Source organism: Erpetoichthys calabaricus, chromosome 5, assembly GCF_900747795.2.
Source record: "Erpetoichthys calabaricus chromosome 5, fErpCal1.3, whole genome shotgun sequence".
Taxonomy (NCBI): domain Eukaryota; kingdom Metazoa; phylum Chordata; class Cladistia; order Polypteriformes; family Polypteridae; genus Erpetoichthys; species Erpetoichthys calabaricus.
Window position 1 is genome coordinate 203,938,871 of NC_041398.2, and position 144,179 is coordinate 204,083,049.

Consider the following 144,179-nt stretch of genomic DNA (forward strand, 5'->3'; position numbering starts at 1 on the left):
ATTAAAAACTTTTACTGTAAAACTTCATTAAAAACTATTTTTTAAATTACATTTTCATTAATGTCGCATTGAATTTTGATTCTGTGTTTGGACTTTCATCGTGACAATGCAACATATAACTGCTCATGATTGAATTTAGTTTCTTTCTCTCTATTAAATAAAATGACTTTTTTGAATGTTTGGCTCTGAGATTTGTTAATTGTCTTTGCAAAATCTGTTCTAATGGGAATCTGTTAATGTTGTAATACAAATGGCATATCAAGATCTCCTTTGATGTGTAATGTTATCTGTGGAAGATGAACTACATTACCTTTCTTGGATGCATCTTTCTTTCTTCAGTAATTCATGTGGTGGAAAACCGGACAGTGTTAACGGTTGTAGATATTCTACAGGATATTGTAAAAGTTGATGTTTTCATCTTCCACACTATCACCACCAACTGTTTCAGTGTAGTCTATTGATACGCATTTAATCCATTTGCCGTGTAACCGTTCAACATTTTTCGCGTTAATTTGTTTGACTTCATCCTTTCTTGGTTCTAGGATTGCCTGTGTACTCATTTTTTCTGGTGATAACCCTTTGTGATGAATATCCATCCATCCATCCATTTTCCAACCCGCTGAATCCGAACACAGGGTCACGGGGGTCTGCTGGAGCCAATCCCAGCCAACACAGGGCACAAGGCAGGAAACAATCCCGGGCAGGGTGCCAACCCACCGCAGGACACACACAAACACACCCACACACCAAGCACACACTAGGGCCAATTTAGAATCGCCAATCCACCTAACCTGCATGTCTTTGGAATGTGGGAGGAAACCGGAGCGCCCGGAGGAAACCCACGCACACACGGGGAGAACATGCAAACTCCACGCAGGGAGGACCCGGGAATCGAACCCAGGTCCCCAGATCTCCCAACTGCGAGGCAGCAGCGCTACCCGCTGCGCCACCGTGCCGCCCCTTGTGATGAATATGTCTTCTTTAATTGGGAACTTAAAGTGAGGAAAACGTAAAAATTTATAAGAGCTAAGAGAGCAGGAACTGTGTCAAAAGCATTCACACAAATGAGAGGTGAGATTACCGTGTGCGTGGCTGAATATGGTTGAGAGGAGGGTGGGACTTGAAAAAATCTCATGGCCAAAGTCTCATCTCACTGGACTTGAAAAAATCTTTAAAAAGTCTCGTCTCAGGATTTTTTTTATATAATAGAAAGATATCACTTACAAATGTGTTTGAAATATTTTACACTATAGTATTAAAGGTCTTTTTAATGTAAGATATGCATTTCTCCAAAAACTTAGTGCCATTCTTTAACAAAAGATACATAATAATATGTTTAATGCATTTATTTGGTTTAATTTTTTCCAATGTAATTTCTCAATAAAATGATATGAACATCTGAGCGCTTCATTGTGCGGCTGGGTTTTTAACTTCCTGACAGACAGCTCCCAGGTTTGAATGGGTGGCCACACTTCCTTTACTTCATCCTTCACTTTCAGCACAAGGCTGTGTTCTGAGTCCTCTGCTGTACTCTCCCTTCACATATGACTGCATGGGCGCACAGGACTCTAGCATCATTCTCAGGCTTGCTGATGACACAGCTGTGGTAGGCCTGATATCTACAATAAGCAGGCTTACCCGGATGAAGTGGAGAGTCTGTCACACTGGTGTCAGAACAACAGTCTACTCCTGAATGTCAGCATGACAAAGGAGTAGACTGTGCACTTTGGAAATAAACTAAAGAGGCACTACCACCTCCTCAGTATTAATAACACTCAGATGGAGAGGGTGGACAGTTTCAGATACCTCAGTGTCCAAATCACAGAAGACCTGACCTGGTCCCAACACAGTAAAACCTTGATGAAGAAGGTACAATATTGTCTCAGGGATTCCAGGCTGCCCTCACAATTACTAAAACAATTATGCTCATCCTCCATCAACAGTATCCTGACAAAAAGTACTACAGGTTTGGTTTGCGAACAGCACACAGTAAGACCGAGAAGCTCTGAACAGAGTGGTGCGGTCAGCTGAACACATCATTGGGTGTGCACTCACTAACTTCTGGGACATCTACAACAACTGATGTGAGACCAGCACAAAGAAAATTATAAGTGATACCCAGTGTTGGTGCTAAGTTATTTTGCCCCCTAGGCCAAGCTTATTAATGTGCCAACTAACTGTATGGTAGCAAATCCGTGTGGCTGGGTTCACCCCCGACTATTGGGGTCAGTTGCTGTGTACCTGAGATAGTACCATACCAGCTGCATATCAAGACCAGACTATAATGTATGATAGTGAGAACAGACAATCTACAGGTGTAAATGCTGTTGTACAGAATAGTGGAACAAGATCAATACCAAGTCTATCTTTTGTTTGTTTCGTGTGTCTCCTTGCTGTGCTGAGCTGGCCATCCAGTTGCCCATTACAGGCAATGTGCCTAATGTCTCAACCTCTCTCAATTAATAACGTGCCACTACCTATTTCTCTCAATTTAAAGGGACATGACACAGGGAAAAATGACATCCTCACGTAAGCTTATTAAAAAAATGATTGCAATCATTAAGCTACATTAGATCAAAATTGTTGTCACTGTCGTTATTGTAAATGTTATTCACTTCAATCGTATGAAAAGGCCCTGAAACCCCTGCATGGAAATTTATGACAGTGAAAGGCAAATGTTAGAATCGTATCTGAAGCATAATTACCCCTCTTTAACACCTGGGTTGATCGACCATTAGGGTGGCCTCAGTGTGCAGCCTATTGAGGATTTTAGAAGCATGCATTGATAGAGTGTTGCTGCATGCGCCGCACCCTAGGGCCTTGGCATATATGAGAAAAACTCTTCCACACAACACATGTACACAATATTTATATATTATATTGCCGCCTCTCAATCTAATATGCTTAAATCGCTGAGAGGAACCCCCGGGGCCCTGCTCATTTTATTTTATATGTAATGTTTAAAGTGTAAATATATGCGTTTGACACTCTGGGGCTAGCCATAATCTGGTCTTGCTGTAGCTCATTTAACATTTATGTACATAATACAGAAAAGTTGATACTTGTAATTCATTATGCACCCAGCATTTCGTAATAACTGAATTAATCCAACAGTTACCAATGCTTATTACTATGCTAAGCTATTTAGGTACATTTTTATTCATAAACGTAAACATCTTATTCCTTCTTTATCATTTTATTCTAAATGACTTGAATAATTATTTCTTTGACTTAAAGAATGTGAAGAAAAGAAAAATTTAAGTAAGCATAATAGTTTCTCTACTACTATAGTACTAGGGTGTTGTACCGTGTTAGCCATTATGAATGTAGAGAAAAGCCAAGCAAAATGACACCTTTTATTGGCTAACTAAAAAGATTACAATATGCAAGCTTTCGAGGCAACTCAGGCCCCTTCTTCAGGCAAGATGAAGAAGGGGCCTGAGTTGCCTCGAAAGCTTGCATATTGTAATCTTTTTAGTTAGCCAATAAAAGGTGTCATTTTGCTTGGCTTTTCTCTACTACTATATAATTTATTGTATTTTATAACTTATCAAATTTTTGTTATTTATATTCAATTTTTTATTTATATATTATGTAAGTTACGCCTGGTTCGGTATTATGATTAAAATTGTTCATTGTATTGAAATTAAAGCGCAATACGTGTATGAGCATCCCCGCCAATCATTTTGAACGAACCAATCATCCGCATACGCGACTTGTTCATCATTTACTTCATCCCCTTTTCTCACAGGCAGAAGTTTCCCCTCAGTTTAAGAAGACCACGCCCTCAAGTCGAATTAGAATTACACATGCGCAGTAACACTCCAAACTCCGCGGTGGCGGCATTTCCTTTTCTAGCAACTTCCCTCAGTTTGCTACGTCATCTTTCTCGCTTGGTAAACATTTGTAAACGAACTTATCGTTAAGAGATCCCTTTTCAATAATTTTTCTTTCACCCAACTTTAGAAGACAAAACTCATGTTTACAAAAAAAGTATAAAATAACCTGGCTCTCAATAAGCTAATGTTGTGGCGTAGCTTTTTTTCTTACCCATGATGCTCAGCTAGTTCGCAATGAGGAAGTGGAATGTCAGACTGATCTGTTTCGCAGACGATTAAATTTGGGATAACTGGCAAAACCTTTTTTTGGAAGTTTTTATTTTCCCTCTGGCGAAATCAAAGACATTAGTCTACTGAGGACGACCAGTAGATATGGCGGACAGTGAGGCGACACCGGGACCTTCAAGTGATTTTAAAATAATTAAAGTGACAGTAAAAACTCCTAAAGAGAAAGAAGAGTTTGCAGTGCCAGATAATAGTACCGTCAAACAGGTAGGTGATTTTACTGCTTTGTTTTTTTAAAACCATTCGAGGACTCGTGTAGTGTTTAATAGTTGTCAGCCTTAAGGTGCACGTATGGGCATGAAGCGTATGTGTGCAGTTTAGCCAGTCCGTTATTTAAAGCTGCCATTTGGAAATTTGATGCAAGATGTGACAGGGAGCCACATGTTGTTTTTGGTTTTGCTTTTGCTTTTACGTTACCAGTAGCTGAATCCCAGGCGTTGCCATTCTTGCCTTCCACTCACAAGTTGGGGGCTGCGAATTTGATGCATCTTTGGACGCTATCGAGATTCAGACACCCATAAAACCGCTATACTTAACCCGCGTGTTATTTTCAACAAATTTGGCAACAACCCCAGCCCAGGATTTCAAATGTTCCGCAATTTAAATTAAAACAACGTATTTTTAGTTCACAGTGCGTTTTGGTATGTCGCGATCAACAGAACTAAAATAGCTTCGGATGGTCTTGTTTAGTTATTTCGATATTTTCGCTTCCCCAGTCAACAATCGCTGAGCAATTTAATAGACACGCTTTACCAGTGCTGGTACGGTTTCCTTTTGCTCTCAAAACAGCCTTCATTCTTCATGGCATGGATTCCACCAGATGAGATTGTTGGCATGATTACGTCACACAGTTTCTGTAGATTTGTCAGTTGTACAGTCAGCCGAATTAAGAAGACAGTCATGCTGCAAATCTCCTGTTCTACCACATCCCGAAGTTGTTGTTGGTTTCAGATCTGGTGACTAAAACAACCACTGAAGAGCTCTTAATTCCTTGTCAGGTTCATGAAACCAGCTTGAGACGACCTTTGGATTGTGACAGGATGCATTATCATGCTGGAAGTAACCATTAGAAGATGAGTAAATTGTGGCCATGAAGGGATGCACGTGGTCAACAACAATATTCAAATAGGTTGTGGCAGTCAAGCAACAATTGATTGGTATTGGTGGGCCCAGAATGTGCCAAGAAAACATTGCACACACCATTACACCAGGCACCAGCCTGGATTGTTGACATAAGGCAGGTTGGGTGCATGGATTCATTCTGTTAGTGCCAAATTCTGACACAACTATCTGTGAGCCTCTGCAGAAATTGAGATTCATCTGACCAGGCTATGTTTTTCCAGCCTTTGACTGTCCAGTTTTTGTGAACATGTGCTCATTGCAGCCTCAGTTCCCTGTTCTTGGCTGAGAGAAGTGGTCTGATGTTTTAGCTTATCCACCTCAAGGTTGAATGTGTTGTGCATTCAGAGATGCTTGGCTCCTCACCACAGATTGGTTGTCTGAGTTACTGTAACCTTTCCATCAGCCCAAACCAGTCTGGCCATTCTCCTCTGAACTCTTGCAAGGCTTTTCTGCCTGCAGAATGGCTGTTTGCTGAATGTGTTTTTTTTTTTTTTTTGCACCATTCTGAGTAAAGTCTGGAGACTGCTGTGTATGAAAATATCTAGAAATCGGCAATTATGTTAATATACAAACCAGCCTGTCTGGCACCAACAGTCATGCCATGGTCGAAATCACTGAGATCACATTTTTATCCCTATTCTTTTGTTGTTGTGAACATTAACTGAAGCACCTGACCTGTATGATTTGTGTGATTTAATACAATGTGCTGCTGCCACGTGATTGGCTGATTAGGTAATTGCACAAGGAGTGGAGAACAGTGTCTGACCTCTGAATATTTTCAGATGGGTACAGTGTATATGTGCCCTATGCAAGTGAAAACCTGGATGTGGTTAAAACAAATGCCTATTTTTATACTTTAAACCCTAAATATGCCCCCAAAACACTTTAATTTAATTTCAAACTCGGCTTAATACATTATCTAAAAAAAAGAATGTCAAGGGAAACCTGCATACTGTACAGTACTGTACTGATATGTCACCTGCAGTGCTGGAATGTAAAATTCCGATATTACCACTATATGTACTGTAATTCATGCAAGCGCGTTTTCATTGCCAGAAGCCTTAGAAGGTGCAGGGCGTTTCAGTGGCATCTCGGGGCTTTAACCCTTAAGCTGCCACATACTTGGGAGTTAATGCATCCCTGGACACCAAATACTTTTTTGCTGCCCTTTAAGTAAACGTCACAATTCACAAAGAAAACGTGAAATTTTAATAGAACACTTTTTTTTTTCCATGCAAAGAGCATCACAATTACTGCAACACTGATCATTTTACACACTGCTAATGAACTGTAAAAACTATTTAAAAAACCTACTGGAACAATATGTACAAAGTGCAACTGACACCATGGATGAAATTAAGTAAATCACAGAGCCAACTGCACTTGAACTGGCTGCACGCAAACACACAGAGGTAAACGCTGACACTGTCTCAATCCCAGAGACAGTGAGGCTGCAGTGTATCACGCTTGGGTCACAGAATTGCACAGAAACACAGGAGATTGTAGAGACAGGAACACTTCAAACAAACATGTCTCTTTCAGAAGTAAAACGAGCTCAGTATGCAGTTAGTTACGAATTAAAGAATAGACCAACCCCCAACAGGAGCAGAGGATGTCTGGGGGAGGAGAGAGAAACAAAGCAATCGGGCTGAAAAGGACAGGAGCTGTTCAGGATTTTAAGTTATGTGTAGTGTCGCATGAGAAGTATATCATGTGACAGAGCAGCCACAAGTAAGCCCAGCAAGTAAGGGAGCAAACAAAACGGAAAACACAAGAACACTCAGCTGGAGATGCATCACAGTCAATCAGCAGCAAGGAGAATTGAATAATGCTGTAGCGCTATGGTGCCACTAAGATTCACACCATCGAGAAGACGGCGATTTATTTATTTTTATGGTGGAGATTCCAGGGACGCACCCAGCGTTGACCCGACCTGCACGCATTCACAAACAGAGACAAAAACCAAGCAATCCGGCAATCAAACAGCAAATAAAGAATGTAATGAAAACAAATGAAATAAATGAAAACGACACCATCCATGTTCCCTTTACAGCGATTATACATTAAATACAACAAAGCACCAACAAAACACACACAGTAAATCATGAAAAATGGCAACGGATGAAATGTAATGATGAAAATAGATAGTACAGAGATCCGCACGTTGAAAGGGAATGTAAAGGTAGTTCTACCGCTAGTTCCTGAAATGGTGAAGATGGGTGGACGGGTTCAGGAGCGCTTCTTTCTTTCCAGGATGGCCATGAATCCACTTACAGTCCTCATGTACACAGGCAGACGGCAGACAATGCAGATGCCAAACATGAAACGATCCAGGACAAAACGAATAAGTACAGGTAACCCAACAGAAGGCAGGCAGAGAGACAGGAACTTGAAACACAAATTACAAAAACTTTTTCTTTGCTTTTGGTCATCGGCCCCCTTTGTAAAAGCCGTGCTGACGTCCTTTGACCCTAATAGCCCCAGCACCTTCAGCAGAAGACCAATCCGAGCCACTGCAGGGACTGCTGGGAGTCACAGTTTCAAATTCTGTTGGCTACTTTCACCATCCCAAGCTGTGTTTTCCTCTACAGTTGCTTCCTGTTATCTCAACAGTACAGTATTGCCAAGAAAAAAGCCATAAAAATTGCAGAGGATATTTGCAGTTCCCGCTAATAATTATTAGATAGGTTCAAAGGAAAAATCTGTGAATGACTGATGCCGCGAACACTGAACCGTGACTTCGCGGGGGTCTACTCTATATATATATATATATATATATATATATATATGGTTGAGATAGTTTACTGTCAAATAATACAAAGAGTACGTGACACGTGTTTGGCCCTAATTCTGGGCTCATCAGGCATACACACTCTACTGCACTCCCTCTCGGGAATCAAACCTCGGACGTCAGCGCTAGAGGCGAAGCCCCTAACGTTGAGCCACGGCGTGTGGTTCGTTTATTTGACAGCATGTAGATCGGGGTAATTACATTCACGGCATTTGTAGTCTGAATCACAATCAGATTGTATGGGTGGTTACCTACCAGGTAACGATTGTGGTTGGTCAGCAAGTCAGCTAACATCCGCCACGGTGCCCTCAGTTGTGAGAAGCAGATCATAGAATGGTTGAAATAGTTTACTGTCAAATAATGCAAAGAGTACGCGACACGTGTTTCGCCCTAATTCTGGGCTCATCAGGCGTACACACTCTACTGCACTCCCTCTCAGGAATCGAACCTCGGACGTCAGCGCTAGAGGCGAAGCCCCTAACGTTGCGCCATGGCGTGTGGTTCGTTTATTTGACAGCATGTAGATCAGGGTAATTACATTCACGGTATTCGTAGTCTGAATCATAATCTGATTGTATGGGTGGTTACCTACCAGGTAACGCTTGTGGTTGGTCAGCAAGTCAGCTAACATCCGCCACACAACCATTCTATGTTCTGCTTCTCACAACTGAGGGCACCGTCGTGGATGTTAGCTGACTTGCTGACCAACCACAAGCGTTACCTGGTAGGTAACCACCCATACAATCAGATTGTGATTCAGACTACGAATGCCGTGAAATATATATATATAATGTGTGTGTGTGTGTGTATATATAAATAAATATAATATAAAATATATTTTGTGGCAGATGGCCGGGACATCCCTGATAATATATTCAGGGGGAGCAACCAGGGTCTGTGCAATACCTCCCCCTGGACACTAGATGGCAGCCCCCTGGGTTGGAGTGGCGCCTCAGCTTCCCGCAGGGCTCCATGGGAGACGGAGTTCTCCACAGCCCTGTTGGGGTCTGGGGTGGCATGGGTCCCTGAGCCCGGCTGGACGAATCTTCAGCCCCACCCGGAAGTTTAACCGGAAACAGGTGATCAAGCACCTGGAGCAATTTCGGGTAGGCCATAAAAGGGGCCAGCAACCACCACTCAATGGCCAGAGTCGGGAGGAGGAGGGCGAAGCTTGACGGGAGGAGTGGTGGTGCCAGAAAGGAGTGTGTTTTTGCTTGTGCTTGTTGGGACTGTGTTGTGCCTGTGGGGTTCACAGGGAAAAACGTGCCCCACAGATGAAGAAACAATAAAAGTCTTTGTTTTATTTTTACACGTACCTCCGTGTCAGTCTATGTCGGGTCGAGCGCAATATAGTGTATATACACATATAGTGATCCCCCGCTATATCGTGGTTCAGCTATCGCGCCCCTGCTACAACGCAGATTTGTTAATGCTATTATTATTACTAGGGGGCACCGCCCCTTGCTCGCTTCTCTCGCCCACCCCCGGGTTTGGTTTACTGGATAAACAATTTAAAGTGATTGTTATTTTCATGGGAATTGTTACATATGCATTATTTTCATTTTTACTTTAAAACTTTATAAAAAAAAAAAAAAAAAAACAATATTTGTCCTTTATTTCCTGCCCTGGGCATGGTTAAATCTCTTTGTCGTGGCACTTATAACGCTGCTCATGTTATGATGGGGGGGTCTGAATGCACGCTAAAGAGATGCGATTGGTTCAGCTGTTGTCTAGCTGCAGCTGCTGCTGGCTAGCAGTGTGTTGTGCTTGTCGCGCTTTGCGTCAATCATTTAAAAGCCTGTACAGCAGCTGTCCTTTTGCCACTTCGCGTCCCTGCCGCTCGCTTTGTGAAGGGGGGAGCTGAATGCATGCTAAGCAGAATTGGACAGATCAGCTACTGGCTTTGTGCTGCTTCTACCAAGATACCTGTTCTGCTTGTCGCTCTGTGCGCTCTGAAGGGGGGGGTGGGGGGGGGGGGTGAGAGCTGAACGCACGCTAAGGAGAAGTGCTCGGATCATCTGCTGGGTTTCTGCAGCTGCTGTTGGCAAGCTGTGTGTTCTGCTTGTCGTTGTTTAAAGAGCTGGGAGCATCTGATGTTTGTCAGCCAAAAGCATTCCAACAACTGCTAGGTTAGATGTCAGTGAACTTGTTTTAAATTGTTTGTAAGCAGGGCGTGTCATCAAAGTGTCTGTCCGAGATGATCTGGTCTCAATCGCTTTGCTCAAGCCCCCCACGTTCCCCAGGATGCGTGCTATGCTCCTGCCTCTTCGTGTTATGAAGGGGAGCTGAATGCACGCTAAGGAGAAATGGACTTTGTGCTGCTTCTGCCAAGATGCTTGTTAAGCTTGTCGCTCTGCGTGTCAATCATTTAAAAGCCTGTACAGCAGCTGCCCTTCCGTCTCACTGCCTTGTCTTGCGTGACGTTAAAATATTTTATAATAGAGAGATGTTACTCATATCCTTAGCCTGAAATCCACATATCATATGTGTTTACAAAGTGTGTTTTAATAAGTTTATATCTATCTAAAGTATGTGGGAGGGGTATTTTAAGTCTTAAACTATAAAAAAAAATGTTTATTTATATGGACTTTCTATATTGCGGATTTTCACCTATTGCTGATGGGTCTGGAACGTAACTTCCGCAATAGGCGGGGGATCACTGTATACAAAAATATGACATTGGGAGAGCACACGTGCATGCACAGCTCACACAGCAGTTAATAGAATTAACTATCTATCCATCCATTATCCAACCCGCTATATTCTAACTACAGGGTCACGGGGGTCTGCCGGAGTCAATCCCAGCCAACACAGGGCGCAAGGCATGAAACAAACCGCGGGCACGCACACACACACACACACCAAGCACACACTAGGGACAATTTAGAGTCACCAGTGCACCTAACCTGCATGTCTTTGGACTGTGGGAGGAAACCGGAGTACCCGGAGGAAACCCACGCAGACACGGGGAGAACATGCAAACTCCACGCAGGGAGAACCTGGGAAGCGAACCTGGGTCTTAGAATTAACAATTTGAGTGCAAAAAAAAGTCACTTGTCTGGAAAAAATGGAAGAGGTAAGCAATCAATTAAGCATATGAGACTGAATTGATTGAGTAATACTATCCACACATTATTATTGTAAAGAACCGATATTATCAATGTGCAGTTAAATGGTGTTTAAACTAATTAATAACTTGAGAAACCTGCAACTTCGCAGTGGAGTTAGGTAGGTGTCAGTGGCTTAAGTCCCTGATCTTTTACTCCCAGATGTATACAAACATCATGGCAAGCCCCTGATCATTTTGCCCATCTTGTACCTTTCGTGTTCCTGTTGTACAATAAATCAGTCATTTTTCAAGTTCTTGTTTATTTATATAATTTTAACTAATTACTCTTTTTAACTAATATTAATAGCAAGATGGGGAACTTATTTCAGTTCCTTTTCTGCTTTCATGGGGTAATGTTGATGCTGATTTTATGCTAGTATTGGTCATTTTGTATTAATAGATATTTTTCGTTTTCTAGTAATTGGATACTACTCTATTGGGTATACTTTCAAAAGATCCTCCTTTTACAGATCCTCCGCCACTAACACACATCAATTAATGCCATTTTCATATCAATTGAATTACAGTCTACTTTTTATGAAAGCTATCGAGCCACTAAAAGCCCACTGTATTTGTGCTCTATTTTTAACTCTATTGTCAAGAGCTATTAAAAAGCATATATTTGATGTAGTCTACTTACACATGTAATGATTTCCATTATCGCTGTTACCTTTGAATATGACTCATTGTTACAAAACTATTTAATAAAGAAAAATGTAATTACTGGCTCTTGAATGAAGTAAATAATAAAAAAATATATATATATATGAAATGCCCCAGCATTCTCAAATCATTTAACAGTCGCCAAACGTACCTGAATGTTACGCCATGCGTACATTATCAAACTTGCTGAATTATAGTTTTATCTGATTTCTGTTGGATAAAACACAAACTACATTCTTGAACTTGTTACTGCATATAGCAGGAAATTTTTTGTACATATTTTTTTGTGTTATTGTTTCACTACTACTTTCAAAACTGAAGTTAGTATAAAGGGATTTAGGGTATTTTTTTTTATCCACATATTCCACTTAGGGGAATTCTTTATTTTTAGTTTCACATCTTGTAATATTTTGATGTCTGTACTAATGGATTGTAATTGGTATTCATATCTTGTCAAGACATCACAAAAAGTTGCTTACTGCAACTGTTCTTATTATTTAATGTGTGAGGTAAATGTTATTTGTACTGTGCATGCTGTAAACCGTAGTAAATCTCTCTATATATAAAAGGAAATTCTGGACTGGAAAGCAAATGCAAGGCTACGATACGTGAATTATGTTCTACTATACTGTTATATTTCAATCTATGACTTTTTGTTAATCTGATATTCTTCTAACTTTGCACAGTTTTTGATAAGCGGATCAGGATGCATTTCACTGCGTGTTGTCCTGTATAACTATGCATGTGACAAATAAAGAATCTTGAGAATTTCAAAAACAGAGTTTACCACACATGCATTTATTGGTTACTTTGTTAGTGTATATATATTTATCTGTCTGCTTATTTAAAAAGCTATATTTACCCCAGGAGTCAAAAACGTTATGTCTAGCCCTTGTACAAAAACCTAGACAAAAGCTGGGGTATCACCTTGGTAACCCCATGTACTTTTGGAACTGTGAGAGGAAAATAGCACGACTTTACAGACTGGAGTCCAATGCAGAACTCTACTTACTTTTTTACTTTGTAAAAAAAAAAAAAAAATATTAACTGCTGATGATATAGATCGTTTTGTCTGTGCTTAAATTCCAAACAGAGAAACCTGTCCTGACCTCATTAAAAAGATTCAGCATATTGGGACTGACAAGATTACAAATATTGTTTTTACAGAATTTCTGAAATAAAAGTGAAACTAATGAAATAGCAACAATTCAAAGAAAAAAAATCTTAAAAGTGTGTATCCGGAAAACCAAACACGGGGGTTGGTGAGCAAAGCCCCCTAGTATAATCATTATTATCAAAATTGACAGGACTGATCTGACCAGACAACCTTCTTCCTTGAATCTTGTGTCCAGTTCCAATGTTTGCTTGCCAATTTTAGGTGCTTTTAACAGTGGACTTGGGCTAGCATGGCCACACTTAATCGACTGTGACTGTGCAGATCCATATACAGCAGGGTTTAATGCCCTGTTTGTTCTGACACAATACTCTCATTACCATTATTAAAATTGCCAAACCAGTAAAGATTTAGGTGCATTGTAAAGTGGGTGAACACTTAAGTAACCAGTTATTTTGTTTTTATATTTGTAATTAACGAAGAATACTTTGCAGGATCTATTTTTACTTTAACAGTAAAGAATCTATTTTTGTTGATCAATGTCAAAAAAGCCAAAATGCATTCACTGTGATTCAATATTGTATTGCAATACTTCCATGGATATGAATGTTGTGGTGCATATTTGTTCTTGTGCACTTCTGCTCAGCTTATGTTGCTGTGAACAGGTCTTTCCTTAAGCTTGTTCAAGGTTGCGTATTGAGTCTGTCACTGTGCTGTCCAGTATTTTGATGGAACAGAATTCAGAAAGGAACAGCAAGCATGTACAGTAAGTAGGGTGATTTTAGAATGCTTTTGAGCCTTGCTTTTGAAGAGGAGAACTATCATGTGCCATACTTCTATGAGCTGGCAGGAGATTCTTAATTTTATTTGTAGTGAGAAGGGATTTCACCTTAACATAAGACTGCGCTCTTCTGCTGAAGGTTATGCCAACTTAGATGCCGGTCATCAAGCTAAAATTAAGACATAATTTTATTTAAAGATTTTAACATTTAATTAAATTTAATTCAGCCATATATGTTGTCTGAAATTTAAAAAAAACAAAGCCTTAAATTAAATTTATCTTAAAAAGGATGAACACAACATCTTGCAAGGTGTTTTCTATTTTCTACTGCACATAATACTCCAAATGCAGTCTCACTGTTGCATCATATACAGTACAGTTGACAATGTGCAACGCCTCTCAATTTATATTCAACTGTTTTTGTGAAGGTTCTTTTGCATTGTCCCTGTTTTAAAACATCAAGAAATGTGAATAATAAAGAAAAATGAGCAAATATCCAGATTGTGGACAGTGGAGGTAAGGTAATACTGTAAGAACTTTGCAGTGCAAATATTTTACTATATTCAAATATCTGGTGTGACAGGGAGCGCTCTCGACCCCTGAACCCGCAGACAACACTTCCAGACAGCAGGTAAAAGTCCAATAATTAAATTTATTATAATAGTGTGCACCAAGCACCTCCAACTCCACTATACACAATAAATCAATAATAATTCACAGTAATCAATATTCAATCCTCCAGTACACCCAGCATCTCTGTTGCATCTCCCAACTCCTGCTCAGCGTGCTGGGTTTCCCACAGTCCTTTTTATAGTCCTTGACCCAGAAGTACTTCTGTCCTTCACTTCTTGGTCAGATGAACTCTTCTTTTTCTTCAGCCCGGAAGTACTTCATTTCTTCCGTCCCCGTGACGAGGTAGTACTTCCGGGCTATAATAAAAACAGTTGTGTCTGGCGGCCCCCATGGCATCCAGCAGGGCTGTGCAGCCGAACTCCATTGTCCATAATGCCCTGCGGGAATTCGGGGCACCTCTATGCTGCAGGGAGGACTCTCTCTAGCGGCCTGGGGGTGTTGGCCGGAATAAACTGCCGACCATCCCTCACACTGGCTAAGGCTGTCTCTCTACTAAGAAGCTGTACTGCATTCTGCAGGTTATACCCACTCTTGAAGGGCTTGCCTGTCCAAGGTGGTCTAGACAAGAATGCAGCTAGTTTGAAATGAGTACTGCTGTGGAAAGCAGTCTCTGAGATTGCAAAGATGTAGCAGGCATGCACAAGTATAAATGGTACTATATCTTGTCTTGTAAAACTTCAACAAATATAAGGGATTTTTCTTCCTGGCAAGTGGCTTCTGTGCAAAATATTTGAGAATTTCAGTTCACAGACATTGTTGAAGGACATTCTTGTGTTGCACCTGTCATTTCTCTTTTTTACTACTGCTCTCAAAGCCAAATTTGCTGTAGAGTAGAAGGCAGTAGTTTGGTCACTCAGACTGTCACCACTGCTGGTCCTCCTTTTGTTGCAGTGCTAGTGTTTACATTCTGTTTAACACATGAAAAACATTAATTTATTTTCCAAGTTAAGTACCCAGTTTCTATGCTGCTATGGGAAGCTATGAGCAGATTTTCACAGTTTCTTATGCTAAATTGGGAAAGGAACACCAGTGAAGTACAAACGTACTGCCCTTTAAACATGGTACAATGAAAGGGATGCAACAGTAGTATTACTGACAACAGACAATTCAGCACGGACAGCTATTACAGCAGCAAACAAAGGACAGATTTGAATATAAAATGCAATAGTTAGTGGTTTTTCTCTTTGAAGTCTTCTTCCCTTTTATTTGTTGTCATTTATCTGTTTGATGTTTGTATGACATTTTCTAAAGTGAACTGATACTGTAATCTGTATGATTTATCTCTGTATCTTGAAAACATATAAAGAAATATGTATGTATGTATGTGTATATATAATATAAAACATTCATTCATTCATTCATTCATTCATTCATTCATTCAACTGGACCACATCTTGATTTGAGCAGTTACAATTCCGTAATTGAACATTTATTACTTGAAGTGTGTGCTATGGATTGACAGAACTTATAGGTAAAATGATACAACAGTGCTGAATACCATTTGAGCAAGACCAACTCTCACAGGAAAAAGAAAATACTTTTATACCGCAGTACTGCATACCGTAAACTAATGGCATGCCCAGCAAACAGGTTAAATTTGTTAAACAGTGGTGGATTCACCAGTTTGGCCTGTACATTGTCTCGGTTTCTTAGGGCTCGTTTATACTTCACGCTCAGAACGCGTCTGTGCACTCATCATGGCTGCCACGCGTTCCCAGTGTTCATTTGACACGTCCTCTGAGCACGTCCTCAGAAATGAACGTGACGTGTGCGTGAGTTGCAGTACCAGCAGAAAGTTGGAGGGTGCAGTGTGAATAATTGGAATGTGACGTCGGAGTCTCTGTTTACTATCTACATGTGACAGAAAGCCGCTATGCGGATCCTTCTGGATCGATGTGTATACTTCGATGTTTGATGAATGGTTCGATGTGGTGAAGCAAAATGCCGACATACAAATGCATTTGTGGTGCTTTTATATTCAAGTGTTGCAGATTCCCCATCGTAATAACACGATATGTTTTAAAGATCTCACGTACCATCTTCTGTGCCGTCTTTTTTTTTTTTTTTTTTTTGCCTCCTTCACAACAATATCAGAATGTACGGCAGCATATCGAAGCCATAGAGAAAAAAATTAAGGACATGGCGAAAAGGTGCATTTTGTGATTTAAAGTGAGTTTTTCGGCTTAAATCTCAATGTCCACAATGTCCAGCAATTGGCAGCAACCATGAAGAATACTTTGGTATGCTATGCAGTATATCCATCCATCCATTATCCAACCCGCTATATCCCAACCACAGGGTTACGGGGGTATACTGGAGCCAATCTCAGCCAACACAGGGCGCAAGGCAAGAAACAAACCCCGGGCAAGGCGCCAGCCCACCGCAGCTATTCAGTATATGTTAAGGGTAATTCTAGGCTAAAAAGGAAGATTTACCACAAAGTAGAAGTGTTTTATGGCTAGGAAATACATCTTCAAACTACCGTTTAAATTTGCTTTCCAGAACACAAAATGAGTAAAGCAGATATGGCATGCGGAGAAGGCATACCTAAGAAAAATCTAAAGACATGATGTTGCCTTGAGAATTCATTCTTGCTTATAAAAATTACTTTGAAGATGATTAGACCTGGCCTGATTTATTTCATGCTAAAATGTTTTTATTAACTTTTTTGCAGTTCAAAGAAGAAATTTCAAAACGCTTTAAGGCGCAAACTGATCAGCTGGTGCTGATCTTTGCAGGGAAAATCCTGAAAGACCCTGATCTGCTTACTCAGCATGGAATCCATGATGGACTGACAGTTCACCTTGTCATAAAAACACAAAACAGGTGAGATGGAAAAGGATTATTGAAGTGAACAGTTAGTATAACAAGATATTGTGCAACTCAAAAATCTCTTCAAAGATTGCTTAGTGGTTGAAAAGCGCAACATTTTCAAGGTCACATTTACACTTGCCTGTAAAGCGTTTAGGATGTGGCCATTCTTGGACTGAATCTGTTCTTTGTTCAAATCAAATTTAGCAGAATTAACTAATAATTTTTAATTCAGGTTATTCGTATTCAATCAGTGCAATTAAAGAAAAGCTTTAAATGCTATCATAGATATGCTGATGTAAATAAAATAACAGAATAAGTGTAGCATATGCACATTTGTTAAAACAATATGAAACAGTAAACTAACAAAAATGGTTATGCTTTTTTTGAACCCATCCCAGAGAGTAGGTTTAGGAAACATGACATGGCCAGATTACACTAGTGGAGAAGTATAAAAGTTCCAGTTAACAACATTTTTGAAGAAAACAAACCACCTGATTGTGGGTAAATGTCTGTATGGATCAGGCCAACTAATTGCTCGCCCCTCCCAAGCATTGTGCAGGCTCCCTCAATTGTGGTATAAACAGTTGATCTGCTGACAATTTCCATTATTATTTAATTCAAATGTTCTCATCCTTTCTAATGTCTGTCTTGATGAGTACAATTAGTAGCTTGGTCCTAGTAACAGTAGTGCCTATGGATGTTACAAGACCCAGTAGTTCAGTATCAGGTTGACACCAAAATTCCAAAACCATAACAGTAGTAGCTTTTTTTCAGTAGTACCAAGTGAAACTCGTGCATGACTGCAAGTATGCGAATTACACTAGAGAGACACAATAATACATGAGTAAAAACTACATATGAAAATGGTTCACAATGGTGGAGATACAGCACCTCATTAACCTATGTTGAAAAGAAAAACTACAGAAGTCATGTCTAGAAATGATTTGTGTTTGGGGCAGGAGTCTTTAAAAAAAAAAAAAAAAAAAAAAAAAAAATATCCAAAACACATGCACACGCAGGCTTTTGTTCTTACCTCTTTCATCCCATTTTGGAGTTAGTTTAGAAATAGGGTTGGACATACTTTGTGAGTGCAATGATGCATCATGAATTTGTAAGAGGTGAAATGATGTACAGTACAGTATCTTAAAAAGGAATGGAGACTTTGCATTTATTCTCTGTTTACATTGAGTATTTTTGTCTACAGATGCCTGTCCAAGCATCCTTTCATTTTCTGACTGGCTTATACAGTTCAGGGTCACAGTGGAAATCTTGGACACATTTACTGTTTTATGCTTATAGGACTATGGGAAGAAACTGCACACTGGCAATGCTAGAGACCATTATAGCAAGTAAAAATGATGCACATTTCAAACAAAGTGGTGTTTTGGTATGTCTACACCAATGATGAAAAGAGCTTCTCAGTTTATTCATACCAAAAAATTGTGTTTAGTGCCTCAATACACAAAGCACATCTCCCTTTTAATTCAACATGTTTGTGTTAACAGAAATAAATAATTGTAAAGATATGCTAGTTGGCAGGCCAGACAAAAGGCATACTTGAATGCTAAATACGAATAAATATACAAATGCTACAATGTTGTACATTTTGGTTGTTGTAGCCAAGCTAATGTATATTAGTATAACCCGTAAAAGCACATATGTTTCGATTGATCTATCTATTTGTAAGATACATTGTCAAATATAATGTAGTGTACCATTTACACCGAAGGCCCTCTTAATATTCTAATTATGGATTAGTACACGTTAAGTAAAGTAAATACAAAAGTCTCATCAGTCATTTAAGATACTTTGAAACAGCATGACAAAAGGTGTTTTACAGGAGTTCTGGAAAAAATGCATTCATGATTGATAAGTTTGATTTCAAACAGGAAACCTTAAAGTTTGGACAAATACAAAAAAGGATTGTCAGATTTGTAAAATTAAAGCACCAGGCTTTTGTGATATTTGAAAATGTATTCAGCTTGACTCATCTGTTAAGAATTACTCTTTTTTGTAAGTTTTTTTTTTAACAATTATGCAAATATAAATCTTGCAGTAGCAAATATTATAAACCTAACAGAGTTAGTCACTGACAAACCATATTTTAAAAGCTTGTTATCGCAACACCAGCTTTAAAGAATTTGTTTAAATGAAAATGTCCTGAATTATATTGGAATTCATTAATTCAACAGTACAGATTAATAACGTTTGAATTTTTATTTTTAGTATTGATTTTAATATGTACTTTTCAGTTACTGGAGAGGAAATATCAGAATAAATTCAGAGCGTGCTTTGGTGTACTTCAGAGGGTGTAGTAACACAATGTGTTCCAACTTTGCTTTAAGACAGGCAGAGAGTTTTGAAGTGATCAAAAGAGGTTGGGAAACCTGTGCAAATTGTTTTGTTCAACTTGCAAAGGTTTAATTTACTTTAATTGCTGCAGAATATTTGTAGGTTGTAACCTATTAGTTGTTTATTAAAGAAGGCCCATTTGTAATATTCTGGAATTTCTTATTGTATTTCAGTTTTTGCTAACCTAAACTTTAAATTTAAACCTCTGGCATTTCAAATGATTACATTTTAAGAAAAATATAGTACAAATAAAGTATTATCCATCTACCCATTGTCAAGCATGCAACATCTTGATGGCTCTGGAAAGCCTGGAAATACCACCCTGCTTCAATAGGGGGCACTGATGCTAACAGTTTCTCTTCTGCAGTTTAGAGCACTTTCCTGGAAACATCACCTAAACCCACCCCTGGTGGACACAGTAAGAAACACACACCTCTTTCAGGCAAAGATCTTTATATACTAGGATTCCAGCAAATGGAGTTAATTTTTTTGGACCATTGCAATCACTGAGAGGGAGAGCTTGTGGCTGCTAGAATTACAGAGGCAATAGTTGCCTGTTTTTTCATTTGGCACCTTTATTTCTGTGTTCTGTTTTAACTATGCCTGGTGCCCCAAGATTTTGCTCCCCTGTTTGTGTCTCTTTTCCGGCTTCACTATCTATGTGTCTGTCTGTCTGTCCGTCCATTGCATACAAACACCTGACAAGCTTTTGTGTGTTTGGCAGGTTTTACTGCTTCACTGTAGAAACTATTACTGATCAGAGCAGTAAAAACAAAATTGACATTTTTTGTGAATGTACAAAAATTATAACTAGAATTTTCTCATTCCAGAATTATTTTTCCCTTTCAGTATAGATCTTTTCTTGAACCTGCTTAATTCAGCTGAGAGATGTGGCAAACCAGAGCCTGTCTTGGCTGCACAGGACCAAAACCTGCAAACAGCCTGGACAATTGTCCACTCCATCATAGCCAATATTTCTTGATTTTTGGAATAAGATGAAGACATTCAGAGTCGCTTTGACTAAGGGAATAGGGAATGTTTTATTTTTTAAATTCCAGTAGGAACATCACACTTTGTACTTAATATAATGTCATCTGCCTGAATAGCTTTATTTTCTGCAGACCGATATTACAGTATACTTGGAATAGTTTTAAACTTACTTGCAGGTGGCAGTTTACTAGTATGTTTTCCAGCTTTAACTAATCTCGATGTATATCAAAGTTAAAGAAAACCTTTCTTATACCTGTTATCATCTTGTAGGTTTCTGTTACATTACTGTCAGCTTTAATTACAATCCCACATTACTGAAGAGTACAATTTTTAATTACTCTTAATTTCAAACAGTATTTTAATGTTGTGTTAATTTGCAAGAGAACCTTTTAAACATTTGTTATTGGCAGCCTAATTTTTTGTTCTTTTCAGTTGAATAAATGCATTTTATAAATGGATGTATGTTTTTGTTCTTTGTATCATTTTAAGGTCACAGGAACAGTCTTCTAGCAGTTCTACTAGCAGTAATACAACTGCTTCTACAGAACCCAGAACTACATCTACTTCAAATACACCTGGTTCCAGTAGCAGTTTAGGTCTGGGTAAGGATCATTACTGCTTTGTAATAAGTAGACTTTGAAGGATTTGTTTGTTTGGAATGACAAAGGGAGTTAACGTATTTTTTTTATTGTCTTTCCAAGGTATTTGCCTACTGTAGTATACAAAGTATACACGCCTTTTAGAGTTCCATGCTAAAGCAGCATTAAATGAAAGAGAGTTTTTTTTTTTAAATAGTTTTAACAAATTAAACTTTTGTAAAAATCCTATTTTACTCTTGGAAATGGCTTGTGTGTTTTTATTTTTGCAAAGAGTTGCATGATTTTTACTCAGTAAATTGTTGTTAAACTTTCTTTTAAAATACCTATATATTGTTTTTCTCTACTTTATATTTGCATATTTTCTAGCAAATATAACACTGAATTTTAGGTACTAGGTATCCACAATTTAGATATTGAGCTAACTTAGATAATATATATTCTTCCCGGCATGCTCATCTTCCATTAGGCCAGACGATTTTTGTGGTAATGTGAAAAAAATCTCCTGTTTATTGTTTTATACTCAGCAGTGGTTATTTTTGTTATAATTTCACAGGTTAAATAATTGGGAGGGAGGGTACAGTTGATCTACTCTATTCAGATTTTCTGTATTTCTTTTGGATTACACTTAAAGACTTTATACTCAAACAGACCAATCTACAAAATGAAAATACCTGTGCACTCATGTCAAAAATCTTTCAACCCTGTGGTTTATCATAATGCATGAAAGATAGATATGTCGGTGCCAAAGGGCAGATTTAAGAAAAAAAAATTGCACATAAAATTGTAATTATGGATATGCATGTTTTTTCATAATGTTTCTTAATTTTTCTTCTCAGTACACAATTTGTAAAATATAATAATTATAATTGATAATTGGCACCACAACAAAACAGGCAACGTCAGTGAAGGGCAGATTTTGGAGAAAATTATTAGTTAGCATGGAGTAGGTGCTAAAGAGTGTGTATTGGAGAACCTTGATAAGTCCTATGGCACATTATGTGACTTCTAGTGAAATAGCATGTTGAACTTAATGAATGAAGTTGCTGGATCTTGCTATTTTCATAGTGTCAGATTACATAACTGGTAATTGCAGGGGATGAGAAATTTCACAGCTCCATAAAAATAGCACAGTTTCAAATTTATAAATTATTTTGAGTTTGCAGCATTCTGGCAGCTAATTACATGTATGGTTATTTTCCAGATATCATGAGTTCATCCACAATCTTATACCTTTGTTTTTTCTCTTTCCATTCTGTTGCTGTACAACAAGTAGGAGACACCAGACAGAGAAGCCTGTATTCTGTTTGATTGTTCCAAAGCATCCACCTTTGTTTTTTCCTTTTAGTAGCATTGTATGCATTGTGTTCTGGGTGAGCACACATTTGTTTTCTGCTCTTGCGCACACAGACAAGCTCACCCATATAACTTAGGACAAACTATAACCAGTAGATCACTTGGCAGTCTCTTATTTTGCCTTAAGGCTTCAGGCTGCCACTGTGATGAATTAATGCAAAATCGACAGCAGCTCCTCCAATTCCACTTCATTTTCAATTGGCTACATTAAGACAGTGTTTTAAGAAAATAAATGTTTTACTCCTGCCATTGGATTGTTGAACCATTTTAATGGCAAAACCATAACACCAACTTGGAACAAGCATTCTTCTTTACAAAGTACTTTGGGAATCAACAGCACTGACAGGTACTGTAGCTGTGCAGTGGCCAGTTCAAAAATACTTGGAGTGCCGATGACTTTCATGCAATTAACATAACCTTATGAGCGATGTGAATGAATAGCAAAAAATTAACTTCTGGGCAACTCTCTCTCAAAGTAGAAGGGCATCTTTTATCAATCTCGGAGCTTTTAGCTGTTTTCAGCTTATTCTTTTTTCAAGAATTATCAATGGGATCCACCACTTTATCAGTTTTTGCTTTATTTATTGTTTTTCATACAATTATGTAAGTATTGCTATTTTTTTAAGAAAAAACACTCTTTTCTAGGTGGTCTTGGCAATTTGGCGGGTTTTACTGGTCTTGGAATGAATTCTGCAAACTTTTCAGAACTGCAGTCTCAAATGCAACGTCAGCTAATGTCGAACCCTGAAATGATGGCCCAGATTATGGAGAACCCCTTTGTTCAGAGTATGCTGTCCAATCCAGACTTAATGAGGCAATTGATCATGGCAAACCCCCAGATGCAGCAGCTCATTCAGCGGAATCCAGAGATTAACCATATGCTAAATAATCCAGATATAATGAGACAAGTAAGTGCTCTGCATTTTTCATGTTTACTCTTATTGTTATATCATGTACAGTTTATTGTGTTGCATAAAATGTTACTTCTCTTATGCATTTCATCTCTGGAATGTGTTATTTTGAAATTGTCTTAATATGTTTTCAGCATCTTAGTCATAGAATTACTGAACTACACATATTTCTCACTAAGTGTTTCCCTTAAGCTTTCATGCTGATAAGTGGAATCAATTTTAGCATGAGTGCAACTGAGGTGGATGTTTTGCTGCTAAGCAGTTCTTTTGAATTCATCAAAGAGTGTTAGTCATTTATTAAGCTTGAAACAATGTCTCATTAAAATAAATTTAGAGTTTTGACGTTTTAAAATAAATACATCACAAGAGAATAAAATGTCATTGTAAGATTAGTTAATCAGTAACATCAGTGAATTGGTGACATATCAGAATGCTTTTTCAAGGCTCTCTATAAGTATTATTACATGCTATAGTTAACTGAATCCAGTAACAGTTTGGCTTAAATAAATTACTTTATTTTCAGGCTTGAAATGCCTATTCTTCAAACCTAAATCTGTAACCACACTGAATTGACCCCTTAACCTAATCCAAAAAACTATAGAGGAATGAAAAATTCTCCATCCTAAATGTTTATCCAAGTGAATTAAAAAAAAAAAAAAAAGCAAAAAGCCCATATGCACATAAAAATATATGGGAAATAATGTAAAAAAAAAAAAAAAAAAAATCAGAAATTGTATAATTAAGAATACTGTTTGTCTGTTCATCAAATTGAAATACACAGTTATAAAAAAAACTTTGTAAACTATATTCATTGTTTGTGATTTTGTAAAAGCAGACACTGGCTATAGAGTGGCAATGACCCTTTTGTTAAGATTTATATGGAGTAGGTGTGTCTAGTCAGTTAATTGCAAATTGACTAGTTGATCATGTTATCCAATATGAAATTATTATAAGCAGTATTTTGCAGAGCTGCTTTTTCAATTCCAAAATAAACATCAGTCTATTCACATTTCTCAGTGGTTAACTTGTGGAGTTGATCATTAGTAAGACAGACAGTCTTTTGCCTTTTAAAGAAGCTCCATTTACAGAACACTTTTGGGCAGATTTTCCAACCCCTACTACTTTGTCTTGGATCAAATGGCTTTGTGAGTCACTTGTGCACCCAGGACCTCTGATTTATAGCTGTTTTATGCTAGAACTGTTGAGCATTTAAGTATGCAAAGACTGTTTTGTTTTCTCCATTAAAAACAATGAATAATAACTTTTTTCTGATTTGCCTTTTGTTATTATAAAATTTCCTTTTTAAAGAGTCTCATCAGAAATGCATATTTTAGTTATCCAAGTACCTTTGACAACATATTGTTTTATTAGGCACAGTCTGCGACTCAGTTGGCTACTGACTTAACACACATTGCCTGAATTCCATTCGTTCCAGCATGCATCAAGGCAGAACCACAGTGGACCGGGTGTCACCCGACTTTATGGTGAACATTCTCTCACACAAACACACACACACATCAGGGACCAATATAGCATTGCCAATTTACCTAACCTGCATCTAGAGGAAATACAGACAAGGGGAATATATGCAAACTCCCGAGAGGTAGTGCCTGGACCTTGGATGTTGGTCTTCTAGTTGTTGTGAGGAAGAAGTGCTACTACTGTGCAACTGTGTTGCTCCTATTGCTTGAAGTACAGTGGGGGAAATAAGTATTTGATCCCCTGTTGAAGTTGTGTGCTCACATACAAAGAAATGAACAGTCACTAATTTTTATGGTAGTTTCATTTTAATGGATAGAGACAGAAAATCAACCTAAAATACTGAAAAAAACACATTTCATAAAAGATATAAATTGATTTGCATATCATTGAGAGAAATAAGTATTTGATCCCCTACAACCCAGCCAGAATTCTGGCTCCCACAGATTGGCTGTGTGCCTATGTGGCACACAGATTACAATCAGTCAATTAATTACAGATACTTCTGATCTCAACTCGGTATGTGTATAAAGCACACTTGTCCACAGAATCAATTTCTTCCATTCCAACCTTTGGACCATGGTCAAGACCAAAGAGCTGTCAAATGGACATTAGGGACAAGATTGTAGACCTGCACAAGGCTGGAATGGGCTACAAGACCATCAGCAAGAAGCTTGGTGAGAAGGTGACAGCGATTATTTGGAAATGGAAGAAATATAAAATGACCATCATCGCCCTTGGTCTAGAGCTCCATGCAAGATCTTGCCTCATGGGGTGAGGATGATCATAAGAAAGGTGGAGAACAGCCCAAAGCTACATGGGAAAATCTTGTTAATAATTTGAAGGCAGTTGGGTCCACAATCACCAAGATCACCATTGGTAACACACTATGCCATAATGGATTGAAATCTTGCAGCGCCTGGAAGGTCCCCCTTCTCAAAAAGGCACATGTATAGGCCCGGATGTTCACTGGCAAACTTGATGGGCCTGTACATTAATAATTAAGTTAAAAATACGTAACAAATTTTAAAGTAAATCAGACAAAGCATGGGCTAATAATAAATACTAATAAATAAAATTTAAAAAATAAAACAAAAAAAGACAACACTGCTAGGAAAACAATAGAGCATGTTGGACTCGACTTTAAAACCAGTAAAAAGTAAGTTTAGTGCAACAAAAGCACAAAAAATGGGTAGAGAACAGGACACTTTCCTATGGAGGAATATTTTGAACAACAATAAGTGTTTTGTGAAATTTGATAAATAGAAATAATATATGTGTTTGTAAGTAATTTAAATATTTCAAAAAATGTTTTTATTGACTTTTTTTTTTTATATATTTAGTATTTATTTATTTTAGTGACACCTCATGCAGCACGAAATATGCCTTGAATCTTAAATTGTCAATTTCAACCATCAAAACTGAGAGGGATGCCTTATTGATTTCTGAATCGTGGGTGGAGTGGCTGTAAACCTTCAACTCTTAAGAGCAAAAAGAAAGTATTGCTGTGGAATAAAAGGACAATTTTTCAAGGATGGCATTATTTTGGAAGCTGTAAACCGTGTGTCTTTTAAAGAACACTGTACAAATCATAAAACCTTAATGTTATTAAAAGTATTATGTTTTCACTACATCTTACCAGTTTAAAATAACCTACAGAAAGGGAGATTTCTTTCTATAACACCATTTTTAATTCAGGAAGCTTTCTTGCAATGAGGTTTTATAAATGTAGTGTTGCAGGTTTGGGGAAACGCACAATAAAAATATTTTTATATTTGTCCGTGCATGTAATGACTGTCTGTGTCTATTTTAAATAACTCTGCTCCTACACGCTAATTTTGCACTTTATTTTTCAATAAAGAAAGAGTGGAAGAGGAAACTCCCCAGATCTTAATCCCATTGAGAACTTGTGGTCAATCCTCAAGAGGTGGGTGGACAAACAAAAACCCACAAATTCTGACAAACTCCAAGCATTGATTATGCAAGAATGGGCTGCCATCAGTCAGGATTTGGCCTAGAAGTTGATTGACAGCATGCCAGGGCGAATTGCAGAGGTCTTGAAAAAGAAGGGCCAACAAATATTGTCTCTTTGCATAAACTTAATGCAATTTCAATAAAAGCCTTTGAAACTTATGAAATGCTTGTAATTATACTTCAGTATACCACGGAAACATCTGACAAAAAGATCTAAAACACTGAAGCAGCAAACTTTGTGAAAAACAACATTTGCGTCATTCTCAAAATGTTTGGCCACGACTGTACTAAATGTGATTTTTGAAAAATGATTTCAGGCTTTCAGACTCTGCTGGTGTCAGATGTACGTATTCACAATATTAAAGTTATTTCTGACTATGAGCATCTTGGTTGGCCTATAACAAAGTAATTCAAAGTTATTGCTCTGCCAGTGGACTTCGGAAAATTGAAAGATGACACCACATAGAGAAAACTGGTGTTTGTTTTACATTTTTCATCTATGAGCATCTAATGAGTGATGGTGTCTTTTACTTGTAATAGGTATGACATAAAACAACCCTTTACAGTTATCAAATGAAACTGGTGAAAGATTGTGCAGTGTACTTACAGTAAAAGTTAAAAACTACTTACTTTCTACTATAACACACAAATATTAAGTTCAGCAGTTCTAATGATTGAGTGTTTTGCTTTGCAAATAAAGTAGTTGACAATTTTGTGCCAAATAAATTTAAATGGTTACTATGTTTATTATTTTTCTATGTATCATACAGTATGATATTAGTAGGAAAAAAGTATTGCATAAGTAACATTCATATTTATAAATATACCTTAAGAATTAAGAATGACCAAGCAGTTTTGTAGTAAAACTTTGTATTTCACAGTATACACAGTATCTCCAGCTAATATATGTTCTGTGTAATGAAGTTACACAATAATGACACTCTTGTACTTGTACATTAAATATTTTTTTAAGAAGTACGATTAAGAAGTCCAACATCCTTCCAGCTAACAGCCTTCCTTAGCCCTGCATAATGAATTTTCTTATAAAAACTTCTCAAGGTGTACTTTATGTAAGGTAATGTATAAAAATACATGAATACTGTAATGGAATTATGTCTTGTATACAGTTTACGCAACTGTTTTTCCTCTGCCTTATAGACACTGGAACTTGCTAGAAATCCAGCCATGATGCAAGAGATGATGAGGAATCAGGACCGAGCACTGAGCAACCTTGAAAGCATTCCAGGAGGCTACAATGCATTGAGAAGAATGTATACAGACATTCAGGAGCCAATGCTGAATGCCGCTCAGGAACAGGTAAGATTGAGCTTTAAAGATATTTTCTCTATATCACTTTTTTCTTTTTTTCTTTTTGCCATACACCATGTCCAGGTATTTGAACCAGACACCAAGAAAGCAAATACAAACCCATATCATCACTTTTATTTTTAATTTAATTTCACATTGTTGCTCTCTATCTTGTCAGTTTTTTCTTTTAAGTAATCATTTTAACATTCTGAAAAATCTTTTGCAGCCAGCTGGACTACTATTTGAAACAAAATACTGCCCTTCACATTTGCAGCATTAACACCCTACAGGAGCAGTGGCAGAAGTATGCAGGATTAAAAAAGTGCAGACAAATGTACAGTGGAAAAATGCATGTACTGACAAATACAGCTAGTAAAGTGTCACTGTACTGTACAGTTTGTAACTGTGTAATTAAGTGCGCACTGAACGATAAAATTGTGTTGATTACTTCCTTTCACCTTCCTAATCAGTAAGGTGACTAAGTTGAGGCTAAAATCACCTTACAGAGCACCAGTCTGTCCACTTCCCTTTCAAACAGTCAAATTCTTGAATATATAAATTCAGTCAACAAATTAAAAGAAATTTGGTAAACACTGGCGAACATTTTATATGGTTCAAAGCAAAGATGTTAATAGCTTTGACCTTTTCCCCAGTGCGATTGAACACAAAACAGCCACAACACTGTAAATAATCATATGTACAATGAATGCAAACTCCAGCCTTTCCTAAAGTTCACACTGTAGTCTTACATGGTGATAAATATGTATTATCCAGCCACTGAGTGAAACATAGTTTGGTTGTAAATTGTCTTAGCAGTCAGTTCTGCGGCATAAAATTTAAATTTTGGGGAGTTCACCTGTGGTCCACTTAATGAATTCAGCGTTGCATGGAATTGAGGTTCACAAATATTGGTTCTGAAGCCAACTGCTCTTTTTCACTTTGGCAGATGGTTCATTAGTGGATCCAACTTTCTTTATGACCTTTTCTCTCTGTATTTTGAAAACAGATTTATCCATATTTCTGTAAAATTCTGGAAAGCATGTGTACAAACCCTGATATCCCGCCCTACGTGGAGCCACTGTCAGTCGTGAACCTATTCCTCTATTAAAGGACATGTGAACAGGTCATTTCACCCATCCCCTGCTCACACATGCTGGCCAGAAAGACAAACAGCAAAACATAAGACTAAATATTTCTATGTGGATGCACTACAATACAATGAACAAAATGCAAAATAAAGCCTATACCTTAAGTAGAAACACAATACACAAATTTAGAAAGAACACAAAACCATGTAAATTAAAGAGTTATTACACCGTGCAGTTCCAAGCACCTGATAATGTTCTGTCCATTGCCAAAAAAAAAAAAGTCTAAATGTTACTAGCTTGTGGATAATTTAGCTTCCACTAGACTAAAGCATTAATTGATAGGCTAGGGCCAGGTACAGCACCTTTAGCATTCACTGTGGTACATTTTTCCAACCATTCTTTACCAAACCATCTTAATCAGCCTATAAAAAGGGGACTGAAGTACTCTGTAAAGCATCTTCAGGTCAGGAATTAAATCTCAGCCCAGATAGTCATGAAGCTATGTTGCTAAGAATTACTCCTCCGTACTGGGCAGAAATAAATTTGTCTGCTTAATTTAATGTTTCCTTTTCCCCTTGTCAAAAGTATGTAATGAGTAGAAGTATTCATCTTACCATTTCAGAGAAATTTAGTACTAATTTAATGTAAGTAATACATTTTTTTAACTAATGTAATGGTGCAATTTTAAAAAAAGTGTATTTTTTCCTCTTTTAAAAGTTTGGAGGAAACCCTTTTGCATCCTTAGTGAGGAATTCTGCCAGTGGTAATCAGCCATCCCAAACAGAGAATCGAGATCCATTACCAAATCCCTGGGCACCTACTACAGGCACTCAGATCTCCACAACTTCTGGAAGTAATGCCATTAATGCTACAACAAGCCCAGCATCAGGGCAGTTACTGTCAGACCTGGGCTCTGGAATAGGAGGTAAGCTGTAGTGACATCGTACCACTCACAAAATTTCTTGTACTTTAATATTTTCATTATTACCAATCAAAGCATATCACTGTAACTGTAATTTGTTTCAGAGGCAACATTGTCATGTTTTGATAGATAATATGCAAAAATTCAGGTGTTGGCTCAGACATTTTTAAAACTTGATAACCCATACATGAATAAAAATGTATAATGCTGTTACACATGAACATTAATTCATTATAGGCTAGCTCATTTCATTTGCTAATTGCCATTTTCTTGTCCTTATCACTGGAATTTACACCTTTCTAGGGTATATACTATAGTGTTCCAACTCTGCTTTAAGATAAACAAAGTGTTTTTAAGTAATCAACAGAAGTTGGGACACCTGTGCAAATTGTTTGTTTCAACTTGCATGGCTTTAATTGCTGCAGAACATCTGTAGGTTTTAACATATTAGTTGTTCACTGAAGAAGACCCATTTGTAATATTCTGGTTTCCTTTTTTCAGTTTTTGCTAACATAAACTTTAAATTTAAAGATCTGGTTGCTTACTACTTACCTTTTCACCATTTTAGGTCGTTCATTGTATTTCAACTGATTAAATTTGCAGAAAGCTGAAAAAACTAAGGTGTTCTAAAGCTTTTGACCAGTAGTATATAAGCTTTGTATAGTACCAAACCAGCACCACTAACCAAATACAGTCCTTTGCAATCCTATATTGCTTCATTAATGAATTCACCATGTTATAGACAGTGCACAGTTTTCTCATACACCCAGTTTTTTAATGTCATTAGCTTGGGGGAAAATGACCCACTTCTTTCCAGAACAAGTAAATTTTATCTTCTCTACCTGTTTCCTTCATGTTATACTTTTCCTTAAATTATGCAAGATGTACCACTGTCTTTTAAAATTAGTCTTCTTGATAGAAAAGAAACAGATTACTGAAGTGCAATTCAACAGTGTAGTCACGGATTGCACATTCACAGTGGAAGTGATGCTTTTTTAAATATTGTTACTTAAACATTTAAAAATATGAACTAAAAAATAACTTAATTTAGAACTACTGCAAAATATTTTTTTTTCTTCAGTTTTTTTGATTTGAATGATCAGAATTAGTCAGCAGTTAATACTGGAGAAAGGACACTCTTATATGATAAATACTTTACAGATGGGAAATGTAATTAACATTATTAAAATATTTTTTTTCATATTTTTCCCCATTTAAAATTAATAGGACAGATTTTTTGATATTGACAGTTCTTTGGCTATAAGTTATAATAAAAGCAATTTAGTAGTCTTCTTGATACCGATTAACTATTTTTCCTATGTTTCAAATATTTACTAAATGACTTAATATTGCAGTTCTTCATTGACAGAGTTAGAAAAGTCTCAAACACTAAGATCTACTTAGGGTTCATTACTATCAGTCCAGCCAAAAATTTAACTTTGACTTAAGAGCAAGCAGTGTTCTCTTGTCATCTGACAAATTTAAACCAAAAAAAGCGGAAAAACAACCTAGTTTTTTTCTATTTTTTTTCTGAGTTTGACCTTGCTAAAACAGTTATTCTTAACTATTATACCTTGAATTATCATCACATGAGCATTACTGGCATATAAATGAAATGTAATGTTAGTCTTTCAAATGAAATGTCCTTATGGTAATATATAAATAAACATAACTGGTGCCATTATTAAGAAGTAAAGAAAAAGCTGTTGTCAATAGTACTGTATTTTACAAGGCTTATGTTTTGTTTATGACTTTAGAATTTCTTTCTTAAGAGGGTATTTTAGTAACACAATTTAAGATCATTCCTTTTCTTTGACTTAAGAATATTCAGGAATCAGGGCTAATATCAGCTATCGAAGACTTACTGATTGAATTCAGCATTTCCTGTAAAACTAGCAGTTTTGTTGGAACTGAGATTACAGAACATGTAGTAGGCTTCTTTTATGAATTAGTGATTGAATCCCTAGTTCTAGTATTGCCTTTCAGCATACTGCCTTATTAATTTAAGGAGACATATATATTTTGGTCCAGAGTTGTAGTAGTCTGCATCCGTATGTTATACAATTTATTATTAAAGAGCTTCATACAAATTCCTGCTGCTAATGTTATGTGAATATTTGCCAGTAAGTTTTGTTTTTTATAATGCTTTTTAAATTAGCTGGTTCATATATATATTAGAATTCAGGGAAGGATCTGTAGAGGGCTTTTTTGGACTCAGTCTCAGTCTCTAGTGGTAAACTTGTAGTTGTGTTATTCTCTATTTATCCTGAATTTTTGGTATTCTAAGTATAAGAAATATCAGTAGAGGCAAAGTGGGGAGCTCATTCCCATTAAGGTTATCCAGTGTCAGATACCCTGTGTATGGGGATGGATTTTAATTGGTAGTGGGTTTTTGTGGCTAGGACTTATGATGTTCCAGACTATGGAACTAGAAATGATCGGCACTTCTTTCACTCCCCATCAGTAGACATTCTTTTGAGGGATTTGTTGTTTTTGGTTCATGCTATTGGTCCCTAGAAGGAACTGAGCACAAAGTAGAAATAGCAAAATCATCAAAATGAACCTAATTGTCTGCTTTAGTAATCTGAAGTAGTTGTTTGCTTCATTCATTTAAAATGAAAGCCACTATAGATATTTCTCACTTAGAATTTTAATTTTCCTTAAAATTTTCAGAAAAAATTGATCTTTTTAACTGAATTGAACTGTTTTTAAACTGTATCCAAAAAGAATGTGAGGTTGCTATTCATTTTTTTTGGCTACTGTACATACTATAGAGCAGTAGAGGTTGCACATTTTTGCTCAAGCAGATTTCTTAATTAGAAATCAATATTGATTGTGAAACTTGAAATTTAGGCAAATAGCTTTTTCATTCTCCTCCTTGAATTTGTATATTTAAATATTTTACTTTTCTCAGAAATTGTACAAATTGGAATTGTAGTTGTGCGTGGTTAATGAATTTTTATTTTTTTGTAAATATTTCTTTGTAATGGACATAGTTGTAAATGCGTGTTTCATTGTTAATCAAAAGTAGTTACGATTTTAAAAGAAATTAAGTAAGCAAATTATAACGAACCAAAAATTAGTATAAGATTTTAAGCAATGAAAGTTATTATCTAGTAAATAGAGGGTGCAGTCCTGAGTAGCAGGTTGTCCAGAATAAAGCATAAAGTATACAAAACCAGTGTTTTTCTGATATAAATAAGAGAGGAACAAATAAGTGTGAACATAAAATACAAAGTAAACAGAAGTAAGTAAAATCCCTGCTGCCACTCTACAAAGTACCATAAAGCACTCTGCCTTGTTCCTGACCCTGGACTCTTTCTCCTATTAGTGAACGTTTGCTCCAGACTTTACTCCTAACTGCAGACTTAATATGCCAAATGCTGTGAAAAACCCTGTTTCTGTAACAGTGCAGAGTTAGTAGTAGGGATGTCACAAGAATTGATATTTCAGTACTAATTCCGTACTAAAGTTATGATGGCATACCAGGTTTTTTACAGTATCTGTACTACCGAGAATGTACAGAGAAAGCCACATTGTTGATGATACAACATTGCATTATATTGCAAAGAAAAACGGCAAATGGAAGTCATGTCTGAAAATGCTTTTGTGTTTGTTGAATTGGAACTTGTGAGTGCAGAAATTGTGGTTGTTGTTTAAAAAAAAAAAAAAAATGAAAAACCAAGGCTCGAGTTATTGCCAGTTTTATCCCATTATGGAATTTATTCAAAAACATATTTGTACACGCTTTTAGAGCAACATTACCAATCAAATGAGATGTGTTCATTTAGCTTGTTTTGTCACACATTTGCAAGAGGAGATGCAAAATTAACAAGATTAATTGCTTTTAAGTAGTGTCCTACACGGCCCCAATAAATGAACAGAGGCTTCGCATTCATTCTCATTGTAAGGGGCACTTCTACAGATGTCCATCAATCCAAGCATATGTCAATTTTATAACTAATGTATACAGATCAGGGTCATGCCGGAGTACGACTCACATGTCCATGGTTGTACCTATAGGGTTGTGAGATGTGGAAGGACTGGCAGGGCGAAAAACAATTGTAGCAAGTAAACATCGATGTAAGATTTAAATGAAGTGGCAACTTGGTTTGTTTACACTGACAATTCCATGAGTTACTCAAATTTTTAATGCCAAAATAAAATTTTATTAGTGTTTCAATGTTTTTAAGGACAAGGCGCATTTTTTTAATGCAACATGCACTATGTTAACAGAGATGCATATTCAAAGAGAATCTCATCCATATACAAGTATACAGATAGACGAAATTGCGAATCTCATGGTCCACAGTGTAACAACATGAAGTGCAAATAATAAATTAAAAATAGAATTAAAATTAAAATTTAAAATTAAAACACAAACAAGACATTGTGCAAAGACAAAACAAAGAAGAATATTTGGTGAAACTTGAAGTTAGTAGGACAATGAAAACAGTGTATTTCATTGCTAAATACAGAATCTGCAAACACTGAATTGATGTCATTCGTCTGGCTTTTGATGGCATTCTGCCATTTACCATTCTACTTGAATGGTTTGTTGGAAGAATCCAATGCTGTCTCACAGTTAATTTTTGTGAGTACAGGTACTAACAATGAAGTATTTTTCAAGTTCTGGATCTTTAGACAGGCATAAGAAATAACAAAGTCTTATCACTCACGCAAGAAACCTTAAAAACAGCAAAACAAGTCTGTTTAACAGGAGTTTTGAAATAAAGGATTCATGTAAAACTAACAAGTTTGATTTCACACAAGAAGCTTTAATGTTGGGACAAATGTTAAAAAAGGAGGAACAGATTTGGAAAATTAAAGCAAATTTGAAATAATTTGACTAATTCATTAAACATTACTCTTTAGTAATTGGTTTTAACCAGCTAATTATGCAAGTATAAATCTTACAATAGCAAACAACAAACCTAACTGATTGGTTCACTGACAAACCAGATGTTAAAAGCATTTTGTTACAAAAATAGCTTTAAAGATTTTGTTTAGATGGAAATATCTGGAATTATCTTGACATTTACTATTCAAAAGTATATTTACAATAATGATTGAATTTTATATTTAGCATAGATTTCAAGGAATAATTTTCAGTTAATGGACAAAAAATGTCAGAGAATAGATTTTGAATTTGCATGTTAAGATAAATCATGTAGTTCATTTTATTTCAGTCTTTAAAAGCCCTATGCTGAAATCCCCCCAAGATAATATAAACTCTATTTATCGTTAGACTGGGGGGATCCCCGTCTCTGCAATGCATTAAAATTTAAGCCCTGCATTGTACTTTGATATTTATGAATGCCAATACTAATTTACTTAAGTGATAATTGGGTAACAACTTGATTGATGTACCAGTATTTTAAAGCTCTTGTTACTATAGTATTTATATATTTTATACAGTATTACAGAAAATGGCACAATATTGTTGATTTTGAATAAATGGAGGTACTTTAATGAAAAGCCATTGAATGGGAATTGTGTTTTGCTGTGGTATCGAGTAGTGTGAAGTTTCACTCATGTTGTGGTATTGTGACATCCCTAGTTAGGAATGTCCTCTTTTTGCTCCAGGGATACCAGGCTTGAACTAATTCTAGATGGCCCTGATGTCCCTGCACTTCTGAGCCTGTATCAGCCTTTTAGCAGCCCTTAAAGGACTCTGCCTTTCAGACAGCTTTTGGGGGGCCTCTCTTAAAAGCCACTCTTTTCAGTTGCTCTCCTGTGAGTCTACACTATTAAAAGGGCAGTGTGGTTTCACTGCTGTTGACCTTAGATAGGCTGCCCCTGTTTTCGGGCAAGTGGGTGAACAGTGCTTTGCTTGTAATCTGATGTTTAAGTATGGCAAAGACATCACATAGAAATTAATAAACAACATTTATTTCTATAGCACATTATCATACAAACAATGTAGCTCAAAGTGTTTTACAGAATGTCAAAGAAGTAGTTATAGGCAAAGAAAAACAAATTAAAATGACATAAAAATATTTTTATGCAAAAAATAAGTAATGCATATTTACATAAGATATAATTTAAATGAATAGATGCCTTAAATATAGAATTGTTTAAGTCTCTAAATAACAGTCCAATAATAAGGTCAGTTGATAGTAGGTGAAAGCAAAAACCAAAGTCCAAATTGTAATACAAAAGATATAACAAACAACTAAATTGAGGCTTTTAAATCAGGAAAGCCTTTGCAATCTACTGTATATAGATATTTCCCTCCTAAACAAAATTAAGCAAATGTCACAAAGTCTGAATACCATCAAAAAATGTTTGTTAAACAAGGAAATCTCATAAATATGCAAATAAGAATTTCACCACATTCTGTATACATGACGATACTACCACTATCACCTCCACCAGTGGTGAATTGCTAAAACCTTTTCTTTGCTTCATGAAGCTAGCTCTACATCAATCATCAGAAATGGGTATATCGATTTGAATGTGGGGGGTAGCAGGTCCCAACTTTATTTACCATAGGACTTTGTATTTTAGAGATTTTGCCTATTAAACAATAATATTTATCAGTATCCACTTTTCCCACCCTTATACCGAGCGTTATAAATAATTTCATCAAACCGTTCTTACAGGTTTGCCCAATTTCAATCCCCCTTTTCTTTGACCTTCAGATTTCCGCTGCTGGGCCGGCAAATCAAATCACAAGCACTCCCTATAAAAAAAATAGGTACGAAATCACATATTCGTCGCTGATTGATGAACCAACCTGCTGCAAGATGCTGACTTCCTTCCCCCGCTGCTCGATTCCTTACTGGTAAGCTAAAAGTTTCCTATAGCCATGGGAAAAAAAATATTTTGTTGGAAAAAAACTTACAGGACAAACATTATATTACTAGAAGTAATAATGACCATGCAATCTCTGAATGAACTGAACATGTGCACAAAACAAAAGGGAGCAGTGCTACCAATGCGTAGGCAGTATTTTAACTTTAAAAGACAGGGGAGGCCCTTTTGCGTTGGCTCCAGGTTATTTGATATTTAAAACATTAATGGAACTGCTGTTTTAAGTCATAAACGGCTTGCAGCACCAGACCCACTGTTAGCCAGCACATATTTTAGAATCCTGCCATACCTCTATGGCTTCTCTTTCACTATGTTTAGAATGGCAAGGTTTCCAGTTTCCAGCTGATTTACCAGCAGGCTACCCTTTTGGGGAAACATTATGATTCCTACCAGGCTACAACTCCTTTAAAGTGGTGCCCTCATGGGACATCTAATACACTGGTGCAGCTTACCACTAACCATTGACTATTCTGAAGTTAATAGTGAACTGAGAGATTACTGACTGAGAACTAGAACAAACCATTGAATTTAAACAGCCTGTCCCATTAACAGCAGATATCAGAGTCTAATTAAGAAATTGTTCAGATTTAAACATGTAGCCTTCCCGAAAGTGATTTTGAACACCAGGCTTAAGTTATCCAAGTGAACAAAATGTGTAATTGTCAGAATAGAAGACCATATAAAGGGTTTAATTTTTTCTTTTCTAATATCGCCCGTTTGCTCATATAAATCTTATTATGTAAAGGTGAAAAAATGCCCGAGATGTTTCAGCCTTTTCCAAAAAAAATGAGGATTTTTAATAAAGAGTAAAGAATTTGATACTCATTCTTTATTAGTCAGGTTGAGACAGGTCCTGTTTCATTTGCTCCAACAGTAAAATAAAATGTAATGTTTACTCTCGTTTTATGTAAGTTTGACCATATGTGTGAATTTGTGTGACCCATTAAAAATAAAATGTTCTAATTTAGACTGATGAGTGTTACCATTGACAGGAATTTGATTATCTTAAAATCTTTGTTTATCCCTCCATTTCCTGTATTAAAGAGACAGTTCTAACTTAGCTTCTATAAATTCCTTGATTGCCTACAAAGTGAGACTGCTTCTTTAGAGGTGGTGAAGAGGAAAGATGAAAAAGAACATCTTTGCCTGGTAACATTACATATAAACTTAAGATATTTTTGCTGTGTTATTTGTGTGAATTGAGGTCTCATTTTTGAGTGCTGCAATTTAGGCTGTGATTTCTAAGCAAACCTTGAACCCGGATAACATGACACATGAAATTTTCTGGATACCCAGACAGTATTACCTTAGTTCTTAGTTGTTTGTGAGGTATAATCTTGATAAAATATTATGTCTAACAGAAGTCATCTTTACCAAAATAAGTTTTTTCTCTGTTTATATCAGGGTGCATGCAGTAGCATAATGTCACTTGACTGACTGAGAGGATGTTCTGATGCACACTTGATAATGCTTGCAGTAAAATGGTCCAGTGTTTCCTTGTTTATATCTGTTTACCTGCTATCATTTGTAAATATTAGAGGTGGATAAATCAGTAGTTTGGATGCCCAGGACTACCAATTTTTAATTCCTGAGAACCAAACTGTAGATTCACAAAGCCTGGGTGGATTGCCATATGTTCTAGATCTTTGGTCCATGAATCAGAAGCAAATTGATTAAAAACAAAAGACTAAATTTTTACTGTACGATTTCAACTTAAAATAAAATAGCTGTTTATAGAATATCAGACTGCCATGAGAGGATTATATTCGACCTCCTCTTGCTGCTTTTGTTAAAAAGGTCTGCACACACAGACACACACTTGTAAGCAATATAGTGAAATTTGGAAGCAAGTCTATAAAGCAAACAAAAGAAACAAACCACTGTAAAAGCAGTGTAGACAAGAATGTCAAAAGTTAATCATATCCCTTTTGTCATTTACTGTGATATCAATAACATAATAATCAACATATACTTTGTTATGGATTTGGAAGAAAAAAAGAGGGGAGGACAAGGTGAACCATTCCACTACTTGTTTAATACCAGTTACAAGTGAAAGGAATCATAATTACAAGCAGCATTATGACCAAAATAAGTAGAAACAAAATTTTCAAATTATGGAGTACTAGCCAACCCGCGGCGTACCATACGCCGCATAATCAGGCTGGGTTTTTAATGATTTTTAAGCACAGGGAAAAATTAACATTTGAAAAATCCGGAGGAGAGGGGAAGGACGCCCATTACACCCCATCCGTCATGCTAGTCTGCTGATTTCTCGTTCAGTAACCTGTGATTACTGATTGGGTTGGGGGGGTTGGAAGCCTCACGAAGCATCACGAAACATCAACACGTTTGAAGCAATTGTGTCGGAAATCGTATCGAAGCTTCGAAGCATTTAACACTCACTTCTCTAGTGACACCTCCTGGCCATTTTCATTAACGTTATAGAAACTTATGATACACTTGAATGACTTCTGTTAAAACTCGTATTGCTTTTATTTTTTCGCAGCTACAGACTGACAACGAAGAGAAGGGTTCGTCAGCAGCTTCTAGTGTGTGATGTGTAAAAAATATAAATATAACTTCTTTAACTGCCTTGTGGCGCTGTAGTAGTACGGCTGCTTTGCAGTAAGGAGACAGTGGAAGATTGTGGGTTCGCTTCCTGTTTCTTCCCTGTGTGGATAGCAAATTATCCGCGACAAACAAACTGTTTTACACGCTGCAAACCAACCCGTGGCGTAGTATACGCCGCTTTTTCAATGTTTTTTAAGCAGAGGGAAAAAAATGAACATTTGCAAAATCCATAACGCTGCTTTCAGTAAGTACAATGCACACGCGTTTAGTTTGTTGGTGACTTTTTGCCAGCTGTCTTTCCTGGTTTGGGCTGTTTTTGCAGTGTTACCGCTTGTGCATATTAAATCTTGAATTCCTTTGAGTAACTAATTAACTAACACCCACCCACTCAGCTTGTGTGAAAAAAATGCGCCCGTTCGTTCATCATTTTGTTGCAGCAATATACATTGTGTTTTCACTCAGCGCGGAGGTGCGACTTATCCCAGATGAGTTTCACAGGCGTTAATGATTAGGAATCTGGTTGGAACAAAACACTGCAGCCACAGGGGTTCAGCAGGACCGAGTTTGGGAAACACCGCTGAACACTCGTGGCTCTTGCCAACTCACGGCGTATCATATGTCGCATAATTATGTATTGATGGGTGAACACTTTCTGAACGACACAGTTGTCCAAACAGAAGTGAAAGTAAAATCGAGCCTGGTGCATTCTTTTGGTAGTGTTGCTGCTTTACAGTAAGGAGACTGTGGAAGATTTTTGGTTCGTTTGGACTGCATTTGCAGTGCTACCGCCTGTGCATATTAAATCTTGAAATCCTTCGAGTAACAAATTAACTAACACACACACAGCTTGTGTAAAAAAATGCGCCTGTACTTTCATCATTTTGTTGCTGCCTATCAAAGACTTGCTGCCCCCAACTCAAGGTGGCTCAGAGGTCGATGTGTATAGCGTACAACAGATGAACATAAATGACGCCGTTTTTTTCGAGGCGTCGCTTCCCAGTTAGTGGGCGTGGCTCTGCGAGTTGTCGTCGTATCCAATGGTCATAGAGTTGGTGGGCATGGCTCTTTCCTACTTGTCGGCGGCTTAGTGAATCCACGCCTCTTCCTGCGTGCTTTCATGGGTGTCTTGTTTTGGTGTGCGTGCTTTCATGGGTGTCTTCCCCTTCTGGCGTCGACTTTGTGAATTATATATATAGATAGATATTACACAAAGTAGTGATAATTGCAGGGAGAAAAAGCATTACAATGATGTTAGAGACTGTACATTGCTGTATGCAGAGAGCATTCAGAAACTGCATATAAAAGTGGTTCTGTTCTTTCAGGCACAGTTAATTTTAGGATTGAATAGGTGGGGAAGCACAGTAACAGATTGTTTGCTATCATAGCTAACCTGCAATATCTAACAAATGCTGATGCACTGTATAGTCGTTTCACAAAGTGTACAACTTTTAAACAAAAATATACACAGATGCATCAGGTAGCTCCTTTCAACTGACGGGACTTGCTGCTGCTGAGAACATAACCTAAATATTTAACTGCTTTTTGATCACATATGGTGTTTTGAATGTTGCAACAGTGCTCCTATTACAAATATTACAAATTTTTAAGCCTTTGGAAATGGATATTAATCTTTTAATATCAGAGGGCTGTACTCCAATACAAACAGATCTTGCCATATACAGTCAGAGAGAGGAATTTCATAAAATAATAAAATGCTCACCATTAACCAGCATGTACTCTGGGTTCCTAACAGGTATACTGGAGTTTGTGAAGATGTTCCTTAGTATTAGCCCAAAAACTGCCAAGTGTTAACATGCTTTTTCAGACCTAAACCACATCTTTACTCACATGAGGGTCGTCTTAATGGTCCAAACGTGACCTATTTTAATGCAGTTGCATACATAGATCATGGGCTTTGGTCAACTAAAAGTGTAAAACACTGTAACAGGCATTTTGCACCTAAGAATAACTCTGAAGGTTTAACTGATGATGTTTTTGACAGAGAATGTAATTGATGGGGACTAAATTAAGTCAGAAAGCAAAATTTGAGAATGTAATATTAATGCAGTGTTTCATTTCAGTTCTAATAAAATATTTTTTCTGTACTTTGGAAAAAGACCACACATTAACTTGAAATGCTGATTGTGTTTATATTTTGGTTAGTTGTATTTTTACTGGATTGTCTAGTTCCAAATTTTTTTTCATTCTTTATCCATTTAAAAAGTTTTTTATACAAAGCTCCAGCATAACCAGACACATATATTATACTGTTAATGTTGGTACTGTAATTTCACTAAAGATTTTTTTTGATGTTAAAATGTACAGTGTACTAGCTAGCCATTTGTAATTTTTGAGGTGCAAGTATAAATTTGGATTACCATTTTAGTAATTCAGTGTTTATCGTGTAGTACATGCACAAACAAAACATAAACACAGTTTAAATCTTTGAAAAAAAGCTGCAAATATATCAACTGTTCATATGTTTCTGAAGAAGACGCATGGCTAACATTAGAAGTTAGAGGTTAGAAGTAAAATACAAATTTTGTTGCTAAGCTAGCAAGCCTGTTGGTTACTAAGAAGCCATTTTAATTTTTATTTATCTTTCTTTTTCCAATTAAATATACAAGCTGCTGTACTTAATACAAGGTTGCTGTCCAAACTCAGTGTCCATTTTAATTAAAAGACCAAATAAAAAGGTATGAATTCATTAAAGCAGCTTTTCTTGTGGTTTGTCTAAATGCACTGGATGACTTCTCAGATTCCTTTTTCTCACTATATTATTCCCTCATTCTTTAACGTAAAGTCAAATATTCCAATCGTCTTTCAGTCTCTGGGAGAATATATCTTGACTTGCTGCTCTTTGTTTACAGTACAGGAAGTTTGCTGCCAAAAAAAAAAAAAAAGATGCACGCTGGCACAACTTCCATTCATAAAAGATTTTCATGCAACTATCGTGTATGAAAGAGCACTGCAACTAAGTTACCGTAGAGCTTAGAAAGCAGGAACTGAAAAGATAGTTTTTTTTTGTTTTTTTTTTGTGATTGGTCAATTTTCCAATCAGAAATTGAGTCTTCTGTTGTGAGAGCCAATTGATTTGATCATCCCTAAGTAATAAAAGAAATCTCTGCACCCTGTACAGCAAAACTTGACAAATAAACATTGCTGTAAAAAGTTGCAGGTAACCTACCACCCTGTATATAAAGCTGGGATACCAGAAAGCATACTTGGACAACCAGATTTGCAAAGCTTGTATCCCTGCAGATTGTGGAAGATTATTCGTGGCAAAATTGGGCATGGGAAAGGTGCTATATAAATAAAAATGTAATAATTGGATTACATTTAATTTTAATAATAATAAAACTACATTGAATTGTAATGAATATAGACATGGTTATTTAGTTTTGGCAGGGTTTTGTAGTGTCAGAATTAAAAACATATCAGCCAAATGAATTAACTTTCGTGTTAGTTTGAAATGCAGTACACAAGTATATTGCATTTTAATTCCTGTCCATAGATTGCATCACATAACTAAAAGCAGATGTAATGCATTTTACTTAGCGACAGCTCCATGTGTATTGCATTTTATTTTAGGACCACTCTTCAAATATACCAAAACTATGTGTAATCAAATGAGCAATCAGGCATCAAAAAGTTGGATAATAGTCATTTGGCTCAATGTTGCATTTCGAACAACGTGCTAACATCAAGTTCAGTAATCTGATCTTTCACTCTCCTGCTATATCACAATTTTGGGAACTTTTTGACTGCCACTTGTATTTTTGTGTAGTAGAGTGTTTTCTTTGACCATATATTACTTATTAAAAATGTGTGATTCAGCATTTATCGCATCATTGTGCAATTACCAAAAGTGTTAGGGGCCAGTTTATATAATCCCAATACAAAACCCTTTATAAATCTGTCTATGAAACTTTTCTGAATATTTTTTGAAATGTTGCAAAAGATTTAAATATAGGGACTTTACAAAAAAAAATCTTGTATTTTTCAAGGATAAAAATTTTTTAGCAATAATTGAAAGTCTTAATTCAGTCCACCAAGTAACCAGATGTCAGATGCAGTATTTTATATTTTGGTGCAACTGATAAATCTTTCATGTATTTATTATCATGTTTTCCCACTCATAACAAAACAACCTACTATTTAATAATGCTTGGTAACCCAAAAAAGTAATGCGTAAAACAAAAAGAGGATTTTTTTCCCCACTAATGACTTGCCTTGAACATTGTCATGCATTCATATTCAAAATTTTTTTATCAATCTTACACATCTTAATCAATAATGAGCAAAAAATTGTTTAGGCCACGTGAAAACATTTAATACACAACTTTTTTGACTGTTGATGGTCACTGCATTATAGATGGAAAACTGAAAAAAATCACAGTAAATGATTGTGTATTCTGAGTGGTTGTTAGAAGTATAATAGTTATTGAGATTAATTTCTGTTTGTTGTTTAGCAGGTATGTTCAGCACACCTGGAATGCAGAGCCTTCTGCAGCAAATAACAGAAAATCCACAGTTAATGCAAAATATGTTGTCAGCTCCATACATGCGAAGTATGATGCAGGCATTAAGCCAGAATCCAGACCTAGCAGCACAGGTATTTAATAAAACATTTTTTTGTGGGGTAGGGATTTGTGGTTTAGGAAATTATCTCCTTTGAAGCATAAAAATAAGAAACTAAACAGATGTCAAGAAGAAAAGTGTTTTCATGATCTATTTATATGGTACATTTGTGGTTTCATATATATTATTGTGCTGTGGCATAGTTAAATGTACACTGAGAGCAAACATTTTTTCCTGGAGTTTTATTACACATTATAGGCAATTTGTCATCCCACATTTCTCAAATGTGACCACCAATTCTTTCCTGGATGAGTGTGAAAAGGTCCCATGCCAACAATGTTTAGGTCAGCCTCTAGAGGCGTTTTCACACCTAGTTTGAGTAGCGCACTTTATTGAACTCCATTGCAATTTGTCTGAGAGTCATTTAAATTGATGTGAACACACCAATAGTAGTCGGGCACGGACCAAAACAAACAGACAACGAAACATTTAAAAGGTTGTTCTCAGTGCGATACCAAGCGAACCCTAAATGTGCTATTCTTTTTTCTAATTAAATTTACCAAACTTTGCATTAACCTAACACATGCAACACCTGAATACATTTGAACTTATATTCTATTTCTGCCCAGAAACCTGCCAGCATTTCTGTTCACACAGAACATTTGCACTAATGGAGTTTACAGTAGAAACTCTTAAGCAAAGCTTCAAGATTAGCATCAGTAAACCTACACCTGTACTTGCATTTATTAAAGTTCTTAGTTGAGAAAAGTTTCTCACACAGATATATGCGTCCAAAAAAGGAACATTACCTGACTGAACACTTTGGACAGCTCTGGAAAGTTTCTTTCAGAAACTGCCCAGTCAAGTCTGCTTTCCCCTGTGCCTCTCTGAACTTAGATTTTAGCTCACTATTGTACTGCAAGTCAATAAGTTCCGTTTGGAACAAACTTGGAACACTCTGCACATCAGCTGAAAAGAGGTCTGCAAACATCTGGAAGGTGTTGCTGTGTAATCTAAAGTCAGCAAAACGGTGATCAAATTCCTGCAGTAGGCTTTCAATAGCAGATATATATGTATCACTCCTGAATGCTGTGCCATCCTCCACAAGAGATCTACATGTTGGGAAAAGAGTGAGATTTTTGGCAGAAAGCTGTATTTTCCATAATTCCAATTTTGTGGTGAATACTTTCACACTTTCATAAGCTGCTGGGATGAGCTGATGAGGGCCCTGGAGCTTTAAGTTAAATATGTTCAGCTCCTGTGTAATATCCACTAAGAAAGCAAGGTCCATAACCCATTGTGGATCCTCTAACTCAGGAACATCCATTCTGCCATCTGCCATGAAATTTTTCAACCACTATTCTCAATACAAAAAATCTTTTCAGGATATTTCCCCTGCTGTGCCAGCGCACTTCAGTAAAGTACATCACCATAAGTTGACTCAATTTCTTCTAAAAAGGCTCTGAACTGGTGATGCTGTAAACTCCTTGATGTGATATAATTAATACATTTCAGAACAACAGACATGTTCAAATTGTAAGCATTTGTTGCACAGTTCTTGTTGATGAATAATGCAGTGTAACACTACCGCTGGATCAGCTTTTTCCTTTGCTAATTTTTTTTTTTTTTTGAACTAGCACTATCAGTCCATTTTGTTTGCCTGTCATGGACGAGGCTCCATCTGTGATGATGCCTACCAGTTTGTTTCATGGCAAACCAGCAAGCTCAATCGCGTCGCACAAAAGCCGACATATATCATTGCCTGTGGTACGTCTGTGCATTGGACATAAACTTAGCAATTCTTCTGTCACATCAAAGTGGGAATTAACACCCCTAATGAAAATCACTAGTTGAGCAGTGTCGATTTTGTCGGTGCTTTCGTCAAGCGGTACGGAGTATGCAGTAAAAACTTTAGCTTTCTCGCGTAACTGATCATAAATGTCATTTGATAACTTACCTATTCGCTCTGCCATGGTGTTTGCTGATAAAATTTTTGAACAAGCCCATCTTTTCTGGACACAATATTTCAGCGACTTCTAACATCCAGTCCTTAAGAAGCTGCCCTTCGATGAATGGCTTTCCTGCCTTAACTATTAACTCACATACCACATAACTTGCTTCCACCGCACCATCAGCATCCTTCTTTGCTTTGCGAAAAAGACTCGGGCCTTTCTTTGTGTAGCTGCGTAGGTAGTTTTTCCCACTCTTCTTCCTGATACTTATCATAGTGTTGTCCATGTTTAGTTGAGTAATGAATGACGTTTGAGATTATATTCCTTCAAAACAGCAACTTTTTCTTTGCATATAAGACAGGTGGCATTTCCACTGAATTCCACAAAAATATACTGTAATGTCCATCTTTCTTGAAATTGTCTGTGTTCAGCATCCACCTTCCTTTTTGGTTTGGAAAGAGACATCCTTTTTATTAACAACCAAGCAAATGAATTCCAAAAGAAATTAACTTGCTTTCTTTTTATCAAAAACTACACATTTGCACCAAATGACAGAACTAAAAGATTTATGTTAATTTGAAATCATTTTTTAATTTAAAATTATTATTTTTAAACTTGTTTGGATTTAAATGAGTAAATGAAGGAAGTAGGCGAAAATAGTTAAATAAGTTTAGCATTCGTGGGCCGGATTGCATTATTTTCTTGACATCATGTATGGGCCGGTGGGAAAGGGACGGTGTGCCGGAAATGGCCCATTGGCCTGGACTTTGAGATCCCTGCATAATAGGTTAAATTGTGCAGGCTGTGCTGTCTTAGTAACATTAAGCATCTGCTTTTGGTAAATTGGGAATCTCATTCACAGCATAATGAGTCGAGGGTTAACATTGAGCATTAAAAACAATAACAAGGTAAAAATAATATGCAAATAGGTAAAAATGTGTCCTGATTCGCATAAACAATTGGCATAATTACCAGTCAATCAGGGCAAGCTTAGCTCCTGATCAGGCACCTGATACATGCACGTCATGCATACGATCATAGAGCAGTTGGGGGGGGGGGAACATTAAATTCACTTACAATCGCATTAATCAAAACGCATACAGTGGTGGCAAGAGAGAAATAGGAGTACCATGTGAGACCAACACTCAAACCTCCTAACAACTGTAGTGATGCATCCTCTTAATGTGATCGCTTTTCACGAGTAATGTGAATATAGAGTCACACTAACTTTGACATATGCAGCTGTGTAGCCCACACGCACCAACACACAAAATGCCAATTTGGAATCAATTACTTCTTTATTTTATGTTTTTATTATCAATTGTTTCTTTGGGATTCGAGAGGAAAATTGCACCACACACAGAAAAAATTAGGTAGATAATGTGAGAACGCGTAAACTCCATTCAAACAGCAACCAGGTTCATTTGAATCCTAAATGCAAGAGTTCTAAGGCAAAAGCCCACACCACTGGGTGTCCCCTATCACAGCGATGCAGATAAAAAAAACATTTCAGGCAACAGCTAAGAAATTAGTGTAGCTAATTAACAATTAATAAGTAATGAAAGTGGAACATTACTTAGGACCTGGTATTTGAAATTACAGCTTGATAGTAGTAATGCTATTAATAATAATAAATGTACACATGATTGATTGTGTTGTAATCAACAAATGAATAGCATAACAAAAAACATCACTTCTGTAATTATAATGTTAAGTGCATAGACAGCCTGAAAGCAGGCTTTAAAAAAGACAGTGTTGTCTTACTTTTAATATTTAATTGCAGTAAGTAATGATACAGTAGCTTTTTCTTGTTATCCACAAAAATGTTTACGTTCACGTTCTGCTTTGTTATAAATAATACTGTATCTTAATAATTTTATACCTTTTACCTGATTGGCTTTTGTACTACCTTTCAGATTTATTTTATATATGCACTATGTAAAATTGTGTTTTCTGTGAAGCAGCTATCAGTTGTACTGTAATTTCTTAGGTCACTGAAATTTTTGTGGTAATATGAACTGTTACATACAAAATATGATAATGAAGCCATTTTCTCTAAATGAGATCTCCTGTAATACTGTACTGTAGATTCAAAAATGATTTCTGAATAAAACCAAAAATTAATTTAGTTTTTCATAGTTACGTGATCAGCGTATAAATTCATCTACTATTTTTCAGATGATGCTGAACAACCCACTTTTTGCTGGAAATCCACAGCTTCAAGAGCAGATGAGACAACAACTTCCAGTCTTTCTTCAGCAGGTAGTAATGCCAAGTTTAGTTACCAAATTCACAGACTTGCCATAGAAGTAGTAGAAAATGTACACAAATAAGAGGGAAATATTATTACCTTGTAAATAATACAATAATGATATAAAGATAATTACTCAATCCTACCTTTTCTTTTGTTGAAGACTGCATAAAATTGGTCATTAATTTGTCATTAAAAATTTGTAGAAAATTTGAATCAAGATTCCTTAAGCAATAAATACTAGGCATGGGACAAAGCATATTATCCAGTATTTGGGTCATAAGGTAACACTAAATTTTTCTGTTGCAAAATATTGTGATTTAGCATATTAGTACAGGTTAAATCGTGTTATAGATTATACCAAGGTAACAAAATTTTCAGAATAACGAATAGTTTTTGTGAGCCCGGACAAATGTTCATACAACATCGTATTAAATAAATTTCGTTTTAACAAAATGTAAATCTTAGTATGACAAACGTTTTTTCAACCAAAAATGGCCACCGAACATAATAGTAATACGATGCAAAAAATACTTAATGCTGCTCCTATACTTTCTGTGCTGAGTCTCGGGAACCCTGTAACAGGTTGTCTCAAAGAGACTGTCTGTTCCAAAATTTCCACTCTCTGGCAGTCTCTGCGAGCATGTAGGTGTGACATCATACACATAGCTGAATTCTGAGTCAGTGCTCCACCAAGCATTCACGTGGGTAGTTATGTTGTGTGTGGATACCGTACTGTTTGAGATTCATAGCGCTTCTCAAAGTTTTCTTTGAGAGGAACAAATAAAGTGAAAAACAGTGTTAGTTTAAGCTGAAAGAAAAATGAACAGTCCTGGAAAAAGTTGATTCCGGAATGAAGAAAATGGACGTGACTAAAACATTTTTGAATCGTCCCTTCGTCTTTATCTAACAACTCGGTTTCATTCTTTATTTTCATAACTGTATTTATATTTAAAAAAAAAAAAAAAAAGTTGCATGTAATTTCTCGTTTTCATTCTGTGTTCATACCTGCATTTTTATTTTTTAAAAAATTAAATCTAACGCCTTGTTTTCATTATGTATTTTCATACCTGTATTTCTATAAAAAAAGGTTTCATATAACGTCTCGTTTTCAAATGAAATACTTTTTGCAGTTTAAGAAGCGCTGTTTTTTTATACAGGTATTGTCAAGCTTGGGTCACAGAGTTGCACGAGAGACAGGAAGGTGAGTCCAGGTTTCCAAGGAAAATACAGGTACTTTATTACTGTATAGAGAAGGCAGGTACAATCTCGACTTCATTCGGAATAGGAGTGCAGTTAGGACCCATGGTACAGGCTTTAGCTCCCATCTTCAGATTAGAAGAACACCAGAGGCTCAGAGTCTCCACTGTGGCACATGTGGTCCAGAGAAGAGCGGTCAGGAGTGTGTGAGGAAGAACAGATCAAAGCCTGGTGTTAAACGTTTAACATTACGCGACAAGCAAGTTACGCGGTAACCCTGATCCTGCAGAAGATAACCAATTGTTTTGCCATTGGTTTACAGATTATCAGATGCAGGAGAGCAGCTACGGAGCTGTCCTTGCGCTGCTGCCATTAGACTTGGCAAATTACCGACGGCCCCGGTTACAGTACTATTCGCATTTTTCTCATATTCGTTATAACAAAATATTTTTCTGGTCCTGTGAGTTTCGTTATAATGGGATTCCTCCTGTATATTGCAGTTTTGTTATCCATCCATCCATTTTCCAACCCGCTGAATCCGAACACAGGGTCACGGGGGTCTGCTGGAGCCAATCCCAGCCAACACAAGGCACAAGGCAGGAACCAATCCAACCCACCACAGAGTTTTGTTATTTTTTTATGAAATAATATCCCAATTTGCTAAAAACGATTAATGTTTGACAGTTATTCCTACGTAATTGTTTCCATTTTTTGGAAATGTACTTCATTCATCTGGGACACCGTCACAGTAAAAGTAGGAATATAATAGTAACACTATATTATAAAACTCATATGTTTGTTGTTGGGACTGTCAACCATTACTTGAGACTAAAATGTTTCATGCTAGCATTTAGGTATGCACAAATGTGCATTAAAATTCTTGGGGTTGCATAAATGTTTGTTTCCACATTGAACATACACAGTAAATTATTAAACTTTCATGAATATTATGCTGTTGCATGGCGGTTAACTGTTTATAGGGGAAAAATGGTTTGCATCTTCCTTTCTTTTAAACAGGGACATTAGACTACTTTTTGTATATACTTTTTTTGCATATTTTTATCATAAACTATAAGTTTTGATGGAAGAATTACAAAGCTATTCATCAATATTATAGCCCTTTTATGTGTATTTTTGTGAACAGAAGTAGATGTTGTGAGCCTTAGATCGCAGTCTACTCTCAGGCAGGAGAGCGGGGAAAAAACCAAACATACCTTGTTGTTTTCATCTTTTCATTGTGGCATTTAGCCATATTTAGTCAGACATATGTTAATCAAACATGTGTTTTTGAGAAAATTTGCTGCATCGCAGAGTGCTTTCCTCCGCCATCTCTGTAATGGTCTGTTTGTCCTCTGTTCTTTCCAGACTGTGAATTTTGGGTGAAAACATCCATGGCATAGACATGTCTTTTCTAAAATGTAAAATTTGGCTCTGTAAATAATGTATTGCCTTGGTACTTCATACTAAATGAATGCTACCTGTGATACTGATTCTAGTAAATGCCGTGCAAAGCAGTGTCTAGTGAGTGATGCAAAATTTAACAAACTCTGAACCTGTCCAAAACTAAATAGTCTCCACAGAGTGGAGAGAGCTGCCCTAAATCTGTACACTATGAATGCAGAGATGGTATTGATGACTTTTGTCTGACTATTTTTGTATACTGCTTCTTATATTGCCAGTTAGCAGAAATGTGTATATATAATACAACTATATCTGTAAATGAAATAAAAATTGTTCATGGGCACCCATATTTAAAGCAGAAAGATTTGTTACTATGGGTACTAGGCACACCATATGTCATACTCTCTTTTCTGTAGAAAAAAAATGCTAGTTGTTGTCCTTGTCTTTCCAATGTATTTTATGAAATGCTGAAAATTCTAATACGTAAATATATAAATATTTTTAATACTAACAGTAGATTGAGCAAATATTACGTTTTCTTAATAATCATATGGATGTGCATAATAGACAGTTGTGGAAATCGATGAAGGTGCATTGATAGTAGATTTAACTAGCAGAATATTTTTCCAGTTTTTATTTTTCAATTTTTTATTCAAATTGTTTAACATTATTACCCATGACTGTGCCTATGTTTTATGTGCTTTGTGTTTGTTTATTTTTCCTTAATTAGATGCAGAATCCAGAAACACTGTCAGCAATGTCTAATCCTAGAGCAATGCAGGCACTACTACAAATTCAACAGGGTCTACAGACATTGGCAACTGAAGCACCGGCCTTTATTCCAGGGTAGGTATTTTCTCAACTGTTTTACATTTTTAACCTACTTTGCACATTAAACATTATCACACTTTCATTACATGGCCCAGAATTGAATGACTGCTTGTTCTGCTTATGTACGAGGGATGTTCAAAAAGTTCCACATTTTCTTATATTCGTAGGAAACAGTGAAGGCAGGAGGAGGAGTAATTGGGCATTAAAAAGTTGGTACGACACTGGGAAAATTGCATCGCAAAGGAAGGTGACTATGTAGAAAAGTGATGTAATTAGTTTTAGAAATTCTTAATAAATACAGTTTAAAAAAAAAAAAAAAAAAAAAGTGCGAAAACTTTTTGAACGTCCCTCGTAGCAACAGAGCTGCATATGGTTGAAGGGCAGTGAGTATAACACTCCAGATTTTAAAGGAAGTATTTATATGATTAAAAGCCTTTATTTACACAAATATCAGCAAAATAGAGCACAAAAACTGGTGTTTTAGGGATTTCTTTCCAAAAACCTGGATATTTTAGTGACTTAGCAACACGAGTGGTAGGATACAGTGACATTCGATCGAAGTGGGAGTTTGGGGGGGGTGGTCTTCACATGAAACTTGGAGAGGTTCAGGCACATCACAACAGTACTCACTGGTATGCTAAGAAATGTTGCTGTTACTCTTAACACTACAATCCCTGAAGCCTACGAAAATATTTGTAATGCCGGGCCACCTTAAACTCCCTCGTCATAAGTGTCTTTTTTTTTTTTTCCGCAAAAGTATGTCGTTATTTGGAATACGTACATTTCATGTGTGTTCCGTGACTATAACGATCTTTGTAAATACAGGATGACAGGAAATGCGAAGCAAGAAATGTTGAACACATAAGAAAAACAAACTTTTTTTCATATTATAGTAATAATGACAAAATGCTGATGTGAAGTGTATAATGTGCAAAGACTGAAGTTCAGATATCAGATAAACACTTTCACAAAATGTATAACAGAACAAGTGTGCCTTTATTCAAGAATATAACCAAAGAAAAAAATATATTCAATTTACATGTTGCTGTCAATGTATAAAAACCGAAATCCAAATATCAATCGACAAAAACTAGTCATGTCCGCTTGGGTGGTGCATGTCAGGGATTAGAGTGCTAAATTGATATTGAAAAAGCACTGCTTAGAAAGCTAACATAAGGGGAATGTGCAGCAGACAGCATACTGGTTTAGTAATTTCACCCATGACACTTGAACAGTAAAACTGAATGCTGCAATGTCTCAAATTTATACTATAAGTGGAACTTGCAATTGAAGTGTAGCATTGAGTCCTTCAGCAAACAAGCTTTCTCATTAGAGTCAAAACTGTGATCTCAATGTGACTTAAGGCCTTCATATCACTAGCATTCTTCCTATTCCACATCACTAGCATTCTTTTCTGTAACTTTTCTATAACCGTATGTCTTCTTTTAGAAGAAGAAGATATTTCTTTAGTATAAACTTTGTTTTATTGTGTGTCAACTAATCAATTCACATTCATTCTCAACAGAAGCTTGCGTGTAACAATATGTAAAGATGAGGATTCGCACACCCAGTTTGTTTCTTGCCTTTTGTGAACAGTTGTGACATGTAGTTTGAATGATCCAATCGTAGACATCTGTACATCAATGGAATGCTCTGAACCTCCGCTGATTCAGTCAGCTGTGATGCACTGCTTGTCTCAGCATACAGTGGAACCTGTGACCCGAACTAATTTCCCCCATAGGATTGTATATAAGTACAATTAATTCATTCCAGACCATACGAACTGTATGTAAATATTTTTTTAAAGATTTTTAAGCACAAAAATAGGTAAGTATACCATAGAATTAATTAAGTATACCATAGAATGCACAGTGTAATAGTAAACTAAATGTAAAAACATTGAATAACACTGAGAAAACCCTGAACAGAGAAAACTAACATTGCAAGAGTTCACGCTACAGCCTTATGAACCGCTTGCTGTAAACACTTTTTTTTAATGAGTTTTAAGCACAGAGAGAAATGAAAATGTGAAAAATTCTTAATTTACACAAAAACTAACTATAAACAACCAAGAAAACTAACCTTGCGTGAGTCGAGTTCTGGCATGAAGGAAGTGAGGAGGAAGAACTAGCCACTCGTAGAAGGATAGTTTTGCAGCAAATCGCCATGAATCTTCCTGGCTTTCTCGCATATGATCGACTCGCTTACGCTATTATCCCCTGCAAGTTGCTTCTCGTTCAACCACACTAGCAACAGTTTTTCCACCTCTTCCAGCACTTGAGGCCTCCGCTTGGTTAACACTGTAACTCCTTTTGCAACACCCACTGCTTTAATGGCCTCTTTCTGCTTTAGAATAGTCGAAATCGTAGATTTTGACTTCTTGTACTCGGTGGCAAGATCAGTAACATGAACGCCACGCTCATACTTTTCAATAATTTCTTTAATTTGATTACAATTTTCTTCAAACCTTTCTTCTCACCAACACTACCACTCTTCACTTGCTTAGAGGCCATGGTTAATTGCAAAATTAATGCAAAAGCACACAAAATAGAGCACAAAGAGTTCACAGCGAATGCACGCACATCTGACCGAGAACAATGTACAGGGAGAGACTGAACACGTGCGGAAATCATCGGTGCGTTCGGTTCAGTTGCCTGCTGTCCCATGGCTACGGACAAGTCTCTCTAGGTAGACCGAGACTTGGGTCCCCAGTGGCCATGACACTCCCCCTAGGGCTCTCCTGCCAAGCTTCCTCAAACCCCGCTGCCTTCCCAGTCTGCAGTGGGCCGCGCCAACTCCCGGTCACTCCTGCTCCTTGTAACAGTTCAGCTGGAGATGCGACTTCCAACTACTCCCCCAAGTGTCAGCTACACACTCCTTCCCAGGGGTTCTTCTCTCAGCTACCTGCCTTCTCTCTCACGAGCCTGCTCTGTTTCAGTCGCTCACACGCACACTGGTTCTTTTCACCTCCTGCCTTCTTGTCCCAGTAGTCTCCATTCTGTCTTTTCTTTTTGATTCTTCCTTCCTCTCACTCACGCTTGCCCTTTTAAAATGGGGATGTGGCACAGCTGTGTCGATTGGCAGCTACCGGAGCCAGTTAGCGTCACGGACGATTCTGCATCTATGCAGTTAGTGTCTGAACCTGAAAAGGGTATTATTGTACAGTGATAATTTTGTAATTGCCAAAGAATAGTTATGGTGTACTTAAATGTGTGAATTAAAAGTTTCCAGCATTTACTGTATATTTTGTAGAGTATGCTTGTTTTTTCTGAAATAAGACAAGATTAATGCCAAAAGCTATGGTGTACTTAAATGTGTGAATTAAAAGTTTCTAACATTTACAGTATGTTTTGTAGAGTATGTTTGTTTTTTCTGAAATAAAACAAGATTAATGCCAAAAGCCATAACATCAAGTACCATGCCGTCACTGAATTTTTTTAACCTAGATAACAATGTACCTTTTGAGATTCATTCTGACCTATGCAACATGTAACAGGACTATTGTGTTTATTGTACTAGTCTATCGTTGGATTGATACAAACATTTTGACCTCAGTACCAATCCCAGCCTAACCACACACACACACACACACACACACACACACACACACACACACACACACACACCCACCCACCACCCCTTCCTGCCATGTTTCACATACATATGCCTCCTGCTGCGCAGAAAGGATTGGGGGGAGCAGGATATGGTCTTCCTTGGTGATTCCAGTACAAAGTTGTACGTATATTAAAATAAAGGGTGGGTTTGTTTCACCATTGGAGGTTAAATTGTGTTTCTATACTAGAATGCACTGTTCCTGCATGCAACAATTTTCTTCTGGTAAATTAGAGTAAAGATGGTATAGTATCAAAATAAAAATTTGGTATTTTTGTAGTTTTTCAGTACAGAGATGAGCCGCACAATTCCATCATGGCAAGGTCTCTCTCAAGGATGAATTGAGGTCTGGCCAGTGCTTAAAATAATTAATGTTAGAAAGTGGTAACATACAGAAAATCATAATGGAAAATTGAAGAGTGATAGTTCATGAGAAAGCAGACTCAACAAACATCACAAGGATTAGTTATGGGTTAGATTAATTTTTAATGAAGCATTGCCACATCCAGTGTTCCCACAGGGAATCTAGAGCTAATTTAATTCATACTAGAAGACATTTCAGAAGGATTTCATAACTGGGGATGCAACATGAATACATGACTGATCCAGAGTCCAAATCATCGTTAAACAATGGAATTGTGGTAAATATTCCAGTACCAAACAAAATCAACCCAGTCCCAGCACATTCGATCACATATTTTTTTTTATAATTTGAATGTGTAGCCTATATTAATTAGAAGACCTATAATCAGAAGACCTATATAACCAGTCAATATTAGGCTGATTTTGCTTTGCCATTTATCACAATCAATGAAAAGCAGAAAGAAAAACTGTCAACTTTTGCTTTACAACAGTGCCTCTAATACCACTGCACAGGTTGCTCTGCAGAACCTGAAGATTTGAAGAGATTACACCATCACCCTGTCCTTGTAGATGAAACCGTATTTAATGTGTACTGTTTAAAGACCAAGCCAAGTGAGGATATGTAAGGCATCTGTTTCTCAAACTGCAGCTTCTGATGTATTTTTACTGTTTTTTGCAATTTTGCATTTGGGCCTTCCACTTCATTTTCTATCCTGTTTAGATCCAGTTTGTCCTCACATGTTGAGACAGTAGTAGATATCTTTGTATGAAATATTTAGTCTCTTGGGAATCTGATACATTGAATAACCATAATTTTGCTATACAACTATAGGCATGGATGTTTCTTGATAAAGCTGTTTTGTTTTTGTTCATTTTGAACCCAGAATTGAACTTTGGAATACCAATACCATGCAACCCAAGGAAGTACAATTTACTTGCTTTATTGAATGGAATAACAGGTTTAACCTGTGGTAACGCAGTTACCTCAGTTTCTCTAATCACAATTAGAAAATGTTAACATGTTAATTTTAGTGATTAATATAGCCTGTTTAACACGTTAAAAAAATGTTGTCACATGCAGGGCCAGCAACGAGGCAAATGTCTCAGGCAGTGCTTTGGTCAGGGTGGCATTTTCATGTTTTTTTTTTATAAACATTACGAAGCAATAATACAAACAAGTGTGTACCTAAAGAGTTGTATGCACATCCAGTATTGTATTTATATACTATGTTTTAAAATTTTTTAATAAAAAGAATTCATTTAAAGGTTTAAAATTTCATAATAGATTTTTCACAATGATACAGCACATTTCAGTGCTCATTTTCTTGATTTATACATACTGACATAAGTGCAGGGGAGTGGAAGGAAAGGGGGTGGAGAGGGGTGGTTTAGGGCAGAGATGCTAGAGAAAAGTAGTGAAGATAAAAATTATGTTCTCTCTCTCTCTCTTTTCCCTCTTCATTTCATGTTTCTGTAAGAAGATCGATTCAATGTCATATCACATAAGTGCTAAGTAAGTTATCTTTGAGTGGCACTAAAACTAAAGTACGACTCTAGCAGCTTTGTATTTAACTTGCCACTCTGCAAAGTAGTTTATAGTGCTGACTGTTCTAATATAATGACAGTATTCTATGAAATAGAAGTGTAATGATTAACCCTATCCATTATTCTAGTTTGCAGTATCTTCGCTAATTTATTCCAAGAACGCAACATAACCACTCAAGTAATGCACAGTGTTTCAGTTTCTAAGTGAGATAGCAGCTACAGAGATACTGTACTTTTTAGCGTGGCAGGAGCAAAAGTGTAGGTAGTATTTTCCAATAATTTTTCTGTGGTGGCCCATTTTTGTAACCAGTAGAATCCCAAGACACACCACTATTCTACCAGCAACAAAAGCATTAAATTTCTTAGACATGCTAAACTGTCCGAAGTGGTGGGACAGGGGGCGCCAAAAAAAGCAGCTTGGAGATTGCCATTCGCAGACATAGTACTTGTGTAGAGTACAATTTCCAATTGTTGATGGTAATGAACAATTGAGGACAGTATTTGAGGAGTTGTAACATAAGTTATAATGTTAAAAGATGCATATTCTTACAATTAAATCAGTCTTTAGCAGTGCATTCAAAGTCAACAGTCATTTTGATCATTTTTTACTTTTGACACATCTGTGTTTCATATGCTATGCCAATTTCCCATAGCTAGAGTTTTTGTGGCCTGAGGCGGTCTTTGAATTTGCCATCCCCTAAACCCCAACACAATTAAAAAGTAAAACACAATATATTTCGTACAAAAAATGAAAACAACGAAAATATGAACATTTTTAATTATTAATTACAATTTAGTTACAATTATAAGTTAATTGCAATCTGAAATCAACTATTCAAACAATAAATCTACAATACTGCTTTTCTTGCTTTAATGTTGTCAAAATCATTGATGATGTTATTGAAGTCGATTTCATTTTTCAATTGCTACTCAATGGAAAGTATGGCAAATTTTCTTAAATGCGGAGTACTCATTGAAGATCTTAAATAATTTTTTTTTTTTATCAGTTTCAGTTTGCAGAAACTTCTCTCACAGCTAGCAACACTAATAGCAATTGTGAGGATTCATAATTTACGTATTAATTTTATAATCACATTTTAATGTTAGATGGGATTAATCGTGATTAATTACATACATTTATATGATTAATTTTTTTAATCAATTCCCAGTACTAATTTAAACATGATTATTTTAACTAGAAAAGTTAACCATTAGAAATGGTTGCTGAAAATGGAGCTTTACAGTCATATGTAAATAATAAATTATAAATCGGTCATATCCAGCATGCCAATTTAGGGCACTGTGTATATGTGTATCTTATAAATGCTTTCTTTTTTCACTTTGAATACAGCATAACAGTAATTTGAATTTAGCTGCAATATTGCTTGATACTACCGTTACCTGAATCAAATGTTTTGTTTTTGTAGTTAAACTCATTTCATTTTTCTTTCTTGTCAGACTTGGTCTGGGTGGCCTTGGAGGATTGAGTAACATTGCTAGCTCAGGAAGTTCCTCTACTAGTACTCCAGCAACAACAGACAACACAAGTAATTCTCAAAGAACTGGAGAACTTGGGCAACAACGATTTATAGAGCAAATGTTACAGGCACTGGCTAGTGATAATCAGCAGGTAATTGATAATTTTCTAACCTTCTTATCAGATTTTATTTTATAAATTAGGCCTATTAAATATTCAATGCTTAAAAAATGAAAGCAGCACTTAAAATAAAACAATGAATCTCTAATGAAATTCGTTTATAACAAAATAATACAACAATGGTCAATGGAAACCAAAATTACTAACCCATTGAAGGCTGGATTCAACATCATACCACAAATCAAAATGAAAAATTGAAATCACAGGCTGAACCAATTTGCGTGAATTTCCTCACAGCAACTCATAATGTGACTCAGTACTGTGAATGGCTCCCATGTGCCTGTTTACACTCCAGACTATGTCAGGGTATGTTCCTGATGAGACGGTGGATGATGTCCTAGTGAATCTTCTCCCAGACCTAGATCAGGGCATCAGTAAGCTCCTGGGCAGTCTGTGGCACTCCTTGGTGCCGTCAGATGCACCGATACATAACGTTCCAGAGGTTCTCAATTGAATCCTGGTTTGGGGAATGACAGGGTGCCAGCCAATGGCATCAGTGCTTTCATCATCGTGGCCACGTGAGGCCGGGCATTGTCCTGCACCAGGAGGAAACCAGGGCACACTGCATCAGTGTAAGGTCTGACAATGGCACTGAAGATTTCATCCCTGCACCTAACAGCAATCAGGGTACCATTGCCTAGCTCGTGGGGGTCTGTGTAAATCTCCAAGGATATGTCTCCCCAGACCATCACTGACCCACTGCCAAACCAGTCATGCTGGAGGATGTTGCATGCTGCATAATGTTCACCACAGTGTCTCCAGACTGTGTCACATCTGTCACCTGTGTTCAATGTGAACCTGCTGTCATCTGTGAAAAGAACAGGAATTGTGGTATTCTCTGGTGAATGCCAGTCGAGCTCCATGGTGATGGGCTGTGTGAGTCCCACTAGAGGATATTGGGCCCTCATGCAACCCTCATAGATCCTGTTTCTGACAGTTTGGTCAGAAATATGCACACCAGTAGCCAGCTGGCAGTAATTTTTTAGGCCTCTGGCAGTGCTCCCACTGTTCCTTCTCACACAAAGGAGCAGATAATGGTCTTGCTGCTTGGCTGATGCACTTCTATGGCTCTGTCCAGCTCTGTAATGGCCTATCTCCTGGTGTCTCCTCCATGCTCCTGAGACTGTGCTGAGAGACGCAGCAAACCTTCTTGCAACTGCACGAATGGATGTACCATCCAGGAGGTGCTGGGCTACCTGTGCAATCTGAGTGGGCTGCAGGTACCACCTTATACTACCAGTAGTGACAAGGACACTAACAAAATGCAAAACTGCAGAAGACGTAGTCAGGAAAAATAAAGAGAGAGAAATTGTTTGCAAAGCCATTCCCTTTTTAGGGGATGTGTTACTGTTGCATTTCCAGTTCACCTGTTTTCACTTTCATTTGCACCAAATCAGGTAAAGTTGATTCACAATCGCTTGTGCTTATTAACTGGACAGATTGATATCCCTTAAGCTTAATTGACTCATTGTTGGACTGTGATCATTAAGTGTTCCCTTAATTTTTTTGAACAGTGTATTTAATTACACATCTACTTTTGTATGAAATTAATTTTAAAAAGATCCATTCAGCAGCATCTCTTTATCCCAGAACTGTCCCACTACTGTTAATTTGTTTGGCATTAAGTGTATTGTTGACTTACTCTTCTGCCAAAGTCCAGTACACCACACATGTGAGAACAAATGCCAAGGTTCATCTTTGCCAACCCAACTTGTCATGCTTATTAGGCATTTACAAAGCAAAGCATTAATGCAGAAGAATAAAAATATTAATATGTATACAATAAGATTCTCATGCATAGTTAAAGAACAATAAGCAAATACTATAAGATTTGCAAATCTGCATTTATAGTGTAGCTGAAATTAAGAACTGTTTACTAAAAATGAACAGCAAACTCTCTGGAGAAACTGTGGAAGTTGTTTGCTAGTTTTCTTATGTTGGCAGCCAACTACCCCATAAGCCAATCATCAAAGAGCATATTCATCCCCTCTTCTTGTGTGCCAGCACATCCTTTAGGAAGCTACTGTTAGGTCTTCAAAAACTGTAAACCAAGAAAGAGACTGTGTTTACTCTCCTATACATTGTGAGACTTGGGTTATCTGCTGTTGTTTCTGAAAAACTTTGACAGATCTAAAAAACTCTTTATATGAATGAGAGGCCTTCTGCAGCAGTTTCCAGTATTCTAACTAAAGTAATGATTACTGCCACTGAAGCCGTAACCTGGTTTGTAACTGAGGTATTCAGTCACCTCTCAACTCATCCTCTTTAATAAAATCCCCGTGTGTGTCCTGGTGTCCGTGTGTGTGTGTCTTCTGGTGAAGTGCGCTTTTGCGGGGCACGGTGCGATGCACGATATTACTGTCGGAGAAAGTTACAGGCGTTTTACGGAAGTACAAACCAGTATTACTGCGAGAGGAAAGTAAAGGTACACAATACAATGACTCATATTACAGCCACATACAAGCCAGTAGATTTCAAGCCAGGAGATTAAAGGCATATTACCGCCAGAGAAAATTAAAGGTATATTACGGACGTACAAGACAGCGGACGTACAAGACAGTATTACTGTCACAGAAAATGAAAGACACACAATACACGACGGCAGCCCACGAAGAACGGTCAGCTCAGCAAGTAAACATCAACAAAAGAAAGGCTGAAAGAAAGAAAAATACGACCAACAAAAAGAATGAGGTCAAAGTCCCTTGCCATTTAATATAGACTGTTACTACTAATGTTTATGCACTACTGTTCTAGCGCCCGTTATTATAACGGGCTAAATGACTAGTGTCAAATAAAATCGGTTACTCTTATTCAGTAAATCAGCAAATGTGGAAAAGCTTGAGGTTATTAAAGGTATATAAGGTAAAGCACCAATGATTAAGGAGGGAAGGAAATGGAAAAGAACTGATACAGAAGACTTACAGTAGTTGTATGCAGTTATACCAGTTATCAAACAGAACAAATGCTCCAGGAAGGTTTATTAGCAAGACCTAAATGTACAAACATATATAAAGAGAGATAATTAGATCCGGATAAAATCCTAATGCCTTATCACTGCTGGCTCTGTGTAGTCAAGAATGACAGAGGGCAGCATATAACTACAATAAATATCAGTTATAGTTATGGACCTTACATTAGATGATTTAGGCTTTTATACAGAGGGAAATTTTCAACATACAGGGTCATTCAGTGCAGATCTTTGCAGTGGAGGTCACTATACATTGCTTGTGTAACTACAGGTTTATGCACATTTTACTCTTATTCTCAACATGGTTCCTAGGTCATTAGCATATAGATTTTTGAAGCCATGTAGATATGGGGAGGCACAGCAGATCTCTAGTATCGGGGCACAGTTTTGCCTGGGATGGAATGTGGCCTTATTTGATAAGTATCAGATTTTTCAGTGTTGCCACAACATAATAGATGAGGCCCATGCAGTGTAACCAACATATTTTTGGTCATTCTTTTTGTTTGCCTGTAGGCTCATCGATAAAGGAATAATTGAAAATGTTCTTGCCTGTTTGAAATATGGTGATTTTCAAAATTTAAAATTATACTTATTCTGTTAGTATAGTAAATGAAATTCCAGTTTATAATAATGGGTGATTTAGACCTCTTCCATCTTGTGCTCCCTCACACTAGCTAGTTATAATTGACACATTGCTACAGGGTTTGTACTTTTTTGTTAAATGCTTTGCTTTGTTTTATGTTATGTTTTACTTTTCTTGAGCAAGAAATCTGAATCTATTTTCCTCATAAAATTTGAAACACAAAGAATAGCCCTGCATGCTATTACTTCTGTATCCTGCATAGTATTTTATAATTATTGCATTGTTTCCTTAATCAGACACAAACACCTGAAGTCCGTTTTCAACAACAACTTGAACAACTCAGTGCAATGGGATTCCTGAATCGTGAAGCCAATTTGCAAGCACTGATAGCAACAGGAGGAGACATCAATGCTGCAATCGAAAGGCTTTTGGGTTCTCAGCCATCATAGTATAATTTGTTATTTATGGTGATGATGGTAATGATGATGCACATATTTATTTTTGATATAATAGCTATCAATTCTGTAAAATGCTCTGTTATTAATGTTTGCTTAGAAAAGACGGACTTTCTCCTTAGGAGGAAATTGGAAGCATTGTAAAGTTGAATTTTATGGTTGTACATGAACAAAAAGTATCAATAATGTTTTTGCAGATTAACTTTGCATGTAACCAATACAAAGCTGAAAGTCATCTTTATCACACGATTGTGTGAACTGGTATCAATTGAGATTTAGTTGTCACACTTGGTAATTGTTTTCTGGGGTTATATGGCCTTTACTAGTGAGTCGTTTACTACAGAGTACACAGATGAGATGAACTAAATCTGATGCAATTGTGACATTTTGCTTATATTGTTTAAATAGCATGTTATATTTGCTATCATAGCCTTCAACATTAATTACTGAAGATAATTGCCTGCTATGCTCAATAAAATTTAGCATTTGTGGTGAGCCAGAAGTCTTTTGAAAAGCCAAACCATAACAACACACACCTTTTGTGCTCATATTTGCAACTGAATATACTGGAATTTGTTTTGGTTAGTTAACTTTTAAACTGCAAGTCAGTATTTCCTCACAGAACCAGTCTCGTTAGCAGCATTTTTCTGGCAGTGAGCATAAAAGGCAAATGTGCAGAGGATTTACTTTTGTAATTAAATTCGCAATCACCATGTTTGACCATTCTTAGTGCATCCTGAGGAAATCCTTTTGCACTATTTATGCACAAACTGGCTCTTCCCAGTAGAAAAAAGTAAAATATCATTTAAATTGTAAATTAGTTTTTACTTTTAAATATTCTTGTGTGATATTAATCATTAATTATATCTGCCTTGTACAAATAAAATGTATATTATTCAGTTTTTATCAGTTACTTTTTTCTGTTGCACAGGTAATTAAAAAAATGAAAAAACTTAAAATTAAATGTTTCATAATTTATTTGCCTTCTGTTTGTTTTCTGTTTACGGGTTGATTTGAATTAGAAGGGATTTTATACATTGTATTTTCAGTTTGGATATAAAAAGAACAAATCACTTTTACAAAAATGTTTGTAATTTTGGCCTTTTGCACATTCCCTCTCCTTCAGAAAATACATACCGTTAAACAGAAAAACTCTGAATACTGTTTTTGAAGACCTTGCTTTTATATATCATACAAAAGTTGCATGTCTCTTCTGAGTCATTTAATATTCATATCCTTTTGTTGTATGCAGATCTCAGAGTATGAAATTCAAAAACTAAAATCATGTCATGGCACTTTCCTGCAGATATGTTTAAGCGTACTCTTGTTTTATATGTAGTCAGAGGGCTGTTCCCTGTTTCCCTTTCAGTTAATGTCTACCAGCAGAATTTAAACATGTGCTTTAGTGTAAAGCATGATGTTAGCCATCGTCTTTTGATCTAATTTAGTGTTTTTGTGTTTTGCTTATGAATACTAGATTAGAGTATTCTGGTTTCATATGCTTTAGGATTATTTGCACTAATAATAGCAAAAAGATAGTTCTAGATATATTATGTGTATGTGTATGTGTATTATGGCGGCATGACCGAAAGCGGTGGGTCTTAAATGCCTTCACCTGGTGGCTTCTCAACAGATATGGGGGAGGGGGGGGTGGTTTGGTATGAAGAGAGAAGGAGAAGACAGTGTTCATCTCAGCTGAGCCTGTGAGGAGGTCCTCCGACATGCATGCGTGACAATCCTGATAATTCCTTTAAAAATTGGAGTTCTGCAATATGTGCTAATCTTGGTCCTGCATTGTTAAACTGTGATGAATGCTGATAATTTCTTTTATACCTATACACATCTAATGACAAATAGGGTTTTATTTTAGATGTTTTGAATTTCAGTTGTGCAGATGTAACATCAGTTTATAAGCTTCTTTTATGCAAAACACCCTCTAGCCTGGACTGTTATGAAGAACACGTCTTTGAGGCATTCCACCAAATTGTAAAGTTCTGATCACAGTACCTGTAAAATTAAATGCATTTTTATGCATTCTTCTCAAATCAGGTTTTGAATATCATTTCTTCATTCATTTTCATTTATACATTTTATTTGTATTCATTTTTATTGCTGCTATGGCCTGGAATGGTCCTTGGATTGTATCTGATGTTCCCTTAATAGAGCACATAACCATAAATTGAATAAAAAGCTTTGATAAATGCTTATATGGACATTTTCATATATAGAATTTTGAGCATAACAATATTGGTTTAATATCATATTGACTTGGTTTGTGTAGCTTTCAGTTATTCTATTGAATCATTTTGTTTATTCATTAGGCTCTCTGGAATCATATTTTTTAACCTATTGTTTGTTTATACAGGCTGAAACAAATGTTATGTAAACTAAATATTGTTTTTTGGTGTTAGAAGTGGACTTACTGAAAAATTCTAAGACTGCAGACACCAAGTTAACTGAAGACTTTAGATTGAATAGGTGGCCTGTGATGGACTGGAATCTTATCAAGGTTTTTGTGCTGTTCATGGGCTCTGGCACTCTGTGACCCTGTGATGAATAAAGAAGAGTCAGAAAGTGAAAAGGATAAAATACTAAACTATTCTGAGTACTGTATACCAGTGTGGGTACGTTCATATTTTCATATACAGTATATGTGTCTTTTTCTGGAATGTTTTTGTTGGGTTACCATTTGTTTTCTGGCCCGTAATATTGAATGTTTTCAAATAGCTGATTAAATATACAATTAAAAGTACAATTTTTATTAACAGCATTCTCTGTATATATTTTTAAACACCTGTGAATATTTGTTACTGATTTATTTGTTATTATTCATAATAACTTTTTAACCGTCTGTTGTATAAAATGCAAAGTCAGTGCATGACATCTTAATGGCCGCTAGGGAACAACTTGCTGTGCAATGCAGAAGCAGCAGGCAGGACATTTCAAGTTGACAACAGAAAAAGCTACTGACATTTTATTTTAATTAGGGAGCAAATAAAGTTGGGCCATCATCTTGATCCACTGTAATAATGCCAACAGCTTTCTTATAATTTTGATTAAAATTGTTCAGAATGCTACAACAAAACTTGAGAAAGATTAACAAAGGCTATTAATAAATACATACATGTATTTAACAGATCAAAAATCAAATCAAATTAAAAAAAGGCAGCCATCAGCAGAACCACAATTATCTTTATGTAATTTTATTTATTTCATAAATAATGAGCAACAACAGCCCACTAGGTGGCAGCCATAACAATATTTTAGACTTGTAGCCTGAAAACGTTTCTCAGATGCCAATTTTAATGTCCAAGTATTCAGCTTGTATTTTTTTTAAAGCCTGCATATATTGGAATAATTAATTCAAAGAAAAGCTACTGCCACCTTACAGTTGGAAAGTATAAATGATTTTAAGCTCATGCAAAAATGTTTTTCAAAAACAAAATCCGTGCATCTTAAATCATCCATTTTTTTTTTCTGCCTGCAATATCAGTTTTGGGGTTGAGAGGTAAACTAATTAAATCAGTGATTGCATCATGAATTGCCCAGCATTGGGAAGAGATTCCAGTCTTTCACCAAGGAGCTCACACATTCATGTTCACACTTGATTGAATCTACAAAAGCAAAAGCCAGTAGTACAACGTGCACGGATACATGGGGAGATGTCAGTATGGAAAAGTAGGGACAGAAAACCAGAATAAAACACAACCAGATGTTAAAGATCAAAATGTCAGTGGGTGAATACAAAAGGGAAGGGTTATAGCTTTGATAGCCATGCAACTATTGAATGGGTGAATTTGTTGCCATGATGGCAGATTTTTTTTGTGGTGCCACCTCATAGCATTCTGGGTTTGTGTCACAGCCTGGTCACTGACTGTGTATAGTTTGTGCATGTGTGGACATGAAAGAAAAAGGCAAACTTCTTTTTCTTGTCCCATCCCAAAGACGTGCAAGTTCAATAGATTAAAGACCTTGAATTAGCCTGATGCGAGTGTGTGAATGTGGTGTGTATACAGTGAGGGTGTCTTGCAGTGGACCTAGGATCTGGGAAGTTTAGCTTTAACCAGTTTGCATTTCATGTGTGTCCCTGTGTCCTTGCTGAGTTGAGGCGATTCTTACTTATGGCCAAGGGCCATAGGAAAACAATAAGGTAATAATGTGATGGATGCAGTAATAAATCTTTCTCTATTAATATCTCTGGCTCTTGGAGAACTCTAAGGTTTGTGTTGCTCTGCGCTGCTCCATGTGGCTAAGTCTCTGTGGACAGTTCTTTTTAATCCAAAAAGCAGGAAATCTGCATCAGAGACATGGAATTTAGTCCACAGTATACCATGCAGTACATGCCTAACTATATATGTGGGACAAACATCTAAAACACTTGTGTAACACATATTCAAGAACATCGCAATGTTGTCAGAAGGAAAGACCCACAGTCTCTGATATATACACAAGTATAGTACAAGTTCAACTGGACACATGTGTAACTGGGACATGGTGCAAGTAAGATTCAGGGCTAAAAAAGTGTCAGAAGGCTGGCTGAATCGTGGCTATCAAACAAAAATGTCATTAACAGACATTTGGACATGAACTCCGCATACACTTAAAAAGAAAAACATCCAAATAATAAAAAAAGACTGTATGACCAACTCCCTCTGAATACCATCATATTAACACCCCCCCCCCCCCCCCCCCCCCATTTGCTATATATTCCCAATGATTCCTGTGATGGTGATACCTAGTAGGTTGTCGAAAGCTTAGGAATAAAAAAAATAGCCGTGACTCATTTTCTGCCTTTGGGAGTTGTAGCTACAAATACACAAACCATACCTCACTTCTATATTTGTGTCATATATATAAAACTCCAACACTGAGGAGCACTGCTTTTTACATTACCAAATTCTGAACCTGTTCCTCTCACTATACCCGCTTATTCCTGGTGTTTAAGCCAATTTTGCATTCATCTACCCACTGCACGTAGAATTTACACTTTTTAGTTTGATCACTAGCTTAATTTTTGGTATGTATTTAGAAGCTTTTTGAAAACCTCCATAAGTTGTAATGGATTATGTTTGTATGTTTGGCTCGATTGATCAAGATGAGGATGACACACACAGAATGACTATTCTGTTCAGGTGATTGTCATTGGCGTTTGCACATTCTCTGTTCAGTGTTTGATTTGTGCTACTCCAGGTTTCCTATCACATCCTTAATATGTGCATGTTAGGCTAATGGTTGAGCCCCCACCCCATATCAGAAGTGTCTGGGTGTGGATGCCCTTTAATAAAGTGGCACCCAGCCCTGCTGAGGTGGGCTTTGACTTCTACAGAAGTTAGGTAAATCCATGGATAAATAATTTAATTGAGTAAAGTTTTGAAAATGAATTATTGGAAGCAGAGTTGGGGTAACGCAGAACTATGCAACCATTTACTGTGTTCTAATTTACATTTCCCACTAATGAAGCAATGCAATTTATTACGGTTTAAATCTTGTAATCACAATATAGTTACTAACTTAAGTAGAATTCTGTTATTTGCATCACATGTTTCTAAACAAAAATATCTAAATGTCATAAATGAGCAGGCATTCCATTTCAGAGAACATTTGAGGACTCAAGTGTGACTACCTGATCCACACCCCCTGCCTGATTTGCACTGCATATGTGACTGTTTTGACTTGGACGTTGAATTTTGCAGCACTGCATGACTTTCCAGAAGGTAAGGAGCAAAGTAATCCCATTAAAGTTGGAGAGAATTAATTAGTAGTGTGTAATGGATTATCCTCTTTGAAAATCTACCCCAACCCTAACTGTAAGGAAATATTACATTGGAATTTTTAAATGTTTTTTGTCAATACAAAGGCTAATTTGATTATTTTGATGTGTATTATTTATTTTCATGTAATATTTTTGTAGAGGAGGCGTCACAGTGTTGTAGCGGCTCGTGTTGTTGCCTCACAGCTCAAATCCTGGTCCAGAGTTTTTTTTTTCTCCCATATCACAACGATGTCTAGTTTTGGATTAACTGGTGACTCTCGGTGGCCCTGGTATGTGCCTGAGTATGCCTTGCTGACCATTCCTAAATTTCAAGCCTGTTAAATCTTTTTCAAATCATTTTTTTGCACATGCTAAATATTATGTTTTTAGCCATTGCTTTTAAGGTAGTTCAGACATGGCAAAGGTAGTTGAGGATGGAGCAAGTTAAATAAGGCATTTGAATAAGTACATGTGAAATAAGAGGCGACAATTTATTTATTTTTTTTTGTACCATCCACTCACTTTCCTGCCTAGTTACCAATTCAGTAAGAACACAAACTCTGCCATGTATATACTAAGTGTTCTGCATTTGGTGGTCTTCCCAGTGCTTAGCAATGTGAGTGGCATTATAACAACCACTGTACACATTCACAGCACAGCGGGTTAGAGACTTGCACCAGAAAAATTAGGCATCTAGGTAGAATTGCAAAGTGTCAGGTCTAAGTGGAAGGAGGATTTTTCATCAAACCAATACAACTTCACGGCTTTTGCAAACTTTATCTTGGCATGCTGTTTTATTATGTCAATATTTCAGTTGGGTTCATTTAAATAATGTGAAATTTCAAACCAATTTTCCTTCATTCCAGTCAGCACTGATATAGTTAATACAATAAATGATCAGGAAGCAAATGACAATATAATGTTATCAGACATTATTGAAAATAAATTAAATTGAGCCGCACTGGAGGACATCTCTGTGTTTTGTTGGGGGAGGGGGGGTCCCACAGATCCAGCATCTTGAATTTGAATTTACCATCCCATCAGTGTTCTTGAGGAGTGTGCATTTTATTCAGTGTCTGCTTTTGTTCTCCTCCCATATCCCCAAAGCCATGCAGGTATGGTTAACTAATGATCCTGAAATGGCCAAGGTTGTGTAAGTGTGCCCTAATAATTCTTTATATTGCGCTTTTCTCACTACTCAGAGCGCTTCGCGATTGCAGGTTAAGGGCCTTGCTCAAGGACCCAACAGAGCAGAGTCCCCTTTTGGCATTTACGGGATTCGAACCGGCAACCTTCCGATTGCCAGTGCAGATCCCTAGCCTCAGAGCCATCACTCCACCTAATAGTGGACTGGCATCCTGTCTAGGGCTGCCGGGATAGGCTGTGGTCCCCTGTGATGCTCAATTAGACAAAATGGGTTTGAGAATGTAATGTTTTGAATTACTTGTCTAAAAGAAGAAGTGTTTTTTCAAGGTAATATATAAACAGTAGAACATGGTTTTCATGTCATAATTTCCTAAGTAGCCTGTTTGCAATATACTGAATAGAAAAGCTGTTTAGTCCTGAGGCTGTGTTAACTGCACCTTTTGTTTAACTTCAAAAGGAAATGGTAATGGAGAGCTTGAAGAACTTACACCCCACTCTTATTTAATATAAACACTTGGTGACCTTTTCCTGTACTCGACAACCATGACTTCAGTTTAGCTGCTCAAGAACTAGAAGGGCCTCAGGTCTCATGTCCCTCCATTTCAGGAAAGGCCCCACAGAACTGTGTTGTGATGTCGGATGGATGAGCAGACAGTTTCCATGGTTACAAATCGGCAGGCAGTGCTTTTTCAATCTCAGCCACAATGTCTGCTATGCTCTTCTCCGTGTCCACGGTGATGAAGTGCTCTGGGGATGTGGGCGGTTCCAGCACAGCAAACTGGGACGGCACTAAACTTTCAGCCATAAAGTGTCCCTTTCGTTTGGCAAGTCGCAGAGAAATGAGCTCATCTGATGCATGAAGATAAACAAACAGGATGTCTTTTGGTGTGCTGGCTTCCTCCACTGAGGTTCCATGCAGAGCCACTGACCCTTGGAGTAATATGCGCCGGTAGGCTTTCTTCAAAGCTGAACAGGCTAACACAGCATGATTCCCAGAATGCATTTCCCTGCATTTAATCACAGAAGATTATTATTAGTTTTAACAGGGAACCTTCATATGAATTATCTGAGTGTCATATAAGATAAAAACACCATCAGTCCACTACTTTAGCTATCTAACCAGGTGGGGTGCAGAGTAGCCAGGAGAACATGATCATTTACTCAAAGGGACGATGTAGCATGCTTACACTGTCTATTGTTATTTTAGCTAAATGCCAAACTGTAAGCACAGTATTGACTGAACTTTTATGACAGTTAATATTGAATGATACTAATCATTAAGCATACTTCTCTGTAATTTAACTTCAAAACATGGTCCACTTGCCTTCTGCATATTTTGCTTGTGGCCCTTTTCATACACATCTAACACAAAACTCCCCCCAGCTTTCACTTACACAAATGGAGCAGCTCAAGACTACTAATAAATGTTGTGACAAAAAAGGTGATATTAATTGAATTATTAAGGCATGTAATATCACCTTGATATTAGGTGTTGTTTATACTGCAAGGTATGGATGTGATTAATACTGTACCATGGCTGTTTCGGTACAACAGATTCCTGGCAACTCCCTGGCATGACGATAAAGTATCAGCCATCCAAAATCAAGCCTGCTTTTTCCTCTAGACATCCTGGCTTTCTTTGAAAAAATGGAAAAGACATGCTTGTTCAGTTTAACGGCTAACTCTATAAATTGGACCTGTTATGATTAAGTATGGACGTGCGTAGAAATGCATCCAGTGCTGTGTGCTCAATGTAGCCGGGGTGAACACCAACCTCTCGCAACCCTGGACTTGCTTAACTAGGTATGTGGTGATGAAAACAAGCCATATTGAAGACTGCTTTTGTAAATAACCAAAACTCACTATTCTGAACTGTGACTTTATATGTAATCACATCAATATGTTTGAATTGTGAAACTGGGCTGGAAAATCATCATGCAAGCAGTTAGTTTGATTTGCCCAATGATTTCTAGTCATATAAATTGACATACTGAGGTCGTCAAGCATGACATACCCGCCAAATAGAAGTCATGTAATGTGACATAAGCGTAAGAGCATGTCTTCTGACTAGGAGTGGAATGCTGCATCAATAAACGAAAAATAGGCAAACTCTGCACAACAGGCACTCTAGGCAGGAATCAGACTGGTGTTGAGCACTTTGTGTTGTCAACACTAACTGTGCCACCCTTGTATTTACAAAAAAGAAAACATTTGTGACATAGTATATAAACTGATTTTATCAAAGGCTGATTATCACTACTAATAATGATTGGTAACGATCTTTATTATAGTTTGCTAAGGTGATATAGAGGGACAAAGAAATGACTGAATAATAAACATCAGGAAAAGGACAGTTGTATTTCAAAAAAAAAAAAAAGAAAGCGAAACAACACTGTACTCACCTAACCATTATGTTCTGTAAAACAAGGAGCCAAGGGATTCTATCCTGTTGAAAAAGTAAAATTTCTTTTATTATCATCCCAGAAACACTATTCAATTGCAGTTTAAAGGCAGAATTAAGCACTGCACTTTTTCACAAAGCTATTGTTATATTTGTGCTTTTATATCTTTTGTACCTTATTAGCTTTTAATTGTATAATCTTTAGTATGACAAGCTAAATTATCATTTGAGACCTCTTGCATCTTTTCGTCCAGTACATTGCTAAATAAGATGCCTGTATTACGTAGACATCTTATAATTGTAACACAACATAAATTTCTCAAACATGATATACAAATTCTTGGTCACATGAACAGTCTATTCTAGAAGCACCCTAAAGGTGGATTGTTCAGTTGCACAGCTTATTCATATACACGTCCACACTTTTATGTACACAGGGCTAATTCAGAATCACCAGTTAACCTAAAACGTACATCTTTGGGTTCAACACCATGGACAACAAAGGGCATAAAAGGGAACAGTTATGACCAACAAGCCACTAGGCTGCCTATATTTTAGTCACTGCCAAATCAAGATGTTTTATATAGTTTACAGGATCAATAAATTATCGGTTACAGAGTGCAGTGAAATTTTTATTTGCATGTGTTAATCAATATGTTGCCCCACAGTGGTGTCGTGACTTGTGAGTGTAAGTACTTTACCTGGTGTTGTGGAGAGTTGGGGCCCTTACCCAGCCGGGACGCCCTGATTATGGAAGGTCTGGAGGAGAAACTGTCCTGTAAGTACTCTCTCCTCTGGTCCTTCCATATTCAGCCATCTGACACTCTGGAAACTTCAACTTACCTCAAAACATTTGTTTTTCTTACCTTAAGTAGCTAATAATAACAGTAATAATATTATTATTAACACATTTATATAGTCAAAGAGCTTTACATATAAAGTAGAGAACCACTTCAACCACTACCAGTTTGCAGCATCCACCTAAAAGATGTGATGGTAGTCATTTCTTGTGCCAGTATGTTCGTCACACATTAGCTATTATGTTGTTAAGGGGTGAGAGAGATAGTCAGCCAATAAGGGGCAGAGGATGATTAGGACGCAAGAATGACATAGTGGTTGGCAATTTATCGAGGACATCGACTTATGTTTGTAGCAGTAAGCCACGATTATATTGGCACCAATGAATGTTGAAGCTTCTTAGATGTGCACAAATACGAGGTATAGTTTCCTCTTGATAATGTTTTCACTTACTGTGGTGAGGGGTGGGCATAGGGAAAGACAAGTGGTGGAGCCACAGCTCATTACTTACATTGATTAAGAATATCGTAAAGTGTCTTCAAGATATCCTCAAGTAATTCCTTCACACAGTTACCAAATCTGTCAAGCAGCATGTTATTGGCTGCCAGAAAAAAGGGGTGAACTTGTGATACTTGATTTGAAACAGTGCTGGAAGTATCTAAATATGACATACCCTGTGAAACTAATCGTGCAATGTGACATCTTCTAGCAGCAACTACAATCATCAAGTTTGACATCCCCACCAAACAGAAGTTGTGTAATGTAACATCATTTACAAGGATGTATAGATAATTGCATCTGAAATTTACTTATAAATGACAACTATATCTCTAAATAATGAAATGAGAGGAAGAGAAACTGAAATGAGAATGCTGATGTGGCCTTTGTGTGTCTTACTGAAGGCAAGACTGAGGAATGAAGAGGTCAGGAGAAGTGTGGGAATGGTATAGATCAGTAAGAAAGTTAGAAAAGCTTGATTGAGATGGTATGGGCATGTGGTAGGGGAAACGAGAGGGAGACAGAGATTCTGTTAGAAAATCTGTCACAGGGAGAAGGTCGAGGAGTTGCTGAGGAAGGAGAGGGAGTTAAGAGTGTAGGACTTAGAGGATAGGCAAAGATGGAGGAGACTCATCAAGGCTGCCAAACCCACACAAAGGTATAACATTTAAGAAGTATAAGAAAAATGGTAATGCTAACGTTTAATATGAAATAAATATGGATTATTGCTAGTATGGGGTGCTGCAATATTTAGTGTTGCTGTTTCACAGCTCTTAGACTCTTAGGTTCAGTTACTGTGTGGTTGCTGTCATTGTGGTGTTTGCATTTTCTTTCTGTGTCCACATAGATTTGTGTCTTGGTAATCTAGCTTTCCTCTCATATCTCCCAGACTTGTATTTGGCCTGCATACATGACTTTGTTCCAACTGTGATTCTGACCCTGCTGAGACAGGCCTCTGTTTCCAGTGCAAGTCCAGGAACCCGAGAGTTCCAGGACGTCTTACAGTTCTTAGTTGCAGGTTAATAAGTGTTCAGTGTTTCTGTGTTCTGCACAGTTTATTCTGCTTCATCTAATTTACCTGATCATTTAATGGTACTCCGTTAGCCATTTTCAGTTTGTTGTCTTGGGGATGATAGTCGTCAGCATCATGAAATGTCCATCCAAGCTATAAAAGACAGATTAAAAAAAATATGAAACATTTGAAGTTATTCCACGCAAATAAAAGGATGCCATAGATGCATGTTGCAATATTTGTAAAGACACTTACAAAATAATATAGTAAGATGAAATAATGTTTTTTATGGAATTTGTTAATGAAAAAATAAGAGACAAAACCAAATTGCTAAACGTTTGTTACTTTATATTGTGGCGGGTGGCTGGGGGCGGTACCCAGCAGGGACGCCTGGAAGGACTGGGAGGGGGACTACGCCTCCTCCGGACCACGAGAGGGCAGCCACCCTGGTTGGTATGGGGACCATGGGAACAGAGCATGGAAGCTCAACCCTATAGGGGCCCGTGGTCACCACCAGGGGTTGCCCAGATGCCTATGAAGCCCTGGATGTCAGCACTTCCGCCACACCAGGAAGTGCTGCTGGAAGCTCATCAGGAGGCACCTGGAGCACGTCCGGGTCAACATAAAAGGGGCCGCCTCCCTCCATTCGTCAGCTGGAGTCGGGTGGAAGAGGACAGAGCTTGGAGGAGAGGAGAGGAGTGAAGGCGGTGAAGGAAGGCAAGAAAGGACTGTTGAGAGCCCGGACTTGAGAGTGTGTGGTGCAGGGGCCCTGGGTTGTGCGTGGTACACTGTAAATAGTTGGACAATGTATAATAAACGTGTGTGTGGATTTGAACCATCGGTGTCTGCCTGTCTGTGCCCAGGGCGGATCTCCTCAATATGTAAGGAGTAATTGCCTCTAAACATAATGGAAAGCCCATGAAAACTGAAGTAATGTAGTTAGATGTCCTAAATCGAGTTATGATTCTTGAATAAAATGTAGAATGCAACTTCTGCTATCTGAAATATGTTTAATGTCTCTACAAATATGAGGCAAAAATGTGGCAAGTAACATAAAAAATAGAATATTTTAGGTGGAGTATTCCTTTAAGCTTTATATCTCACTAGTGAGGCTTCACCTGGAGTACTGTGTTTGGATTTGATCTTCTTATTACAGAAACAACACACCAGTGGTAGAAGAGTCCAGAAGAGAGCAACTAGGCATACAGTTAGGTCCATAAATATTTGGACAGAGACAACTTTTTTCTAATTTTGGTTCTGTACATTACCACAGTGAATTTTAAATGAAACAACTCAGATGCAGTTGAAGTGCAGACTTTCAGCTTTAATTCAGTGGGGTGAACAAAACGATTGCATAAAAATGTGAGGCAACTAAAGCATTTTTTTAACACAATCCCTTCATTTCAGGGGCTCAAAAGTAATTGGACAATTGACTCAAAACCGCTGTATCACTGATGTGGCTAGATGGGGTCACATGATGTCTAGATGGTGTTGCATAAGCACAAAATAATATAACTTGAAAAATATAAAGTACTGTGCAAAAGTTTTAGGCAGGTGTGAAAAAATGCTGTAAACAAAGAATGCTTTTAGAAATATAAATAATGATTGTTTATTGTTATCAATTTACAAAATGCAAAGTGAGCGAACAAAAGAAAAATCTAAATCAAATCAATATTTGGTGTTACCACCTTTTGCCTTCAAACCAGCATCAATTCTTATAGGTACACTTGCACAAAGTCAGGGATTTTGTAGGATTATAAATAGGTGTATGATCAACCAGTTATACCAAACAGGTGCTAATGATCATCAATGTCACACGTAGGTTGAAATACAGTCATTAACTGAAACAGAAACAGTTGTGTAGGAGGCTTAAAACTGGGTGAGGAACAGCCAAACTCTGCTACCAAGTTGAGGTTGTGGAAGACAGTTTCATGTCATGGCAAGATTGAGCACAGCAACAAGACACAAGGTAGTTCTACTGCATCAGCAAGGTCTCTCCCAGACAAAGATTTCAAAGCAGACTGGGGTTTCAAGATGTGCTGTTCAAGCTCTTTTGAAGAAGCACAAAGAAACGGGCAACGTTAAGGATCGTAGATGCAGTGGTCGGCCAAGGAAACTTAGTGGAGCAGATGAAAGACACATCAAGCTTATTACCCTTCGAAATCGGAAGACGTCCAGCAGTGCCATCAGCTCAGAACTGGCAGGACCCAGGTACACCCATCTACTGTCCGGAGAAGTCTGGCCAGAAGTTGTCTTCATGGAAGAGTTGCAGCCAAAAAGCCATACCTGCGACGTGGAAACAAGGCCAAGCAACTCAAGTATGCACAAAAACATAGGGACTGGGGTGCAGAAAAATGGCAACAGGTGCTCTGGACTGATGAGTCAAAGTTTGAAATATTTGGCTGTACCAGAATGCAGTTTGTTCGTCGAAGGGCTAGAGAGCGGTACAATAATGAGTTTCTGCAGGCAACAGTGAAGCATGGTGGAGGTTCCTTGAACGTTTGGGGCTGCATTTCTACAAATGGAGTTGGAGATTTGGTCAGGATTAATGGTGTTCTCAATGCTGAGAAATACAGGCAGATACTTATCCATCATGCAATACCATCAGGGAGGCGTATGATTGGCCCCCAATTTATTCTGCAGCAGGACAACGACCCCAAACATACAGCCAAAGTCATTAAGAACTATCTTCAGTGTAAAGAAGAACAAGAAGTCCTGGAAGTGATGGTATGGCCCCCACAGAGCCCTGATCTCAACATCATCGAGTGTTTCTGGGATTACATGAAGAGACAGAAGGATGTGAGGAAGCCTACATCCACAGAAGATCTGTGGTTAGTTCTCCAAGATGTTTGGAACAACCTACCAGCCAAGTTCCTTCAAAAACTGTGTGCAAGTGTACCTAGAAGAATTGATGCTGTTCTGAAGGCAAAGGGTGGTCACACCAAATATTGATTTGATTTAGATTTCTCTCTTGTTCATTCACTGCATTTTATTGATTGTTGAAAATAAATGATTAACACTTCCATTTTTGAAAGCATTCTGTGTTTACAGCATTTTTTCACACCTGACTAAAACTTTTGCACAGTACTGTATATATAATATATATATATATATATATATATATATATATAAACACTTAACATGGCGTGTTGAATAAACCACAAATGTAGATTTCTTGTGAAAAAAATAGGTGAAATAAAAAATAAATAAATACTCAGAAATAAAAGAGAGAACGTTATGATGGTTTATTTTTCTTCCCTATAATAAAATCACATATATAAGTTATTTATTTAGGGTATTAATTATTTAATTGAGATCTAAGAAACAACAAGAGGGCTATTCTAATTAACCTCCAGGGAGAAAGGCTTAAGATGGAGGAAAAGTTCAAATATCTCGGGATAAGAGAGGATAGAGAGTGGGATCTAGAAGAAAGCCATAGAATCCAATTATGTTGGAAAAAGATATGCGGAGTGTTATGTGACCTAAAATTAGTGTAAGAATGAAGGGTAAGTTGTATAAAATTGGTCAGACCAGCACTGTTTTATGGATTAGAAAAGTGGACAGTTAAAAAGGTGCAAGAAAGGAAACTGGATGCTACAGAAGTGAGGATGTTGTGAGGGAGGTATGGAATAACAAAGCTTGATAACATCAGGAATGAGAGAGGTACAGTTAGAGGAAATCTCAAAGAAAATAGGTAAAGAAGGATAAAGTGGTATGGGCAAGTCATGAGAAGAGAGGTAAACAATGCGGGGAAGAAGAGTCAGGATGGAGAAGACGAGGACGACCGAAGAGAAAGGGAATGGATTGTGTGAAGGAGGATCCAAGGGACAAAGGGGTGTCAGGCAAGGAAGTATACAACAGACAAATGTGGAGGAGGCTGATCCAATGAAGCAATCCCACATGAAAGTTGGACAAACTTCAGAAGAAGATTAATGTAGGTTACAACTAAATATTGTTAATCTGCAAGGCCTCAGTCAAATGTCCTTGTAGTTTACACATGCCTGTGCTGATTGTTGGAAAAAAAAAATCAAACACCAACATTTGACATACAATAAAACTGAAAGAAACATATAAAATGAGCAGACATGCATACTAACATCAATGACAAAACTCTTGAGTAAACCTCTGAGGAACTGAAATCGGACACTGGTCATACAAACTAAGAGCTGAAATGAGGCATAAGGCAGAGTGTGAAGTTTTGTTCAAAGGATGGAACGGTCATTAGTTAGCATTTCAGAGGGTTCCTTTTTTTTTTTTTTTTTTTTTTTTACTTCTATTAAATGACATTACAGATTGAATTAGTAAATAGATAACATTTTTCCTATGATTAATCCCATGCAAATACAAGGTCATCTTAAAACGAAATCTTCAGTAAACCATTGGTGTTAATGAACATCAAACCAAAATGTGTCAGAGGATGTTTTTCTGACATTCTAACTCCAGCAGCCCCAGCTGCTTTGGATCATCCTCTCCTTTTCCATTCAGCCCTTGTCATCTCCTGGTCTATATTTAAAGTGATGCCACTCTTTTTCTCTTGTCAAACTAAGCTCAAAACATTTTAATAGGATTAAGATCAGAGCACTAGACAGGCAGGCATATCAAATGAAACCCTGCACATTCTGCACTCCTATTATTTATGCAGAATCTCTAAATGAGAATATTACAAACTGAGCCCTCTCATATTTACTGAGTGTTGTATGGCTTGGCAAAGCGGCACAGTGGTTAGTACTAATACTTGACAACTCTATAAACCTGGGATGGATATGGATTTTACACATAAACTGCTACAAGAAATTTGGGGTACATGGCAATGACAAGCCAAGTTGCTCTAGTAACAATAGAGGATCTATATAAGAAAGGACAGAGCAGACTCTCTTTATCTTAGGAGACTGCGTTCCTGCAATATGGGTAGTGACATCCTTTATGTGTTCTACAATTCTGTGATGGCCAGGGTGATTTCCTGCACTGTGGTGCACCAGGGGTAGTAACATAATTTTAAGAAAGGCACACCAAATCAACAAGCTAATTAAAAAGGCAGGCTCAGTTATGAAACGCACTCTCGACCCCCTTAGATAGCACTGGAGGACAGAATGAGGACAAAACTGATGGCCATTGTGAACAATACTCGCATCTTCTCTGTAACACACTAGCATTTAATACATTTAATAAAAGAATTATTCAGTAAAAGTTTGTCAAGAAACTACCAGAGCTCTGTCATACCTATGTTAACAAGTTTTTTTAGAGCCTCATTGTAACTAAACTCCTCTCTTTAGCCAAGTCAGACTTTGTTTTTGTTATTCTTGTGTATATTTTTAATTGTTGTTTGATTTGCTATTTCAATGTACTATTTCTTAAGCTTCAATAAAAGCTAAATGCCCCATTAGGACAAATATAATTTATCTATCTATCTATCTATCTATCTATCTATCTATCTATCTATCTATCTATCTATCTATCTACCTACAGTGGTGTGAAAAACTATTTGCCCCCTTCCTGATTTCTTACTCTTTTGCATGTTTGTCACACAAAATGTTTCTGATCATCAAACACATTTAACCATTAGTCAAATATAACACAAGTAAACACAGAATGCAGTTTTTAAATGATGTTTTTTATTATTTAGGGAGAAAAAAAATCCAAACCTACATGGCCCTGTGTGAAAAAGTAATTGCCCCCCTTGTTAAAAAATAACCTAACTGTGGTGTATCACACCTGAGTTCAATTTCCGTAGCCACCCCCAGGCCTGATTACTGCCACACCTGTTTCAATCAAGAAATCACTTAAATAGGAGCTGCCTGACACAGAGAAGTAGACCAAAAGCACCTCAAAAGCTAGACATCATGCCAAGATCCAAAGAAATTCAGGAACAAATGAGAACAGAAGTAATTGAGATCTATCAGTCTGGTAAAGGTTATAAAGCCATTTCTAAAGCTTTGGGACTCCAGCGAACCACAGTGAGAGCCATTATCCACAAATGGCAAAAACATGGAACAGTGGTGAACCTTCCCAGGAGTGGCCGGCCGACCAAAATTACCCCAAGAGCGCAGAGACGACTCATCCGAGAGGTCACAAAAGACCCCAGGACAACGTCTAAAGAACTGCAGGCCTCACTTGCCTCAATTAAGGTCAGTGTTCACGACTCCACCATAGGAAAGAGACTGGGCAAAAACGGCCTGCATGAAAGATTTCCAAGACGCAAACCACTGTTAAGCAAAAAGAACATTAGGGCTCGTCTCAATTTTGCTAAGAAACATCTCAATGATTGCCAAGACTTTTGGGAAAATACCTTGTGGACTGATGAGACAAAAGTTGAACTTTTTGGAAGGCAAATGTCCCATTACATCTGGCGTAAAAGGAACACAGCATTTCAGAAAAAGAACATCATACCAACAGTAAAATATGGTGGTGGTAGTGTGATGGTCTGGGGTTGTTTTGCTGCTTCAGGACCTGGAAGGCTTGCTGTGATAGATGGAACCATGAATTCTACTGTCTACCAAAAAATCCTGAAGGAGAATGTCCGGCCATCTGTTCGTCAACTCAAGCTGAAGCGATCTTGGGTGCTGTAACAGGACAATGACCCAAAACACACCAGCAAATCCACCTCTGAATGGCTGAAGAAAAACAAAATGAAGACTTTGGAGTGGCCTAGTCAAAGTCCTGACCTGAATCCAATTGAGATGCTATGGCATGACCTTAAAAAGGCAGTTCATGCTAGAAAACCCTCAAATAAAGCTGAATTACAACAATTTTGCAAAGATGAGTGGGCCAAAATTCCTCCAGAGCGCTGTAAAAGACTCATTGCAAGTTATCGCAAACTCTTGATTGCAGTTATTGCTGCTAAGGGTGGCCCAACCAGTTATTAGGTTCAGGGGGCAATTACTTTGTCACACAGGCCAATTTAGGTTTGGATTTTTTTTTCTCCCTAAATAATAAAAACCACCATTTACAAACTGCATTTTGTGTTTACTTGTGTTATATTTGACTAATGGTTAAATGTGTTTGATGATCAGAAACATTTTGTGTGACAAACATGCAAAAGAATAAGAAATCAGGAAGGGGGCAAATAGTTTTTCACACCACTGTATCTATCTATCTATCTATCTATCTATCTATCTATCTATCTATCTATCTATCTATCTATGAGGTGTGATCAAAAAATACAGTGAATGTTTAAATAAAAAACGTAGTAGAGTAAAAGACACATTGCCATTAGGACAAGAATGATGGGAGAGAGAGTGTCCATAGAAAGGCCATCAGCATGTGTGAAGGGCGATACAGAAGGGCTTGCTGCATTTATGGGTGGCAAATTAGTTAGGCACCATGCAGGACATGCAGTGGTGCAAAGTTATTGTTAAGTTGGGCCCCATGGTGAAGACAAGGTTTGCTTGATCTGCTTGTTTGTCACTTTTCTTTATGTTATTTACCTTTTTATGGAAATTTGATCTCTTTGGTGCTCATTCTGGATTTGGGGATGGATCAAATACACCATTTAAACATTACAAACTCCAAACTAGTCTTAACAGCCATGGATTAATGTTCACATTCTGTTGATTTGCTTTAAGAATTACTGTTCATTTATTTATACTAAGCATTCAATAAAGATTTACACAGTCCAAATCAGCATTTTTATATAAACAGTGTATATCAGAAAAGGAAGTAAAGTTTAAATGTGTGGTTGTTTAGATGTTTTTATACTGTTGTTGAGTCATAATCCCGGATTCCATAGTTTGTATAAAATTATAATACATTTCTGCATCCCGCTGGTCATGTGAAAACACCTTTCTACATGTGTTCTGTTTCTGTTTGTGTATTTTATATGCCTATGCCCATCCATCCATCTTCAAAGGTGCTTACCCCAATTCAGAGTAGTCATATTGGATATAAGGCAGTTGCCAGACTGTGACAGAGTACACCGAGACGCATTCATACGAGGCTAGACACCAGTGAATGTGTACAGCTGTGAGACATGGGAGGAAAAACCCAGTCACACATGGAGAACAAGCACAAAATCTAGCTCAATAATGAATAATGAGACACACTTTGGGGTCACAGACTCTAGGGATTATCCTAGTAGCATTAGGTGCAAGGCTGAAATCAGACATGTTCTTTCTTTAAGAATGTGGTAATATCTTATTGTATTGTTTCACTTTATGCAAAAGTTTGAAACTATAAAATATGCTCTTAACACACTATTCCAAAAGAAATAAAGTAACCATCTTAAGATTAATATTTTGTGAACTATCTAAAGTGCTCAAAACATTTGCTAAGTACAGTAAATACTGCAAAATGCCCAGGTTATCTTTTCCAACAGTGCTGGCACATTCCCTCTTTCACAAGTGCTGCCCACTGCAACTTCAGATCAATTTTCATGCCATTTTGACTCACATTTACTCTTATCCCTCCTCTGTAAATTATTTGTTAATAAAACTGCATGTGTGAAAGGGACTTTACAGACACAAATGGTAACTGTTTTAATTAAATCACTGGACTCTTGCAGTGTTTACAACTTAACATAAACTTGATTGTATTGCATTCATGTATGTTGACTGTATCAGACAAATCGTACACAGTTGCTACAAACTAGCATTGCGTTTCTCATACCTTATAGTTAACATAAAATTTTAAAAGAAAAAATTTGGAACCCATTAATTTATAATACTATTCCACTAATATGAGCCCAATGCCTTGACTAAATTTAGGCAAAGTAAGGTTAAGTAGAGGACTCCATGACACACCACTGCAGTGTAACACAACAGCCACCGGACAAGTACTTCCAGCTGCCTGACTCCTTGTGATAACATTTTATTCAGAACTGTACCTAAATGAACATTGTTAGGAAATCATGTAATAGGCTCACAGGGTTATTATCATCACTTGTACAGAGTACAGTGAAATTCTTAGTTGCATGTACTAATCAACATACAACATGTTGCCAATCTCCGAGGCCATAATTGATTCCTAGTTGTCTTTTGTGCCTCATGTACTGTGACTCGAGCCTAATAGAGTGAAGTAGTAAAAGCTAGCAAGACAGCTGAAGTATTAATATGCACAAAGACTGAAATGGTTGCAAAACAAAACAAAAGTTGAAAATATAATATAATTAATAGTTTTGGGCACAGTAATTCTAGCGCAAATCCATTAACATACAGAAGTGAATACTGAAAGAAAATATACAGTAACTTGGTTTTCCAGGGTGGGCAAGTGGTTCACTCACAGACAGCCGTGGTCACAGTCAACAACCACCCACTGTTATGAAAGAGAGAGGGACATCTCTTGCGCATTTGATGGCTGAAGCCCTTCTTTTTTGGCTTACAAATTATCTGCCCATTCCTGCATTTTTCAAGACCTTGAATTTCTTTTAGATAACCTACAAACAAGTGCCAGTTACCTAAGGCTGTATTTTACTGTCAGACACAGAGGCATCATTAAGCAGTACAGAATACGTGTCCCACTGGTATTTATTAAACAGAGTGGGGTCTAGAATACACTCTCCTGTGATCTTTTTTTGTACTGCATTAAATAATTCTGTTAAAACACATATACCCTCTTTCATCATTTGTGAATCTTTGCATAGTGTTTTACTTATGTCATTAACATCCATTGTTCCCTCATAAAAAATGTAATTGCTACTCTTCCTCTCTTTTTTGTTCTAGGAGTTGGATTTGAGTTACTTAAGGCCCACTGGGTGAATGTTTATTTTATAATGAAGGTTCATTTGAGAAGTCTTGTCCTATTCGAATTCTACAGATTTTGTCTCTAATCAATAAACTGAACTTGTGGACTCATGGATTGTAGAAGCACGTCCAATGCTATAAAAAGTCACTAAGCAATCTTAGTTTGAAATTTCTAAGGTTCTAGAGCTCCATTACACTGCTGTCAGATATGCAGTTATGAAAGGGAGAAGAGTTATATTGTCCCCAGAGTGTATGTCCAGCCAATTTCACTTTAAATTCATGGGATAATTAACAAAGGAACCCAGACAGTGTCATTATGTTAGTATTCATAACAGCACATTCACAAAACTGGAGTGTGGTGACATGTTGCATGTGGGTCAGACATTCAAGTAAGAAATTCAGCATTCTGTACACTTGAGAATACTACCAGTACTGCAGATACAAAAATGGGATCCATGGGAGAGCAGCAAAGCAGAAACCATTACCCTTTTAGGAAAAACACTGAAATTTAACTTTAGTTTGCCAAAATGTTCCTGGATGGTAGCTTATACTTTCACAGGAATATTTTGTAAATTGATTATTTCTCCCCTGGTTCCCTGGTATGGTGGCAGTATGATCATGATTTTCGGATGCATAGCTATCTCATGGTCCAGATAATTTGCCATCATTGAAGGTATTTATAAATCAGAAAATGTAATCAGAAAATGTCTTTATGGCTATTGATGCTGTTATGCAAATGGGTCATATGGTTAAGAATGTGTAAGCAAGTCTAAAGTAAATTCTTTGACTTGCAAACCCATTCTGTTTCTGTTTAATTGGTAAAAAGCACACATTACACGCAAATGGGCCACTGTTTACATCAGTAACATTATGGAAATGTACGAGCTTGACGCTGTCTCAGCATGCTATTAAAGGTGGCTTGCATACACCGATCCTGCTCATTTGGTTAATATAGATAGTCAGTGTGTATGTATAGTATCAGTATAGTAAAGTATAGTATCTGTAGCAATATAACAGTAAGTAAGCTTGATGCTACAGACATTTTGGTGTCAGGTGATATGTCTCATCAATGTCGTAACAGCCGCAATACATTCTGCTATATCTGTGGCGAATATACACTTGCGCCTCAGAGACATTGGATGACTGCTCTTGTGAAGAAAGCTTACCATCTGTATTTCGGCTGCAATTGGTGATCAAGAGAAGGAATGGGTGCCTCACATTTGCTGTGCGACATGTGCTGTCAGTCTGAGAGCCTGGCTCAGAGGCACTCGAAAGACGATGCCGTTTGCTGTTCTGATGATATGACTAGAACAGAAAGACCATGTGACGGACCGTTACTTCGGTTTGACTAAAGTGTGTGGTTTCTCTGCCAAAAACAAGAAGTCAATTGAATATCCTAATCTGCCTTCAGCAATGAGACCTGTGCCACATGGCAACAGTCTTCCAATTCCGAAACCACCAGAGGATTGGACCTTAGACGAACCAGATGAAGACTCTGCAATGCAGGGTACTGACAGTGACATTGACCCGGATTTTGAACCATGCTCATCAGGCGATCCACATCTGATAAAACAGTCCGAATTGAACGATTTGGTCAGAGATTTGGGTCTGTCAAAAGCAAAAGCCAAACTGCTGGGTTCGAGACTGCAGGAGTGGTGTTTGCTGTCACCAGGTATGAAAATGTCTGTGTTTCGAGGCCGACATCATGATACAACCAAATTTTTTGCACAAGTCAACAGTCTCTGTTTCTCTTGTGACATTGAAGGATTGTTCTTGGCTTGGGTTGTGATCACAACCCGGAAGAGTGGTGTCTCTTCATTGATTTGTCAATGTTAAGCCTGAAAGCTGTTCTGCTACAAAATGGCAACGTTTATCCTTCAATACCTGTTGGCTATGCAACACACGTGAAAGAAACTATGAGAATATGGAACTGTTGCTGAAGCACGTCCAGTATAGCAGGTACAACTGGAATATCTGTTGAGATCTTAAAGTCGTTGCTCTGTTACTAGGACAGCAGCTTGACTATACAAAGTACTGTTGTTTCATCTGTGAATGGGACAGCTGTGCCAAAGAGTCGCACTATACTCAACAGAACTGGCCACTCCATGAAAAGTTAGTTCCAGGACAGAAAAATGTGGCACATGAATTGCTTGTTGACCCAGCAAAGATATTTTTGCCTCCTCTTCACATAAAAATGGGATACATGAAGAATTTCGTGAAAGCACTGAACAAGGAAGGCGAAGGTTTTCGTTATTTAAGACAGATGTTCCCAAGAATAACTGACGCCAAGATCAAAGAGGGCATTTTTGTTGGCCCCCAGATCAGACATGTTATGAGTGACAAACAGTTTGAAGATCTGTTAGTTGGGCCGGAAAAAATTCCCTGAAAAACCTTCAAAGACGTTGTTGACAATTTTCTGGGCAATTACAGAGCCCCAAACTACATTCAGCTGGTAGACAAACTTCTCAAAGCATACAAGACGATGAAGTGCAACATGTCACTCAAGATTCATTTCCTCCACTCACACTTGGACTTCTTCCCCACAAATCTCGGTCCTGTCAGTGACAAACACGGTGAAAGGTTTCACCAGGACACTGCTACGATGGAGAAACGATACCAGGGCAACTGGAATCCATCAATGCTTGCTGACTACTGTTGGACACTGCAACGTGATGCACCAGACATTGAATACAAAAGAAAATCAGGAGCAAAACACTTTTAACTCTGTTGAATTTAATAGCTTATGTGAAACATAAACATAACTAAATACATTATTGTCAATAAACATATAAATGTTTATTTCTCAGAGTTCCTACGTGACGCAGTAAAACCAATACTATTATTTGCATACCCAGTAGGTACCTGTCACAATCAGCAAAAACCTTTCAGGAAACAAGACTTTTCAAAAAAATTGTTGTGCAGTGTAATGGAAAAAAGACTAATTGTTTGGAGATCTTTGTTAAATCTCTTTCCAGACTCGTAGGAATCAATATCCTTCTTTTCGAAGGCCTCAAAGAGCTCTTTTGATTTACTCTTCGTTATAGATAATACACACTTCAACAACAAAGAGCAAACCAAGCTAAATGTCTGAGGTTTAAATAAGAGAACAGGTTCTGACAAGATCCTCTCAAATGATGTTCTAATTATTTGAACCTGATCTGGGGCTCATGATTTTACTTTTAGACATTTTAGGTAATGTTGAATGTAGGGGTGGACTCCCACATGTGAAATTTACATTTACGTTTAATTAAATTATACAATGGACTGTGGAATGCAAATGTGGCATGATGTGTGTTATATCAATTTTACATATAGATAGTTTAAATGACACGGTGGCGCAGTGGGTAGCGCTGCTGCCTTGCAGTTGGGTGACCTGGGGACCCGGGTTCGCTTCCCGGGTCCTCCCTGCGTGGAGTTTGCATGTTCTCCCTGTGTCTGCGTGGGTTTCCTGCAGGCGCTCCGGTTTCCTCCCACAGTCCAAAGACATGCAGGTTAGGTGGATTGGCGATTCTAAATTGGCCCTAGTGTGTGCTTGGTGTGTGGGTGTGTTTGTGTGTGTTCTGCGGTGGGTTGGCACCCTGCCCAGGATTGGTTCCTGCCTTTTGCCCTGTGTTGGCTGGGATTGGCTCCAGCAGATCCCCGTGACCCTGTGTTCGGATTCAGCGGGTTGGAAAATGGATGGATGGATGGATAGTTTAAATGAAGATCAAATTGCGATATGTGCACTTTTGTGAAAAAAGAAAAACCATTTCATGCGGACTCTGTTCCTGCCTTGCGCCCTGTGCTGGCTGGGATTTGCTCCAGCAGACCCCCGTGACCCTGTGTTAGGATATAGTGGGTTGGAAAATGACTGACTGACTGACTGACATTTCATGGGGAATACTTACTTCTTTGCATAATTGTATATTTTGAACTGTTCAAGCCAGATCTCATTTTTTGGCCCATGAAGACTGCCTGCCGAGTTTAGGATCAGGCTGTCTTTGTTGAGACCTTTTCTGGACAGGTTAGAAAAGGCCCTTGTCTATGCTGCCTCATGTAAAAAAGAGACCATGTAAACACTGTGTGGTCACTCTGGCTGTCTACTTTATTATGCCATTTCTGAACTCACGTAATCCATTTCTGACATGGTGGGGGATCGACAGGGGGTATAACCTCTCCTGTCAGTATCAAGTGCAAGGCAAGAGCCAAGCCTGGATGGTTGTACTCTTGCTAAACAAAAGTCACAAGAGGTCACACATTACTGAGATACTGTGATGGTGTGTGCGGTACTAATGAATCACATCTGCACAACTAACAATTTAATTGATTTATTGTCTATGTGTATGATCATTTTACAATAATAATAATATGATCAAATAACTATATTGGCTGTATTTTTGATCTTGTTTTTTAAACCAAACATTTACACTTTTATGTTTCGATTTCTTTCTTGTCTATTTTAATAACTAATTTAAGAAATTTAGTATCAGCTTATTAATTAAGGTTAGGATAGTAGACTACAAAGTTAAATTTCTTTTTTTAAACATGAAAAGCAATGTCCTTCAGTATAACCTGAAGTGCTCTGACCATCCACCACCTAAATGATGGGCTCATAAGACCTCGGTTACACACCTTTCTGCACACTTATTTATATTCTCTCTCATTCTCTACTGATTTTAATAGATATTTTCAATGTTGTTAAGATTGGCTGTTTGCCTTCTTTAAAAAAAAAAAAAAAAAAAAAAGGTACTGGAGCAGACATTGTTAGTGTCAGACGACTTTTACAGCACTCTTCTTTAGTTGCCTTTTTATGACATGCAAGTGGTGGCTCTAAGGCTAGGAATTGGAAGGTTGCCAGTTCGAATCCCGCAAATGCCAGAAGTGACTCTACTCCATTGGGCCCTTGAGCAAGACCCTTAACCTGCAATTGCTTCGTCCTGGGTATGACGTTAATCTGCATTCAGCCCAGCAAACAGGTCCTCCAACTTACAGGGAAAACTTGGGGGTTGGTGGCAGGATTGGCACTCCAACCACTGTAAAAAAAAACAAAAAAAAACAAACACACACACACTGTTCCAATGTGGTGCTGAGGTGTCACCCGCTGTACTTGGGTCCCAATCCAGGTAGTTCGTTGTATGGTAACTTTGTATCAGTGCATGCTCCCAACCTCAAGTGGGACAGTGACCTTATTCTCATACAAGATCACAAGGATGACCTGTTTACATTATGAAATTTATACATGGAGTTGTGTGATGCCATCACTCATGGCACTTTGGCACAAATATTATAAAACTGCATTTTGTTGCACCACCTGTGTTAAGCTAATCAGTAATTGGTATAACTTACCTTATTTGCAAGATATAAGCCAATGGTGGTCCTAGAACCAAAACAGAAAAAATATATATTAAAAAAGTAACAAGTTGTAAATTATTTTGTAGAGTGGTGCTTGAGGAAAATTCAAGTCGTTAATACTAAATGCAATACAAATATGTAATTGTGTATATCATTGTTTGTTATGATTAAAGTGCTGTTAACAATTCTGTGAATTACATTGTGATTAGGCGATTGATTCAGCAGTAAGGCTTGACACGTAAAGTCTGACACAGGTCATTTTAAAGTTGAAACTTATTTTAACTATGTTTAAAATTTTATGATTTGTGTCGCAGAGGTAGAATTGTTACACCTTGCACAAGAAAAGGCTGTTTGAGAAATGTGGAAGACCAGGAGAGGAAATGTTAACTGAAACCAAAGTCAAAACCAAACATCTGTCCTATCATTGCAAAAGCAAAGTCAGGATCCCGAGGATCTAAAGCACAAGAATTAATAGCATGTACACGCACAATGATTTTTGAGGATTTCCACAATCTCACATAATGATGTGTCTGATGTGCCCCATTTTATATTGTTACATCAATTACATTAATTATGGTATGCGCAGCCAACACTATGTAATAACTTTGGTACTGTAGCTCAACATGGCTGTGTCCATAAAAAATAAAGCAATGGCAGAAACAGTGCAATTGTCTCATTAATCAGAATCAGAATTCACTTTATTGAATCTCTAAAGAAGCTCAGGTCCAGGTAATTGGCCACTCTAAACCGGACTGGGTGTCTGTGTTTGAGTGGCCTCTGCAATGGTCTGGCATTAACTGTAAGGCTACCAGAATAGCTGCTGGCCTTCCACAATCCTGAGTTGCATTAAGTGAGTTTTAGAACATTATGTTGTATTTTCCTATACCTCTTTCCAGAGTTGTGTTTAATTGAGGTTGCTTGGAATTTATAATCCACAGACTAAATCGCTTCCTCTAGGGAAGCAGTAGCGGCCCTTTTTTTGATCAAGCCTATTTCTTAATTAGAAGCCAGTTCATGCTGCTCACTGAAGTTGTCATTACTTTAGCTGTCTTCTTCCTGCTCTCATTATGCTGCAATAGTGATTACTGTGAGTGCATACTAAAATATACTGAGAAGAATCTTCTTTTGAAGTAGTGTGATGTAGTATTCCTTAAGCTATAGTGTTTTTGTTCAGTCGTATTTCTTTATAAATATTTCATCATAAGAGCAGCTTTAAAACTCACATGCAGCGCCTATAAAACATATTCACCCCTTTAGAAGTTTTTACATTTTGTTGTTATACGACATTTAATCATAGTGGATTTAAATTGGCTCTTTTGACACTGATCAACAGAAAAATACTATTTAATGTCAAAGTGAAAACAGATCTCTGCAAAATGGTCTAAATTAATTACAAATATAAAACACAAAATAATTGATCATATAAGTACTCACAACCCTTTAACACCTAAATCATCACTGCTGCAGCCAATTTGTTTAAGAATTCATACAATTAGTATAAATGGAGATCACCTGAATGGGATTTCAACTGATTATAATATAAATGCACCTTATCTGGAAGGTCCACTTGTGGTGAGTCAGTATCCATCCATCATCCAAATCTGCTTATTCAGTAGTCCCTTGACGAGGCGCCATCCCATTGCAGAGTGAACACTCTGACATACAAACACACACTTAAATCAATCATTAAATGGAAAGAATATGTTGCAGCTGTAAATCTGCCTAGGGCAGGCCATCCACAAAAACTGAACAATAAGACAAGACGGAAGACAAGTGAGGGAGGCCACCAAGAGTCTCATGCAAATTACAGTTGATAAGTTTGGAGAGACTGGGCATATGACAACTGCTGCCCAGGTGCTTCAACAGTTGCAGCTTTAAAGGGAGAGTAACAAAGAGAAAAAAACGTAGACAATATGTCAGCTAATGTTTGGCAGAAGGCACATAGGAGACTCTGAAGTTACATAACTAGAAGAATGTTCTATGATCTGATGAGACTAAAATGGCTCTTTCTGGCCATCAGACTAAACAGCATGTTTGGTATAAGCCTAACACTACATATCATCAAAAACATACTAACCCCACAGTCAAGTACAGCAGTGTGGGAATGTTTCTCTGAAGCAAGCCCTAGAAGGTATAAGGTCAAATGAGTGCAGCAACATAATGGGAAGTCCTGGAGGAAAGTCTGCAAGTTGCTGAGTCAGATTCTACATCTCAATCCAATTGAGAATTTGTGACTTGACTTTAAAAGGCTGTTCAGTTGTGGTCCCCATGCATCTTGACAGAGCTTGAGCAGTTTTGCAGAGAAGAATGGGAAAAATGTGCAGTGTCCAGATATGCAAAGCTGATAGAAAGACCTGACCACACAGACTCAAGGCTGTCATGGCTGTCAAAGGTGCATCTATTAAAGACTGACTTGAAGGGGTGAATACTTTTGTAAACATTTTTTGTGCTTTATATTTGTAACTAATTTAAACCACTTTATGAAGATCTATATTCAGTTTCACATTAAAGAGTTTTCTCTGTTGATCGGTGTCAAAAAGGCCAAATTCAATACTCTGTGATTCAATGTTACATGACAATAAAATGTGAAAGGTTCTAACTGAGTGAATTCTTTTTACAAGCACTGTAAATACAACTGCTGCCAGGTTAACTGGTTATCTGTACTGGTAACTTTGTGATTTGCTTATCACTATTAATTTGCATCTCCACGTCTGCACTTCATCTTCTGTTCAGGCTGGAACTTAAAACCAGTCTCCACCACACTAAACTGTACATGGGATTTTTTATTCAGCCTTGTTCTTAAATTGTTAAGAAAAAGGGAAATTGAAATTTTATAATTTACCAACTAACAAAGAGTACAGAAGAACATTAATTATGAACACAGTAAAGCTTAGTTTTATTGGGTAGCACTTTACTGCATTGCCTCTGTGAGAGTGAGCATGCCCAACAAGGACTTACTCCCAATGCCAGCCTGAATTGGTATAACCATGTCTGGCAAACAAATGGATTTTGACCAACCTGATTAGGACTAAAAGGTGATTTTGAACTTGCTGACCTGGGCTTTTTATCTGCTGCACCATCTGTCAAAACAAATCTGAATGTGTGCCCAGTGTGGTTTTAAGCATGCATTATGACACAGTCTTTATCACAGAACTGCTAGGTATAAACCTTCTTGACTAATAGCAAGTTAGACTTTTTTATTATTATTTAGGGTTACCACCCTCTGATGGAGATGTGTTACCTAAGGCTGGCGACACACTATTGTGCTATTGCCTCAAGAATATCACATTACACAACTAGTAGTGCAGGAGATGACACATTACATGACTCCCTCATTATTTCACAATGCAGTGTAAAAATTTCATATTGCAAAGGTCAATAGCCAACATAGAGGTTGTGTTTTATTACTCCACCAGTAACGGCGCACTGCACGATAACATGCAGTGAATACACTTAACTTGAGCATTCATAGTTTTCATACTCTTTCTCTGTATGTTTAGGATTCGTTTGCGCAGAGGTTGATGCACTTGCTGCTTCCTGAGCAGCTCTTCTTTTCTCCACCCTAGCGGCCCGCATCTTCCCTTCTTTCGTCGGCGTCATTTCGCGTTAAAACTGATTAAGTCAGTGTTTGTGTTGCAATTACTTAGTATATTTTCTTTAATTTTTCACTTAAGCTGGCACTTAAGTCTTCAATCTGCCTCAAGAATGATTTAAGATATGAAGAGGTACAGGAAGTGATGGTGAAGGTGGTAGGGATGAGAACGGCGCCTGTCATGGAATGACAAAGACGAGACAATAAACATGCATTTGTGCTAGCGACAAAATGCCTGCATGAGCCTCTCTTCTGTTTGAACATTTCAGAAAGCCCGTTTGGGGCCCCCACTCATATTCATTGTTCTTTTTTTATCTTGCAGGTTTGATTGGGCTGTTCTTTATTGTTGTTGTTGGCACCATATGCATTGTACTTCTGGCTGAGTCATTACTGGTGGGTACTGGTAGGGCCCATCCAAACAACTTGTGACAAAATCAAGCTGCTGACCATAATTTCATATTAAGTGTATGACTAAAAATGCTGGAAAAGCTGAGTTGTGTGATGAGAGTGTAACAGCTAAGAAAGTATATGTGGTGCAGTAACAATTTTAGGTTAACTGTTCACTCGAGTCACCTCACAAATAAAAAGTGCTCTCGTGCTGTTTCCAGTATGGTCTGACCCCTAATTATGGCAGATCTGTCACCCACAGAATTTCAGGCAGGTGATATGTGGATATTTAATAAAGTGCACTCCCTTTACATGCAGTTGTTCATGTGTCACAATATAACTGGCAGTTTGAACAGATGATATTAACTGCACGCAACAAGTGTGGTTAACATGAATGAATTTTTATTTCTTATGTGTATTTTTTAATTGACAGGTTTGGATGAAGCTGTTGTGTCTCTGCTGGGGATGATCAAGAGAAATGCGTCGGGGGGGGGGAGGGCACAGAGTGGATTAGTATTGGCAACAGGAGCTGCCATCTTACTGGCAACAAAATCGACGGAAGGGGGCGCCAACAGCACGTCGCATGTGTCAGCAATGATTCGATCATTTCAGTCTAACTTTACTGGCTTCATTAGTAAAAAAAAACAAAAAATGCACACAGATTTATACCCCCGCCAAGTACCTTCACAGCTGTATTGTTCAGGACTTGGCGGTCTGTGGAGAGCTGGTGATCAATTGGAATGAAGTGAGGAGAGGTGAAATTACAGCATAACAAACCTACTTCCCGCTGCCGCACACTCCCATTAAAACGACAATCATGTCCGTCTGTTTCCACGAAGCAAGACCTTCCCTTCCCACTCGTGGGTTCCGTTAGTTCTTGTCCCGAACAAGCAGCTCGTTACTCTGTTGGATCAGAGCGCACTTCCGGATTCAGAAGCCCCGCCCATTAAAACTGTACACGCATAAAACGACGAAGCAAGGGAGAAAAGTCGGCCGTCATCTTATTATTTGATGTTTTTAAAGCAATTAATTAAGCTTAAAATATTTGGGGTCACGATATACAATATTAACATGTGATAAAGACAGTAGTTTTATATTCGAGTCCGCTCATTTCAGTATAAGGATGGTGCAACCGAACCGGCAGGTAAGGCAGGACCGAAGCGTGGACGCCACGCCACTGCACACAATCCCGCGTTCAGGTGATAGTGACCCGGCGGCCTTTGAGCCCCTGACTCTGGCGCAGTCTGTCATGTTACATCAGTAAACGTACTAAACTGTTCGTTAAAAATAAAAAAGCGAATGTGTGATTTCGGTTCATTGCCCCCCTAGACGGAGCCAGTGGTGTTTGCTCTCGCTTCTCAGGGCCACCTAACATGTGCAATGCAGGTGCCGTTGGCAACTAGAACATACAGCCGCACTGGAGGTAAGCTCCGTTTTCCCTCACTTACGAATTCACGCACGTTTGCAATACAATAATCCTTCAATTTTAATCCATCCATAGCTGTTAAGCCTACAGTCTGCTGTGTCCTTGGTGTTGGCCAGTCCTGGTTACTGTACCTCTGAATCTCCTGAATGGCAGTTTCTTTCACAGTCGCAGTACAGCAACCTGTACCTTCCACTTGGGGCATCGTGTTTGGGAGGTTGACAGTTGGGCCGTGGGTGTAAACTAGATATGGGCAATACTGCTATTTTTGAAATCGATGCTGAGACAAGTATTTTATGTGCTAGTATTTTCAATACCAATATCAATACAGAGTATTTTTTAAAGAGCATAGGAATTTATCCTCAAATGATGATCATTTTTTAGAATGGCTAATATTATGTGGTCAGTCTGTATTTAAGTTAACTAACAGCACGACACAGAGTAAAGGTCACAAAAACAAATTTATTACAAAATATATAAATAGAATGAACATGTCATGTCATTTTCTAACCTGCTCAATCATGGCACCATGAGGTGCCAGCGTCAATCATAGCTACCACAGGGCACGTCAGGAGGAAACCCTGGACAGGGTTCCCATCCATTGCAGGGTGAACACACCAAACACCCTCTACAGCCACTGTAATGTTTCCATTTCAGCTAAACTGCATATTTTTGGACTGTGGGAGGAAACTTACATAGACACGGAGAGAACATGCAGACTCCACACAGGGAAGATCTGGGTCGCAAACCTCTGTCTCCTTATTGTTAGGCAGCAGCATTACCACTGCATCACCATGCTGCCCGGAATGAGCATGCATATGTTATAATGATAATATGAATTTTTTAAGCTTTCATAAGGATTTGGTTATTTGTTTAATACATGTAAAACGTACAATCACTTCACCATAGTACTTAAACTGATCCCCCTTTTTTAACATTTACAAAAAAAATATTTCCACATTTGTATTTACTATTATATTCTGCTATTCTGTTTTATCAAGAAAGATTTTGTCATATTAGCTTTACATTTATTTACATTTCAAATTTGTATTTAGAACAAGTAATGTTGACATTTTTACACTTAATCCTATTTTGCCTCTGTGGGTGCAAGGCAAGAATAATCCCTGGACAGGGTCAGAGCAGAACATTAACAACTATAAACATTAGCAACAGTTGTCTTTCAGTCATTCAGTACTTAAAATCATGAATTTGAGATGCAGTCTTTGAATTACTGGTGACCTTTGGCATTTCTAGGGTGAAAATTCAGGTGGCACCATACCATAATTGTCATACATGTGTGCAAACTCCTATAATGCAAGCATAATAATAATGTCTGCTTCTGTTCTTACAATGACTAGAGAAACATGCAAGTTCCTGTACCTTTCACATCACAAAAACTCAGTCAAAGAGTGGGATGTTGATGCCTGGCCTGTCTCAATTGGCATCAGATCTTTGTGATACCCTCTGACATCATCATCATTTGAGACAATGTAACCAGATTTATAGATTTAAATGCTTTTAAAATCAAGTAAGAGCCTGAAGCCTCTCAGGTCTTTTATAGAGTTGAGCTGCAGTGTCAGGGCCCTGCCTCATTAAGTTCAACATACAGAAGACAACCATCCAGCCATCCATCCGTCTAGCCAGTCATTCATTTTCTTAACCTGCTTTTCCAGGGCAGGATCACAGGGCAGGTGAAGCCTATCCTTGCAATGCCAGTTCACCTAACCCATTAAGGAAGATATTTAACAGAATTAACTACAGAGCCCTGTAGGTGTTAGGCAAAAAAAAATAAGTTTACAATCTGTTCGAATAAATTTGTAGTTTGTTTGAATAAATTACGTAACTCCTAAACAAATTATGTTTTTTTATATTTCAGTGGCCGTTTATTTTTCCTAGGTATGCAGTTTAGTGAACCAAAGAGCATAGCCAGCTAATTGTATTCTACGCTGTTTAGTGCTATTGCCGACTAGATTACTATTAATGTTTATCCATAACGGACTCCAAAATATCATGTTCTCTGAAAAAATTCCATAAATCCATTCTTGTAACTTCTCCTGCGTTTGAAAGTTGTTTCAGGACTCGTCAAAAGAACCGTTTCAACCAGCTAGACTTCCAACTAGTTCCTCTTCTGATTCACTGCAAGGTAAAAAATAATAATCTGTTCGATCGAATTAATATGGAACAGGGCTCCCTACTACTGATATAAAAGTTAGGAAAAAAAAATAATCCATTCAGATTAGAATGTGGAAACAGACAAGGGTGTCCTTTATCACTAAAACTTTTAACAATCAATGTTGAGCCACTAGTTCCCAGAAGCAGCCAGAGATACAAGTGATCATAAGGGAAGGGCTTGAACAGGAAATACCTCTTTATGCACATGATATGGTGCTTTATACCTTAGACCCACATTAGTCCTTAGCATTAGTATTAAATTTGTTAAGAGGTAATATCTCTGGATTTAAAATGAATTTGAATAAAAGCATGCTTTTTGTAAGGAATTCTCTTGCAATCCAGATCAAGCAAAATCAGTTTTCTTTCATTGTATCAATACAGTTTAATGATAAATTATTTAAAATAAAAGATTTCAGAAAAAAATGGTATTTAGCCATTCTTGAAATATGTTCTTTGTTCAATATCTGCTTATCACACTAGGGCTGCAACTAATGACTGTTTTGATAATCGATTAATCTGGCAATTACTTTGTTGATTAATTGATTAGTTGGATTGTAAAAAAAAATAATTTGAAATTAAACACAAAATTTATGAAATGGAAGTCTTCACCCGGATTTGCATAAATCAAACTTATTGTAGAGATTTTAAATAAAATATAGGTTTCTATGCAACATGTACTGTATATAATAATACATTGAAAATAAATAGTAATAAATTGAAATAAAACACTTAGTAGCACGTCCGGCTCTGGTTGTGCAATGAACACATACACACACACAAACACTTCCCTTTAAAACAACAGTTATCAATAAATTAACTAAACTCAAAATTTGGCTTATGTATTCAGAATCACACTAAGCACATACTTCATAATTAAACCTGTAATTTATTTTTTTTTCTTTATCAGTTTCTGTGAAAGAGAAGGTTTACTGGCAAAGCATCATTTAAATATCTGACCACCACAATGTTCCGCCACAGAAGAATCTGTTGCACCATTTATTTGAAGTCTACAGTAATGTTTGAAATTAGTTTAGCACATTGAGCATTACTGTCATATGTTGGGGGAAATGTCCAAACTATTTTCCTTTTGAAGCAGACAAGTGGTTTCATTTGTTTGAAACTTGGTCCTCCCTTTGCTATATAACGAGTTTATTTTAACTGAATTATTAGGACCATGCAAAAGTTGACCAAAAATTATCAAGACAATCAAACATTGTTCATTTGCAGAACACTGCATATTTTGCTATGATGAACTGTTCATACCATTTTGCAGAGAAACATTGAGCCTTTCCCATTATCGTAGTTGTCAGAAATGATTGCAGATTAGGTTGAGTGGTTGGTTCGTCATTGGCTGGTTATGTCATAGCATACTTATCTTTTGGGGCTGCAAAAGCCAGAACCTCCTCAGATGAAGATGCGATTGAAATTTTTTCTCCAGTCATTTTCTAAGCCGCACAATGTTGCATATTGTGTGTCTTATTTGTGCCTGGGTGTTCTCCTTCATCTAAACCTAGACATTTCCATTTATTTTGCCATGTCAGAAATAATCCCTCAAAATAAGAAACTTTCTGTTGGTGTTTGTCGAAAATACTCAATTAAGCAACTTAAGGTTCTGTTAACTATCTAATGACTACAACCAATTAGGTTACACATACACCATAACACTGGTCCATTTATTTATTAAATGGGATTTGACATACCATTTCGAAACAGAAGGAAAGTTAAAATAACAAATACCCAATTGATTACAAAATTTAATGTAAAATTCCATATACAATGAACTGATTGGCTGGGTCTATGGCCAATCAGGGTGGACCTGGGCCCAGTCAGGCCCACTCTTCCTTTCACCACAGGTTTAGAAACATTTTACCTCCACAGATTCTTTGACATATTTACTTGTAGGCAATACACTGTAGCAGCCAGCCACATGTCGTTTGCAGCGGGGAGCGTGTGATCCTCAGTGGTCCTGTTTTATGGGCTACATAAGGCTTACTCCAGCAACACTTGCACATTATCACATTTTTCCAGACTGTATAAAAGCCATTTGAAGTCAATAGCCAACTAGTCTGGAACTTTACCTTTTCCACCCTGTCTTTTGACTCGGAATGAGCGATATGCCTTTCACCACCACAGTCTTGCTGAGTTTTAATTTCCTTTGCACACAAGACTGAAAAAAATTTTTTTTTGCTCAGACAGGGACTTATGTTTCTTCACAACCATTTTTTAAAAACATACACACGCTAACATTACACATGTTTGCAAGCATGTAATGCAGCACCATAATTTAGCAGAGTGACCAGATCAGGTCAGGTTGGGGAGCATGCACTAGTTCAGCATGTTACTGCACCCACCATGCTATGAAACAGCTCAGGATCCTGGTTGGCAACCTTCCAGGCAGACGTGCAGTCCAGTCCCACTACCCAGAAATGACCATCTATCTGCTGCTGCCAGGTGTTACATTGGCATCCCCTTGGCTGGGTTCAGCTACTCAGCTCCTCAACAATAAGGATCCTGTAAGCCGGATCACCCTTGGGAAATCACGCCATATGGCCATAATAATGCAGCTGAGGCACACTCACAATGCCGGTAATGTTGCTCATTTGGGGCTCCATGTGCACCCGCCCTTTCAACACAAAGTCAAACCAGTGATACTCAAGAATTCTTCGAAAAGACACAGTACTGAAGGAGTCCAGTCTTTGTCTCAGGTCCATGTCTCGCAACCATATAGCAAAACAGAAAGCACCAGAACTCAAGACTTGGACCTTCATCCTTTTGCATAGATATCGGGAGCACCACAGACCCCTTTCCAGCAACCTCATGACCCCCCACCATACTCTCCCAATTCTTGTACTGACTTCATAGTGAGAGTCACCAGAGACATGAATGTCACTGCTGAGTTAAGTAAACCTCTCAACAAGGTCGAAATTCTCTCCGCAAACAGACACACTGTGCCCAAGAGGTCATTAAAGGCCAGGATCTTGGTCCAGAATTTATTCCAGAATATTCACAAGCCCAGACACTCAGACTCCTTGCTCAGTCTCTTGAGAGCCCCGATTAGAGCCTCAATTGATTCCACAAAGATCACAGCATCATCGGCAAAGTGAAGATAAGTGAATCTTTCTTCACCAACAGATTACCCACAGCCTCTGGACCTCGTGACCCTGCCCAACACCCAGTCCATGCAAGCACTGAACAGAGTAAGAGTAAAAACACACCCCTGACAAACCCCAGAATCAACTGGAAAAAAGCAGAGATTCTGCCAACACTCTGCACAGCACTCACAGTACCAGTGTATAGGCCGGTCATCATACCCAGCAACCTTGGGGTATCCCGCATTGTCTCAGGATGTCCCACAGGGCAGATCAATCAACTGAGTCCAACACTTTACGAAAATCGACAAAGGCTACAAAGAAATTCTAGCGATATTCGCATTTGCACTCCATGAGGACCCTCAGTGCCAGTATGTGGTCAATGGTATGCCTCTTAGGCATAAAACCAGACTGCTCTGGGTGCCACATCAAAAAAAAAAAAAAATATATATATATATATATATATACATATATATATATATATATATATATATATATATATATATTGTGGTGCCCGGCGGGTGTCCATGCCCGGCCGGGACGCCTAGGAGGAGTGGAGGAGGGCTTGTGCCTCCTCTAGGACACGAGGGGGCGTCCTCCCTGGTGGCTTTGGGGACCACGGGTACGGAGCTTGGAAGCTCAACCCTGTAGGGGCCCATGGTCACCGCCAGGGGGCGCCCCGATGCCTTGGGAACATTGTCCCTCAGTACTTCCGCCACACCGGGAAGTGCTGGGGGGAAGAGACTTGAGGGCACCCGGTGGACTTCCGGCTTCTCCTTGGGAGCTTCCGCCACACAGGGGTGTGGCTACGGAGGTCCTGAGGATGCACCTGGAGCCCATCCGGGGCACATAAAAGGGGCCGCCTCCCTCCAGTCAGGAGCGAGAGTCGGGAGGAAGAAGACGTAGCGTGTTGGAGAGGAGTGGAGGCGGACCGAGAAGAGAAAAGGCATTGTGTTGTGGCCAGGACTGTGAAGGGGTGATTGGTGCTTTGTGCACTGGGTTTGTGCACCTTTACTTTATTTATTATGAATAATACACGTGTGGTGGACTATAATATGGCGTCCGTCTGTCTGTGTCCGGGCTGCGTATCACAATATATATAGGTGGCAAGTGCAAATTTGAACGTTTACAAGCTAGTGGCAATTAGCCACTGAATTATTTTTGTCTTATTTGCTGTTGGATGCCATTTTAGATGAGGCTCACAAATTATATTCATCCATTTGTTAGGTGAGGGCTGAGTTCTGATTTTCAGGGACTATTTTTTATTGTTGTACTTGCTATGTTTTTCACTTGGTTGGATTGTGTTTGATTATTCTGTTACCAAAATTAAAAGCAAAAAAAGAAGCTCTCAGATATTTGTTACTATCAGTTAATAACATAGTAAAAAAAAAAAAAAAAGAGGTTTGGAAAAATGTTTAGGCAATTACTAATCACTAAGGCTTTTGACTTTAAATGTCAAGGTCACTAGCTCAATCCTTCCCTTTGGCTCTCTCCATGACCATACTCGATCAATTTGTCACCACTCTGCTGAATTGATGTAATCATTGTTTATCAGTCCTGTAAGACTGGGCCGTTGGGCATCTAGTAAGCCTTCTAGGTGGCTCATTATTAGCAATTTCATGAGAGTTAACAGTTTATTGTGTATTAAAATTAACAGGTTTGATTATTGTGATGTGCACATACTGAATCATGTAAATTATTATAATTTTTGGGAACATTTTATTCCATCAGGCAAATATCTTCAGTATTCCACTTTCCCATATACATTTATTATCCAAATACACTTATGAAAGCATAAAGCTGCCAGGGCCAGCAATTGTGTGCATGTATGTGTCACAGTGTAATGATAGGTCATTCAATTGAAGGGTACACTTTCTCACAGCAGACCACTTTAAGTTTGCCAACGATGTCTGAAATAAGATGGGTCCCGGCCTTGGATTCCCTGAAAATCAAAATTGTGAATGTCCCTAATGTTACTTTGAAAAACACTACGGTGTGTCACGCTTGTGCAGATGGGATGCAGCTTAAGGGTTGTAGTGAATGTAGTTACCCACTGAGCTAGAGGTTGGCACTGTTTTCTGATCCATTCTCTCTCTCTGCAGACTGGGTGATTGACAGCCCTTCAATCACTGACATCATCTCTAGTGTCTGTTCTCCTTGACCCTCCCCTTCCTACTGGCTTTCTTCATAAACCCGAAGAACAGTTACCTACTTCAGTTCTGTTTTGGACTTGTGCCTGTATCTTCCCAATTGGGTACCCCAACTCTTTATCTGTATTCACTGTATCATTTTACAGGTGTTATAAATCACTCGGGGCGGCATGGTGGTGCAGTGGTAGTCCCTGCATGGAGTTTGCATGTTCTACCCGTGTCTGCGTGGGTTTCCTCTAGGTACTCTGGTTTCCTCCCACAGTCCAAAGACATGCAGGTTAGGTGCATTGGCAATTCTAAATTGTCCCTAGTGTGTGCTTGGTGTGTGTGTGTGTGTGTGTGCCCTGCCCGGGTTTGTTTCCTGCCTTTGCGCCCTGTTTTGGCTGTTGGCTCCAGCAGACCCTCGTGACCCTGTAGTTAGAATATAGCGGGATGGATAATGGATGGATGGATGGATAAATCACTCAGTATCCATTATTTGGGAAAGTACTGTTTGTGAGTGCTTCACAGGGTGTGTGGCTCCAGATACCAACAGAAATGTAGGCACAATCTTTAACAAGCCTCGAGAGAATTCAAAAAAGAGGGCAGAGACATTTAGAGAAAAAGTACAAGGCAGCATCCCTGGGTTAGGATTTCTTCACAGATGAATACAGGGCACTCTGGGACCTGTAGTCAAGTGGAGCAGCCCTGTTAGAACCCGGGGACTTTTGTTTGACCTGAAAGTGCTTCCAGGAGGCTGTGCCCAAGCACCAGAAGTACTCCCTGGTCTAAGATAAAAGAAGCTGTTTGCTGCTTGACCTCATCCAAGCAAGTCGGAGTCAGGAGGCAGAGGACAACACTTACTTGGAGGAAGAGGAGTAGGACGAAGAAGGAGGAAAGCCTTTATTGTTGTAGTGTGCTGTACAGAGAATTCTAGAAGGCCCTGTAAAGGTACTGGATAGAATAAAATCATTATATTTGAACCTGTGGCTGTGTCTCTGTCAGTTGTGTCCAGGGTTAGGGGCTCAGTGACACCCCCTATCTTTCACAATATATTACTTACATTTGGGGATGCTTGCTTATAGTGTCACATAGTGAAGCAAGGTGTGGCAGCCCGATTTAAAGCCAATATAAAAGGTGACTGTCAACCTTTCTTGACAAACACAATACTTGGTTTTCTGTTTTTTCTTATAAATGTGTGTGCTGCATACAGAAAAGTGGCTAAAATTATAAACGTATTGGGTTGTTCCATACATCTGTAATGTTTCATTACATTTCGCTCTGACAGCAATGATCAAAATTACAATCCTTTAGTATACAGTGATCCCTCGCTATATCGCGCTTCGCCTTTCGCGGCTTCACTCCATCACGGATTTTATATGTAAGCATATTTAAATATATATCGCGGATTTTTTGCTGGTTCGCGGATTTCTGCGGACAATGGGCCTTTTAATTTCTGGTACATGCTTCCTCAGTTGGTTTGCCCAGTTGATTTCATACAAGGGACGCTATTGGCAGATGGCTGAGAAGCTAGATTGCTTACTTCTCTCTCTCTCTTGCGCTGACTTTCTCTGATCCTGACGTAGGGGGTGTGAGCAGGGGGGCTGTTCGCACACCTAGACGATACGGACGCTCGTCTAAAAATGCTGAAAGATTATCTTCACGTTGCTATCTTTTGTGCAGCTGCTTTCTGAAACGACATGCTGCACAGTGCTTCGCATACTTAAAAGCTCGAAGGGCACGTATTGATTTTTGACTGAAAAACAATCTCTCTCTCTCTCTCTCTCTCTCTCTCTCTCTGCTCCTGACGGAGGGGGTGTGAGCTGCCGCCTTCAACAGCTTTGTGCCGCGGTGCTTCGCATACTTAAAAGCCTATTGATTTGTTTGCTTTCTCTGTCTTTATGACAGTCACTGCTCCTGACGCACACTCCTTTGAAGAGGAAGATATGTTTGCATTCTTTTAATTGTGAGACAGAACTGTCATCTCTGTCTTGTCATGGAGCACAGTTTAAACTTTTGAAAAAGAGACAAATGTTTGTTTGCAGTGTTTGAATAACGTTCCTGTCTCTCTACAACCTCCTGTGTCTCTGCGCAAATCTGTGACCCAAGCATGACAATATAAAAATAACCATATAAACATATGGTTTCTACTTCGCGGATTTTCTTATTTCGCGGGTGGCTCTGGAACGCAACCCCCGCGATGGAGGAGGGATTACTGTATTCCATTACTGCTACTTTTAATTTTAAACTTCTAGGAGGATAATATATAATTACTTAACTTTTTGTGTGTGATTAATGGGAGCTGCAGTTAATAACAGAGTGGATGATTATTGTGAGAAAGTCAGCTTACTATAGCAAGGCTGTATATACAATAAAGATTTGATGTTTTCACCGAGGCGGCACAATGATACAGTGGTTAGCCCTTCTGTCCCCTGGATGCAGTGTCCTGGATTTGAATCCCAATCAACCGTTGTATGGAGTTTGCACATCCTCCTTGTGTTTGCATGGGATTTCCTTCAGGTACTCGTGTTTTCCTTCCACATCCCCAAAGATGTGAGAGATGGGCTAACTTGATTTCAAATTGGCTCCATGAGCAGGAGTATGTGAATGACCCTTGCGATGGACTTGGTGCCCTGTCCACAGCTGGTTCCAGCCTTGTTCTCAGTGCTGCTGAGATAGGTGCAGCCTTACTGTGACCCAGAATTGAAGGAAGCCAATTTGATAATACTATCTTATGGTATATTTTGTTCAATTAAACTGAGGCATTCTGAATACAAGACCTGGGGACCTTAGTTCACTTCCTGGGTCCTCCCTGCGTGGAGTTTGCATGTTCTCCCCGTGTCTGCGTGGGTTTCCTCCGGGCGCTCCGGTTTCCTCCCACAGTCCAAAGACATGCAGTTTAGGTGGATTGGCGATTCTAAATTGGCCCTAGTGTGTGCTTGGTGTGTGGGTGTGTTTGTGTGTGTCCTGCGGTGGGTTGGCACCCTGCCCAGGATTGGTTCCTGCCTTGTGCCCTGTGTTGGCTGGGATTGGCTCCAGCAGACCCCCGTGACCCTGTGTTCGGATTCAGCGGGTTGGAAAATGGATGGATGGATTCTGAATACACATTTTACAAAAAGATCAAATCTATGAAATGGCTTTTCTCTTCATGAAGATTTAAAATCTCTGAACAAAACATTTGAAAGCCTAAAGCACACTAATGCATTGGCTGCAAGTAAGATATTTGAGCATCTGGTTATTCACTGCAAAGCAAGTATTTTGTAAAGAACCAGGCAGTGCTGTGGTGCAGTGTGTAATCCACAATTGCAAGCCCCTCTTCTGCAGTATTTAGAAGATGGCATTCTAAGTTTATGTCATCATTCAAGTACTGTCATCTCTTCTCTGGACTGATGCAGGTCCTCCTTCCACACCACCAGTTCAGATTGTCCAGAATGTAGCAATCTTTTTTTTTTTCATTTACAAGCTTGCATGGCAATGTGTACATTCCATTCCATTCAACCTTTTCAGATTTGCCATTATTGTCTACATGACTCAACCTTCTTCAGATTCAGTTTGACCCTGTACACTGAACCTGCAGTCTACAATCACACCATATGTGCCCAGTAGGGCTGTAGAGTCAGCTCTTCACCTGTCTGACGAGAATGTTTGTTCAGTGGCAGAAGATCTGTTGAAAAGTGCATGGAGATTCATGGCGTTGACGCCACAGATGTAGAACAGCCTTCCCATCAAAATCAGAAATGCAAATCCATCTCCAGTTTTTCAAAAAAGCTTGAAGCCTTGCCTTTTGATAGTTTGTGCAGCCACTTGAGTCAGAAATCTTAAGACATTAAAATGTACTTCTATGTCTTAAAACAGTTGGAACCCTTGTCATACAATTTCCTGTCATCTTAGTTTGTGCACATTTTGCACTGATAAGTCAATTGTAATATTTCTAGTTTACTTGAATTTGTTGAATTTCAAAACAGTACTTGTGATTAGTGCTTCATTGGTGTGCTACACACTTTTAATTAACTCAGTTATGAGTTGTTAGAAATTTTAGATGAAGCAATCTGATAATGGTATATGTTTCACCCGGTAAGTCCATTTTCTTCTCACATTCTAAAGAGCTGTCTTGGGGCTGACAGAATGCTGATGTGTGTAAATGTTCCCTGTGAAATTTGAACCCTTTGTTGTTGAAACAAACTCAGGCTTTCTGTAACGATATGTGCCCAGTAGGGCTGTAGAGTCAGCTCTTCACCTGTCTGACGAGGATGTTTGTTCAGTGGCAGAAGATCTGTTAAAAAGTGCATGGAGATTCATGGCGTTGATGCCATAGATGTGGAACATTTCTGTAGAAACTGTAGAAATTTCATATTTTGTTTTATTGTTTTTATATTTCATGTCTATATATCTATATGATAATTTTGTTGAATTTGTAATTTTTTACTCTCCCCTTCAATGTAGTTATGTTCCTTGTTCTTTGTCGGTGACGCCTCAGGAGGTGGGGCCACCCTGATGTCACCACTCCATAGACTTTCTCAGGGTATTTAAACTGGCCAAGAAGGCTCACAAGTTGTGAATCATTCCCTTACAGGTGTTTTTGTAAGTATCGTTGTTTCTTGTTGGAATTTCTGGGTTTTTTGATGATATCTTGCTTTGTTTTAAATTATTTTTGGATATCATTTTGTGACTTGTTTGTTGTGGGTTGCCTTTTAAACAACCATCTCCTCTTTTTGGTCTTTTTAGCCTTTCTTTGCATTTTTTCTATTTTTGTTAATAAATCTTTGTTTGCCCTATTACTACAAGCTAAGGGTTTACAGATGTCTATTCTGTTTTGGGGCTTTTGTTATATTTTGTGCTGTTTATAGTTTGTTTGCCAGCTCCTCATTTCTTGGACCTGCTGCAGTTGAAGCTTGCAGGTAGCCTTAAGTTGATATCACATTACATGACTTTTGTTCATGGGGTATGTCAGATTTGCTGACTGCAGTTTCTGATCTCATTGCCAGACCCATTTCAATTTATTTGAGTAAAAATCTCTGCCTCTGTCACATTTACCAGGTGAGTGCCAACTTTCTAACACTGTCATGCTTACCCATTTTTCTGACAGCCAGTACTGTGCTGCTTTCTCTGCTTTATTTCTTTTCTTTCATTCTCTTGTGGTACATAAAAATGCAACATCAGACAGTTGAGCTTCTCTCCTGTTTTATGAGGTTCAAATAGCCCACGTTCCTTGTTCCTAATTGCTGTATTGTATGCATTGTACTTAATGATGAGCATTCATTGCCTGTCAGCTCTCATGCGTACAGCGCCTACCCATACAAATAAAGACAAAATCAAACCTGTTTGATTTTAGTGAAGCAAGTTGCAGTCTATGTTATATTACATAACTGGCTTCATGGGAGTGCACAGCTGACTGCCTTTGACTCGCTAAATTTATGTAAAAGAAGGCAATGACTGAAAATTGTTGTTAAAGTCACGTATTGTGACCTGGCATTTAAAGGTCCTAGCTAGGTTAAGGAGAGGCCCTGCTGGACAGACCAGTGAAAATTCTGGCCTGTTTCAGCACCAGCTTTTGGTGATCTTACACCTTTTTTGTTTTATAAAGATAATTTGGAGCAAACTTCAGATTTTGAGAATGGTTTCCAGTCTGGTCTAATGTATAAGAGAATTCACTGTAAAAAAAAATCATCCTTTTATTCAAATTATTTTTTAATCCAGAGATCTTAGTGGAAGGAGTTTGCATGTTCTCCCTGTGTCTGCGTGGGTTTCCTCCAGGTGCTCCAGTTTCCTCCCACGGTCCATAGACATGCAGGGTAGGTGCCCTGGCGATCCTAAATTGTCCCTAGTGTGTGCTTGGTGTGTGGGTGTGTGTGTGTGTGTGTGGGATTTGTTCCTGCCTTGTGCCCTGTGTTGGCTGGGATTGGCTCCAGAGGACCCCCATGACACTGTGTTAGGATATAGTGGGTTGGACAATGACTGACTGACTGATCTTAGTGGAATTCTGCTAATGGTACAGAAAAGTGGGTGTCTAAGGCATAACCAAATCATCCACATAAAGGGATGCCTGAAACATTTGCCAGTATCTTAACATCATTACTCAGAAGTGAAATTGGTCTGCAATGTATGATGCATATTGCAGTGAGTCTTTGCTTTTCTTTGAAAGGATGGTAATTAACGTCTAGCATAATTTTTTGGCATACTTTTATTTTCTCAATAAACATTACTAACAACAGTGGCACTACATAATCTGAAAACATTTTGTAAAATTCTACTGGATAGTCATCTGGGCTTGTAGCTCTTTTGGTCTGCAATGAGTTCATAGCATTTTTTTCAGGATCTCAGAGATTTATCGAGCTATTCTGTGCAGAGAGTATCAAGTGGAGTTATTCGTATTTTATCAAAAAAAATCATTAACTTGTGCCTTACCTCCTTTACAATGTGAAGAACTTAAAGTCTTATAGTATTTCTTACATTAGTTATTTCTTTGTGCATCCTAATTTATCTTTACTGCTGCACTGTTAATCACTATTATTGCATTCCAAACTTCTTGTTTATATGTCTCTTGAGGTAAAATCTTATTGGCCTTTTTTTCCATGTATATAATAATAATGATGATGTGGATTAAAGGTAAGTTGTTCTGTTCTTCTTGTGGTCAAAAGATTAAATTCTAGTTGTAGTGCCAACCTTTTCTTACGAGTGCCTCAGTATTTCTACATAGTATTTTCCAGATAAGTTTTAGAAATCTCAGTAATCAGTTCTGATGCCTTTCTAGTCTGTAGTTTTTTAATGTGAAGCATGCAAGATAACTTGTCCTCTTAAAACTGCCTTCATTGTTTCCCAGAGTATTTCTGTGGAAACAGCTGGAGAAGCATTGTTCTTTAAAATAATATAAACTGTAACTAAGCACTACAGATAACACCAAACAGAATAATATTAATAAGAAAGGTCTTGTACAGTAATGAGGTCTTCTGAAAAGAATATCCCCTTTAAAACATTATCATTGCTGTACTGTATTTACTAATACTGGACAGGTTCTCAAATATACAGCAGGTGTTCATCATACAATGTGAAGGTAGATGGACTAACCTGAGCAATATATGCAAATAAGGCCATCCAGATATAGGAAGGGGGAAACTATCAGCCAATCTTTGGGTGATAATTTGAAAGACGTGGCCAAACAAAAATGGATCCTGAACAGCAAGTCCAAACATCTATGAAATCTACATTACAATAAGTGTTACAAAAGCCTAGCATGATATGTCAAGATATGGCCCTATAAAGAACTCCAACTGACAGCAAATCCCATAATTCAGGAAAATATATGTTAAAAAAGTCTAAGCAAATACAGAAATATTTCACACCATTCTGCTCAGTGTACATTGTAGCTTTCTGTCCTGCATTATTGTGTGTTATCTTGGGACTCCAGTGCTTCTGATTGCTCAAACAAATGATTTTATCTGCGTCGTATAATGTCCATCTACCACTAGCTCAAGTAGAATGCATCTTGATTCTGCAGCTGCAACATTTATTGCTTTATTATTGTTTTTAAATTAAACCAACATTCAGAGATATCATGAAATAAATTACAGGTATCTGAAAATATGTCTATTTCAGATACCTGAAGTGCATTTCAAAATTTGTTTGGTAGTTAGCAGTACTGGAGTCCCATATTTCCATGCAAAAATGCAAGAGGAGCTACAGTAATACTGTTGTAGGAATTGAAAAAGAAATTGTAACTTGGTTAATCAGTTTTGCCTCATACTGGTAATTAATTAAATAATTCTGCAAGTCTCCTACTTTCTTAACCTTACCTTTCTCTGTTGTTGGATGCGGGTCTTCGGCCTTTAGACTTGATATATCAAGGTAACTGAAGCACACCCATTTTAAGAAACAGAACAATACAATTTATTGGTAAACACAAGGCTTATAGAAGTATGATAACTGAGTATTGCATATATTGACATATAAGGCCGGATGGAGCTATACTAAACAGACAAACATATAACATAAAAGCTGTCTGTTTACTGGTATTTAGAGTTCTAATTAATCTTGGCACAAATTAATAGTTTTATGATACCAAGTCTTTAAAGATGATGTCTGATATTGTGTGGAGTTGTTGCTTTGTTGTTGATTCGGGTTCAAGTGTAGGGTTCTTCATGCATTGGAGTGCACTCTTTCTCTTTCCTGCATGATCATTGTCAGTGCTGTGCTGCTGCCTTCACAGCTAAGCTACATTCTGCTGTTAGGCCCTTTGCTATGGTGTCTACAACCTAGGGGAATGCACTACTCTTTCTGGCACAAGAGTTTAGATGCTGAAGTTCCCTTCATGAAGTGATGGTTGCTTCTTAGCCTTCAGACTGGCTCAATGTTTAACTTGGCAAACTGGATCTCAGCTTGCAGGTTCACAAGGAAAAGAGTTTGTTGGATTCAGCTCTCCAAGGACGAGCAGATCATAACTTTTTAGGTTTCAGAGACCAGCTTTCAGAAGGTCATATTGCATATTTCCTCCTCCTTGATAAAATCCCAGAGAGGGTGCCTTGAGAGAATCGCCAGGGAGTTCAGTGAGTTTCCAGTGAATATCCTAGAGAGCTTCTTCCTTATACTTCCTTTAAGAGATGAAGTGCATGTGGTTTTAAAGGATGGTTGAACTTTCCCCTGTAATTTCCAGTTACAAAATCTGTGTTTTCTAATAGGCGAGTTCTTCTGTCCATCTTGTTTTCTGTCATCCCTTGAAATATACGTCTTCGTTATTGCTTGAGTCCATTTTAGTTGTTCTGGTTCAAGAGGTTTGCATAAGGGCCCCTGGAGAGATGTGAGGTCACCTGTGATTTACACCTTTGTTATCAGTTGAAGTCCAGGCAGATCGTTGAACAAGCTGGAGATCAGTCACTTAGTTTGAAATGCAAGTGGGGGAAGGCACAGCTGGATGTCTGCATCCCAGTTAAATATGCATTTTTAACAGGCCTGGTGTACCATGAAAGCCTAGCAGTATGGGAAATGCCCATTTGTCCTACACAGTCCCTGTCAGCAACAGCATGGAATTTTCATGTTCTCTTTGTTATCCTATATGAATACTTTCTAACACCCCCAAAATACACAATTGGTTAACTGATGACTCTAATTTGAGCCAGTATAAATATAAGCTAATGCAGCTGTACAAACTTTTTTCGACTGCTTCATTTTTCAGGGTTTGCTGTTGCCTTTTGCCCAGTTTGCTCTTAGCCTCTGCAGTCTTAAAAATTTGACTAAACAGATGCAGAAACTGGATAGATAAATATCTTCAAAGAATTCTCTGTCTATTTCAAGGTATCTCAAATTGATTTCCAGTGGATATTTAAATTTTGTGAGTGGAAATAGTATCTATTTGAAGTTATATTATATTGAAAAATAAGCTATTGCAAGATTTCTTCTAAATGAAATTTAGATAACTCTACTCTGGACACTGACTGGGTCAGTATTTCAATAAACATCCTGTTATTAAAACAAAATAGCACAAGCCACTGCATTTTAAGATATTTCAAGTTCATTATTAGGTATCTCTTTATGTTACTTTGCCTTGACATCGTTTTTATATTAATCATTTAGTGGCCTTGGGCTCATAGCAGAATTAAAATGTGCAAGGTGGCACCACAAGTCAAAAGCACAACTTCCTCATGGCTTAAAACAAAATTAAAAATTTTCATTTTTGAACGCTAAGATATTCATTTGTGCTGATTAAACTGTTGTTTTTTTCTCAGTACTTCCTTAACAAGAAAAGTACACATTTTCACTTAATTTTATTTAAATTATGTAACAGGCAATTTAGGATTTGTTATACTCTATATACGATTTCCTAAACCCTCTATAATATCATTTAAAGAAATTGTTTCATTTTCTGTGCCCTAACAGAACAAGATGCAGAGGACAGAAAGATATGGAAGAAGATGATCCACTGTGGCAACCCCTAACGGGAGCAGCCGAAAGAAGAAGAAGTTTCATTTTCTGTGCCCAGTGTTTTTGCAGATGTTAAATTTGTGGCTGGTCTGCCTTCTCTGTGGAGTTTGCATGTTAGCTGTGTGCTCGTGTTGGCATCTTTATGATCTTTTTGTTATTTTTCCCATGCGCGTCTGTGAATCACCCTCAGGGCTCCTCTAAGGTACAGTCATGGCCGAAATTATCGGCACCCCTGGAATTTTCCCAGAAAATGCACCATTTCTCTCAGAAAATTATTGAAATTACAAATGTTTTTGTATATACGTTTATTTCCTTTATGTGCATTGGAACAACAAAAAAAAACAGAGAAAAAAAGCCAAATCTGACATCATGTCACACAGAACTCCAAAAATGGGCCGGACAAAATTATTGGCACCCTTTCAAAATTGTGGGTAAATCATTTTAATTCAAGCATATGATGCTCGTTTGAACTCACCTGTGGCAAGAAACACGTGCTGGCAATATAGCAGTCACACCTGAAGCCAGTTAAAATGGAGAAAAGCTGACTCAACCTTTCTGTTGTGTGTCTTTGAGTGTGCCACACTAAGCATGGAGAACAGAAAGAAGAGCAGAGAATTGTCTGAGGACTTGAGAACAAAAATTGTGGAAAAATATCAACAATCTCAAGGCTACAAGTCCATCTCCAGAGATCTTCATGTTCCTTTGTCCACTGTGCGCAACATAATCAAGAAGTTCACAACACATAGTACTGTAGCTAATCTCCCTGGACGTGGACGGAAGAGAAAAATTGATAAAAGACTGCAACGAAGGATAGTCCAAATGGTGGATAAACAACCCCAATCAACTTCAAAACATATTCAAGCTGTTCTGCAGACTCAGGGTGCAACAGTGTCAGCTCGAACTATCCATCAACATCTGAACGAAATGAAACGCTATGGCAGGAGAGCCAGGAGGACCCCACTGCTGACACAGAAACATACAAAAGCCAGACTGGAGTTTGCCAAAATGTACTTGAGGAAGCCAAAATCCTTTTGGGCAAACGTCTTGTGGACAGATGAGATCAAGGTAGAGCTTTTTGGTAAAGCTCATCATTCTACTGTTTACAGAAAACAGAATGAGGCCTACGAAGAAAAGAACACAGTACCTACAGTCAAACATAGTGGAGGTTCTAAGATGTTTTGGGGATGTTTTGCTGCCTCTGGCACTGGATGCCTTGACTGTGTGCAAGGCATCATGAAATCTGAAGACTACCAAAAGATATTGGGGTGCAATGTTGGGCCCAGTGTCAGAAAGCTGGGTCTGCGTCAGAGGTCATGGGTGTTCCAGCAGGACATTGACCCCAAACATACCTCTAAAAGCACTCAGAAATGGTTGAAGACAAAGCACTGGAGAGTTCTGAAGTGGCCAGCAATGAGTCCGGATCTAAATCCGATTGAACACTTATGGAGAGATCTCAAAATTGCTGTTGGGAGAAGGCGCCCTTCAAATCTGAGAAACCTTGAGCAGTTTGCAAAAGAAGAGTGGTCGGAAATTCCAGTTGAGAGGTGTAACAAGCTTGTTGATGGTTATAGGAAGCGCTTGATTTCAGTTATTTTTTCCAAAGGGTGTGCAACCAAATATTAAGTGGAGGGTGCCAATAATTTTGTCCAGACCGGTTTTTGAGTATTGTGTGAAATGATGTCAGATTTGGCTTTTTTTCCTCTGTTTTTTTGTGTTGTTCCAATGCACATAAAGGAAATAAACATGTGTATACCAAAACATTTGTAATTGCAGCAATTTTATGGGAGAAATGGTGCATTTTCAAGGAAAATTCCAGGGGTGCTGATAATTTCGGCCATGACTGTATGTGATTCCACCCTGGGTCGAGAGGTGGTGCTGTCACTAATCATATCCTGTACTATTTCTCCCACAGCAGTGATAGGATGCCCAGTGAGGGCTGCTAACGGAAGGAGGCGTCACCTTGTGAACTGAGCACGACAGTGGACAGAGCTCCTGTGCAACTGAAATAAAAGAAAAACAAGAAGAACAGAAAGCCTGACTGTGGCTGCTTTATGTTTGATTTATTTCATTGCCTCAATGCCATTTGGTGCTTGTATTTTTGTTATGTATTGAGAAGTAAATGGGGACAATGGGTGGGTGCTCCAATGTTTCTTTGTTTGGGACTTGTAATTCCTCACTTGTCCACAACTGATTTATAGTAAGTGACTGTGCCCAGCTGCAGACTGATGTCCTGTCCAGCATTTTTTCCTGCCTTGTATTGTCACTTTTACTGTAATTAAAAATTTGCAAATTGATCTGTTTAATTTATTTTTATAAAGTTAGTAACTGTATATCATGTATTTTTCAGAATCAAAGCATGGAACAAATTCCCAGACTGACTTTACCTACGAAGGTGACACACGGCACAAATGTGAGCATGGATAAGCAGGATCCCTTTTTCTAAAAAGCTAGCATAAATCAGAAATTCCCAGATGGTGAGCTAGGGTCATCCTTGTTACAGACTCAGCACAAAGCATCTAGTAAATTACTGCACAGAGGATGAACAATACAAACATTCAACACTGCAGATGCTTCATAGGTCTGGATTTTATTAAAAAAATGTAAGTGTTGGGGAAATAAATGAATAATTAAATAAAGGGGCTGTACAGTGTCACAATAGCTAGCCATGCTTCCTAGAGGATCTTGAGCGCAGGGTTTAAATTCTGTGCCTAGTTGTGCTCTGAACAGATGTCAGGCTTTTTCCTCCAGCACCATTGAAGACATAGAGGTTCGTCTAACTGGCAACTCTAAATTTACCCCGGTGTGTGTGTGTGTGTGAGTGCGTATGCCAGAGCATGGTCTTCTAATTAAATAATGAACACACTTGTACATGTGGGAAAATACAATTCAGAATCTACAATAACACAATATACTTGTAGAAAAAGAAATCTCTTTAGTTCTGCCTTTGGTGAGCAATGGTAATGGTGTGCTAAAAAAAACAGTTTAAATATTCATTATATGGTACATTTCAAAATGACACCCATATAGTCTATGAAATAGCTGAGTATTTAATAATACATGAATGTAAGTCACAATAAAAAGAAAATATATTTCACGTCATTTTATGATTGCCTCTTATTATTAAGCTATTCTTAAGTAATTTTTAAAATCTGTCATGCTTTCTGACATTTCCTAATCTGAGAAAAAGAAGAAAATGAGTAATCATCTTGCTAGGACTAGCTTAGACTATAAATTTTTTGGGTGTTGGAGAATCTCCATGTGTCCATTATTTTGGCTGTTGTTTGGACATTGAGTTATAGTGATCTATACAGCTTTCATTTTCAGTTATGAAAAACATGTTAACTTTCTTGTTCACTCAAGATGTTCCTTTCAAATGTTTAATTTTAGGAGTCAAAATAGGTTGCCCAATGCACACTTCATAAAGAACAACTTTCATCTGTAACTAATTCCTTTAGTGTCTGCAATGTCATGCACTACCACTTTCTGATTCTCCATTGTGATCCATTTCAGTATGGAAAAATATTTTCTTTTTTCATCCATATTCAAGGCTGACAAGAGACTTGGTTATCTTCAAGAGACAAGAGGACTGCTCCTCATACAAGATGAAAAAAAATCATCTACCACTAACCCATCACTTACCACTTAGCTTCTGATTCTGTTGTGGCTTTGGGTCTGCCAGACCTGTTCCTGTCAGACTTTCCTCTGGTTTCCAAATTTCCTCTGGTGTAGTAAATTGTACTCACTGACACCTTCACTTTCTTCGCTATAGCTCTAAAATACCTACAGTTTTAATGGTTATAACAGTCTGTCTGTCATCTTTAGTTAATTGCCCTTTTGCTGCCATTATGACAGCAATATACAGTGCAATATTTTAGTTATAATACTTTAGAAGGTGTAGCAACACAGTTTTTACAACATGGCATTTATAGAGACAGGATTTATAAGTAATCAACAAAAATTGGGACACCTGCAGGAACTGTTTGCATTAACTTTAAAGGCTTTATTAACTTCTGTTGCTGCAGAAAAAGCTGTAAGTTGTTAACCTGTTACTTGTTCCCTGAAAAAGTCCTTTTTGTATAATTTTGAAAATTACATCATTATTCTGTTTTGTTGAGCCAAATTTTTTCTTAAACCTCTGGCATTTTACTGCTTACCTTCATATCATTTCACTAGACTTAAACTGCTTAATTTGCAATAGGTTGTGTGTGTGTTTGCACGTGTGTGTATGTATATGTATATATATATATATATATATATATATATATATATATATTCACGCCATTCGTAGTCTGTGTCACAGTCTGATTGTATGGGTGGTTACCTACCAGGTAACGCTTGTGGTTGGCCAGCAAGTCTGCTAACATCCGCCACGGTGCCCTCAGTTGTGAGAAGCAGATCATAGAATGGTTGAAATAGTTTAATGTCAAATAATGCAAAGAGTTCGCGACACGTGTTTGGCCCTAATTCTGGGCTCATCAGGTGTACACACTCTACTGCACTCCCTCTCGGGAATCGAACCTCGGACGTCAGCGCCAGAGGCGATGCCCCTAACGTTGCGCCACGGCGTATGGTTCGTTTATTTTCTATCTATCTATTTGACAGCATGTAGATCGGGGTAATTACATTCACGGCATTCATAGTCTGTGTCACAATCTGATTGTATGGAGGGAGTGCAGTAGAGTGTATACGCCTGATGAGCCCAGAATTAGGGCGAAACACGTGTCGCATACTCTTTGCATTATTTGACAGTATACTATTTCAACCATATATATATATATATATAGTGATATTGGCGCTTGGTTGGCTCCGACCCGACACAGACTGACAACGGAGGCATGTGTAAAGTAAACAAAAGAACTTTTAATTTCTTCTTCACCCGACACAGACTGACAATGGAGGCATGTGTAAAGTAAACAAAAGAACTTTTAATTTCTTCTTCACCTGTGGGGCACGTCTTCCCCGTGAACCCTACAGGCACAACACAGTTCCAAAATACAAAGAAAAATCACCCCAAATCACACTCTTCTTTCCACTCCTCCCAGGGCAGCTTTGTCCCCCTCCTCCTGACTCTGGCGCCCTGAGTAGTGGCTGCAGGCTCCTCTTATAACCCACCCGGAAGTGCTGCAGGTGGTTGTTGACTTACTTCTGGCTGCACTCCCGGGTGTGGCAGTGCTCCCGCCCAGACGGGCTCATTAAGCCGTACAGCTCTATGCAGCTCCCCCTGGCGGAGGCCACGGAGCCCAACCAAGATGAGCTCCGGTGCTCCACAAAAGTGGCCCCGACACAACCCAGGGGGGCTACCAACAAAGGTTCCAAGGGACGTAGCGTGACTCCCATGGCTGTTCCCCTGGATCTAGTGACAAAGGGGCGTCCCGGCTGGGCATGGGTCCCAGCCGTCCGCCACAATATATGTTTATATATATATATATATTGTAGGAAAACAAAGGGAACAAGATAAAGGTTTGGGGGGATCTGCCCGCATATTGTCAGTATTGCTGTAAGGCAAAATACCTTTTCGTTAGAGAAGAAAGTAGTCTCTTTGAACTGAGTCAACAGACTCCAGACCAGGAGGATCATCGGGTTTATATTTTAGAGAGGGAGGAAGAGGCAGGTTGTCAAGGGGAAGTGACATCATCCCAGGGGCGGTCTTATGCTCAAACAGGAAGTGAAGTTTTTAAGTGTTCCTGCAAGAGAAGGTATTAGTGCAAATAATAATAATAATATATATATATTATATGATGCCAGCTTTCCCATTTCATACTGTGCTCCAAAACCTCAGTCTATGACATCTACAGTCCCCATATTCTTCCCATAACTTGTCCAATAGATGTGGAGAGGAACAGGTGCACCTGCCACCCAAATTTTATACAATACCTCTCTCTGAATTGCTCAATCCTCTGTCAACTTGCCCATTTAAAAAAAAAAACACACCATAATGTCTGCACCTCCACCAATGAAATCTTCCAATAACATGCATTTCCATCTGTCCTATAACAGTTCCATAGCATAAGTCCAATCCAAATCGTATTCAGCCTCTGCTAATTGAGTACCCAGTCCTTGGCCATTTCCACTGTATTCCATAAATCCACATAAAAATAAAGTCCTCTGATTTTTCTGAAGTCTTGCATCCCAGTTTATCATTTACCACACCCTTAGAGTCATTCTCATCCAACTTTTATTCTACACTTGCTACCCATCTGTCCAGTCCTATGCCAATATGCCAGGCTTACCTCACCTGGGCACAAAATCACATCGTAAGATCCACAGACCCTCACATTTTAAAACATAACTCACCCCCAACCTGTCTTGTACTACACCCACAGGACAACTCCAATCTAAATTGTATTCTTCCTTTACAATCAGGATACCAGTATTTCCTTGAACATACATAACCTTCTTCTTAAACTGAGTCATTTCACTAAGCATGCAAAAACAATTTAGCCTCATGCTATTGTCTGGATCGGTGTTTCCCAACCTTTTATTTCTGTAGTGGCACACTCTTTTTGTAACCAAAATCATCACAAGGCACAGCGCCATCTTACTAACCACAAACACATCTACAGTATATCTCATACACATGTTCAACTGCCTGAACCGGCAGGACTGCCATAGAAGCCGGTAAAAAAAGGAGTTCCGAGATCAACATTTGCAGACAATGCACTTAGTGAGAACGATGGTAGCATCTTCAAGCTGCTTTGCCTCGTTGCCTGCCTCTCTTTGCCTCAGAGGCAACTTGCATGTCCACTATCAACCAGCACTGTGAGGCTCGCTGGCAACCATACACCTAGGCAGATGGCTTCTAGCAGCCTGGGGACACATCTGAAGTGCTCAAAGTGCTGTGTTTGCAACATAGTGATCACAGGGCTGCTTTTATACCAGCTTCTCCAGGTAGTCCTGTCCTCCTTGGACAGATCCCGAACACCTGTGGAGCTTGTCCCGCTCAGGTTCGTACCCAGGTGTCCTACACTATTATTTCCATGACACACCTAAGTAGTTGTTATGGCACACCACTGTGCTGTGGCACACTGGTTGAAAAACACTGGTCTAGATGACTGTGGCTACTTTCATGCCACTTGCATTTTTCAGAAAGATGTTTTAGGTCTCGTACCCCTGTCATTGTCCACAGCACTTTGACACTTTGAAACAGCAAACAGGGAAAGCAAAAAAGGCATTACTTACACCTTATCCAGTGAGCCAACTCAGTTTGTCATAACAAGGTTGGAAAAAGTCAGTGTGTAAGCTTGTCCTCGATCACCTGTCTGCTGCTGAATTCTTAGGTTATGTCGGTCCAGTCCAAGCTCCTTTATGTTCTTTTTTTCTTCAAGTAAATGATTTAGGAAGGGGTGTTTCATTAAAGAAATAACCGAATTTTCTTTGATTTCTGATCTGTTCCACTTGAATTTGCCATCTCCCTAAAGTTGCACCCGCTCATCTGTAGTTATGTTAATGGCGGATGTGAACTATGAACCACTGATGTGAACTTGAAATAGTGCATTGGCGATTGTCCAATCACATTACATTAAAAAGACGTAAAACAATAGTAACTCAATGCCAATAAATGTGGGAGTGAAAATCTGAAAGCAACCAGTTAAACGGCAGCCTCAGGTCACCTGCTTGCCAAAAGTTCAAGGACTTACATATACTCTCAAATTTGCCGGCATCCTTCACTCAGGAAATATAGCTGTTTACACAGAATTTAAACAAATACAAGTCAGAAACAATTTTTATGAGATGTTGACATGTGCAGACCCCAGGCATTTTGTGAAAATAAACAAATTTACTTCATGATTATTTCACATTACCTATTTAATTTAGGTAGAGTTTTAAAAATATTTGTGGGGGCAGTACCTCAGCACCCTGCATTACAAACTACCACTTGTCAGAAACATGGAAGGTGCAGATCAATACTAGACAAACATCTTGGCTTGAAAAATGGATGCATTATGGATCTGTGCCCCATACTCTCCATTATAAAGCATCAGATCAGGCAAGATATTTTATCAAATTTATAGAAAGCCCTTAACTTTAGAACATAATTTTGTGTGGCAAATGCATATATACAATATTTGTGAAGAAATAACTTTGACTTGAAAAGTACCAAACTTATCCTTTAACAATACATGGGCTTATGGGGACTGTGCTTTAATAACAATACACTTTTATGCCCACCAGATTATCACTACATACTGTTTTTAATTCCCAGAATATGTCAAGTCATAAGCTTTCGATTAATACCAAGATCAAGGTTCACGCCCCATACGAATAATCGTGTCACAGACGGACAGATATCAGCATTTTGTGTATATAGATGGATGAATTTGCCATTTTTGCCCGTCAATCTACGTGCAATAGTCCATAATGACAAAGTGAAAACGTTTTCAGAAAGGTTTGCAAATTTATTAAATATCAAAAACTGAAATCTCTCATTCATATAAGTATTCAGACCCTTTGCTGTGACACTCCAGTTTGTGGAGAGATATGTCCTGTTTGCTTTAATTCTCCTTGAGATGCATCTAGAACTTGACTGGAGTCCACCTGTGGCAAAATAAAATGATTGGACATCATTTAGAAAAGCACACAATTGTGATTGTCAGGTCCCACAGCATTCAGATTGCAAGTCAGGGCCATGAAGCCCAAGGAACTTTTGCTGAGGCATAGGTCAAAGCAAGGGTATAAAACCATTTCTAAAACTTTGAGTGTTCTCTGCAGCACACTAACCCTTATAATTGTGGACTTTAAGAAGTTTGGAACCACTGGGACTCTTCCTAGAGTTGTTAGTTTGGCCAAATTGTGAACCAGGAAAGAAGGGTTTTGGTCAGGAACCCAATGCTCCCTCTAACAGAGCTTCAGAACTCCTCTGCTGAGATGGGAGAACCTGTCGGGTGGAAAATCATCTCAGTAGCACTCTGTTAATGTGGAATTTATGGCAGAGTAGCTAAACATTAGAACATTAGAACACTCTAGACGAGAACAGACCATTCAACCCAACAAAGCTCGCTAGTCCTATCCACTTATTACTTTCAAAAAAACATCAAGTCGAGTTTTGAAAATCCCCAATGCCTTACTGTCTACCACACTACTTGGTAGCTTATTCCAAGTGTCTATCGTTCTTTAAGTAAAGAAAAACTTCCTAATGTTTGTGCGAAATTTACCCTTAACAAGTTTCCAGCTGTGTCCCCGTGTTCTTGATGAACTCATTTTAAAATAACAGTCTCGATCCACTGTACTAATTCCCTTCATAATTTTAAACACTTCAATCATGTCACCTCTTAATCTTAGCACTGACCCCTGTGGAACACCACTCTTAACATCGGCCAGTTCTAATGAGATTCCTCGCACCATCACCCTCTGCTTCCTGTGTCTGAGCCAATTCTGCACCCATCTAAAAACATCACCCTGAACTCCCACTTCTTTTAATTTGATGCCCAACCTCTCATGTGGCACCTTATCAAATGCTTTCTGAAAGTCCAGATAAATAATATCATATGCTCCACTTTGATCGTATCCTTTTGTTGCCACCTCATAGAATTCCAGCATGTTAGAAAAACACGACCTCTCTCTTCTGAACCCATGCTGACTGTTCAGAATAACTCCTGTCCTTGCCAGGTGTTGCTGAATCTTATCCTTAATAATTCCTTCCATTAATTTTCCTGTGATGCATGTTAAGCTTACTGGCCTATAGTTGCTTGGATCTGCCCTGTCACCCTTTTTATATAATGGGATGACATCTGCCATTTTCCAGTCCTTCGGAATCTCTCCAGTGTGCAGTGACTTCCTAAAAATATGTGTCAAGGGTTTATATATGTACTCGCTAGCCTCCTTAAGAACTCGAGGGTAAATATTATCTGATCCTGGTGATTTGTTTGATTTCAGCTTATTTAATCTGAGCAGCACTTCTCCCTCTACAATTTCCAAATCCCTCAGTACCTCCTTAGTAATCCCTGTTACCTCTGGGAGGTTATCCACTTGCTCACTTGTAAACACCTCAGAAAAATATAAGTTTAGGGCATCCTCTATTTCACTGTCTGTATCTTTTAATTCCCCTTTACTATTTCTGATGCACTTGACCTCCTCCTTGACTGTTCTTTTACTACTAAAATACTGAAAGAATCTCTTAGGGTCGTCTTTCGCCTTATCTGCTATATTCCTCTCCAACTGTCTTTTAGCCTCCCTGATATCCTTCTTAATGGTTGCCCTCATGTTCTCATACGCTCTACGATTCACTTTGCAGTCATTAGTCTTACTGTATATGCCTTATAAAGCAGTTTTTTTCCTTTACAACTTCTTTTTTAAATCTTTATTAATCCACCGTGGAGTTTTTTTTTAGTTTCCTATTAATTTTAAATTTAGGTATGTATCTGTCCTGCATTACATGTAAAACATTTTTAAACCTGTTCCACTGCTCCTTGACTGTCTCCACACTTAAAAGCTTATCCCAGTGTATCCTACTTAGACTTTGTCGCATCTGCTCAAAATTAGCCCTACCAAAGTTAAACTTAACAATTTTAGTCTTTGCATCTGTACTCTTACAAAATACTGAGAATTGTATTACATTATGGTCACTTGACCCTAGTGGGTCAATCACCTCTACACCCTCAATTCTATCCTGATTATTACAAAATACTAAACAGAAGCCACTCTTGATTAAAAAGCATATGACAGTTGAATGGACTGTAAGAGCACGAGGAAAAACATTATTTGGCCTGATGAGACAAAAAAATCGAACTCTTTGGGCATGACTCCAAGCACTATGTCTGGCAAAGACCAGACGCTGGTCATCACCTTCCTAATACCATCCCTATCATGAAGCACTTGCAGAGACAGGGAGACTGGTCTGATTTGAGGGAAGGACAAATACAGCCAAATACAGAGAGGCCATTGAAGAAAATCTGCACCAGAGTGTGCATGACCTCAGACTGGAGCGATGTTTCATTTATGAGCATTACAATAACACAAAGCATACAGTCAAGACAATATTTTAGTGGCTTTGGGACAAGTCTTGGACGGTTCCTGAGTATTCCAGTCAAAGCTCAGGCGTAAACCTCATAGAACATTTGTGGAGAGACCTGAAGATGGTAGTTTACAGATGCTTCCCATTCAACCTTGAGAGGATCTGCTTGGAAGAATGGAATAAATTGTCCAAATCCAGGTTTGCAAATCTTGTAGAGATTTAGCCAAGAGGACTCAAAGCTGTAATTGCTGCCAAAGGTGCTTCTACAAAGTACTGAATTAATGGTCTGAATACTTACAGTATATGAACAAAATTTTCAAACCTTTAGTGAAAACATGGTTTAACTTTGTCATTATGGGCGGTTGAGCATAGATTGATGAGTACAAATGACATATGTATCCATTTAAAACTAATTCAACAACATCTACAACAATGATGGAGTGGTGGCTCTGAGGCTAGGGATCTGTGCCAGCAATAAAAAGGTTGCCAGTTCGAATCCTGCAAATGCCAGAAGTGACCCAAATTTGTTGGGCCCTTGAGCAAGGCCCTTAACCTGCAATTGCTTCGTCCTGGGCATGACGTTAATCTGCATCCAGCCCTGCAAGCAGGTCCTCCAACTTAGAAGGAAAACTTGGGGGTTGGTGGCAGGATTGGCACTCCAGCCACTGTAAAAAAACCTCCCATTGTTCCAGTGTGGCATTGAGGTGTCACCAACTGCACTTGGGTCCCAATCCATGTGGTTAGTTGTCAGGGCCGGCCTTAGGCCACTGCAACCTATGCGGCCGCAGTGGGCCCCGCACTTTCATAGGCCCCGCGCTAATTCTAGGTGTAAATTATTAAATTAAACCATTATAACTTATAATCATGTATAGGTCAGCGTGTTTATTCTGTTTTTATGTTTTTACAGTGTTTTTTATCTATTACGTCGTTGTTTCAAGTGATTACGACAAGTAAATAAAATTGAAAAAAAATTGTAGCTGCTCGGGTGCTTTATCTCTAAACTCGTCATTTAGGGGAACTTGGGGTAAGATGAAACAGACACCGTTCTTAACCTTATGATGGCTCAGCTCAGTGAAACCAATCAAATAGGAGGAGCTATTTATGGAGATGATGTTATCGGTTTTTTGGATGAATAGTTTGAAATTTACCGGCAGTGGTTTAAATTTTCTCTTTTCTACCAGACGAAGATTTTTTCACCGGTGAGTAAAGCTTGTTCCTCAGAAACACGCGTTGTATAAAATTCGAAGATCCTGTACATTGATAACCCACCCTATGTTAACAGTCAGCCATAGAATCATCGGCACGTCAACTTGTATCTTTATACAATTTGTTTTATGAATAGTCTCTCATTTCAAATGTTTAAGATAGTTTTACAAAATAAAATAATGTGATTCGTCTACCCAAACGATTGTTTCATCTTACCCGTAGTAGGGGTAAGATAAAAAAAAAAAAATTTTCACAAACACTTGCTCAAAACGTACCGATTCATCCCCAAGCGACAAGCGCATGCATATGCAGATCATTAACAATAATTTGACTGAAAATTACTGGTAAAAAGCAAAAAATGTGGATTTGACAAGGAATTTTAAAAAGTGGTTCATCTTACCTCAAGTTCCCCTAAATTGGTAGACTTAAGGTATTTTTTTAAATTTTATTTACTCGTAATCAAATGCAAACGTGACATAATCAAATGCAAATTGTCGTTCAAACGTTAAATCACGTAATCAAATGCAATAACGACGTAATAAATCAGTAGATACTTTATTTTGTTCATTTTTCATTTTTTTAACTGTGGCATCTGGTGAAAGAAGCTTCTCGCGCCTCAAACTAATCAAGAATTACTTGAGGTCAACAATTCACGAAGATAGATTGAACAATTTGGCAATTCTTGCTATTGAGCGTGATCTATGTAGGAAACAAAATTTTGATGATATACTGTATGACTTCGCTACACGCAAGGCTCGTAAAGTAAAGTAAATTTGATCGAGATTTTGTACGTAGTAAAGAATGAATAAAATGCAAAGACGAATTTATTTTCTAATACAAAATCTTAATTTTCACTTATTACCCTTATCCCTACCCCGACTGGGCCCCGCGCAATCCGTTTCGCATAGGGCCCCGCAATTGTTAGGGCCGGCCCTGTTAGTTGTGTGATGGGTGCAGCAACAGGCTGTCAGTGCATGCTCCCAACCTCTCTCTATAACACAGTAAAGTGTACAGAAAGTGAAGGAGTCTGAATACTTTAAGAATTCACTGCACATACAGAACGTAGAAAAATAATGAATATACACTACAGTGGTAATTGTTCTTTTTATTCCCTTACTGTAATTGATTTTTTGCCATTTTTACACTGCATTTCCATTTTTTTCACCTTCTTTACTATTAACAGTCAAATTTTCCAAGCGCTGTGAATCACTTTGGACCAATATACTTAAATTTAAGATAAAACAATCAAGTATTGCGTAAAAAACAAACTAAAAGCAGCATACCATTTAGTAACTTTTAGAGAATTTGGTTATTTGCATAAGGACGCAGGCAGAAACCAATCAGTGAACGAAAAAGCACCACGTGACAAGTTTTGAGCTAAACGGAGTCACGTGTGCTCAGCAGAAGCCCGGCAACGTATTTGTACAGTTCGGGCGTCGAGAACTGTGCTAACAAATAGAAAAAAATGTAGAAAACCAGTATAAAAGCAAGGCAGAGAACAACTGAAACTGTAACTCCATTAACTCTGTTGGAACTACGGGGGTAAGTACACAAATATCTGCCCTATGAGTTTTACATAATTGACGTACACGTACACCGTTTCAGTAGAGTACTTGTTTGTAATGGAAACGTGACTGGAACTAAACCAATATACAGTACAGATTTTATTGGAAAAGCAGCGGAATACACACGACCATCGGTCACCCGAAATTGACTCTTGTGAATATGTCTAAGGTGGACTGGTCCCTGGTATTCAGTGGCACACAATAATGTAACGGGCCACCAACCGCCACACCCCGCTGTACAACTTACTGCCCCGTGGGTTTACCGAGAGTAAACACTACAGCCATACATATTAATTGGCGTTGCCGCGAAGCCAAAATGCGGAAAGGAGAATAAATGTGGTGAAGTCCAGTAGCGTAGATCTCCTCCAAACTGACTGACTTTAGGTGCCATGTCCAAGTACCTGCCTTGTCGCGTCGAACTACCCTCATACCCCCCATAAATCCGTATTTGAAAACATGAAAATAGTTCACCCTCTATGGGACTAGATCCTATAATGAGCAAAACAGTATGAAAAAAAACCACACAAAATAGAAGGATGTGCGAAAACGTCAGCATGCAAGTGCATTTTATACACAGGCTGGTGTTTTTTCATGTTGTTCCCCAGTGGCTATTTAAGGCGTAATCCTTTTGCGTAAAGCAGTGATCCAAGTGTCACACAGTACGTCGCTGTTCTTGCCCTTTATGACAAAAAATAAGCGATCAGATCAGAACCTCTGCAGTTTTGCAATTAATGTTTTCGGATTGTAAGATGAATGGGTAGAGAGAAAGAGAGAGCGAGCGAACGAAAGAGGGAGACAGGCGACACATCCAGACAGCCGCGTCACACGCGCTCCGTCTCCCAGCCCTGCCCAGCCCGCACACGCACGCGGGGTGCGAGAGCACACTCACTGGCTGTGCGTATGTGGGGCTTCGGCATCGCAGGGCTCAACTGACAGATTTGCACCGCTGCGTATTTCTTACTGGGTAGGAGCAGGATTACTTGGGCATGTGAAAACGACGACAGAAGAATGAAAATGCTTCGATTTCGCAGTTCAAGCATCCGATCGTTAAACCAGGAGATTAGGTGCACCATCAGGCTGCTGGATGATTCGGAAATCTCGTGCTGTATACAGGTAACACTGCCACTTGCTTTTGCTGGTACTGCGTTCGCTGTCGAACTGAATGCTACATCGGTCGCGATATTACCGGTTTGTGATTATAAAAGGTGTAAGGTTATTTACAAAAATAAAAATGCTACCACTCACACTCTGTGGAGTGTAGCGAATAAAACGCCCAGGGTTCGCGTTGAGTGCTTTAGTGTTTTTTTTTTTTGTTGTGGACTTCATCGCGAGGAAAAGTGTTAGAAGTGCTAGCAAGCGGATGGTACAAACATAGCAATACAATTGCCATTCATAAACAGGTGCTCGTTCTCTTCCGTCTTGCTAAAATATAAACTCAGATAAGGCTTTCACCGCATTTTAAGTAATGCTCTCAGGCTTTCTGTTTTTATGAAATGACACATTTCAACTTGGCAGCTGTGGCTCAGAAAGAAAAAAATATATAAAAGCGGATTAAAGACGCACGTCAGGCATGTCCTCCTATTCGGTTGCAGAAGAGGGTGTGGTGCCACGAGGTTTGCGTTGGGGTGATTTGACAGTGGTGGAGTCTCAGCAATCGGTGCCAACTGGGACTTCACCCCCCTTTCTGTTTACATCGCGACACGTGGTCGGCATGAATGTCCTTTGTGTTCTTTAAGAACGATAGCCGAGGATCATCAGTGCTCCAGGCTAACGGAGATTATGTGAAAACTAGAGTAAGGTGTCCAGAAATGAATGGGTAATACGGGATATTTTATAGATGGCTAAACCGTCGTCAGCCGCACCGTTAGACGGGTATGGGCAGAATTGTGCTCTCTTTATTTCCCTAGTGGAGCTGAATGCAGTTATGCAGTTTATCCTGGTCTGAAGATTGATTTAATTTTACTAACTCTGGCGTGTCTTTGAGGGGTGTTGTCTATCTGTCTGTTTTAGATCTGACTGTATAGATCTAAAGCACATTATTTGTATATTCCCACATGATTATCTATATATAACCTCAAGTCTCTATTGAAATCTGTGAAATCTTCCTACCATAGCTTGTAGTGAATCTTTTGGCTTTTCTGTGTAGAACATCTCCAAATATATCTTTATAAATTATGTATGTGTGTATGTATGGGTTGTACTCTTTTCAGTCAGTAAGGCCATCTACTTATTAAGTTTTAATTCACCTTCTTTTTCTTTGTTCCCAATCTGCCCCAGGTCATTAACTTCTTGTCTTTAGCAATGTCATTTAGATAGATAGATAGATATTACATTATAAACTACATGTGCATTAATTGTGTTATTTAAATAGTTTTTTATTCCCATTCATATTATTTCTAAATACAGATATCTATGTTTAATTACATTTTCACTTTAGATATTTTAATGTAGGTCATTGTCACACAATAGTTAGTGCTGTTGTCTTACGAGTCCAGAGACCTATTTGATCACTGTCTGTGCTTTCTCCCTGTCTGCATGGGCTTTCTGTAGATTTTCCAAAAGACAAACATGTTAGGTTGATTGGTAACTCAATACTGCATTAGTATAAGCCATTGTACCCTGTCATGGACTAGCATTCCAGGTACTGTAGGATTAGTTCCTGCTGTCTTGTGCCAAGTAATGGCAAGAATATGGTTTAATTGGCAGCAACTATTTAATGGATAAATTAAGTTTTAAAAAGAAGGCACATGAGTATTAGCTTAAGGTAGGAATGAAACTGAAACAACTTTGTATCTTAAATCAAAACTATCCCTGTGACTGTCTGGCCAGTTATTGTGTGTTGTAGAGAATGTTTTAAGCATCTTCATTAATATAACAACTGAAACAATGTTCTTCTAGGACATCCACACTTATGGTCATCCCAGGCTGTAATTTGCCTTTCAACAATTGAGGCAATGCTGCTGTAAGCATTTCATTTTATATTTTATACAAATAAACTGACTGTGTTGATTTGTGCTAACAGTTCACAGTGCAGCCTCTGGATCCACAAGTTGAGAATTAGTACAGGACTTACCTAAGTAACAGACATCAAAGTTTAAGATGAATGCATGTCAATTGCTGGCACTGTAATTTGAAAGCATCTTTTGTTCCATGTTCTCAATGTAATCACACTTGGCTAAAATAAAAACGAACCATGCAATAATCAAAGAATGAAGCACCAGATGTACAGGAATGTATCAGTGCTCATTGTGTCATGTGATCTTCCTTCACGTGTATCCACCATTCTTTTTGAAAACTCTAAATAAAAGTTATGTCGGACAAAAATGTAAATATTTGTGTTATGCAGCTCTGCATGCCATGTGATCTTGTCTGTACACACCAGCGGAACCTTCTGCATCATCCATTTGGATTGAAAGAGAACCATGTGCTATCCTATATTCGTCTTGCACCTAAAGTTTTTTGTGATCAAATTTTTATTGATACCATCAAGTGATATACTGTACAATACATAACAGCAAGAAATGAAGCTAAGAAATGAAACATTTAAAGCCTGTCTGTTGCTAATAGGTGACAACACCTATTGGTTTACTCTTTATCATAAGGGTGTAATTTCCTGTGCAAAATATGGCCTAAAAATGAGTATTTTTGGATCTAGAGGGCCAAAACTAGGGAGGAACCTTAAATAGCTTGACATTTTGCGTGACTAGACATCACAATGATATCCGGGGGTTTTCTCTGATTCGTTAAGTCAGAAGCTGCCAGACAAAAAAATAAAAGAAAACTGAAATAATTTCAAAGTGTTTAAAAGTAAATCAACAGGTTAGAATATGGAACACTTTTTCATTTTTCTTTAGGTGTGTAAATTTTTTGTGTTTTCTTAACATAAATTACCCTGTTGTAGAGAAAGCAAAAACACAAATTTGCCAGTGTATTGTAAAAAGTATTATAAATCAGATTCCACAACTACCTATAACTCACAACATTTGGAAAAAAATAACAATTTGCTAAAAGTCTTTAACTTTCTTTCCAACTGCTCAAAAGTTTGGGGAGCCAATGGAAAATGCAGTGATATGTTTAAAAAAAGGGACAGTTCTTTATGCAAAATATCATATTTTATGCAAAGACACATATGTAAAACTTATTTATTTTAAGTTATATAATCTTAATTTAAATGTGTATAGAGAAAGTGAGAATACTATGCTTAAAGTGTTAAAAAAAGTGTTAATTTTAAGTAAGATTAACTTAAAATAGTGTTAATGTGATATCTAAGAACATTAATTCAATGTATTGGATACTTAAAGTAAACCACTCCATTAGTTAATTTTTCTCAATGATAGGGAAAGTAAATCTACATATAAATATTATATATTTTTTCAAGACCTTTTTTATCTGAGTGTAACTTGTGTAATTGCATATTATGGATGGACTCATTTACCATCTTCATGTCAGCATGATTCTTCCACCTGGTACCGTGGTTTTACTCCAGAGATTTGTAGATTAGGTTAATTGACAACTTTTAAATGTCCCAATGTGAATGTGTGCTTGAGTGGGCTTTATAGGGATAAATGGTGGTTTCTGGATGGGCCTAGTGCTGGAGACATAGGGCCCAACCCTACTCGAACCTTGAATTTGACTAAGCAAGTTTGAAATTGTTATGTCATGTTATGTTATATCATTATATCAAAAGACCCTCATGTACAATGCATCCAATGTCTACATAAGAACTTCATAAGAACTTCCACTTCCATACCCACTGTGTCCAATTCAAATACTTTTTCATTGCAGGGCACACTTATGCACAAATTCATGTTCACTCATACTAGGTCAGTTTAGAGTTACCAGTAAGCCAACAGGCACATCTTGCACACATGCAGAGTCTTCAGTAATGGGGCCGTGGTTCATATTTGGACAAGTGATAAACACTGTATCTCTGTGTCAACCTTTACAGGATAAACCAATTCCCAAATTACATTAATGTATGCAGGAAGGGTTTAGGAAGGGATCATCTGCAGAAGTGTATGGAAAACAATTATGTAATCAGGTACTGCTTATAATTCCCACCTCTACCTCCCAAATGACAGGTCAGAAGAGGAGAAAGTTAATTAGAAGAAAACTTATTAAAGCATGAATTGTCTTCTTAGCATAACAATACTGTCACATTTGTGTTGCTTAATTCCAAGTAACACTTTGTCTTTAGATAAGGCCCATTATTGATGTGATTGAGAGTTTCTCTTTGTATAATTATGTGTGTTTAATGTCCATCCATCCATCCTCTTCCGCTTATCCGAGGTCGGGTCGCGGGGGCAGCAGCTTGAGCAGAGATGCCCAGACTTCCCTCTCCCTGGCCACTTCTTCTAGCTCTTCCAGGAGAATCCCAAGGCGTTACCCAGGCCAGCCAAGAGACATAGTCCCTCCAGCGTGTCCTGGGTCTTCCCTGGGGCCTCCTCCCGGTTAGACGTGCCCGGAACACCTCTCCAGGGAGGCGTCCAGGAGGCATCCTGATCAGATGCCCGAGCCACCTCATCTGACTCCTCTCGATGCGGAGGAGCAGCAGCTCTACTCTGAGCCTCTCCCGGATGACTGAGCTTCTCACCCTATCTTTAAGGGAAAGCCCAGACACCCTGCGGAGGAAACTCATTTCAGCCGCTTGTATTCACGATCTCGTTCTTTCGGTCACTACCCATAGCTCATCACCATAGCTGAGGGTAGGAACATAGATCGACTGGTAAATTGAGAGCTTCGCCTTGCGACTCAGCTCCTTTTTCACCACGACAGACCGATGCAGCGCCCGCATTACTGCGGATGCCGCACCGATCCGCCTGTTGATCTCACACTCCATTCTTCCCTCACTCGTGAAGAAGACCCCGAGATACTTGAACTCCTCCACTTGGGGCAGGATCTCGCCACCAAACCTGAGAGGGCACTCCACCCTTTCGCGGCTGAGGACCATGGTCTCGGATTTGGAGGTGCTGATTCCCATCCCAGCCGCTTCACACTCGGCTGCGAACCGATCCAGAGAGAGCTGAAGATCACGGCCTGATGAAGCAAACAGGACAACATCATCTGCAAAAAGCAGTGACCCAATCCTGAGTCCACCAAACCGGACCCCCTCAACGCCCTGGCTGCGCCTAGAATTTCTGTCCATAAAAGTTATGAACAGAATCGGTGACAAAGGGCAGCCCTGGCGGAGTCCAACTCTCACTGGAAACGGGTTTGACTTACTGCCAGCAATGCGGACCAAGCTCTGGCACCGATCGTACAGGGACCGAACAGCCCTTATCAGGGGGTCCGGTACCTCATATTCTCAGAGTACCCCCCACAGGATTCCCCGAGGGCCACAGTCGAATGCCTTTTCCAAGTCCACAAAACACATGTAGACTGGTTGGGCAAACTCCCATGCACCCTCTAGGACCCTGCTAAGGGTGTAGAGCTGGTCCACTGTTCCGCGACCAGGACGAAAACCACACAGCCTCGGATTCAGGAGGAACAGTGTGGTTTTCGTCCTGGTCGCGGAACAGTGGACCAGCTCTACACCCTTAGCAGGGTCCTAGAGGGTGCATGGGAGTGTTTAATGTACACTACCATTATCACCCTATAGACCTATACACTCACTTAGCAAATTATTAGGAACACTATTTTAATACCTGGTTGAGCCTCCCTTTGCTCTCAAAACAGCCTAATTTCTTCGTGGCATGGATTCAACAAAATATTGGAAGATTGCTTTGAGATTTTGGACCATGCTGACCTGATTGCATTATTGTCATCTGCATATTCATGATGCACATCTTGGGTTCTACCACATTGTAAAGATCCAGTAACTTGGCAGGCCGCAGCAGAACACTGAACACATAGCCGTGTTCATGAAACCAGTTTGGGATGACTTTTGCTTTGTGACGTGGTGCATTATCATGCTGTAAGTAGCCTTTAGATGGTGGGTAAATTGCAGCCGTGAAGGTATGCACATGATGATGTGCAACAATACTCATATAGGGTGTGGCAATAAAGCAGTTATTGACTGGTAATAATAGGCTCAAAATGTTTCAAGAAAACATTCTTCACACCATTATGCCACAACCACCAGCCTGGACTGTTGATATAAAGCAGAATGGATGTACTGTATGGATTCATACTGCTGGCACAGAATTCTGATCCTATCACCTGTGTGCTTCAGCAGAAACCAAGATTCAGCAGACAAGGCTACGTTCTTCCAGTCTTCAGCTTTCTGATTTTGGTGAGCCTGTGCCCAATGCACCCTCTACTTTCTATTCTTGGCTGTCAGGAATGGAACCTGATGTAGTCTTCTTTAGTTGTAGCCCATCACCTCAGGGATCAACATATTGTGCATTCTAAGATGCTTTTCTGTTTACCATAGCTGTTCATAGTGGTTATCTCAAATTAGTCTGACAATTATCCTCTGAGATTTCTCATCAACAAGGCATTTCTGCATGCAGAACTGCTGCTCACTGGACGTTTTTTGTTTTTCACACCATTCTGAGTAAACTCTAGACACCGTTAAGTGTGAAAATTCAGTGAAATCAGCAATTACAGAAATACTCAAACCCTTGCATCTGGCACCAACAATCATGTCACAGTTGAATTCACTGGGGTCATATTTTTCCCATTTCTGGTGTCTGATTAGAACGTTAACTGAAGCTCCTGACCTATATCTACATGGGTTTATTAATTGTGCTGCTGCCACATGATTGGCTGATTAGATAATTGCATTCATAAGCAGGTGTTCAGGAGCTCCTAATAATTTTCCTTGTGAATGTATATGCCTTCTCATCTATGTGAGTGCTTATATTTATTAATCTCTCTATTATAAAAAAAAAATTTGGAAGGAGACGAGATGTGATTTTCTCAGAGAGACACTTATATGTCCCGCGAGGCGAGTCTTTGTGCCAAGAGATTTAACCACACCCGGGACAGGAAATAAAAGACAAAGAGTAGATGACAAAGTAGAACGTTGTAAAGGATTCAAAAATGTTGGCGCGGTACACATGCAGAGCAGGTTAGAGATAATGAAAGTATGAAAATTCGAAAGTCTCAAAAAAAGGATAGTAAAGATCACATTAGCGCAAACAAACGGAAATTATTACTTGGTGAAATAACAGAACAGCAAAAAGAGATTGAATATATTGTTCGGATTTAAACTTTAAGTCGGATAATTGTTGTTCGTCTAATTCATGTTGCCATCAGGGAAAAAAAAACTAGTGTTTCTTCCCAATGAAGAGGCGTATCTGCGAGAATTAAAAGATTTGTTGTTTGGTGAAAGTGAAATCCTGCGAGAGAAAATTTCAAGCCCTGTGAGACAAGAGCATATGCAAAGAGATTTGAAAAAGTCCTGCCCACGCACACGGTTCAATCATTTCTCATTTGTGTGAATGCTATTGTCAGACACATTTCTTATAGAGAGAAAGAAACGATATTCTCTCATGGGAAGTTATACGCTGCGTTGTCACAATGTAATTCCAAACATGGATTCAAAATTCAATGCGATATTGACGAAAAGGTAAAAGTGAAAAGAGAACGAATATATGGACATAGGTGATATGACAGAAGTATGTAGATATTGTTTGGCTTTAAACTTTAAGTCGGAGACTTGTAGATTGTCTAATTCATGTTGCCATCAGGGAAAAGTAGTGTTTCTTCCCAATGAAGAGCGATATCCACAACAATTAAAAGATTTGTTGTTTGGTGAAAGTGAAATCCACATATGCAAGATAGACAGAGATGCAGGTGGGGGGGGGGGGGGGGGGGGGACGAAGCGAGCAGGAGGTGAAGCCCCAAGTTAAGGAATAAAAAAATGATATAATGATAATAAATAGCAGAATCTCAACTCATTTCAGTCTCAAACCTGCTTAATCTAATTCAGATTCAGAAGGGGCCAAAACGTTTCTTGGCAGCCCAGCCAACACATTGTAGAGCTTGCTCATGAACATATTCACTTGAGTACAAGTTTAGAATTGCCAATACCAGAAGCTGTTTCTTTTTAATTATTCTGGCACATTTAACTCTAAGTTCAATTTTGAGTCTTTTTTTCGCAAGTGATATTTTAGCCTGTAGTATGTATTCCTCATAACCTGCTGATATTTATGTTCACATTAGAGTTGGTCTTTTACACTAAATGTTGATTGAATGTAAAACACACTCTTGTAGTGCAAACTCAATTCATGACATTGGACTCCATTCATTGTAATTGCAATTGTTCAGTATTCAGCAGTAATTTGTGTGAGGCTTTACTTGTGTCAGATTCTACTGTGGTCATTCAGTCAGTCACAATAACCACTGACTCCAGGGAGAAAGTGAGAACCTTTTTGTTTTAAAATATTTGTTTGCGGGCATGATTGTTTTGGTATAAAAAAAGCTGGAAGAAATATACAGAGTAATGGAAGAAATGCTTAGTTTAATCAGTACATTTTAATTTTCTATGAGAACAAAAACAGTAAGTAAACATAGAATGATTTCCTGGGGCTAGCTATGCCAGTTTAATAATTTGTAATAAAAAAGAAACAATAATACATAAATAGAAAAAGTTAAAAGCATGCAGTTTCAGTAGTAGAGCTATCATCAGGTGTGTGCTGAAAAAGAAGACTTTTAGCTAACGTGATTTAGAGTCTCAGATGGGATAGGAAAGCCTCAGGACAACTCCAGTAATGCCTTCATTATTTAACTCTGTTACTAAATTGTTCTTCAGGTCTTCTGTCCTCATATTGAGTGTTTTATGTTCAAGTGACAAGAAGAGGTGGGTGAACTGGGTGCTTGGGTCTTTTTCTGTGTTGGCAACATCCTGACTCTGGAAAGGAAATGGGTATGTGATTCTCTGTGTAGCTACAAACACTGTCTTTGTGTGTCTTCTTTAGATTTGTCCTGGTAAAGTCAGTGGAGTGATCGCATTTTGGACAGTATCTCTGTATACAGCATACAATACGTCTAAACCTACATGTTATCTAGTTGACTCACTGACTGACTGGCAAAAAATTCTTTGCTATTTACAGAAAAAGTAGGGGATCCCAGATTTCACTAATAGCGTGATCTTTTGGTTCCAAGGCCCAGAAAAATCCAACCTCACCGGAAAAACAAAATAAGAAAAAATTGGAGAAAACCAATATGATATTTCACTTTTAATAATTGTAAAGGGCAATCATGGATCCAGTTTATCACAGTTGTGCTGCTGCTTTTTATTTTGATCTTATTTATGCTTTGTACACGAAAATGTATGTAGAAAAATACTCATCCACACTATGATATTATTAATATTGGTTATTACTATACCATTATCCCACGTTGTTCTAAACAACTTAGGATATTCACACTGTTCAGTCTTTACTTTTCTGAGTTTCTTAAAGTGTTCATTTATTTTTTATTTTCAGGAAGATTAATAACATCTTTTTTGATTTCCTTTAAATTTTTCATCCCCCTTTCTTTCTTCTGTAATTTAACCTGATTACATTACCCATGTCTCTTATGAAATCCAAACCATGGCCAATTCCTAACTGTCCTAAATTGTTCGTTATTAGTTCACATGTTTGACTTGTTCCTCTATAATTATTTAGCTGGGAGTTTAAACTTACTACTCTAGTTCAGTATGTCAGCACATCATTAGTATTCTAACAATTTATCGGTGCCTATATGTTTTATCATTATATTCTTTTATCCATTCAATTAGAAACACAAAATGACATGCAGAAAGTAACCCTTAATTACTAGCGTGTATGTGTGTGTATATATATTAAAATATATAGAGTGCAAAAAAGGGCTGAAGTGAGTATGGATGTAAAGGTTGGCCACTGGAAAAATGAAAGATAAGATTAATCTGTTAGTCAGTGCTTAAGGGGTGTGAGAACCAAGTATAAGAATACGTTTAGCTCTTTAGTTTTTCTTAAAAGAAATTAGTTCATGACTAGCAGAAGTATAGCTCTCTTCTTATCAATGAATTAGTTATTAGGTAATTGATTAAATAGTTTATTAGGTAATTAATTATTGCACTTGAATAATAAACACACTAAAATACTGGAGAGCCCATACAAAACTTCAGAAATCTAGAAATGTATACTTTTGTTTCCAGAAGCTGTAAAAAAGTCTATTACTACCATATGATTACTACATAGCCCTGTTTTACTGCTATGCAAGTATGGTGCTGCTGCCTTTGCTGCTGGAAAACAGTGTCTGGTCATAACTGTTCTCAGTAATTTATTCATTAACTAGAGAGGAGTTGCCTTGTTTCAGAATTTGTGTGATCTGTAGGATGTTTAAAATAGCTAATCTTAGAAAATCGAAGTTGTGAAGTGAGCGAGTTTGAATTTTCAAATTCACTGTTATCAAAAGCAGCCTGCCATATGCTTGGCCATCATGATTTTTGTTTTTTTTGTGCTTAATTAGATATTTTATAGCTTTAATCACAGATATGTGTACCCAGTTAATTTTTGAAAATTATTATAAATATTGACATGTGTAAAGGTGGAGTCACGCTTTTCGCAATTTAGACTTGGCTTTGTCAGAAATACCCTCAATCTGGGAATTTACCATTCAATTCTTGGGGTAGTCTGCATATGAAAAAGGTTTTAGTTACATCTGGAAGAGTAGCTCCTGTTTTGATAGAAAACACCTAATGTAAATAGTGAGTCTAGATTAGGAAGGCATGACAATCTAACAGAGTGAGTAAAAATAAAAAATTTGGTTGGTAAAACCCAAGTTGGTAATTGAGTGGTACAGATTAGACCCACGTTCTGCTAAAGCCGATGTCACACTGCATGACTTCTAATCATAACCACTGAGTGCATCAGAGTTATTGACTACCGTTGCTGATCTTGTCGCTGGACCATGATTGAAAGGCACTGCCCATGTCACATTTGCTGACTAAGTGCCGAACTTCTAGCACCGTCATGCTCAGCCCTGTATGTGACAGCCAATAACATGATGCCTGATGGCACCAGTGGTGTTTGAAGATTTAACAGGTACACAAGCTCATCAACACAATCTCAATGCTTTTTTTTTTCTTTTTTCAATTTTGTTGTGACAGGTAGAACAAGAGAAATCAGACAGATGAGCTCATCTTCCGTTAGCAAGATCAAAAACACCCGTTTTCTTTATTCCTCATTACTGCATTCTGTGCATTGTACTTCCAAATGAGCATTCATTAGTTGTCAGCACTCTTTCACACAGAGCCCTCCCCTGTGACTACTATTTGATTTTTGTTGGTGTGAGTTGTGGACTAGTTGGAGAGAGAGTTCCTGGGTATGTCACATTACATGAGTGGCTTCACAGGGGTGTGCCGCTAACTGCTTCTGACTGACTAAGATTATGTAAATGAAGTTTGTGACTGACAATAGCTTCAAAAGTCATCTAATGCATCATGGCCTTTTAAGCCATTTTTTGTTGAAGTTTAAAGCATTTGTGTCCAAGAAATCAACAACCAAAGGTGTTTAATGGGGCAGAACCAATCTAAGAATTAGTGACACACCATTAAAATCCAAACACAAAGTAGAGTTGTTCAAACAAAACTAATTTATATAGTCCCCCCCTTTGTTTTCACAAAGAGCTGATTTATAAGCTCTGTTTGCTAAGTCCTTTTATTCAAAATAATCCTCATGGCAGCACTCATACATGCTTATAGTAGTGATGCTATATGGAATAGCTGTGTGTGATCTGAACATTGTTCCCAGTTGTTTCTTTCGTGCTTAGTGTTATGAGCAACTGATTACAAAGAAAACAAAGGAAAATGACTCAACAAAATTCTAAAGGTAGTTTGTAATTATACCAGTAGCGTGAAAATGCTTCAAAAGCCACTATGTTCTGGCAGAAGGAAACTGTTAACAAGACATTTGCTTACTTTGGGTGGTCAGTGTTGCTTGATAATATATGAGACTCTTAGAAATATAAAGTTCATAGTAAAATTGACTTTAATGACACAAAGAAAACACAAAGTATCAGAGTGGAACAGGAGAATAAGTGAGATGCAGTATTGGATCCTAGTACTTTGCATGTGGAAAATATTGCAGGATGTGAGTGACTAAGGGGTCTGTCAACAAACTGGGGATGGTACCCTTAATTGATGCAGTCAGGTTCATTGCTGCTTTTACTTAAGAGTACTTATCTTGTGGCAAATTACCTGTGTATTAGACCAGTGTTTTCTGTTAAAAAAATAATATTTGACCGTCAGCATTCAAGTTGGAGGTGAGATTACATCAAGGATCGGCTCTGAGCCCTTTCTTATTTGTAATGGTGATGGACAGGTTGACAGACGAGATTAGACAGGAGTCCCCGTGGACTATGATGTTTGCTGATGACATTGTGATCTGTAGCGATAGTAGGGAGCAGGTTGAGGAGACCCTGGAGAGGTGGAGATATGCTCTAGAGAGGAGAGGAATGAAGGTCAGTAGGAACAAGACAGAATACATGTGTGTAAATGAAAGGGAGGTCAGTGGAATGGTAAGGATGCAGGGAGTAGAGTTGGCGAAGGTGAATGAGTTTAAATACTTGGGATCAACAGTACAGAGTAATGGGGATTGTGGAAGAGAGATGAAAAAAAGAGTGTGCAGGCAGGTTGGAATGGATGGAGAAGAGTGTCAGGAGTGATATGTGACAGACGGGTATCAGCAAGAGTGAAAGGGAAGGCCTACAGGATGGTAGTTAGACCTGCTATGTTATATGGGTTGGAGACGGTGGCACTGACCAGAAAGCAGGAGGTGGCAGAGTTAAATATGCTAAGATTTCCACTGGGTGTGACGAGGATGGATAGGATTAGAAATGAGTACATCAGAGGGTCAGCTCAAGTTGGACGGTTGGGAGACAAAGTCAGAGAGGCGAGATTGCGTTGGTTTGGACATGTGCAGAGGAAAGATGCTGGGTATATTGGGAGAAATATGCTAAGGATAGAGCTGCCAGGGAAGAGGAAAAGAGGAAGGCCTAAGTGAAGGTTTATGGATGTGGTGAGAGAGGACATGCAGGTGATGGGTGTAACAGAACAAGATGCAGAGGACAGAAAGATATGGAAGAAGATGATCCGCTGTGACAACCGCTAACAAGAGCAGCTGAAAGAAGAAGAAGAAGGCTGTCTTAGTCTCACCTCATCAGATGCATTATGTTGTTTTGATGTTTCCTTTCTTGTCACCTGTTTATTCCTCTTATCTTCATTATGCTTCGTGAATTACTTGTAATTTGTAGAACAAGATTTTTCAAAACACTAATGTGAAAGCAGTATCAGAGTAACTAAATAATTCCTCTATAGTCAGAGGTCGTAGAATTAAAAAATGCATTGTGCAACGTGCGGTGATGACTAAAATGTATTGATGGGTATCCCTTATGGAGGAAGTTGGGAGCATGGTCTGTCAGAAATTGTGTTGTTTGTTTTGATGGATTAAGAGTGAGCATAGGGAGAAGAGATTTCAGATGCGCAAAGTGAGCTTAAGTGCTTGATACTAAAGGCACAGTTTGTGCATCAGTTTACATGTGCAGCTGAGTGCACCAAGCGTTTGCAGCCTCCATCTATACATTTTAAAGACAAGTTTTTCCAGATCATGTCCATAATTTATCAACTGGAAAACGCATTGTGGGAGAAATTTTACTTTGATTATATTTATTGTATTATACAGTTCTACTTCAAGCTTTGATGATCATTTTGATAATGTTGCTGGAGTTAAACTTTATAGTTATCAATACAATGAATACATATTTTATCATATCATATACTGTAGTCAGTACTTAAACAGATACAGTAATATGAATAACCAACAAATTAAATAATGTTGAACCACAGCTGCTTAAAACAGATGACAGTCTTCAGGAGCAAAGAGAGTTCCTTAGTGCAGTTAAGTAGTTCCTTCTGAATTTTGTATGCTGATTTGACACAAACAGCTCATTGTATTAAATATATTTTATAAATATTGTATAAAATATGAACACTTTCTGAAAAAAACGTAACATAGCTTTTCAATATTATTGATTATTATAGGAACATAATGAGAACACACCAGCTCAGTATAGCTTGTCTTTTCCTTTTCACCTAATGTTGTTATTGTTAAATTGTGATTTGAAGGTCTATGCATGAAGCACTAATAATTATAATTTACTTTATTTGCCATTTACAATTTCTTACATACAGAATTTATTTTTTGCATACCTCAATTTACACAGAGTTTTTGGGTCAGAGCGCAGAATCAGCTGTTTGTACAGTGCCCCTGGAGGAATTGCAGGTTAAGACCTTGCTCAAGGGCTCAACGGAGTCACTTTCCTTCTGTCACTGCTTGGATTCGAACCGGCAACCTTATAGTTACCAGCCCAGGGGCCTCATGTGTAACACCATGCACAGAATTCACACTAAAACATGGCGTACAGACAAAAACAGAAATGTGTGTACGCACAAAAAAATTCTGATGCCTAAAACTGTGCACAAGCAACGTTCCACACACTTCCCCTTTATAAAGCCCAATCAACATGAATTTTAACACACATGCATGCACCTATAGCTCCACATTGACTCTTCCCAGAATTTCACATATTTGAATATGCAAATGAATATAAATAGTCCTTTTCATTCAGTGTTTTGTTAAAAGACCAATATAAAAAGAAAGAATTTCAAAAAAGAAGTGGTCAGATGTCAAAGTTGATGTGAAAAGGCTAGTGTCTGACTGTCATATGGAATTGTATTAGGAGAAGAAAAAAAATGGACACAGTGAAGAAAAAAAGGTCTATGTCATGATTAATGTTGAAATGCGACTTTAATCTCGAAATTACCACTTTAATCTCTTAGTTTTTGTCAATAAAGTAGAATGTCATAAACCTCATCTTAAAATTGATGTTTAATTTACTAGAGTTTCTCAAATCCCATCATAACTAAAGTAGCACGTTAAATGGTTTGTATTCTAAGTGTTCCCTGACCCAGTCATTAATTGCTATGTGCTTCTTAAACAGGCGTTCTCTTATGTTGACAGGAGCATGCAGGCAGTGATTGTCACTCATCATACATTACATTCATGATATTACAACTCTCTGAACATTTTAGAATACTAAGATGTATACTTGATATCATTTTCATGAAGAAATGCATTAAGGCATGTATTAAACATGTGGGGACATGGTGGCACAGTGGTAGCGATGAGCTGGTGCCCCGTCTAAGGATTGCTCCTGCCTCCTGTAAGATGCCTGCTGTGATGCTTGCGACCCTGGATGGAATAATTTATTGCAACAGTACTGTCTCTGTCAAACATACCGACCCCCAATTCATGTCCTTCAGTTTTCTTTATACATATAACCAATTGCCACACAATAAACATCTGTAATAAAAGAAGAACCAGCTGCAAGCTTAGAACGCTGATTCTTCAAAACTTTTAAGAAACATTGAAAAATCTTTATTATACATGTTAAATTATTCCATCCATCCATCCATTCAGGTTAATGCCAGTCAAAGAAAGCTTAGAGTGCAAGGGAGGAACAATCCCTGGAATGGGGCACTAGCTCATCGCTACCGCAGTGCCAACGTGTCCCCACATGTTTAATTATTAACAGTATACATTATTTAAATTAAGTTAAGAATTTATTTGTAAAATGTAATATACATACTTGCATTTCATCATAATGCATTTCATCATAAAAATGATATGAAGTTTACATCCCAGTATTCTAACAGCACACAACTCCAGGAGGATAGCTCTTGGAAATCTGAATCGACTTAGAAGCCAGTCATCATCATCTGTAAATATGCACTCTTTTCTATTGAATTAAATTGAATTCCTTTATTGTCATTGAATGGTACAATGAGATTCAATATGCAACTCCTCCATAAACGTATTTTCCAATAAAATAATAAAAAAATAAAAATATGATAAATAGCAATGAAAAATATACAATATAAAAGCATTAGTACAATATACATGTAAACAGAGTACAGATTGTGCATGTGGTTCATAAATTGGCTCAGGTTGTGCAATATTACAATTGTAGTACAAATTTACAATGAGCTAGTTGAAATTATAAATAAAAAACAGTTCTACCTGGAGGACTTGATAGACTAATTGAGTGCGTTTGTAGTTTTTGGGATGAAACTGTTTCTGAGCCTCAAGGTCCGTGTAGGAAAGGCTTTGAAGTGTTTTGCTGGATGGGAGAAGTTCAAATAGACTGTGGCATGGGTGAGTGGAGTCCATGCAGATGCTGGTGGCTTTCCTGAGGCAGCGTGTGCTATAAATGTCCTCCAGGGCTGGAAGCTGTATCCTCTGCTGTAAGCTGTAATCCTCTGCGCTCTCGACACAACCTGTGCAGCTGTGATACCACACACAAATACAATAAACTAGTTAAAATACTCTCAGTGGTGCACTAAGAGTAACAAGGAATCAAACAGCTATGGTATTTGGAATAGTTTGGCCATTCTGTACACCATTATATTGTGCTTTAAATTTCTAAATGATATGCAATTAATTTTGGTGTATTTGATACAGCTCACATCATGGATGTGAATCTAAGAAAGGAAAACCACAGAAACAGTAGCACTGGGTGCTGCCAGTTTGCAAAGCCGAGCTGAAAAGTGCAAACACATGGTAGGTTTACACCAAGTTTAGTTTTTATACATCTCAAAGTGAGCGTGGAAATGACTGTATGTACCATTTGTACATGTGTCCCCAGATCCTTTTAGCTATAGAGCCACCACTCTGCCTACTAGCAGTAGTCACATTGAAATCTGAATTAATAAGGCACCTTTTTCTGTTTTGCAGTTTAAGCAGCTGTTGTACTAACTCCTGCATTTTCTTCTTTTTTAATCTTTAGCGCCAGCTATGCTCATACTAATTTTACTGCATTGTCAGAGTAGACTGTCAATATATTCCCATATTATTAGTTCATTTGTATTTATTTCCTTGTAGTTTGTCATGTATTGAATGATCCTCTTTTTTATTTTATTTTTTTGTGAATTCTATGTTTATTTGCTGTAAAAGGCACACACATTGCAAAGCTTTAGGCAGTCATGTTCAACCGATGTTTAATGTGTCACTGTTGTCTGTGTTTTCAATAAGCTTTTAACTGAACGTGCTCATAACATATTATTCTTTCGTGTGCTATATGTAGTTTATTTCTACTGATTATGTTACATTACTTGCTCTTTCTTTTTGTTAATGCATTCTTGCTTTTTGTTTTTATTATTATGCTATATCAATCTGTAAGAAAAAAATGCTGTGATCTGCTGAAGCTTCTTGTTAAATACTTATTGGTTTATTGTACCAAAACAACATTATTTTAAAG

The 144,179-nt window shown here is 38.1% G+C and overlaps 3 protein-coding genes across 6 annotated transcripts in view; 2 read left to right on the forward strand and 1 right to left on the reverse strand.

The window, feature by feature from the left end:
- Positions 1–3,837: 3,837 nt before the first annotated feature.
- LOC114652185 (ubiquilin-1-like) lies at positions 3,838–63,877 on the forward strand. Of its 3 annotated transcripts, none has more exons than XM_051928616.1 (11): positions 3,838–4,331; positions 17,012–17,163; positions 20,983–21,095; positions 23,091–23,353; positions 27,968–28,126; positions 29,923–30,130; positions 43,987–44,129; positions 48,226–48,309; positions 49,459–49,502; positions 51,630–51,745; positions 58,709–58,874. In XM_051928616.1, the coding sequence occupies exons 1-11, from the start codon at positions 4,212–4,214 to the stop codon at positions 58,735–58,737; spliced, it is 1,431 nt and encodes a 476-aa protein (XP_051784576.1). In that variant the 5' UTR covers positions 3,838–4,211; the 3' UTR covers positions 58,738–58,874. The 3 variants fall into 3 exon arrangements, with proteins under 3 accessions (XP_051784576.1, XP_028658260.1, XP_028658261.1); XM_028802427.2 differs by lacking the exon at positions 49,459–49,502 and adding an exon at positions 62,755–63,877 and having other exon boundaries at positions 3,839–4,331; positions 58,709–58,880; XM_028802428.2 differs by lacking the exon at positions 49,459–49,502 and adding an exon at positions 62,755–63,877 and having other exon boundaries at positions 3,839–4,331; positions 43,990–44,129; positions 58,709–58,880.
- A 3,752-nt stretch (positions 63,878–67,629) lies between these two features.
- LOC114652186 (probable gluconokinase) lies at positions 67,630–94,405 on the reverse strand. Its single transcript, XM_028802429.2, has 5 exons — positions 94,286–94,405; positions 89,520–89,550; positions 74,587–74,673; positions 72,214–72,257; positions 67,630–70,818 (listed from the first exon to the last, which is right to left on the reverse strand). The coding sequence occupies exons 1-5, from the start codon at positions 94,321–94,323 to the stop codon at positions 70,476–70,478; spliced, it is 543 nt and encodes a 180-aa protein (XP_028658262.1). The 5' UTR covers positions 94,324–94,405; the 3' UTR covers positions 67,630–70,475.
- Positions 94,406–126,620: 32,215 nt separating this feature from the next.
- Positions 126,621–144,179, forward strand: part of frmd3 (FERM domain containing 3) — a 276,915-nt gene continuing 259,356 nt past the window's right edge. Inside the window, exon 1 of one of the 2 annotated variants that reach the window (XM_051928615.1) lies at positions 126,621–127,064. In XM_051928615.1, coding sequence (XP_051784575.1) covers positions 126,960–127,064 — 105 coding nt within the window. In that variant the 5' untranslated portion in view covers positions 126,621–126,959. The remainder of the gene's footprint in view (positions 127,065–144,179) is intronic. The other variant, XM_028802430.2, reaches the window with a different exon arrangement.

What these genes read in the sequence shown, in the direction of transcription:
- LOC114652185 (XM_028802427.2), top strand. Translation starts at nt 4,212, where the DNA reads ATGGCGGACAGTGAGGCGACACCGGGACCTTCAAGTGATTTTAAAATA. An exon ending in ATCCAGACCTAGCAGCACAG is followed by an intron (nt 44,130 to 48,225) that starts GTATTTAATAAA and finishes ACTATTTTTCAG; the next exon opens with ATGATGCTGAACAACCCACT. An exon ending in TTCCAGTCTTTCTTCAGCAG is followed by an intron (nt 48,310 to 51,629) that starts GTAGTAATGCCA and finishes TTCCTTAATTAG; the next exon opens with ATGCAGAATCCAGAAACACT.
- LOC114652186 (XM_028802429.2), bottom strand. Translation starts at nt 94,323, where the DNA reads ATGATTGTCGTTTTAATGGGAGTGTGCGGCAGCGGGAA. An exon ending in GCTTATATCTTGCAAATAAG is followed by an intron (nt 74,674 to 89,519) that starts GTAAGTTATACC and finishes TGTCTTTTATAG; the next exon opens with CTTGGATGGACATTTCATGA. An exon ending in TTACAGAACATAATGGTTAG is followed by an intron (nt 70,819 to 72,213) that starts GTGAGTACAGTG and finishes GATTAAATGCAG; the next exon opens with GGAAATGCATTCTGGGAATC.